At 36.1% G+C, this 139,358-nt stretch overlaps 17 protein-coding genes across 28 annotated transcripts in view; 7 read left to right on the top strand and 10 right to left on the bottom strand.

Moving 5' to 3' along the window:
* LOC123317895 overlaps window positions 1–3,442 on the top strand; it is a 102,747-nt gene extending 99,305 nt beyond the window's left edge. The window contains exon 3 of the mRNA XM_044904507.1: window positions 446–3,442. Within this exon, the coding sequence (XP_044760442.1) occupies window positions 515–3,010 (2,496 nt within the window). The 5' untranslated portion in view covers window positions 446–514 and the 3' untranslated portion in view covers window positions 3,011–3,442. The remainder of the gene's footprint in view (window positions 1–445) is intronic.
* Window positions 3,443–34,629: 31,187 nt separating this feature from the next.
* On the bottom strand, window positions 34,630–38,368 carry LOC123317939 (E3 ubiquitin-protein ligase MARCHF6). Of its 2 annotated transcripts, none has more exons than XM_044904575.1 (4): window positions 38,207–38,368; window positions 37,502–38,136; window positions 36,308–37,441; window positions 34,630–35,911 (listed from the first exon to the last, which is right to left on the bottom strand). In XM_044904575.1, the coding sequence occupies exons 2-4, from the start codon at window positions 38,130–38,132 to the stop codon at window positions 35,004–35,006; spliced, it is 2,673 nt and encodes an 890-aa protein (XP_044760510.1). In that variant the 5' UTR covers window positions 38,133–38,136; window positions 38,207–38,368; the 3' UTR covers window positions 34,630–35,003. The 2 variants fall into 2 exon arrangements, with proteins under 2 accessions (XP_044760510.1, XP_044760511.1); XM_044904576.1 differs by having other exon boundaries at window positions 37,502–38,149; window positions 38,207–38,352.
* A 202-nt stretch (window positions 38,369–38,570) lies between these two features.
* Window positions 38,571–42,512, top strand: LOC123317938 (ATPase family AAA domain-containing protein 5). Its single transcript, XM_044904574.1, has 4 exons — window positions 38,571–40,117; window positions 40,206–40,954; window positions 41,035–42,118; window positions 42,177–42,512. The coding sequence occupies exons 1-4, from the start codon at window positions 38,748–38,750 to the stop codon at window positions 42,430–42,432; spliced, it is 3,459 nt and encodes a 1,152-aa protein (XP_044760509.1). The 5' UTR covers window positions 38,571–38,747; the 3' UTR covers window positions 42,433–42,512.
* Window positions 42,513–42,786: 274 nt separating this feature from the next.
* On the top strand, window positions 42,787–45,016 carry LOC123317940 (very long-chain specific acyl-CoA dehydrogenase, mitochondrial). The gene is made up of 2 exons (XM_044904577.1): window positions 42,787–42,933; window positions 43,004–45,016. The coding sequence occupies exon 2, from the start codon at window positions 43,019–43,021 to the stop codon at window positions 44,918–44,920; it is 1,902 nt and encodes a 633-aa protein (XP_044760512.1). The 5' UTR covers window positions 42,787–42,933; window positions 43,004–43,018; the 3' UTR covers window positions 44,921–45,016.
* A 182-nt stretch (window positions 45,017–45,198) lies between these two features.
* Window positions 45,199–49,768, bottom strand: LOC123316781 (dual specificity mitogen-activated protein kinase kinase 4-like). 4 transcript variants are annotated; one of them, XM_044903003.1, is made up of 8 exons: window positions 49,539–49,768; window positions 49,222–49,429; window positions 49,066–49,101; window positions 48,749–48,778; window positions 48,278–48,575; window positions 47,785–48,084; window positions 47,502–47,731; window positions 45,199–47,337 (listed from the first exon to the last, which is right to left on the bottom strand). In XM_044903003.1, the coding sequence occupies exons 1-8, from the start codon at window positions 49,576–49,578 to the stop codon at window positions 47,169–47,171; spliced, it is 1,311 nt and encodes a 436-aa protein (XP_044758938.1). In that variant the 5' UTR covers window positions 49,579–49,768; the 3' UTR covers window positions 45,199–47,168. The 4 variants fall into 4 exon arrangements, with proteins under 4 accessions (XP_044758938.1, XP_044758939.1, XP_044758940.1 ...); XM_044903004.1 differs by lacking the exon at window positions 48,749–48,778 and having other exon boundaries at window positions 49,539–49,767; XM_044903005.1 differs by lacking the exon at window positions 49,066–49,101 and having other exon boundaries at window positions 49,539–49,767.
* Window positions 49,769–49,780: 12 nt separating this feature from the next.
* LOC123316782 (28S ribosomal protein S7, mitochondrial) lies at window positions 49,781–50,929 on the top strand. The gene is made up of 4 exons (XM_044903007.1): window positions 49,781–49,941; window positions 50,088–50,270; window positions 50,324–50,558; window positions 50,672–50,929. Exons 1-4 carry the CDS (start codon window positions 49,871–49,873, stop codon window positions 50,888–50,890), a joined length of 708 nt encoding a protein of 235 aa, XP_044758942.1. The 5' UTR covers window positions 49,781–49,870; the 3' UTR covers window positions 50,891–50,929.
* Window positions 50,921–51,689, bottom strand: LOC123316783 (transmembrane protein 186). The gene is made up of 2 exons (XM_044903008.1): window positions 51,298–51,689; window positions 50,921–51,246 (listed from the first exon to the last, which is right to left on the bottom strand). Exons 1-2 carry the CDS (start codon window positions 51,608–51,610, stop codon window positions 50,942–50,944), a joined length of 618 nt encoding a protein of 205 aa, XP_044758943.1. The 5' UTR covers window positions 51,611–51,689; the 3' UTR covers window positions 50,921–50,941.
* Window positions 51,690–51,887: 198 nt separating this feature from the next.
* On the top strand, window positions 51,888–59,377 carry LOC123317293 (neprilysin-1-like). Of its 2 annotated transcripts, XM_044903746.1 has the most exons (13): window positions 51,888–52,338; window positions 52,456–52,519; window positions 52,623–52,712; window positions 52,782–52,883; window positions 52,939–53,061; window positions 53,398–53,499; window positions 53,565–53,585; window positions 53,852–54,006; window positions 54,070–54,333; window positions 54,946–55,124; window positions 55,196–55,367; window positions 55,427–56,343; window positions 56,655–56,796. In XM_044903746.1, the coding sequence occupies exons 1-12, from the start codon at window positions 52,042–52,044 to the stop codon at window positions 55,811–55,813; spliced, it is 1,956 nt and encodes a 651-aa protein (XP_044759681.1). In that variant the 5' UTR covers window positions 51,888–52,041; the 3' UTR covers window positions 55,814–56,343; window positions 56,655–56,796. The 2 variants fall into 2 exon arrangements, with proteins under 2 accessions (XP_044759681.1, XP_044759680.1); XM_044903745.1 differs by lacking the exons at window positions 51,888–52,338; window positions 52,456–52,519; window positions 52,623–52,712; ... (6 more) ...; window positions 54,946–55,124; window positions 55,196–55,367 and adding exons at window positions 57,214–57,601; window positions 57,722–58,113; window positions 58,164–58,264; ... (3 more) ...; window positions 58,870–59,141; window positions 59,199–59,377 and having other exon boundaries at window positions 55,841–56,343; window positions 56,655–57,103.
* LOC123317294 (partner of Y14 and mago) lies at window positions 59,300–60,422 on the bottom strand. The gene is made up of 3 exons (XM_044903747.1): window positions 60,149–60,422; window positions 59,846–60,097; window positions 59,300–59,785 (listed from the first exon to the last, which is right to left on the bottom strand). The coding sequence occupies exons 1-3, from the start codon at window positions 60,183–60,185 to the stop codon at window positions 59,496–59,498; spliced, it is 579 nt and encodes a 192-aa protein (XP_044759682.1). The 5' UTR covers window positions 60,186–60,422; the 3' UTR covers window positions 59,300–59,495.
* A 286-nt stretch (window positions 60,423–60,708) lies between these two features.
* On the bottom strand, window positions 60,709–63,954 carry LOC123317343 (ATP-dependent RNA helicase DDX42). The gene is made up of 12 exons (XM_044903821.1): window positions 63,885–63,954; window positions 63,475–63,784; window positions 63,271–63,424; window positions 62,861–63,191; window positions 62,629–62,808; window positions 62,356–62,570; window positions 62,054–62,253; window positions 61,770–61,995; window positions 61,599–61,715; window positions 61,271–61,539; window positions 60,998–61,214; window positions 60,709–60,938 (listed from the first exon to the last, which is right to left on the bottom strand). Exons 2-12 carry the CDS (start codon window positions 63,660–63,662, stop codon window positions 60,870–60,872), a joined length of 2,166 nt encoding a protein of 721 aa, XP_044759756.1. The 5' UTR covers window positions 63,663–63,784; window positions 63,885–63,954; the 3' UTR covers window positions 60,709–60,869.
* Window positions 63,955–64,031: 77 nt separating this feature from the next.
* LOC123317163 (serine/threonine-protein kinase/endoribonuclease IRE1) lies at window positions 64,032–69,857 on the top strand. Its single transcript, XM_044903553.1, has 13 exons — window positions 64,032–64,245; window positions 64,301–64,430; window positions 64,732–64,917; window positions 64,974–65,210; window positions 66,000–66,234; window positions 66,361–66,548; window positions 66,623–67,017; window positions 67,074–67,207; window positions 67,442–67,737; window positions 67,791–67,984; window positions 68,039–68,317; window positions 68,374–68,565; window positions 68,618–69,857. The coding sequence occupies exons 1-13, from the start codon at window positions 64,171–64,173 to the stop codon at window positions 69,023–69,025; spliced, it is 2,949 nt and encodes a 982-aa protein (XP_044759488.1). The 5' UTR covers window positions 64,032–64,170; the 3' UTR covers window positions 69,026–69,857.
* A 1,170-nt stretch (window positions 69,858–71,027) lies between these two features.
* On the bottom strand, window positions 71,028–78,125 carry LOC123316231 (GMP synthase [glutamine-hydrolyzing]). 2 transcript variants are annotated; one of them, XM_044902177.1, is made up of 9 exons: window positions 77,967–78,125; window positions 76,476–76,776; window positions 76,271–76,388; window positions 75,429–75,508; window positions 74,792–75,372; window positions 72,199–72,599; window positions 71,793–72,099; window positions 71,525–71,713; window positions 71,028–71,470 (listed from the first exon to the last, which is right to left on the bottom strand). In XM_044902177.1, exons 2-9 carry the CDS (start codon window positions 76,759–76,761, stop codon window positions 71,369–71,371), a joined length of 2,064 nt encoding a protein of 687 aa, XP_044758112.1. In that variant the 5' UTR covers window positions 76,762–76,776; window positions 77,967–78,125; the 3' UTR covers window positions 71,028–71,368. The 2 variants fall into 2 exon arrangements, with proteins under 2 accessions (XP_044758112.1, XP_044758111.1); XM_044902176.1 differs by lacking the exon at window positions 77,967–78,125 and adding an exon at window positions 77,145–77,272.
* Window positions 78,126–78,359: 234 nt separating this feature from the next.
* On the bottom strand, window positions 78,360–81,173 carry LOC123316233 (SET domain-containing protein SmydA-8-like). Of its 2 annotated transcripts, XM_044902178.1 has the most exons (3): window positions 79,838–81,173; window positions 78,664–78,848; window positions 78,360–78,615 (listed from the first exon to the last, which is right to left on the bottom strand). In XM_044902178.1, the coding sequence occupies exons 1-3, from the start codon at window positions 81,063–81,065 to the stop codon at window positions 78,490–78,492; spliced, it is 1,539 nt and encodes a 512-aa protein (XP_044758113.1). In that variant the 5' UTR covers window positions 81,066–81,173; the 3' UTR covers window positions 78,360–78,489. The 2 variants fall into 2 exon arrangements, with proteins under 2 accessions (XP_044758113.1, XP_044758114.1); XM_044902179.1 differs by lacking the exon at window positions 78,360–78,615 and having other exon boundaries at window positions 78,663–78,978.
* A 76-nt stretch (window positions 81,174–81,249) lies between these two features.
* Window positions 81,250–87,976, top strand: LOC123316762. Its single transcript, XM_044902978.1, has 14 exons — window positions 81,250–81,386; window positions 81,886–82,066; window positions 82,122–82,270; window positions 82,377–82,544; window positions 82,619–82,741; window positions 82,800–83,621; window positions 84,183–84,438; window positions 84,982–85,176; window positions 85,587–85,735; window positions 85,791–85,952; window positions 86,050–86,172; window positions 86,349–86,824; window positions 86,898–87,258; window positions 87,593–87,976. The coding sequence occupies exons 2-14, from the start codon at window positions 81,926–81,928 to the stop codon at window positions 87,864–87,866; spliced, it is 3,399 nt and encodes a 1,132-aa protein (XP_044758913.1). The 5' UTR covers window positions 81,250–81,386; window positions 81,886–81,925; the 3' UTR covers window positions 87,867–87,976.
* A 362-nt stretch (window positions 87,977–88,338) lies between these two features.
* LOC123316234 (neuropeptide Y receptor type 2) lies at window positions 88,339–91,838 on the bottom strand. Its single transcript, XM_044902180.1, has 5 exons — window positions 91,627–91,838; window positions 91,382–91,569; window positions 90,774–90,891; window positions 89,114–89,303; window positions 88,339–89,062 (listed from the first exon to the last, which is right to left on the bottom strand). Exons 1-5 carry the CDS (start codon window positions 91,663–91,665, stop codon window positions 88,353–88,355), a joined length of 1,245 nt encoding a protein of 414 aa, XP_044758115.1. The 5' UTR covers window positions 91,666–91,838; the 3' UTR covers window positions 88,339–88,352.
* Window positions 91,839–92,355: 517 nt separating this feature from the next.
* On the bottom strand, window positions 92,356–116,383 carry LOC123317888 (protein NDNF-like). 2 transcript variants are annotated; one of them, XM_044904498.1, is made up of 9 exons: window positions 116,231–116,383; window positions 111,704–111,906; window positions 97,619–97,725; window positions 97,249–97,486; window positions 94,096–94,283; window positions 93,750–93,991; window positions 93,473–93,691; window positions 92,714–92,991; window positions 92,356–92,651 (listed from the first exon to the last, which is right to left on the bottom strand). In XM_044904498.1, exons 2-9 carry the CDS (start codon window positions 111,898–111,900, stop codon window positions 92,501–92,503), a joined length of 1,620 nt encoding a protein of 539 aa, XP_044760433.1. In that variant the 5' UTR covers window positions 111,901–111,906; window positions 116,231–116,383; the 3' UTR covers window positions 92,356–92,500. The 2 variants fall into 2 exon arrangements, with proteins under 2 accessions (XP_044760433.1, XP_044760432.1); XM_044904497.1 differs by having other exon boundaries at window positions 116,210–116,376.
* Window positions 116,384–128,676: 12,293 nt separating this feature from the next.
* Window positions 128,677–139,358, bottom strand: part of LOC123316795 (protein jim lovell) — a 22,502-nt gene continuing 11,820 nt past the window's right edge. For 3 of the 4 annotated variants that reach the window (XM_044903024.1, XM_044903022.1, XM_044903021.1), the window contains exons 2-5: window positions 134,895–135,482; window positions 134,298–134,762; window positions 133,793–133,954; window positions 128,677–132,900 (exon numbers count right to left, since the gene is read on the bottom strand). In XM_044903024.1, coding sequence (XP_044758959.1) covers window positions 132,266–132,900; window positions 133,793–133,954; window positions 134,298–134,762; window positions 134,895–135,414 — 1,782 coding nt within the window. In that variant the 5' untranslated portion in view covers window positions 135,415–135,482 and the 3' untranslated portion in view covers window positions 128,677–132,265. The remainder of the gene's footprint in view (window positions 132,901–133,792; window positions 133,955–134,297; window positions 134,763–134,894; window positions 135,483–139,358) is intronic. The other variant, XM_044903025.1, reaches the window with a different exon arrangement.

Here is a 139,358-nt window from a genome sequence, read left to right as displayed (position 1 = left end):
GGGGAAGAATTTGTCGATTGGATGTTTACCTTTTAATTTCCTGATGGGGCTATACTAGTTATTGATTTTCTCAACTAGGTTAACCAACTTTCATTACTGGTACTTTTGTTTTTTCCCATCGGAATTGGATGGGATTACCCAGGGTTCAGTTTTGGTAACCATATTTTCCTCATATATTCATAAAAGATGTAAAAATGGTTTTGGTGGTAGAAAACACGATTCGAAAAGTAGTCTTAATGGACATTTAAAGGTCGACATTTAAAGAAAGATAGCTCTAACTCCTGATAAGGGTAGCAAATGAAGCTCAGGAGTGTCTGGAGTTCTGTCACTTGTCTTGCTTTTAGATCAAGCTGTAGCTGCATAATCCTAATCTCCCTTTGTGAATATATATTCTGCAATAATTCTTCGAAATATGTATAAAACTTAACCTCGCCTTTTGTTTCAGCTCATCTTCGACGAGTTCAAACTTGGGAGGTACGAAGCTTCAGCGTTGGATGGATGCCCAGACGGCTACATGCAGCTTAGCGAGCTCGGTCGTCCATTTACCGGAGGGTCCTGGTGTGGAACTTCATCCGGACCAGCAGCCTACTACAGTGAAACATCGACGGTGACTGTATCCGTGAAACTGTTTGGGTCCCCTCAACTCCCCTTCAAATTCAGTCTGAGGTACAGATTCGTCAGCAGAAGAGAAGCTGTGGTGAGATTTGGTTCACCATCGGCACCCCTGGAACGAGGTCAAGTAGCCCCGGGTACCTACTGCACCAGGAAATTCGAAGAGTGTTACAGAAGACCATGCAGGCTACAATCTCCAAACTACCCTGGGATGTATCCAAGGAACGTCTCGTGTTATTGGAGCCTGCGACAGAAGTTCGTCCCAAAATGCAAGCACGCCATGATTGCTGTTAGACAAGAAGCGGCGCATAAGATGCACATGAAGAGATCCATAAACGTGGCTGGTTTGAACAAGACTGCTAGGGCGCTGAGAGCTTGGAGAGATTGCACAGGAGAAAGGGACCATCTCATCTTTTATGACGGTGGTTCGACCAACGACCCAGTTCTTGCGAAATACTGCGGGGGAGATTGGTTGCCCAGGGTAGTTTCTAGAGGTCCTGAGATGTTGGTAGCCTTCCATTCGTCGCCTTTTAGCATTCCTCTCCATTCGCCCCAAGCACATTCTCCGTTACGGGGGTTTGAGCTGGACGTGGACGTCATTTTTGCTGATTCGGATTCGTTGGATTATTCAAGGACAGCTGTCAAATGCGAATTCGACGTAAACTCCACAAGTCCCGATAGCGATGAGATATGGACTGGTAGAGGAAGGAAAGGAAGACTTATAAGTCCTAAACATTCCCTTCCCCCAAACACTACCTGCACTTATAAATTCATAGGGTACCCCGGGGATCTTGTTTGGGTCAGTTTCATATCTTACAGTCAAAGAGCTCTTCTGGTTGGTGAAAGCGCGCATGCTCTATTAGGTAACAGTTCTTTGAGTGGGGATTGTTCCGCCAGGTTGAGGATCTGGGATGGTACTCTGCTTCTGGAGGATAAATGCGACGAGCCTCCTAAACTCTGTGATCATAGCGCCCTCAGTAACTCCTCGAGGATTACTAGACCTTGTACGTTAGAGGAGAGTTATCTTTCTTCCGGGAGGAGTTTAGTGATCCAGCATTACACAGAAGATGGCACCGCTCTGCATCCAGCATCGTTCAAGTTGAAATATGAGTTTGTGGATACAAGATTAGGAGGAGAGCCATGGCCTGAACAGGATGATGATAAGAAATGTTACAGGGTATTTCGAAGTCCCCACCAAGGTGAAATAACTTCGCCAAGAAACATATTCCTTTACGGACGTGGGGGTTCTAGAGAAATAGAATGCGTTTACAGATTCGAGGCAGATTATGGAGAGCGCGTGCGAGTTATACTGAACAATGCTTCCTTTGGAATGAACCCAACTTGTGAAACTGCTATGGATCCTCACTCCAACCGTTTGATATGCGATCATTACAACAAAAACCGTATCGTTGAGCTGAGTGTTTGGGATCTACCCTGGACAGACATTGAGCTTTCAAAAGCTTGCATATGTGATAACACATCCCTAACTAGCAAACCATTAGTGTTCATATCTTCATCTAGACATTTAGAGATACATTTCACTGCCAAACAGATGAATATGACGGAAGATTTCACTGTCCTTCATTTTCACGCAACGTTCGAGATAATCAAGATGCCGAGTTGCCCTAGGCAACAGAGGGTTAGAGGGTATGGGGGTGACGTACAATTCAACACTCCACCAGCTGACAGATCTGAGTTGCTTTGTGGATCCTTACCGTGGTTGGTGGAGGCTAGATTCAACAGGAGTCTCTTCCTGTTGAGCTGGGGTGCTTTTTTATCTTTGAAACCTCGTCCTGAGGAACCAACCAGATGTCCTACCAACAATCGAGTGTTGATTTATTCTGGTAAGCCCCCGAAGTTGGTCAGGGTTGTCTGTCCAGCGGAACCAGGACAAAGGCCTTTGGCTGTGCATGTTTTCAGTGAGGAATGGTGGGGAGAAGACATACATATACAACAACGTCCACCCAATTTCTTGGTTGAGTGGATAGGTACAGAGCCTGGGGTGTCTGCGTTCAGTTGGTTGGAGATATCAAGGTCGAGATCTTCTCTCCTCCAACAGCTTCAAGTTCCTGTGAATATAAGTGTCAACGATACTGAATTAGAGTGTAGTCATAAGTGTCCGGAGCTAGATGCTTGCATAAATCCTTCATTGTGGTGCGACGGTAGAGATCATTGCCCATCAGGATGGGACGAATCGGAGTCTCAGTGTGGAGCGACTTCCAAACTGTTAACCTCGCTACCAGGGGCGGCCCTTGCTGCTACCGCGGCTGTCATCAGCATCTTCCTGTTCGTAATATGCCTCACGCTACACAGGCTAAGAGTGAAACGAAGACGACGTCTCGCAAAGAAAAAGTTGCTCACAGGACCACGTCTTTTCGATAACAGTTTGAATTCTTGACATAAGGGGGTACCAGTGGAATATATACATGTGGACAGAGAGACTACCGTATGAGATCGGGTTCAGCCGGTTCTTTCCGTCCCAGTGCTCACTTTTTTTTAACCTGGTGCCTTCTAGTGATTTTTGAAACAATTTCAAATGAAGTGTCAAAGTTTATTTCCGGTTTTCCTTCGAGTTGATCGTTTCCGTTTATCAGTGACAAAATGTGATTTTCTAGGTACGATGTGAGAATTCTAGTTCATATAATGAAAATTGTAAGTAGTTACTATTGCATTTGTATATGTTTAAATCAATCCATGGACATCTTCGGTATTCAAATACCTGAGCTCATTGAGAATCGAACTCATACATGGCCTAATCCAAACAATTGATTCAACCTGAGGAGTTTTTTAATATGTTTTTGTCTTTTTGAGATAACAACTATTTATATATGTTTTGAGTTAAGTAAAAAGAAGATGAGAGGATTTCTGCTCTCCAGGCTATATAGTTGGGGAGCCGACGATGCTAAATCGGGATTTACTCAAGCGTCTTGAAGACCTAGTGGATTATCAGAGATGTAAAAAACAATCGTCAGGTGTACATACTCGAGCGTGTCACATACTGTATATGTCCTACGCGTCTCTGATAATAAATTCATGTTAATATGACAGTTTCCGTGGTGGGGCTGGCTATATGGATTGTTGAAAATGGAAAAAGCGTGTCAGATTTTTAGAGTATATGTTAATTGGACCAAAAGGAAGCTACTTTCCAAGAGACTGACAATTTGGACGTGACGCAAGGTCACAGCGGTCCTTTGAACATGTAAAAAAAAAAATCGTTACTTGTACATACTTGAGAGTGTCAGATTTTCATACGGATGGTTAATCTCGGTGTTGCAGATGTGTTGACTCATTTCTGATAATAATCATGGGAGGTTTTCTTCATTTGACAGTTTGAAGATGATAACACGGCATTTTTTGAAGATATTTCCTTTCTTGTAGCTCTGATCGTTTCTGTATCCATTATGAAAGTTGTAGATAATAATATTCTATACAACTTTTGTCTAAAGCCATTTTACATTCTCTTAACCGTTTTTGAGCTAGAGAGTTATGAAGGCGAGGAGCTTAGCCACACATGCGAAGCGTCAAGGTCAATGTAGAAACCTGGTCTGAGGTACATTCATCACCATATATCTCAGAAACACTCAAACGTAGAAAAAATTGCTTCGAACAAAATTTTTAGAGAATGTTATGCTCTACAACTTTCATAACGAATGCGAAATCAATTTGAAGCCCAGGGGAGGAGATAATTAAAAAAAAATTGTTTTTGCAACACTTATGGTCAATTTTTATTGTTTCGGCTTGCTGAAACTGTCAGATTATATTTTTTCCGTTATTCTCGAATCATAAGCTTCAAATTGAGGAAAAAGCCACCGCGCTCTAGAATGTACAGGTGACTTTTTTTTGCAAGTTTTGCCCTCCCACACATTTTCGTCACGCTTAAATTGTCGGATTAAGAGAATACATACTTTTCAACATGTAATTAACCACATATATCTCAATCTGACAAGCTATAGTATGTACAATGATCGTTTTTTTTTTTTCACTATTCTGACAGGCTGTCCTAGACAATTCCCCCTAATATTTGGTAGAGGTACTCAACAAGGTACAAGGTATCTCCCCTTATATTAATCTGACACGCTGGAGTAAATCCCGAATTTGCCTCTTGGGCTCCCCAACTAATACGAATACAGGTCGACTTACCGAAATTCCACATGTATTGTTAAATGGGATGAAAATACCGTAGCCATACGAATACAAAAACATGTACTAATAATTAAGCACCCATCATTTCCTAAGAGAAAATTAATTTTTCCTTATTTATCTATATTAACACAATGGCATAGGGAATATGAAGATAGGAGCTCATTAAGTATGAACGAAAAATCTAATAATTCCTCCGAATTTTTCTGGAATTGGGTAAATGGAACGAAAATAATGAAGAAAACTCACTGACGACCGAGTCTACCATAACTAGGGGAAAATTCGCATTGTAACGCAGATTTAAATAACGAAAAATTTTCCAAGACATGGAAAAACCGAGGTAGGGTACAGGCCGAACAATGATACCGTCCTCGGTCGTTTCAATTAAATGAAAATATGACGGCTACAAAAGGAAGTATCAGAGCGGAAAGAAGACTCGTGCAATTCTCTACTAATTTCTTTTCAAAAAGAGGGAAAGTCCCCATCCCCTTCTTTCCGGAAACTGATTGAAATTGATGGGAGAATTTTGAAAGTAGGCCTTTGAACCGGGAAACTTCGTTAGGATTACAAGAGGAGAATTAGCATAGTAATTAGGGAAGATCAATAGGAAAGTAATTTAAAACATAAATAACTTGACTGTTTGCAGCAGTTTTCACTGAAGGTACGATGCCCTTGGGATGTTTTTTCATGAATATGTTTCGGGAACATTCGGGAAAAACGGGTTAAAGCTTGAAATTCAGCGTTTTTAACCAATTGAACATTTGTCAGAGCCACAGGCAGGAAAGCAAAAAGTTCTATCATGAAATGTTGGGTTGTTGTTTATGAGACCTCCATGTATTCATTATAGAGCTTACAAAGCAGTGTTTTGAACACAACAGTTGGGAATCCTCAATAAACGTGATTACTATGAATTACAAAACGAATATGAGTAAAAAATTGCGCATACTGAGGAACAGATTTACAGATGCCAAGGTTCACACAAAAAAAGGTTGAGAAACAGCTACATTTATGGCAAGCGACTTAAAATTAAATGGCAAATAAATCAAATATACTGGTTGGTAATGAAGACGATATAAAAAATTCGAATATTCGGACCAAGGCCTATATACAGGTCCCAAAACTAGGGAATCAAACGTCACACTACGATAGAGTAGACCAAACACTATCGAATGACACCAACATTAGTTCAACAAAAAATACCGTTTAAAAAAAAACACAGGGCCATTTTATGATTAAGGAAAGCGTTTTTCGCCCATATCAAGCCTAGATTATTTTATCATCACTCCTATAGAGGGGGTTTATTCTAACTGATAAGAATTATGTTGAGAAAATTATTTTAATTTACATTTACTGAGGTTTTCTGTTAACTACTTGAAATAATTTTTCAATTAGGGGTTACAATACAATAATCTAGGCTTAACATGAGCTGAAATCGCTATCCTTAATCACGAATTGTTCCTGTGATTGAGAAAATTTGTTCGAAAATCGACATGAAAATCTAATTATTTTGGAAGCCTTCCATTTTCGCTGAACTAATGTTGGTGTCATTCGATAGTATTTGGTCTACTCTAACGTGGTGTGACGTTTTATTCACTAGTTTTGGGGCACCCTGAATAGGACATCAATATTATTGAGGGGTATTCCTTCCTCTGGGTGAATTGTGAATGCACATTATTTTTTTATTTGACGTATATGTATATGGGGATTCCAGAGAAGTTGAAACCTTTTTTCACTCTGAAGCCACTTAAGTTGTATCTGTAAATGTTAGCCACTTATTTTTTTGCGTGAAGATATCATTCTCAAATAGGTAACGATAAATAATAGTAGAGTGATGGTGAGATGAACATTTTGAGCACAGCAATTCTTTTTTAGGAATTGAAAATTGGCTCATGTCTCCCTAACCCATGGGAAAGTTGAACAGAGACGAGAGAGACTTGACCATTAGTTTTTTTATCAGGAAAAACATTGAAAGAAAACAATTTCCAATGACCAACGATTGTCTATGTCAAGGTTTTCCTCATCAAATGTATCAGCGTATGAAATACATATTTGCTATTTCAGAGTCTCTCACTTATTTCCGAGATGTTTTTTACTTTTTTGAACCTTTGTATATTTTTTTATATTCATTTCTATCATTCAATTTTCTTTTTTGGAAACAATTTATTATTTAATCTCAGTGGGGGAAACTTGGTCCAGTGATTAGGCCTCCCAAACAGCATAGGTCAAGTCTCCCGCACTCCCTTTTACTCTATCCAACATATGTTTTCTTGAAACTTTTACAACTATTATTACAAAAGCTAATATTGTAAAACAATATTAATCAATGAAAGCATTTAAACTAAATAACATCACGCACCTATTAAACTTTTGAGACAGTGTAACAAACAAAAATTATTGAATTTTTTACTTTCTAACAACAAAATCACGTTCAACCCTCTCACTATTGAACTGTTTTGATGGCGGCCAAAATGGAGCCGCCACTAGTTGTGCCTTGTTACCAGTATGTAGCAAGCTATTTACAATACCGGTAGCGCGAAATTTGAATTGAAATATTTAAGGTGGTTCAAGTCTCCTACCTGAGCTAGTCTCCCAGTCTCCCCCTTTATTATTTATTGTATCTTCATCTATCAGAAAATGATAAAAACTATAGTTTTGTACTGTAGAGGGGTGAGATACCTATTTGCAGAAAACGTCCCCATTCAGTTGCACTGTACATGTATTTCACCCATAAAATGCAATATATCTCTCTAATCAAAGCCTCCTTTAACCAGCGAGTCCCGATAAAAAACCTCTACACGTAGAGAATTCGAAATTTACTATCTCCGAGCTAAAATCGTTGAACTCCAGAGATAGGATGATGAACTGGACCCCCAGTTCGCGAAAAATTTCGCTGAATCCGGACGTTAATCAATTTTTTTTAATTTTGTCGTTTAATTCATTTTCTGTCCGGCATTAATTTTCATCGGACCTGTGCCGTGTTAGCGATATTCCAAATTATTCTCATCGGGAATTGAGAATTCGAATTGGACCGGACAGATGAAAGCGGTTAAATTCCGAAATATAGCTTCATTCGGAACAATATTTCAGAGGGACTTTGTCAGGTAGATTTCGGGAAACGATTCATCTGTGCACAGAACTAAGGCAGAGACCGTTTGCTGTTAAAATTATATTTGTTTCCCTTATAATTTTTGTATGCAGCTCACTTTTTCTTGATGAAACGCGAAGTTCAAACAGAACAGGGCAGTTTCTACTGAAAAAAAATATACTAAAGTGGTAATAATATAGTAGTAACGAAGTAGGTAATTTATTGAAGCCTCATATTTCACAATATCATTTAAAGAAAAATCAAAGAACACAATGGAACAACGACCATTCCCACATATGTGACATAAACCATCAGAACTTGGGAAGCAACAGTAGAAAACAAAGAAAAAGCTTCTAATAATCAAGAGAAGCAATAATATTCAAGAAAAATTAAGAATACCAATACCTCAACTCAACTTTTCTATACACATATAAAAAAATGTTAATGAATAAATTAATATACATACATGGTAAGTCTTTGACTCGTACAAATATTTTAACAGTACCTAGATTCTTGAGGTCATAAGAATCTTTTTTTCCTTAACATTTTTTCCGAATCAGCTAGTTATTTTGACGGTAATTTTGTTTTTCCAGGGGTGGCACAGCTCATTATGAAAATTTCAAATGGTATAGGAAAAGTGTTTCTTTTGACCTCATCTACCTACTGTTGAAATATTTCTACGAGTCAGACTCACCCTGTATGGATACATGATTTAGATAGCATAATATTTATTCAGATGCATCTGAATATATACCAGTAAGAAAATAAATAGGCAAAATACCGAGAGAAATGTATACAGGGTGTGAATCAAACGTTACACCACGATAGTGTAGACGAAATACTTTCGAATAAAACCAACATTAGTTCAGCGAAAATGTACGGTTTCCAAAATAATTAGAATTTCATGAAAATACCTAAAATTGCCGATTTTCAAACTTTTGTTTCCAATCACACGGACAGTTTGTGATTAGGGATAGCGATTTTAGCTCACATATTAATCCTAGATTATGGAATTATCACCCCTAATCAGAATTATTTTAAGTAGTCAATCGAAAACCTCAGTGAATTTAAATTAAAACAATTATGATTGAAAAATAATAATCGGAAATAAATTAAGTAAGGAGACAAACGGAGATCGCTTCTTTTAAGATACACTAATTTGAGTTCCATAGTTGAAACATTATAACAGACATTCAAAAAAAGTATAACCTAGATTGCCATACATTTTGTTAATTGAAGAAACTACTATGAGTTTCAGAGATGATTCCTTCCAAAGTGCAAAGAGTATTACATTCAAGTTAAGTCAGACGATTGCAAAAAGTCCTTTTGCATCTAAAAACTTTGGACTAATTGGATATTTGCTTATCTAGTTCAACTAAAATTAAATATTTCAGATCACAATTAAAGTACAAGATGAGAATACATTGTAAGTGAATCGAGGTTATACATATTTTGTTGTTCTCAGTAAAGTGAGAAATTGAGCAAATATTGTGAGTAAATCGAGTAATTAGAAAAATTTCAATTCTTCTGTCTGCTGAAAATGTCAATCAGTTTTTCAAATATTTCACTTCAACTGAAACATATGAGTAAACAATAATTTCTCCCTATTCTTTTCAGCCAAATCTTCATCGTGATAGTTTGGTATTAAAATTGAAAGAAGATATATGAAACAAGCTAAGAAGTACTGCTTAGCACAAAACGTCAACGGTCAAAATAGTCTACTTGACTATGGTCAATGGTGGACACTAGAATTCGTTGAACCCATCATTAAATTGTGAACTTCTTTTGAACCCACACAATAATTCAGTTGTTCACTGCAAAAACATTTCATAGGGAGAATGGGTATATGAGAAACATTTTTCAAATATGTTTGTGTTCATCAAAACCAACATATACGCAAATTAAAATCGTTCATTCCACAACGACCACAACGCATCATTGAAACATATATAAATTCAGTTAGTGATAGTTTCGACTTGAAAAGAATCCTCAGCTATTATTTTGTGCCCTCGAATGACCGAATATATATATATATATGTACACATTAATGGAAGCACGCTGTAAAGAGATATCGAATATTACATGATTAATATCATTCCGTTCCGTTCAGAATTCTCACGTTCAAATTGATTGGTACTGTAATTACCGCCAACATATCACGATATATTAAAGTTGGGCTGATTTAATATTCTGGTTTTGTATACAGCCCATTTTGAATTGAACCGAATGGTTATTTTGCTATTAAAATCGACGAACATCGGTTGGTGGATGCAACTCTATTTGTAGAAGTGTAGTTTGGAAACTTCAATGATAGCAATGGAAGTTTGAAATTCGTGAATAACCCGGAGAACTATTGGAAATGTGCAACAAATTGAATACGATGAACCATGGGTCAAAAATGGTCATTATGGGCAGAATTTTCTACTTTGTTGTGGAAAACAATTCATTTTTCCTTAATTATGGGTTTTTGACTTCTTCAGATTTTTGATTTTTCCTAGAATTCAGGTTGTGGTGATTTTTTTTTGTGGGGAACATGTCGAGTTACTAATCACCCTGTATATATTCCGGAGTGATCCCTTCGCCATTCTCCCGTTGAAATATTATACATGGGACCTCGAAATCGGTATTCCCACTTCTAGCAGCCATTATACACGGTCAGAAACAAAGTAACAACATTAGAGGGAAACGGAAAATTGAGGAAACGCTTTTTCTCGGATAGCAGCGAGCGAGCGCGTCCATACGTCCGGCCATGGGGTGCTATCAAAAATTTATGACGCGGGATTTTCAGAAAGCACCTACTGGCGAGTGTGGAACGATAACAGTGAAAAATATGGCACACATTGAAATTTGTCAACCGATACAAGTCGGGGAGGAAAATAAGGATGGGAATAAATCGTGATATCGAAATCGCACTGGTTCTGCATCGGTCTTCTCAAAATGCGATACACGGCTTCGTTCGTTTTTTTTTGTGTGTTAGTCCGAAGAAGAAGAAACTCCGGAGAATTCGATACCACTAGAAGTGTGGGCATATCTCATTCAAACTCAATATTACCGACGGAAAAAGTGAGAGGTGAGAGTTTTCTGATAAGCCATATGCCATATCAATATTCAAATGTAAAAAAACGGTTAGCTTCAAAACCCGAGAGTTCCTCTTTGACTTGAAATCATTCGACATCTGAGAGACATTCCGTTTCCACCCCCCACAGGTGGGTATAAAAGAAGATGTCCCCCCGCAGGTCAATTAATTCTGATCATTCTGTCTTGAGTATTCATGCGGTAGCTTGTGTTAATTCTGATTGATCTTGATTTCGAGTGTTCGGTAGTGATTCCGCATTATTTAGTGGCGATTAATTCATAAAAATTAGTTCTGAATTTCAAATAAAGAGTCTAGGCAATTCACAACGATAGAGTTTGCGATTTTCTCTGTCGCTTTTAGTCCAAGTCATCCTTGAAATTGTTTCTATTCAAACGTTTAAGTTGGGGAACGCCAACGTGATTTTAACCGCTCAAAAAATAGCTAGTGCCATAACTACCGCTGGAGACAACTTTCGTAGACGGAGTCCAGAGGTAAGACAGCACTCCGTACTTTTAATTGGGAACCTTAGTTTCAATTCTTATCGTACCTAGTTCTACCATTTCTAGGAGTACGATTTTCTGGCTGGCGTGCAAACCCGTTGGAAGCAGAAATTATAGTGGTGAATAAGTGTGCCTTTTCCCATATCCTAGTCAGTTTTATCACTTCTGGGTGTACGATTTCATGGCTGGCATGCAAACCTGTTGGAAACAACAACCAGAGTGGAGAAGAATCGTGCCTTTTTCCTTGTCTTTTTTTGTTTTTCTTCGCTGGAAATACGATTCTGGCTGGCGTGCAAACCCGCCAGTGTAGAGAACCGTTTCCCAACGCCGTGCTTTGTGTCCCCAACCTGCGATCCTTCATTTTTGAAACTGAGCCCCGACTTCATTGGCCGTTACGTGGGAGTCTTGGGGCTGGATGGCGAACGAAATGAACGAATCCGTAACACCCGTAGCGCGTTTGAGATCGGATCCCTTTTTTTTTCTTGGATTCCATGAATTCGCCACTTTTGCATTGCTATTTATATTTCATTCCGAGGAAAACCTTCTTAGTTGTGCGCAGTAGAGTGTTGCTATTTCACCATTGTATTGCGCTTTTGCCTGTTATGTTCGTTATTGCGGGTCAAAGAATAAAATTTGGGAACTCTGATTTTGACTTCCACTATTATCCCCTTTAAAGAATAGCAGGCGCTCGATACAACCGAGGAAAAAACGTTACAGTATTATTGTACTTTAGAAAGAAGCAATTCAGTTTTATGCATTTCTAACTCAGTCCTCACATGACTACCAATTGCCTTGATGATTAAATGACTGGAGCATATCAAAAACAGTTTTTTTTCATTTTCCAAAATTTGACCTAAGTGGTTTTTTCGTGTTTTAAAACTCATATATGGACCGTCATGATACTTCTCGATCGTTCTATGATATTTGTCATCTTTGGCGACCACTCAGGGAAGTATCATAGAATAACGACCTCAACCATAGGACATTTGGTATTGATGTCACTTCAGGGGCACTCAAATTTTTTGTGCCATTTATTATCACAAAACTATTATATCACCACTGATATATATATATATATATATATTCTTTTGATTGTCAGCAATACATTTTTAGTTATCAAACAATATAGCATATGTATGAGTTTTAGCAAAGGTTAGTGTAACGGGGTACCATACAATTTTGGAGTATGATACAAGAGCTTAGGGAAAAACCTGAGTAAAAAAACCCTGTCTCCCCGTGAGAAGTGTAGTGATGACAAATTTGTTTACAGAATAAGCTCTTAATACTGAAGGGCTTCCTTTCCATTGACATAAAAATTTCTTTGTCCTCTTTCCATTTCGAAATAATATCGGAAACAAAGAAACAGAGCAGAAAACGAGAAAAAAAGTGAATAATAAAGCTTTCATCCAAACGAAGACTTGATGATGACTGAAGAAAAAAATAAATAATCATAGGTACATAACTTGTTTTTCAATTGCATTGGGAGGAATATCATCTCTGCGTCAAAAATCTTCTGCTGATCTTGGTGGAGGATCACCCTCGTCGTTAGAAATGCCTTCAGGACTCAAATTAATAATAGCCAAGTCTTGCTTTAGACTGGGAAGGTCTTTCGACCAGGTCCACTGATGAATGAATAATCTTCACTGAAAGACATTTTCTTCTTGAGTTTCTGGTTCTGCTACCTTGTTGTAGTTAGTTTACATAACTAAGATTATGATACAGGCATGATAAAAATTTATTTTTAGTTCCACATTAAGAAACAAGATTCGTCCAACCCTACCAATTTGCAAGTTTATTCGACGTCGTTGGACAAAACCACAAACTTCATGAATATTGATACACTTCCACCTTTCATTATTATCCAGATTATCTTGCTCGATAATTACCTTTGTAGTCGCAAATTAAATCGGTATTGTAAATACGGGAAAGCTACATATACGGGGGAATATATTGCTGTTTCATAATAGGGGGCAATCTCTCGGGATAGCAAGGAGCATATAAACGAACTGTTTTAATGTTCTCACGAGTCGCAAAGTCTGCAATAAACCTGTATGTGGTGGTGGGATACGTGAATACTCAGCACCGGAGATAATTAACAATATGTTGAAGGGGGTTGTGAAAATCTTCGGATACAACCTGCTCGACGAATTCGATTTGTTGTTAATTATCACAAGGGAATATAGAAAATAACAAAAAAAAATTTAAATAATAAACTTAAAAACTTACCCGACTTTTCTGGATACATAAAATGTGGTGGAAAAATCTTTTTAGTTCTCCATACACAACTATTTCAGTCTTATAGTGTCGAGTCATTATGTTTTTTTATTAAAGTAGTTCAAATTTTTTGTACAGTCAGGGTTTTCAGAAACCAGAATCTTTTTTATTTCTAGTCTGATTTGAAGAAATTTAGCTACATCAATTTTGACACACCAATAAAAAGTAATCAATTGAGAAAGAAAGATAAGTAACTGAACGAAGAAATGAATTTTGTTTTAAGTGAAAAGTGGAAATACAAATTAGTGGTTTTCATCCTAACACAGCCTTCGAAGCAACAAAATATCATAAAAGTGCCATAGCAAACTATTCATCAAATTACATGGAATTCGCAAATGGTTACTAGTTGTCACAGCTTCACTAGAAGTTGAACAAAATTAAGGTTTGAAAACAATAATGGACAAAAGAAAAAATACCATCATCATCATTTTTCGCCAACCCTTACAAATAAGGACAAAAAAATTTTTGAAAACAATATACAAGGTATAAAGGAGTAGTGTCATTCCTTGTCCAAAAATAGTGTGGGGTTTTAAAAAAATAAATTGGTGTTCTTTCCTATAATATTCGCCTACTAAATAAATTAATGTTCGAATATAACTCAAACGTATACCTACTCCCTCTAAATACCTATTGATAAATCATAATTTTTTTCAAAAACCGTTGTTTTTGGCAACCGTATTTCTTCAAAATTTCTATCAAAACTCAATTTTTCAATGGTAAAATATGAATAAGGATAAAACTTTCTTGTGAAGCAACTTTCAAGGGTGGTTTTTTCTACTCCTTGCAGTTATAGGCGAACACCACCTAAGTTTTCTCATCGTTTTCTCGTTCCCACTGCTCAATTTCATTCCTTTCAATATTCTAGTTTCCAAGAAAAAAATTTAAATGTGACTGCTCAAAAAATTTATATGAAAGTCTACTCATTTACACCCTGTAAGTATCTCTATCCACTTATACGAATCCTTCAGTCAAAATAACTTGGAAGCAATCGATGTTTGACGAAATTTTCATCCTGTTCAAATGTTTTTCTTCGCTTCTCTCAGTTGACCCTACACCATAAGGAACCTTAAAAAATATTTCAGCAGGCTGTTTGATCAACTAACGAGAACAGTCAAGAGCAACTCAATTCGACATCCTAGCAAATAAGGTAATACGAACTGTGAGAAAGACGGCCTTGTCATATTATGTTGACCCAATTCTGTTTTTCTCACTCTATCTCTAGATCTCCTCACCTTATAAGACGTCCTACCATAACACAACTAATATTGACAAAGCCAGAGCATACTACACAAAGGCTTTCGACATTGTCATTACAATTGAGCCACAGTTATCTCGGGTACCTACGCCATAATAGTTTGAATTTCTAGAACATTGTGTACGTGTAGATATTACATTAATTTGACTCGAATGGACCTTCGTGTGGGTGTATTCTGTGTAGATAAGGATATATAAATAGGCTAGACGAAATAATCTGTTCGATCCATCCCATCAGTTTAGAATTTTTCATTTATTCATTAAGTTCCATTTCATAACGAGTAGATACCGAAATAAGTTAGCCATGCTCTGAAAAACGCAAACAAGAACCTACTCTTTATGCACTGAAGATGTTCATGGAAATTTATACGGAAACAAAATATGAAGATGCATATTATTCTCACTTCTAGAGCAATGTTCCTCGATGTATCAACATTTTCACTAAGAAAAATATACGTACGATGAATCAAAACAAAGGTGTAATGCCTTGAACTCAGTTTGTGAACCTGAATCAATTGTTGTTGGCTAAACTTTTTGGAACGATGTTGACAGCTACATGTAAATAATTGAATTGTGTAAATAATGTTCATAGATATATTTATTTCTATCGTTCGAATGTATCATTTAACTTGTTAAGCAATTCTAGATTATAATATACAACCTACATTACGCTAGATGACTATTAAAACCGAGAGTTCTACTGTATGATTTGGTCTTTAAGGGAATATTTTGAATATTATAGCGACTGATTCAATTGTTCGAATTGTATATTTAAAATCATCTGAATATTTTGTACCCTTTCAGTATTCATCTGATACGTTTGTCTTCCTTTCATGTTAAGAATGTGGGGATGCATATTTTATTTTTATATAAACTGTTTCAGATGGCACTACCTATTTACGTGATCAATTTGATTGATATGGCTGAAGTTATAATTCAATAAACGAGCCTAATGTTTGAGTTTCTGGGTACTTGTTCATTTTTACGTGGTTTAAACGAATAATTCAAAAATTATATGAAATGGAATGAAAATCAGCAATCATTAATGTCCTAACTTTTGTGGAAGGCTGTTCGAATTGGATATGGGCATATTGTTATTCAATACACTCATGTTTTAGATTCATTTCTTGAAATCTTCTCATTTTGTAGTGCCGTCCATGGAAGTATCAAACTGCATTTAACTTTCAAATTTCGACATAAATTATTCTGCCTGTTGTGAGAGAGTCCATTTGGGAGAGATAATATCCTATAGGAAATCAAAAGAATGGAACTCTCCTCGTAAAAATTCCACTGTCTCAATCTATTCAGTTTTCCGCATAAACAAAAGAACCATTAGTGAATGTAAAGAATATGTAAATTTCGATCGTTTTCTCAGATGAATTGCCACGTGAAAAATATGGGTTATGTTTTTCGAACTAATGACTGCCAATTCTTAGCATAGTGAAATATGATTATGTCCCCAACTGTATATAAGAAGGATCATTTAGGTTAGGCGTAATTTAGATAGAAATCTGCACTTTGTATGGTAAGCATCACCTAAAAGGAATATAAAGAGATATCGAGAAAAATGCTTTTGTTTTATTTAATATACACATTACCTTAAAGTGAATGAGGGTTTTGTTGATTAGAATGTTACTATTGATACCCTCTATTTGCATCAATCAGAAAAGACCTCACGAATATTGAATGTTTTCTGATACTCAATTTGTTACTTGTTAAATCTGTATGAAATCCCGAAGGAGAGAACTCTTTTAACTTGATAGGTAGGTACAGTTCATCAACTAGACAGAATGACAACTACGTCAACCTCTGAAGAAAGTTGGGGGATGCAACCTCGAGATGGAGAGGAGTGGAATTCCTCAGAAGTTATGGAAAGGTAATTAAACAAGCAACTTCGCATTGTTGGAATACATCGTTCCCGAAGATTAAATTCAGAAATTCGTTGATTATCTGTTATTGGATCAGAATATTATGCCTAACTTTAGAGTTAGGAACAGAGTGCTTCTTTCGTACAAAATTTTCTGAAAATCGCGATTTTGTTGATGTAATCCAGGATGTTTATCTGAGATCTAATTAAAGTTAATTAGTATTTCATATTTCTATCTTGCTTGATTTCAAAAGCACTAAAACAGAAGTTGTTCTTATCGAAAATTTTGTCACAACTATCAAGAGCAGAAATTCTTCATTCTACAGCAATAAATATACCAAGACGAACGCACTTGCTGAAAATTTTAGGGTATATTTACGAGGTATTCTTCGATATATTTTATAAATATTCCATTCATCTGTGCGTTTGAAAAACAAAATAGATCGTAAAGTGAAGCAGCTATGGCCTAAACAAATAATAGGTTAACTAAAAAAAATGGCTTCTATATATTTTTCAATATTAATTTAATGAATCATGTATAGGCTCATTCCTCCGTGATAAATGTTTATACCTGCAGCTACACAGATATGAACGTTATTATATTATTAATGAGAATTAAATTCAGATGATACCACTCGCCAATATGAATATTAACAAGTGTTACGATCCGAATTGAACTAGCCAATTTGCCATCGTCAGGACAACTAAATGGACAACATTTCACTGAAGAAGAGCAGATGCTGACCATGGTTTTGGTCTCAAATAACCTCGTCAGAGCAATAAAGCTCCTTCTCCGATGGAAAACCTTTTGGAATTGATAGACCGTTATTGAATACTGGCAGACGCTGCTAGTATTATGGACTAATACTCTAGCACCATTCAGTATGAAACGAGATACAATTCAATCCCCTACAGATCTGAACCCAGACGAAGACAATGTCATATGTCCCATATTTCCTCAATTCAGTATGCTGATCTGTCAAATGCAGACAATAACATGCGTGTAAGAATCTGTGGGAAAACAAGTTCAGTTCATAATAGAATTGATGCCAGCAGTAAAATAATAGAGCAATAACGTATTCAGGCAATGATTATTATAATAAGAATCAAATTCAGATGCATACCAGCCGCCGATATGAATATCAACAAGTGTTACGATCTGAATTGAACTAACCAGTTTGCCATCGTCAAGACAATCAAATGGAGAAGGTTCCATCGAAGAAGAGCAGATGCTGACCATGGTTTTGGCCCTAACAAAAGCTTAATAAAGTGAATAAACAACTTGATAAAAGCAACGTAGAATTTCCCAGTTTTTCTTAAAAGAACACATGTACAACAGATGTTAGAAATAACTTAAAAAAAGTCACAAATAAAAAGAATTTGATACGTCATCTCTGTCAACTGTTGTGCAAAATATTTTCCATCCCAAACATTCAAGGCAGTGGAAGACAGACTAAAAAACTTGAAAGCATTGTTATCTGAAGCAAAAAGAAGGATATAACAGACATCCCAATAATTTTGATTCAGCAGATTTCCTTATAGTTTTTAGTTTCATAAGGGGTTACATGTCATTGCGACCTTAAGGTCTATTGTGCGCCACTCAGAGCTGTTCTCACAATTGTGCTCTCTACGGCTCTTTCTCTAACTGCAGAGTTCCCATGAATTCCACCATCTAAGGGAGCTTCAAAGAGGCTAAGTATAAACATATATACGAAGCTTTAGGCTTTAGACTCAAAATCGACAAAACCAAAATCCTGGTCAGTCCGCCAGAAAGCCTTCAAACACATATCAGCCCCTGGAGAATGAAATTCTAGAACAGGTCGAGCAGTTCAAATACTTGGGAAGCATCATGAATACTAGGGCTAACCTAAACACGGAAATACACAACCGTATCAATTCGGCATTACGGGCATTCTGGAAGCTAAAGGTCAGAGTGTTTCAAAATCACAACCTCAATCTGAAGACCAAGACAGCAGTTTACAAAGCAGTCGTCCTCCCAACGCTTCTTTGCGAAAGCAAAAGCTGGGCGCCTTACAGCATATTAAACAGCATCTAAGACAGATAATGCACATCAGATGGTTCCACAAAGTTTCGAATGCAGACGTCTTGCAACGCGCAAGTTGTATAATTGAGATTCAAGTAACGAGGGTCCGACTCAGATGGAGCGGCTACATTCTGAGGATGCAAGACACAAGACTCCCCAAAATACCTCTGTATGGCGAATTGACAGAGGGAGTCCGGAAACCAGGAGGCCAGTATAAGCGGTTTAAGGATACACTACATCAATCCCTAAAACCAGTTAATGCCAATCATAACTGGGAATAACTAGCGTTAGACAGGTCACAGTGGAGGTCTATGGTGTACAGTTATAATGGAGACTCGAGGAGAATACAGCGGCGGCAAGATCTGGTTGGTGACTATCCATGCCCGGAGTGTGGAAGGATCTGTAGGTCACGGTTGGGTCTCTTCAGTCACAGGAGGGCACACAGTCGCAAATAGTCCTAATAAATTATAAGTCTGTTCTTTTTTTATGCTCTGTTGTAGATTTATTCCAGATAACCGGATACAGCAATGAATGAATGAATGAATGGAGTTCTTATTCCTCTTATTATTTGCTCGTCCAAGACATTCCTTGAGCAGACTTGCAATGGTGAGGCCCTCTGTAACCAGGTGAACAGGATTTTTCTCGTCTTCCCTATATAATCTACTCTCCTCAGTTTCTGACAACCCCATTTTCATCATATGCTTTCTAAGGCAGAGGAATTCTTTGGAATGATGCATTCCTGGAAGATTCCTCCAGAATGTTACTCTTTTGGTTTCTTCCTTCTCCAGAAACTCTTTCCTATAGGTGCATTTTCCTATACCACAGAAAGGCAGTGGGCCAGTAAGTGGTGTTAGTGCTTTCTTTCTGTCGAATTTGTTGGCTTTCTTGTTTTCTTTGATTCCAGAGTGACCTGTACTTGCCTATTTCAATGAGGTTCTCTTGACTCTCCCATATCAGCTTTGATTCGATGACATGGGAGTTTAGTGCTTTGATATCGGCTTATCTATCAGAATGGATCAATATGTAACATCCTTGATAGTTTCTTTGCAGCAGATTTCCTTCCTAAACTACATATTCCTATTTCTGCAGTTTCACATCACTAGTAAGATTATCCTTACCCTGTCGATGTTGCAATTTTCATGTACCTACATAAAACTGTACTTCGCACCCTGTACATCGTAATCTGAAACCTCACGCAACCCCGCAACCCCAAGGGACCGCAACCTATCATCCCGGCGACCAATTCGCCAAACAACAATCCCGGAAACAAAGGCCGATAAAAATGAAACTACCCCGTCCGAAATTCGATAGAACATGGCGCATAAAACCCCCGACCTACCGCATATAGCGGTGCGGGGGCCGTATATCGCCATCCCTAATTATCAAAATTGAATAAGGGTCGGGCACTAAACCCCTCCGAATGGCCGGCCATGCGTACCTAAGATAAAAGTATATTAGCCAGAACCGATTTTCGGTAACGGGAATATGCCAGAAAGGTCAGTTTAAAGTCATAAATTATGGACCGAACCGGCGGCTGAATTATTTCCATCCGTTACATTATGCAGGCGTTTTGCTGCCGCTATTTTGATGCCGTCATGCGGACTGATGGCCGACAAGCCGTAAACAGTGAGGCCGACTGTCCGAAAACGGGCCAGAGATGCTGAATTAGTAATTGTGTTTTATGTGAAATCATCGCTCAGCGCACTTGGTCTGTTCGGCCGTGTTTGCAGGAATAAATGGTATTTGAACAAAATCCGCCGCTTGTTCGCTTGGATTTGATGGGATTTCAGAATGTTTGTTATGAGATTTGTTGGGCTGATGCTAAGATTAGGGGCCGCAAAGAAGGGGCTGTCAGTCACCACCTAGAGATTCGAAAAAATGTAACCAAAGGTATGTAGTAGGTTTTTTCACTCTGCTCAAGCGTATGATTCGCTCTGGGGCCAAATATGCTCCCTTCTTAGATATGGGATATCAGATTTGTTAAAATTTCACTCCACCCTTCTTGGAAATGGTTTGGTTCAGAGCATTAGACCATTGGACTCCGAAGTTGAAATTGAGGTTATCAGTTGCAAATTTGCATTTTGCGAGAAATTATGGTGGTTTCAATGAGTGGTAAGTCCTGAGCCGCCACTAAAACAAAAATCTAACCTAACCTAAACCACCACTAAAACAAAAACTTTCCAGAGGACCTGATGTTATGTTCAGAATAAGGAAAAGCCTTCAATATGTAAGAAATTTTAACCAGATATCTCGTCCCCTTTCCATTCTATAAAACCAAATTGAATTTGACCATTTTCAAAATTCGAAAATTACAGACAGAGCCTAGTGATAAGATCGAAAAACAACTTTATAAATGAGTTACAAACTGCCGAATGCGCCGCGTTTGAAAGGTATACATAGATTTCATCTAGCCTACCTGTGCACTTCGACTTGGACTGCTTATTTCCCAGATCAGCACTTTTGCAATTGCATATTTTTCTGTTTCGTAGTAGAATTATTGATTGGGTATGTCCTTTATACTATTTATTCATTGTTCATATTAATTAAAGTTTCTTTTCTACTGAATACTCAACATTTCGTTAAGTACCAATTTATTTTCATTCACTATTTCGTCCATTTCGTGAGAAATATGATTCATTTCTCTGAATTTATCCAATTTCACTGACAAGTCCTCCAGTGCTTGTAAAATATCCATCCGACTTGGTTTATTCATATCCTTTCTCCATCATCTCCTGTCTTTGCTGATAGAATGTTAAATAAAACTAATTGAATAATTAATATGAATTCGATTCTTATTACACATTGCTCCTCTATATTCTGCTTTCTATTAATACTCAAAAAGCAGAGAAGCTTCCTCTGATTCATAAAATCTTCAAGAATATGCCAATATGTCTTGAATATATTGAATATCAACCAGATTTATGATTCGAAATAACAATTGAGTAGATTGCTAATGTTGAATTCAAGGAAAAAATGGACTATTACTATACAGGGTAAGTCTTTGATTCGTTCAAATATTTCAACAGTAAATTGTTGAGTTCCGATTCGGCTCTGATGAAAATATATAGCCATTTAAAGTTTTTATAATGAGCTATGCCACCCCTGGAGAAAAAAAATTCCCTCCAGAATAACAAACTAAATCCATAACACTACACATCTGTGGATCTTTCAAACAGAGTTGCATTCGGCCAAAATACCCAATTTTATGAATATCAAAAATATTTTTTATTTTTTAACCTTAAATTACTCGAAAACGGCTCATAATACGAGAAAATATTTTATGAACCGTTGCAGAATTGGAGTTGGAATGAACCTTAGGGCCTTTTTCGGAAATGCTACGTTTTCAAGATAAGATATTCCAAATAAATAACGAATTCCTCTATCTATTCGAGACCTATTGAATGTATTTGAATGTGATTTGGTAAAAATGGAAACCTCATCGACGTGATTATTTCACGTTGAATGCTTCGTCTTCAGCAACTACAGTGGCGTGCGAACAGCCATATTTTTCAAGAAGAAAATAGTACGCCAGTGCTTTTTTTTAAAAATTGAATTCATTTCTACAATTCTTATACAATTTAGAACGAAAAAGTCTATGCGTTTTTTCAGCTAGGATACAAGAGTCCAGTCTTCTCCTTATCCAATATCGAGGAATTTGTCTTCATGGGAAACATGTACCTAACGTCTTGCATCTTGGTGGTCCTGCAGCTTTTACGGACAAAGACCTTGTGAATTCGCCAATTTGTAATCAATATAGACTGCCTCATAAGAACTTCCATAGTTCAAATATACTCCAGTTCAAATTTCAGTTATGACAAATAGAATTAAAGAAACGTTAATAATCTCAAATAAGGAAAATACAAGCAAGCGATGATGGGTCCGGCCCTGCATTCGACATAACTGCGAAATTGCAATGTATAGCCCAGCACGTCATGTACACGTCAAATGTTTCCTGTTCAGTCATTATGCATGCCATTTTTTATGTCACACGCTGCTCAACAACAGGACGAAATTGATTAAAGGGCTGTATGTACATCGCCTGATATATTTGCGGATCCGAATCTACTTGTCCGAAATTAATCAACCGGGACTCAAAGGTTCCTAATCGAAATGTCCCTGTCATGCGATTTTTCTATTCCATTTTCACGTCATATCACTTATAGCTGGCGTTCATCAAAATGGTCGTCAAGCAGGCTTCAGGATTTTGAAGGTTGTTATTCAGTGGTGGAAGAAGTGCGAAAGTAAATCCCGAATTGGTGAATCAGTCTTTTCTCAAGGAAATTCTTCCTCTTGAGGTTGTATTACGGATTTGCCTTTGCCAGGAACTGATAGATTTAGGAAGGTTTTCTTCTCAGTCAAATTAGTAAAAAGTAAGTGAATGGTATTACGAGGATATATTGCAAAATTCTTAGCCTACTATAGAACCAAACAAAATTTCAATGTCAAAATATTCTATTACTCAACATAATCTTCTCTTAATGGGATACATTTATTACTGCGAACCTAGACCGTCTATGGAAGTTTGAAAAAAAAAGTTTCTTCTTGCTCTGCAAACCAGACCTCTACAGCTTTTATTACCTCCCCGTTGGAAGAAAATTTACGACTTTTTTTCAGTTGAGGAAAGAAATAATAGTCGGATGGAGCCAAATCTGGTGAATGAGGGGGGTGTTCTAGTAATTCAAACCCTAAATCACTAATTTTTTGCATGGCAACATGAGATTTGTGTGCAGGGGCGTTGTCCAGCAAAAACAAAACACCTTTGGATAGCTTTCCGCGTCTTTTTTCTTTGATATTTTCCCGTAAAGTGGTCAGTAATGTCGAATAGTAATCTCCGGTTATTGTTTTACCCTTATCTGAAAAATCAATCATGATGGCAATCCCAAAAAACTGAAGCAAGAACTTTTCCAGCAGATTTTTGGACACGAAACTTCCTAGGTCTTGGAGTACCAGAGTGTCGCCATTCCATCGATTGTTGCTTTGTTTCTGGATCGTAGAAATGTACCCAAGTCTCATCCATAGAACCAATTGGGTTTAAGAAGTCAACATCGTTTTCAAATCGAGCACAGATCGAACGCGATGCTTCTACTCTTGCACGCTTTTGGTCAACATTCAAACATTTGGGGATCCATTTTGCAGCAATTTTTCCCATGTCCAAATTGATGTGAACTATATGATGAACGCGTTCGCATGAAATATTCAGTGCTTCAGATATCTGTTTTAGCCCAATTCGACGGTCTGATAAAATCATGTCATGAACTGCATCCATATTTTCGGGGACTGACACAGAAACTGGCCTTCCCGATCGGTCATCATCTTCAATGAAAAATTTACCTCTCTTGAAGCTTGCAGTCCAATTTTCACGGTCGCATACGAAGGACATTGGTCACCAAGGGTATTAAGCATATCTTCATAAGTCTGCTTACCTCTTAACCCTTTCAAATACTGGATGATGGCTCGTTACTCCAATTTTTCGATTTTGACAATTTCGGTGGACATCTTCTTTCTTTCGATTTATTGTGTAACTCTGTTTTACTTTTTTGACCTCAAACTTCACACTGACACTTCCAATGAGATATTGTTCTTTACTATGGTAACGTAATATTTTTTATGCATGGAACTGGTCTAGGCTAACTAGATATCAATACATCCTCGTAAGTTTAAATAAGATATATTTCAGCATTTTCTTTCTGAATTCATAAAATTTCCATATATGTATTTCGTTCTCTCAGATCTGCAATCCCAATGGATCTTTACCAAGAAAAAAGTACATAGTATGAATTCAGTGTAATAAAAGTTTCGAACTAAATAAAGATCTTCAAGAACAGCAAACGGAAACCTATAAAGACGTCATACCCCACCTTCTTTTACTCGAGCCATAAATCCCCCTCTCATTTTCCGGAATAGCAAACATCACACAGAAATTTCCTATTAGACGTGACTTCCTGCAATGTTGCCAATTCCACCAACCCCTCGTCGGTCCCTGGGGGTTGGAAATTACAGACATCGTTCAGGCATCGACCACGGCTCTGAAACGTGCCTTTTCTGGACCCACTATCTCTTTAAATATTTATAACCTTTTGTTGGCCTACACATCATCAGCCCGGGTCCTATGTCAACAGGATCCCGGACTACAAGGAACTTCGACTGAACTTGGATACATCTTGGATTGACGACTGTCGAAAATTTAATTTAACTTCCTGATTGTGTTAGATGCTGTCCCATATTGGATGTGAGGGATTCACCTTGTCCGTTTTTTTATAGGAAGGTATGAAATTTTGATCTCGGCATGTTGGGCCATTCGATAGGGACTTTTGAATATTGTTGAAGGTTGTGAGGAGTGAGGAGTGAAAGGTCTCTCAATCGCAAAACCTGAATATGCCACTATTCGTGCAGTAAAATGTTGTTAACCCTAAAAAGAATGACAACTGACAGTTTTTGGTTAGGTATGTAGTCCATACACTCTCCTAAAAGCGGTCTGTTGGCCTCTTGGCCACATGAAATGTCGTTTATGTCAAAACGACGTTACCACAACCATATTCCAACTCCTATATACCTTGGACCCTGTAGAGTACCTACCTATAACAAGAATTAGACCTGTATATAGGGGGAATTGTCTAGGACCGCCTGTCAGAATAGTAGAAAGAAAACGATCATTGTACATACCCGAACGTGTCAGATTTGGATATATGTAGTTAATTTCATGTTGAAAAGTATATTCTCTTATCTGACAATTTAAGCTTGACGAAAATTTGTGGGGGGACGCCAAACTTGCAAAAAAAACGTACATTCTCGAATGCGGTGGATTTTTTCTTATTTTGAAGCTACTGATTCAAGAATAGATAACGGAAAAATATGATCTGACAGTTTCAACAAGGCAACAGAAAACAAACAATAAAAATTGACCATAAAGGTCACAAAAATTAGTTTTTCTGAATTGTCTCCTCTCCTGGGCTTCAAATTGTTTCGGCATTCACCATGAAAGTTTTAGAGCATAAAATTTCCTACAAATTTTGTCCGAAGCATTTTTTTCCACGTTGGAACGTTTTTGAGGTAAAGGGCGATGAATGTACATTAGACTGGGTTTCTACAATGGCCTTGGCATTTCGCAGGTGTGGCTGAGTTCATCGATCTTATCGTCCTCTAACTCGAAAACGGTTAAAAGTATGTGAAATGACAAAAGTTGTATAGAATTTTATTATCTACAACTTACATAATGAATACATAAACGATTAGATGTACAGGAAGGGAGATATATTCAAATAATTCCTTGTTATCATCTTCAAATCGTCAGATTAAGAAAACTCACCCCTAATTAGTGTCAGATTAATGAGTCAACACGTCTGCAACACCGAGAACAACCATCAGTATGAAAATCTGACACCCTCTAATAGATATGTACAAGTAACGATTTTTTTGTATTTTCAAAGGACCACTGTGACCTTCCGTCACATCCGAATTGTCAGTCTCTTGAAAAGTAGCTTCCTTCGGGTCCAATTATCATATCCTCTAAAAATCTGACATGCTCGAAAAAATTTTTAACCATTTTCAACTCTATTGTACGGTCAACCCCACCACGCAAACTGTCAGACTAACATGAATTTATTATCAGAGACACGTAGGGCATACATAGAATCTTAATCTAATGATACGCGCTAGTATGTACACCTGACGATTTTTTTTCACATATTTGAAAACCTGCAGACGCTTTCCCCACCGCTGAAAGTGCATACATTATAGAACCTTTTTTTCTTTCTACCATCTAATCTTCAAAATCCACTAGGTCTCCACGACGCTGGAGTAAATCCCGATTCAGCATCGTCGGCTCCTCAACATTTTTGAGATGTTCACTGATGCAAACACATTGTTGTATCGTGTAATGCCCATCTGAAGACTAAGCTCGGTGTTTTCTATTTGATACAAATCTTGCGTTTATCTTAGGACAGACTTTAAAACGCATATGGAAAATCTTCGTTGATTTCATTGAATTATTACTTCATCTCTCACTTGGTTCATTTGTTTAAGGGTTCTCGGCTTCTACCAGACTTTGAGGGTAAATTCCAGATTCAACAATACTAACCATACTGTCGTAGGTACGAATAGACATCCTACAGTTCCATCTGTAATCAGCTTTAATTATAAAACTCTGGAGTAGGTACATCCAACAATGCACCAGGCATTATCAAATATCTGCCTTCCATGTCTATTCTCCATCCTGTAAATGATAATAATATACCATCCGTATTGGAAGCGTCCATAATCCCTTGATTGAAACACAAATTTCCCGTAATTAATTTGACCAAACCATCAAGGGATTCGTTCCCTCATGAGGAGATTAGTGGCCTGAACTATGGGTATTAGTGCCCCAAACGCTTCTGTACTCTTCCTGTGTTCCTGGACCATAATATGCCGCTCGAAGGAGCCTCGCAAAGGTTCAGTATACAGAGATGCGATCAGATAACCTATCATTATTCAAACATCATGATTCTCGTCTTCGTTTTTAAATCATATCTTGTCCTTTTTCGATTTCCGTACCTTCCTTGAGTTTAAATGTACCGTCCACTATTTTGCCTCTGGTTATATTGACAAAACGATATTTTCCAATCCAAACTTCAGTTTGATATCGTCGGAGAATTCTCCTACCATTTTCAGCATCTGTTGCATTTTGGTTTTTAATAGATTCGAAGAGTTTCAAATCATCCATGTGAAGGAGATGATTCAGCTTCATCATAGTTCTACTGCCGCTCTTGATGGCAAATACGTAGTCCGTAGAATTCAATCTATGTTTGCACCTTTACTGTTCAATATATTTGCCATTGCTGTCTCGATAATTGCTGACATAAGTATGCCTGTAAGAGGTGTTGGAATATGATAAAGATTTGAGGGAGGCCTGTTTAACCTGAAGCGTCTCAGAACAAAAACAAGTACAAAGTTTATCACGGAACTTCAATATGTAGACGACTGCTCTCTTATCGCTAGCAGCTCAGAGGATCTACAGATAATGTTAGGCACCAATAAACACATATAGGAAGCTTTAGACCTTAGACTCAATATCGACAAAACCAAAATCCTGGTAAGCCCGCCAGAAAGCCTTCAAACAGATATCAGCCTGGAGGATGAAACTCTGGAACAGGTCGAGCAGTTCGAAGAATTGGGAAGCTTCATGAATACTAGGGCTAACCTGGGAACGGAAATACACAACCGTATCAATTCAGCATAACGGGCATTCTGAAAGCTGAAAGACAGAGTATTTCAAAATCACGACCTCAATCTGAAGACCGAGACAGCTGTTTACAAAGCAGTGGTCCTCCCAACGCTTTTTTACGGAAGTGAAAGCTGGACGCCCTACAGACGACATATTAAACAGCTTGAACAAACGCAACAACGTCATGTAAGACAAATAATGAACATCAGATGATTCCACAAAGTTTCAAATGCAGAAGTCTTGCAGCGCGCGAGTTGTATAACAATTGAGACTCAAGTAACGACGGTACGACTCAGGTGGAGCGGCCACATTCTGAGGATGAAAGACACAAGACTCCCCGAAATAAATCTGCATGGCGACTTAACAGAGGGAGATCGGAAACCAGGAGGCCAGTATAAGCGGTTTGAGGAAATTCTTCATCAATCCATAAAATCAGTTAATACCAATGATAACTGGGAACAACTAGAGTTCAGATCACAGTGGAGGTCTTTGGTCCACAGTTATAATGGAGACTCGAGAAGAATACAGCAGCGGCCAGATCTGGTTAGTGACTATCCATGCCGGACTGTGGATGGATCTGTATTAGGTCATGGTTGGGTCTTTTCACTCGAAGGAGGGCACAAAGTCGCAAGTAGCCCTAAGAAATTATAAGTTTGAAGGCACCGATAGTTTTGTTTTTGAGTCTTTCTGCAGATTTATTCTCGTTAACGGAAACCTGCAATGAATGAATGAGACAAGAGGGATTCAGGGTTATGAAGAACCACAGAGGGCTGAGCAAATCTCCTTGGAAAATTCCGCGTCTTATTGGAATAGGTCCAGTTGTAATGGGACCATCTGCTGTTTTTACCTGACTAGTGAGCCAGGTTGACAAGGCGTGTTACAGAAGCCTAGGAATTTTGGGATCCACCCTGTAAATGTTCAAGATCATCAAGCTATTCGTATGGTATGGAATCGAATGCTTCTTTATAGTCTATTATTATGATATATGAACCCCTGACTTCTCTAATGATCAACGAATACAAAAAGCATACGTAAATGATTAATCAAATTAGGTAATGAATCGACAAGTTTCCACAAGTTCACAGGTTTTGGCTTCAATCAGTCAAAATTAAAGTTTGAAAACAAAGAACGACTGATTTCCTCACCGAGTCGCTGTTAGACATCAGCAACATCTCGTACAACCTTGAAAATATCCTAAACAGCGCGTCCTATCATAAAACAAAGCTGTTCCGAGTTCAGGATATCCATACGTCTTCGGAATTGACGTGGCCAGTTCATTCCGAGCGAAACCTGCGGAGGGTGCAGAAGAAAATGACCGCTCTCGCGTTTTTTTCCGAGCCGGTTCAAAATTATATCCAGCTGAAACAACCGACCTCTCAACTTTCAGATCCAATAAATCTAGTTCGTGGCCGTCCCATTGCTGGACCCGGAGTGCGCTATCCGTCGTTCTACATAATATGTTCGTAGTCGGTTTCGACCTCCCAATTCAATTCTGATAATTGGTTTCCATTGATATCCACAGTCTTCTTTATGAAGGAAGAATAGGCCACTCTCCCTGTAGATCCGTCTTCCTGAGGAACTTGAGTCTATTTTTCGTCGTGAAATACTCTCTGTATTCTCTGTACCTACCTAAATTGAGAGGTTGTACAGGGTTTTTCACTATAAATTGGCACCCCCTTTACTTCTATTACAAAAATATATACATAAAAATTCTTCAAACAAAATTTTGTGGAAACGAATGAATGGTGGACAATATACTACCAAGGTGAACACATTACAGAGCAGCTGTTTAGCAGAAATATGTCCAGTGTTCCTTGTTTTGTAACCTGGATATAGAATTCAGAGCGCAAATAAGGAACAACTACTATGATCGCCTAGAACAAGTATTAACACATCTCCTTTCTGAAGAGAGCATAGTTCACATTTAGATCATGCAAATATTTGTTGCATATGAGATCTAGATGTAATAGATTTATGTGATATGAAACAAGATATTCATTGAGTTCAATGTAACACTTATACCCTCTCCATGATCTCAAAATGATACATAGCAAATATAGAACAAAGTTACATAAATACGTAGATACAAATTACGTAGATATCATGAAGTCGAAACATGAAATTTACAAAATGTGACAAAATTTGGATACAGCACAGGCACATTCCACATATCGCATCAGACATAACAAAAATAAACCAAACAGTTGATGATTCAATAGAGAATTGCACTCCATAGAGCTCTTCCAAGTCGAAAAGTGGAAAAACAAAACAAAAAATTTTGCCCTAAACTGGGCCGAATATTTGAAATTTTGGATTGAAAATATGGGTTTTCAAACACGCCGAATCTATTACGAGCAATTTCGAAAGCCTATCTCTCTTCTTTCAGATTTTCATCTTGGAAATGGCGTTTTTCAAAAATTGCAATTTCAATCTGCGATATCTCCTGTGATATTCGTCTGATCCAAATGGGATTTCTGGTTTCATAATCAGCATTTCTAAGGCTTCCACCCAAGCACAAAAACTCGAATTCGAAAATTTCGATTTTTTGGGTCAAAAATGAGCAAGGGGTTAGACCCCCCTAAAATGACCTATTTTCTACTCTGTCTTAAAATCAGGATGTTCAATTACTGTCTTCGGATATGGAGTGCATAGAATTTGTTCTGAAGATTCTAGAAAAATAAACAGTTGATGATTCAATTGAGAATTGCACTCCAGAGCGCTCTTCGAAGTCAACTCGAAAATGAAAAGTGGAAAAACAAAAAAAATATTTTCCCCTAAACTGGGCCGGATATTTGAAATTTTTGTATGAGAATATAGGTTTTCGTACACGCCGAATCCATTGCGAGCAGTTTCGAAAGCCTATCTCCTTTCGTTGAGATTTTCATCTAGGAAATGGCATTTTTCAAAAATTGAGAATTTCACTTGAGAATTCGTCAAGACCGAACGGTTGCACCTAGATGGATGAAATTCTCACATTTATTACTAGAAAAGTTGCTCTTTCAGAATATGTATCATCATTTTCATCTACGGTTACTTCTATTGAGAGATAAACGACTCGAAAGCTGACCTTCGAAAAATCCTGAAAAAGATGGGTTCAGTTAAAAATTCGTCAAGACCGAACAGTTGCGCCGAGATGGATGAAATTCTCAGATTTATTACTGAAAGAGTTGCTCTTTCAAAGTATGTATCACATTTCCATCTACGGTTACTTTTATTGAGAGATAAACGACTCGAAAGCTGACCTTCTAAAAATCCTGAAAAAGATGGGTTCAGTTAAAAATTCGGCAAGACCGAACGGTTGCACCTAGATGAATAAAATTCTCATCATTATTACTGAAAGAGTTGTCCTTTCAGAATATGTATCGCATTTCCATCTATGCTTACTTTTATTGAGAGATAAACGACTAGAAAGCTGACCTTCGAAAAATCCTGAAAAAGGATTCAACAGCCTGTATCTTTCAAACCGAAACGACTCGGAAAAAATGGTAAAGGAAAAAAGTGTTTCTTGTGACCTCAAGAATCTACTTTTAAAATGTTCGTACGGTTCAATGACTCACCCAATATAGGCTTATGTAGGTATGTCTCTCTTTTCAAGATTTTCAGTTTCATGTTTTCAAGATTTTTAAATGAAAATAAAAAATGCAAAAAATTTGTGAAATTATACGGTAGGACCTAAGTCGATAGGAAGTTTCCTACATATTTTGACCTCTAGAGTCACCCACCCAAAATAAAAGAACGTTAAATCCGACACTCTGTATAGTGCTAGGGGGGATAGAAAACCAAGAAAAACGTAGTTTTTCAAAAGAATTTATGCTCGAAATCTTTCATAGGGAAAATTTCTGGACATAGGATGTAGGTAATCAAGTTTTTCTATATGTGGATCTATAGAATCATGCCCTGAAAGATATCCGAACATTCAGTATGTATATTCCATGCAATCCTCAATAGCATATTACTTCAAACTGTTGCTCCCTTAAAAATGCGTGGAAAAGACGCTAAAACAACGAGAAAAAGAGGCATCAACCATCAACTTTTCCCAAAATTGGCATTATTTTCTTTATAGAAATAGAGGGTAGAGTCTCTGTACCCTCTATAGTTAGCACTAACCTTCCTCATTAAACAAAAAATGGCTGTCTTAATGAAACCCTCTCCAAATCTTCCTATACCATCAAGATGACTATAAAGCATTCAAAACCTCTAGATTTTCCGTTCTTCTCGCCGCATTTACCCATTCCTTTTGTTAGTTTTTACATCAGTCACGGCTCCAGATGAGCTCTCTGCGAAATAATTTAGGGTCGTCCGAATTCAAAGACGCGCCAAGGTAAAAATCGATTACAACCTTTGCTTCTGGCTGCTTTGTCAGAGAGAGCAGGCGGAGCTGTCTCAAGATGGCCCAGGGAACGAGATTTGAAGAGATAGAACCTGCATAATTAATCACAAGGCAACAAGGGGGTTGAGACACTGCTTCCAGATCTGTTGAAAACTGGATACACATCAAAATACAATCAACTAGAGCACAAACGGAAAAAAATAAAAGACACTCATTTGAATAAATCATCATCCAGACGATGGGGCAAAGCTTTGAAGTGAGATTTTTTGCTTTATTATGCTTGCTCAAGGGAGGGAAAACTGTGGAATGATTCATGTTGAAGCAGCTGCGAGCAAATCGAAGTTTTTGCGGATTATGTGAGGAATCTTGTTTTTGACAATGGGGTAATTTTAACAAAGGTGTAATGCTCTTGTTGTATTCCTCCGAACCAATTGATATCTTCGGTTCTATAATCAGCATTGATATGGCTTCTACAATAGCACATAAAAGGGATTTCGAAAATCTCGATTTTCTGGGTCAAAAATGAGCAAGGGTTAGACTCCCGTAAAATGACTTATTTGCAACTTTATCTGAAAATCAGGGTGTTCTCTATTACTGTTCTAGGATATGGAGTACATTATGTTGTGTTGAACATTTCCCAAAAGACTATCTCCTCTCATTTAGATGTTCATCTTGAAATGGCATTTTTCAAAAATTGCAATTTTCAATCTGCGATATCTCCTGTTATATTCGTCTGATCCAATTGGGATTTCTGGTTTTACAATCACCACTGCCAAGGCTTCCTCCCAAGCACAAAAATTCGTTTCCGGAAATTCCATTTTTTGGGTCGAAAATGAGCAAGGGGTTAAACCCCCCTAAAATGACCTATTTTCTACTCTGTCTGCAAATAAGGATGTTCTATTACTGTCTTAGGATATGGAGTGCATTGAATTTGTTTTGAAGATTCTAGAAAACCGAAAAGTTGTTGATTCAATAGACAATTACACTCCAGAGAGCTCAACTCGAAAATGAAAAGTGGAAAAACAAAAAAAATTATTTTCTCCAAAACAGGGCCAGATATTCGAAATTTTGGTATGGAAATATAGGTTTTGGAACACGCTGAATCTTTTACGAGCAATTTCGAAAGCCTATCTCCCTTCGTTTAGATTTTCATCTTGGAAATGGCGTTTTTCAAAAATTTCAATTTTCAATCTGCGATATCTCCTGTGATATTCGTCTGATCCAATTGGGATTTCCGGTTTTATAATCAGCATTGCCAAGGCTTCCACCCAAGCACAAAAACTCGATTTCGAAAATCTCGATTTTTTGGGTCAAAAATGAGCAAGGGGTTAGAGCCCCTAAAATGACCTATTTTCTACTCTGTCTTAAAATCAGGATGTTTAATTACTGTCTTCGGACATGGAGTGCGTAGAATTTGTTTTGAAGATTCTAGAAAAACAAACAGTTGATGATTCAATTGAGAATTGCACTCCAGAGCGCTCTTCGAAGTCAACTCGATAATGAAAAGTGGAAAAACAAAAAAAAATATTTTCCCCTAAACTGGGCCGGATATTTGAAATTTTTGAATGAAAATATAGGTTTTCGTACACGCCGAATCCATTGCGAGCAATTTCGAAAGCCTATCTCTCTTCGTTGAGATTTTCATCTAGGAAATGGCATTTTTCAAAAATTGTGAATTTCACTTGAGAATTCGTCAAGACCGAACGGTTTTGCCGAGATGGATGAAATTTTCAGATTAATTATTAGAAGAATTGCTCTTTCAGAATATGTATCACAATTAGATCTACGATAATTTTCCTGGAAGATAATCGACTCGAAAGCTGACCTTCGAAAAATCCTGAAAAAGATGGGTTCAGTTAAAAATTCGTCAAGACCGAACGGTTGCGCCAAGATTAATGAAATTTTCAGATTTATTACTAGAAGAGTTGTTCTTTCAGAATATGTACCACATTTCTATCTACGGTTACTTTCATTGCGAGATAAATGACTGGAAAACTGACCTTCGAAAAATCCTGAAAATTATTTTGCTGATTATTTGTGTCACTTTTAATTGAAATAATTTTTTGATTCGGAACCTCTGGACTCAATTTGTTGTAAAAATAGAATTTCTCCCTATTATATAATACTTTCTCTCTGATCTTAACCTTTGTTCTTTATTGAGTTTCTGAGTGAAATTCGAGTGATAATTTCAGCTTTTACAATGTTCTGAAAAGGGAAATGAGGGAATTCCGAAATGAAACAACCATTCTTAATAATTTACTTTAATCTATAATAAGAATATAAATATGTACAACTGTTTCATAAACTGATCAACACATCCAATGTTACATTTTAAAATTGCAGCTCCATTAGTATTATTTACAATACATACCAAATATCTAGAAAAAATATCAAATAACAAAAACAAAATATTCTTGAGAATAAATTCAAGAAAAATCGCCATGCTGCCCCCGAGCATAACAGTTATTGGAAAAAATGATTAGAAATCCTGACATAAGCTAAAAATAACTTAGAGTGACAGTCTCTTAGTCTTTATCTCCAAAAGAATATTTGAGTTTGTGAATGGTTACATGATAACACACACGGTCGACAAGAGCATCAGTCGATAATTTAGCCGAATTACGTAGTTGATGTACTTTTTTTCCTATGGTTATAATTCACCAATCTTTGTCCCACTAAGTATTTATCGTTCTTAATATGTTCATACAGATTCCTGAACTGTCTTATTTGAAAAGATATGAAAACTAGTGAGATGAACAATAATAGCAGAAAGGGGTAAATTCTCCTGGCTATCAAATTCTTCAACTGGAATGAGCTGACGAATAGTGGCACTACTGAATAAGCAATTATGTAAGGGACAGAGAGAGCCAGACCAAAACAAACAATGACTGGAAGGGCCAGATTTTCAATGATCAATCTGAGTTGCATCTGACGAATACCATCACGGTAAGCTTGTTCGATTGCGTTTCTCAAGAACCACTCCGGGCCCATCATTGTTACCGCGCAGGCTATCTTAGTGTAAAGAACTCCCAATGCCCAATCTTGCCAGATGAAAAGTATTGGAGTCTGATGTATGGGAACTCGCAAAGGTACTATAACCACCAGTTCGAACAGAAGCCCGAATAAAAGAGGAATAACCCAGAGTAAAAGGAAACTGGCAACCACCGTTTTGAGTCCCAAAACGCACCATTGCTTCAACCTCTCCGCCATGGCCGCTCTTCCTTGCGGCAACCAGCTCAGCACCAAGCTCACTGCCCTTGCGGTCAACCAGCCCACATACAGTCCGCAGGCAGCTGTGTACAATTCGTGAACTTTGACTTCGCTCAGCTGTTCCTGGGTGGTGTTCTTCGCGATCAGTGTGACGACTGTGGGGCCGCCTGACAGCCACAACGCCATCACCTTACGACCCAACCATACTGGAACTGTAAGGGCGCATACGCTGCAAATCACCAAAGAGATGCAGACGGATATCAGCAGACCCAGGAGACGGGCCATGAAGAATGAAGGTCTGGTGTAGGGCTGAAAACCTGGAAAGAAAAAAAAACTCTAATCCTCTCTGCTCTGTCTTACACTACTATACCTACACTACATCTAATTAACTCTACCCCACTCTAACACAAATGCAACTCAAAAGTTCAAGATCTAGTGATATTTTTAGAGTATGTATGAGTAGAATAAAATGAAGTAGAATAGCGTATAGTTTAGTAGGGTAGTGAAGAGCAGAGTAAAGCAGAGTGGAGTGGAGTAGAATAGAATAGAGTAGGGTAGAGTGGATTTTAGTAGTGTAGATTAGAGTGGAGTGAAATAATGTAAAGTTTAATAAAGCAAAAGAAATAAGTTGTACAGTTGAGTAAAGAAAATTCATCAAGGGAAGTAAAATTCGTCTTCTACACAAATTGTCATTAAAATGCAAATATCCTCACCTGTCGGAGGCTCCATCATGAACAAAGCCTGATGCGCAGCGCCCAATCCACCGTCCTGTGGATTCCCATTATTCTGTTCGTTGTTCTGCTCCCTGTTGACCACGCCATCAGTCTCTCCGAGCAGATAAGAGTGTATGCCCAAAATCCAAGACACGGCCCTGCACCAATTCCTAACCAGACCTTTCAGCCAGATCCTGGTATGACTCTGTTCCAGAAGAGCGGGAAGAATGACCTGAAGTAGCATGAGTTCCAGAGACAATTCGTTGACTTGAGTTTCGTTATTGAGGTAAACGGAATAGGGCAGGAAGGCGGGCAGGGCCCACTTTATGATCCTGATCGGCAACCAGAGCATCAAGAGAACGGCACTTCCGAAAATAACCGCGGAGATCAGAAGTTTCCGCACGTGTTGTAGGATAGGCAGATGAATCATTTCTTGAACAGGACTGAAATCTGGATCGTTGAAATTCTTCAAGAACCACAATACGCCTGGTCTCAAAATCTCCCTGAGCAAAAGTACAAAAGAAGCGAAATAATAAACGTATACCATTCCGATAAGCCAGTGGATGAAGACAGAGGTACCGGGTGCTGCCAAAAAGCTACTTTCTCGGTCTTTCAGAGTGGCGTCGAACATTGACAATGAGCAAATATCCAACCACCATCCGCAAACCAAAGGTAGAACTCCTATCTCCAACACTGACAATAGAGAAACTTTCACGACTATATAGCCTAATGCCAGGACACGTTTAGCCTTCTGGAATCCCAAGAAATGGGCGATGCGATGGAAAAACATAAAGAGGAATCCGACAGAACAATATCCGACAAGTGTGGTGAGGAGTCCCTCAAAATGACTGGCAGACGCATACTCTTTCATGTTGGTGATGTGCAGAGTCCAGAGACCCATATGATAAGGGGAGTACGCAAAAATGATGATGAATAGTGTGTTCAGAGATATAACCCAAAATACGTGTTCTATGAATTTTAAAGAACCATCCAGACCTAACAGTCTCTCCCAAGTTATCTCTTCAGCCGCTCTATCCCACTCCATTGGTATCCAATTGTTATCTTCATTTGCGTTCAGTTCTGGATCCTCTGGGAACTCTGGATTTTCAGGAGCTACAGCAACAGGCTCAGGCTCTGGAAATTCAATAAATCAATAACAACAAACATTTTTAGAGTTTTAATAGTACTGCTCACCTGGTATATTTTGTTCAGGTACCAATGCCAATGGTTCTGCCTCATTGTTGTTTAATGGTGCCAAACGAACCCTAACATCCTCTTCTTCTCTCTGCATCCATTCAGGTCCACCCCCATGTATAATTTGTTCTCTTAGCCATACTAACCCAGCAAATGCAAACAAGGTACATATAACAACAAAACAACCTTGGAATGTATCAGAAGTAACATTTTCAGTCGATAACATGTCAAAAGGCAATGAGAGTATACCATCTACGGATCCTTTGAAAAGAGCTCTGTAAATTCTACAAGCTGTTAAGGGTACAATGCCCATCCAAGCTACTGCTACCAAAGTATAATGAAACCAATATTTGACAGCAGTTAGAATTGATGAGAGAAGTCCAGATACCAAATCTCTCAGGGGTAAACGTCTTGGCATATCTGGAGAATATATTGGTGTGAAAGAAAATCTGTAACCACATAGCTCACAATATTCCTTGTGGGAATACTTCATCCACTGCATTAAGCATTCCTGATGTATCCACTTGATACTTCCTGTGCATATACATGGATGAAAGAGAGGTCTTTCGGGTAAACCTTCAGACCTACACACTCTACATATGTCGCTATTCAATAATTCAGAATCCATCATTTACCTGCAACATAACACTGACGTGTATAGAAAAAACAACATATCAAATATATAAAACCTTTAGGTGAACTCACCTAATTTTTTTTGTAAAAAATAAACAGCATATTTGGAATAAAGTGACAAAATGTCGCTGATATAATTGAAAATCCCAATTATCATACAAAGTTAAATTTTCCTGTTGTCTTCTAATGACACTAATGACAGCTAATGGTTGGTTAAGCCACAGAGTGCCAAAGTCAGAGAGATCACAGAAATAGGATTTAAATTTCAGGCAATTTTTTGAATTATTATATAAGACATTCTTCAATACATAGGCAGATACGGAGTAAACTTACCTTTCATCTGCTCATGGATTAACAGAACACTAATAAAAATGTAATAATATAATCAATAATAGAATTATGTGATATCGCAGATATTTTCGATTTTGAGAAAAGAAGAAAAATGGGACTCGTAGAGCAAGAAGAAAGTAGACCCAACGTATCTCCTTATTTGGCGGTAACCAGGTTGAAAGTTGAGAAACATTTTAGTGAAATTTTAGAATGATGTGTTTGTTTTGTATTGAAAATTCGAACTTTTACACCCAATTTCTATTATGGTGTTTGATTTCTTGAAATGAAAGATATAGCTGATTATTTCAGAGGTTCAGTTAATAATGTGAATAATACGAAATCTCCCACTACAGAAACAGAAAAAGGATCAAAAAGCAGAGGTAAGACTTCACCCACCACACCGAAGCTGAAAATTATTAGAAACAAAATCTGCAGAACTCCTAGACGTAAAAATAAACTTTCCCCAAGGACGAGCCCCTTGGAGGGATTTAACTTGTTATTTAATTTATCTAAAAACGAATCCCCAGATAAAAAAACTTGTGATTTGAAAATGGAGAAAGGCAGCCCTGTTGAAGTAATAAATTCTCAAGCCAGTGAAAATTCAGTTGAACTACATGATGGCTCTGAGAGTACCAATTCGAAAAGCCCAAAATTGAATGCATTCCAGCTTTTGATGATGGGTAGAAATAAAGTTATAGGTACTAACTCTCCAGGAAAAGAATTGCCAGAGCAAGGAAATACTAAGGCGACCACCTCTCCAAAGTTATTGGCAAGGAAAAGGCTGTTACAATCTTGGTCTGATTCAATCAAATCAAAAAAACGAAAATTGAATGATGAGGAAATTGATAAATATATCAAAGTTAAATTGAATACTCGAAAAGAAAGATTAAAATCATTATTAAATGTTGACAATGAGGTAGAAGTTCTAACAATAGATACACCAAAATCTAAAAAAAAATCAAATTCATCAAAAAATTTGAAAATTTCAAATGAATCAATTGAACATCTACCCATTCAAAATGAAAATGAAAGGAAATTAGGGACACCTGTTTCTCGAAAAATTAACAAATCCTTAAGTAGTGGAGATGACTTCGAAACTCAAGTTAAAAATGGTACAAAAGTAAGTACCTCAAAGTTGCCTAGAGCTCATAGACAAAGAACGAATTCTATAAAAATGTGTTCAACTCCAAAGTCCACATGGAAAATGAAAATAAAATTGATTAATCGTGATTCTGAGGAGGAGAACAGTTTAGGTAAAGGAGATGAAGAGAATGAAATTATAATTTTGGATGAAAGTGAAAATTCTATTAAAGATGTTGAAGGTATAGAAAAGCAAAGTGAAACAGTTACTATTGAAGAGATAGATCCAAATAAAGAAGTCCCAGAAGTTGAAGAAAAAAACATCTCTAAAAGAGTGCTACGTGATAGAGGGTGTTTGAATAAAAATAAAAGTACAGATTATCTCTATTTGTCTGATGATAGTGGTGAGGAAGTCCAGAACAAAAGCAATAAGAAAGTTGTGAAAGTTGCTCCTGTTTTTGCAAAAGCTATGCCTAAACAGAAAATTGATCCTAATGTTCTTGAGGCTAGAAGAAAATTCTTGATGAGCGATATGCCCGATGTATTGCGAAAGAAAATTGAAAAACACACCAGGTAAGCGTTAGTTCACATAAATTAATATGTTAACAAATAGAAAATTGATTTAGCTTTATTCGTCGAAATGAAAATGATTTTATTTCAGTAATAGCAATATGGTAGATGAAGACTTTGATGTTTTTCCTAAAGTAAGCCATGTGCATCAGGAAGAGAAAGATAATATATTATGGAATCTTCCTTGTCCAAATTTAAGAATGAAAACTGTGATTCCATTTAAATTTGAATCAATTGATCAACTTTGTCAATCGTTGATAGAAAAAAATGTGATCAAACAGTCGAAATATAAGGAATCTGAACCTATAAAAAACATTAAAACTATAATAAGGGACATGAAGTTGGAAAATGAAAACTACCCAGTGTATAAAGCGTTCAGATTACTGAAAGAGAAGAACAGTTTCAAAACAGAATGTACCTCATCCAAAACTACCCCAAAAAGAGGACGTAAACATAGGAGTTCTTCAGAGAAAAAATGTGAGACGTCTGAAAATGTGGATTCACAAAATACACTGAAATATCAGATGTGGACTGAAAAATATAAACCGAGAAGTTCTGAAGATTTTTTCAGCAATGTTCAGGCTGTGTCATCTTTGAAAAAATGGCTTGAGAAGTGGAGGGAAGTTCTTGAAAGTGGTAAAAGAAAAAGGCGACAATACTCAAGTGATAGTGACTCAGAATTCATGTCATCTGACGCTGAAAGCATATATGATCGCTCCTTATCAACCACAATAGTTCTTACTGGCCCTTGTGGATCAGGGAAGTCAAGTTCTGTATATGCTGTTTGTAATGAGTTGGGTCTGAATGTATTAGAATTGAATGCTTCAAGTAGAAGAACAGGTAAGAAACCCTTATGTTTCAGCAGAGCATTTGATGTATTGGTTCTTTGTTATGGTTCTGTATTGTTTTATTTTTTACAGGAAAACAGATTATTCAAGAACTGCAAGAAGCCACACAGTCCCATCAAGTGAGAAAAAATAAGGGTTCCCTAGATTCCTTTACTAACAAAGGGCATAGGGCAAAACCAACAAAAGAAACAGAAAAAAATAAATCGAAGAAAATGTGTGTGCTTCTCATTGAAGATATTGATATAGTTTTCGAGCAAGATGATGGCTTTTTAAGTGCTATTTCTCAGATATCCTCTGGTAGCAAAAGGCCCATAGTTTTAACAACTAGCAATGAGAATTCAGTATATGCTCTAAAGTTCATTAACGACTTCAAGACAATCAGATTTTATAATTCGTCAGTGAAAAGTTCAGGAATTTGGCTGCAAATTTTGTGCCTACTGGAGGGGATTTTCATTGATCTATCCTATATTGGAGAGTTGTTGGAATACAACAGAGGTGATATCCGGAAAACTCTGCTTGAACTCCAATATTGGGTTCAGAGTGGTGGGCAAACCAATAAAAACAAAACCTTGTTAGATCCTATATTCAAAATTGAAAGTTTGAAAGAAGACGATGGCTCAATTCCTATCTCCGATGATACTCTGAGCATGCCGCTCAAAGAGTATAATGGAGATTTGGATGATTACCGTGTACATTCGAACATTCTTTCAGATTTTGAGATATTCCAGTTGGATCGTTACTATAATATACCCCTGAGAATCGATTTAAAAACACTTTGGTGGAATATACCAAAATTTTTATACCCGACGAGACCTAAGCACAAAACAAACAGTAACAAATCAAATAAAAGAAACAAGAAAAGATTGAAAATCGTCTCAGATATGTACGACAGTGTCGTTGGATTGGACATTGCATATAGAAAAATCGGGTTCAAAAGTGATGACCCTGTATGTAGGAAGAGATGGCATTGTAGACTTCAGGATAGTTTAGAATTGGATGAAATATCTACAGTTCTCCCTTTTAATCAAGACATGCTTGAACTGAATCACTATTTAACTAACGGACATCTGGGTCTCTGTAAAGAAAAGTTCATTTATGAGTTTTCCAATAACCAAAGATTTTGCAATATGGCTATGCCGACTCTCGATGAAGAAAAGTAAGTTACAACACTTTCAACTCCAATAGACATTTTATAAAAATTCTCTCTATTTCAGGAAATTAAACAATAACCACAAATATGAAAGAGAACTCCTCAAACCTGTGCCATCCCTCAATAACTTAGATCATAAGTCTATTGCACTAGATTATCTTCCATGCCTAAGGACCATAGCAAGAACAGAAAACATACGAGCTAAAAACAATGTGAAAAGGCACAATAGGTTCCATAATTATTTACAAAATTTCAATATTACTTGTGATAATCCAATATTAGATTTTGCAGCTCAAACTTTTTCAAACAGCAAATGCTGACACTAGGGAATGTTTTTTTTATTTGTCAAAATGTACATAAATCTGTATCTAAATATTATCAAATTATATTTTAATTTTGATTCTGTAAATAAATGCTAATCCTTTTCCTGTCCATTGAAGCAGTACTAAGTATCCAAACACCTTTCACTATATAATCATACTTTATAATTGATTAATTACGAGGTGTAAGAGAACAGCGTGTCCATTTTCATATCATTGCAATTCCACGAAACTAGAAAGTGTAAAATAGATTAGGATATAATTAACTTCGAGATTTTCAATTTAAATTTCTTTCTATTAATCATCGTACATCAGAACTACTCTAACGTCACCACTCGTCGTATTTGTGTCAAATCATAAATCAACTCAATAACAAGACAAGGTTCAAAGTTACACAAATAAAGTGGAATTTGGGGTCTAAACAGAGTACAAAGTTCTGTTTTGTTTCTTCAGTTTGCCAGCGTTTGGAGCAACATTTTTATCGAATTTCTAGCAAAAAAAGGTACAACCTTCATTTCTCAGTTTCGTTCTAAATAACCTTCAACGGTTATAACAGTGGTGTGTATTTTTTAGTTTCAAGCTAACCATGTTGAAAGTAGGACAAACAATTTTAAGCCAAAGTCGTCTTCAAATATGTGCTCAAAGGCTACTGGTAACTTCTTCAGCCCATCTGAAAGCTGCTCAGGCCCAGGCTGTGGAGAAGGCAGAGCGACCAGCTAAAGAAGTGAAGGAAGACTTGTCTTTTGTTATGAATATATTTAGAGGACAGATTGAAACAAAACAGCTATTTCCTTATCCAAATGTATTGAATACCGAACAAAGGGAAACTCTTGAAATGCTGGTTGATCCAGTTAATAAATTCTTTGAAGAAGTTAACAATCCTGCAAAGAATGACCAAGATGAGAAAATTGAAGAAACAGCGCTCAAGGGTTTGTGGGAACTAGGAGCTTTTGCATTGCAAGTACCTCAAGATTTAGGTGGATTGGGACTAACCAATACACAATATGCAAGACTGGTAGAAATAGTTGGAGCCCACGATCTGGGAGTAGGTATCACCTTAGGTGCTCATCAGTCCATTGGTTTCAAAGGAATTTTACTGTTTGGTAACCCAGAACAGAAGAAAAAATATTTGCCTAGGGTCAGTTCTGGTGAATATGCTGCTTTCTGCTTGACTGAACCCTCTTCAGGATCAGACGCTGGTTCCATTAAAACAAGAGCAGTTCTTTCTCCAGATGGTAAACATTACATTCTAAATGGTTCTAAAATTTGGATCAGTAATGGAGGATTGGCCGAAATCATGACTGTATTTGCACAGACCCCTGTGAATGACCCAAAAACTGGGAAAATTGTAGATAAAGTGACTGCATTCATTGTCGAAAGGTCGTTTGGAGGCGTTACAAATGGCCCTCCTGAGAAAAAAATGGGAATTAAATGTTCAAATACTGCTGAGGTTTATTACGAAGACGTAAAGGTGCCAATTGAAAATGTCCTAGGGGGTGTTGGTAATGGTTTCAAAGTTGCTATGAATATTTTAAATAATGGTAGGTTTGGAATGGCGGCAGCTTTATCTGGAACAATGAAAGCTTGTACCAAGAAAGCAGTTGAGTTTGCAACAACAAGAAAACAATTTGGACAAAGAATAGATTCGTTTGGTGCTATCCAAGAGAAAATAGCAAGAATGCAGATGTTGCAATATGTTACCGAATCCATGGCATACATGATTTCCGGAAATATGGACACCGGTTCACAGCATTACCATCTTGAAGCTGCCATATCCAAATGTTTCGCTTCTGAAGCAGCCTGGAACGTATGCGATGAGGCCATTCAAGTATTGGGTGGAATGGGCTTCATGAAAGACACAGGACTTGAGAGAGTTATGAGAGACTTGAGAATCTTCAGAATTTTCGAGGGAACCAACGATATTCTAAGGTTATTCGTTGCTTTGACTGGTATCCAGTACGCAGGTGCTCATCTGAAGGAACTTCAAGCTGCCTTCAAAAACCCAACAGCAAATCTTGGACTAATATTCGGAGAGGCATCCAAGAGGGTTGTTAGGAAAGTAGGTCTTGCGTCTGTGCCAAAAATGGACCATCTCGTGCATAGAGAACTGGCAAAGTCTGCTAATTTGATAGCCAAAGATATTGATGATTTCGGGCAGGCAGTTGAAATGGTACTCATAAAATATGGTAAAGGAATAGTGCAAGAGCAATTTATCTTGAATAGGTTAGCCAACGCAACCTTTGATATCTATAGTAGTGCTGTGGTATTATCTAGAGCAAGCACAGCATTACAAAACAATTCACCAACTGCCCAGCATGAAAAGATAATTGCCGAAGCATGGACTTTGGAGGCTTCAGAAAGAGTGGCTAATTACCTTAAAGCGATCTCTTCTGGCAAAAACTTGGATAATTTCAGTAAAATGGAAACTATCTCAAAGAAAGTATGTGAAAATGGCGGGATTGTACAGAGCAACCCTTTGAACATTTAAGATAGGTTATTTATTATCATTGTTAAATAAACAAGAATATTTTCAAGATGTGTACAGCAAAAAAATCATTATTTTTAATAAATATATAATTTTTACAAACATTTTTTTATTGACTTTTGCGTGAAAATGAGATTAACGTGAATAGTTCCAGTTTTATTCAATGGAAATCTGATCCCCCAGGCTGTATAGCTAGCTTCCAAAGTTAGCCAAGGCCTCCTCCAGTTAAAGAAGAAATTTTGAAATATTTATGCAAGATACTTAAAAAAAAAACACATTGATACCAATAATTTCGTTTATTTTACAAGTTCATCAACATTTTTATTGGTAAATAAACAATACACTAAAACAATCGAGTACAAAATAATTTAATATTAACAATACACTCAATATATGTACAATAAAATACAACAAGCAACTTTTTAAGACACAAGTTGATATTTATATCAATTTGAAATTTACAGGACGTTCTAAAATAATCTGCACACAATACTTTCCAATTAAACACGAAAAAAATTCAAAGAATTAATCAATTACATTCATACCATAATATTGCTCGAATTTCAATAAATAAATAAGGTAAATTAATGCATCACATCCTGTAAGAAAATGTGATTAACAAGCACCTTGGAAAAATTATTAATTGAGGAACACTTAAATCATATTTAGATCCTCTGGGAAAAATATAAATATGACTAAACCAATAATCACAATGGCTTGAAAATTTACAATGGACTTTTTCATCTTACTTGAGGTAAATTCAACTATTCAACACTAGGAAGGTTTTCGACAAACAATATTACTAAAACCTGACCAAAAACCATTCAAAAACAAAGAAAAAGTATCGAAAAATTATCATCTGTTCACTCCAATTGATACCGCAAAAATGATTACTTCTTGTTTGTTTTTGAACAACTGTAGGTATATGAATAAAAACGGTATTCACAATCTATGTAAAGTTGTTATATATTTTTGCATTCCTAATATTATTGGTGTATACTCGTACTTCAACTCCTTATTATTCTGTTAACTTAACAGGAAATATTTCTGCCTTACATAAAAACAATGTAAATCTACGTTGGCAAAATTCAAAGTTGCCTTCTTCCACGAGATGTACAGGGTGGGCAAAATAGGGCACTCTAAACCAATTGTCAAAAGGTTTGGTTTTCGTAGGGCAGGCAAACTTTAACACACTGGTTCTAACAAACCTGCCTTACTGTGAACAACAATTTCGACAATTTATTAAGTGATACAACATTTTTTTTCACCATATGAGAAGAAGAAAATGAATGGCGTATTGTACTTATTTTTTTGTTCTTCATCTGAGTCATAAGACAAAATTGCCATTTTAGACGCCATTTTGTGTTTCTCGAAAATTATTATCACAATCTCTCATTCATTTTCCTTTATTTCTTGATGTTGAAGAGTTGTAGTTCAGATATCGCCAATTTTGATCACCCTGTACATTATCTTTTTACCGATCTTGAAATATGGACCCTTCTGTAAAGGAAGTGTGATTTTATTGGTAACTTTCCAGAATGTCTGTTTAAACATATCAATTTAATCAAATATTCATTTTTGACAGAATACTTTTTTTAACGAAATTTCTGGATGAAATTTTTATAGAAAAATTTACTCCGAGTGGGAAGCCACTATAAAACATTCACACTTTGTTCTCTAAGGTCTGAAAAAACATGTCATTCAATGTCCAAAAATCCAATATCTGATTAATTTAAAATAGGTGTTCATAAACGTACTGAAGTCATTTTTCCTAAATAATAATCCGAAATTGATAAGAATCAAAAAGATGTATCATCAATTTAAATCCGCGATTCAACTTGAATGGCGATCGGCAAAAAGTCCTTCTCCTTAAAACATGCAACAGCATGTCCGATAACTAACTGCAAATTCCATTAGGACTGGAATTGTGTGAAAATTCCCAAACTGCTCGTTTCATTACAGCTCGAAATTACCTATGGGTTCCTCGAGACGTTTCAAGTCGGCTTAAAAAAATCTAATCAACAAGTTTAAAACGGTAAACATCAGTAACCGCTAATATCACAGTTATTTTTAACCTACAATCGTAGAAAACTTGGTAAATCGTTTCGCTGTAAAATAAGATAAAGAAGAAACTCCAGCCGTAATGGAACAACACCGAAATCTAATTAATCACACTGACATAACCGAATACACCGTTTCATAGGGACCTGAGGTATGATCCATCCTACCAAGGACCATTCATTCGCCGGTTTTAAAACTGCTGATTTGTCGTGAACGCACTTATACCGTTGTTGGCCATCTCGTCCATTATCTCAGAAACGTATGCGGCCACATCTACCACTTCTTTCTGCGATCGTAGGATGAAAGGATCCTGCAGTAGTTTATTGTATTTTGGTCTGAGGTGTTCGTCTTTTATTAAGCTGCAAAAAAGTTACACTGCTACTAGGAACAACATAAAAAGTAGATCATAAGATCGGTAGATTTAATACACTGGCTTCTTCCCAAAGCTTTTATACTCTTATTAGACACCAAAAATCTTAATGAAACAACGATAACATTCGAAAATTGAATAAAAGAAACTTACCAGGTATTTACAAAGTTTACAAACTCAGCAGTGAAGGTGTTATGGTTGCTGTTGTTGGTCAAGCGAGGTGCCTCTCCGTTGACCACCTGGTGCAACTGATCGAAAACGCTGTTCCATCTGGGATAGGGAAATCTGCCGGTTGCCACCTCCATCAACGTGATTCCTAGGGACCATACGTCGCTGCGTACATCGTAGCCTTTTGAGCCCACTTGCGGATCGATTCTTTCAGGCTGAAAATGATTGAATATTTATCGAAAACAATGAGAATGTTGAGAGCTTTTACCGCCATATAAGGACGACAGCCAGCATCCTTGGTCCTTGCGATAGAATCGACGAGTTGGCCAGAGATACCAAAATCGCATAATTTTATATTTCCGCCTTTATCAAGCAGAATATTGCTAGGTTTCACATCCCTGTGGATTATCTTCAACTCCTCCTTGAGATAATTTAGAGCTTTGACCGTCGCCAAGGCTATTTTTCCAAGTATAGCTTCGGGTATCCGTTTTTTCAATTTCTCATAGATAAATTTGTAAAATTTGTCTAAAGAAGTATCCATTAGTTCCATACAAATCCAGCAATCACCCTAGAATTACAGTGTTACACCAAAATTACTAATTTAGCAACATACTACAATATCGGTAGATACTCTATTTCAGCAAATGCACCACATCAAATTAAGGAAAACAGAAATTAAGTATAGTCAAATGAAAAAAATAAAAAACCAAAAATATCAGGTCCTTATCATATTAGATAAGTATGAAGGATGACATCCTTACCTCTTTGAATAAGGCTCCATAAAATTGTACTATATATTTACATTCATTGCTCTTCATAACGACATCAAGATCCATAAGCAATTGCTTCTGTTCTTTCTCGTCCACTGTCGATCTGATTCTTTTCACCGCAATCACAATTCCTGATTTCCTATGAATCATTTTGTTGACAGTTCCAAAACCACCTCTTCCTATTTCACCCATATCCTGTAGATCTTCCGAAGTAAAATCATAGGTAACTCCATCGAAAGTGAGTTTTCCAGTGGAATGCATATTTTGGCATATCTTAAATCTGGTTTCTCTGAAAGTATCAAAAAATAATTGATCAAAAGCAGATTAACCGTTTCATAACTGACAAAAATGTTGAAACGGGAATAAATGTATCTAGGGATATAAAAAATAAATTATAGAAACATTACAGTCAAATAAATAGGACACTATCAGAATAGAATAATTTAGATGATTCAAATTTACCTTGGTTTAATACTTTCAGAAGGAGCAGCACTGTAATAGAATGAAAACATTTTTTGAAAATTCAGTGGCATTAACTGGAATTCACATGTCATATGAGAAACTAGAAAACATTGAAAATAGAGAAAACTAACAGGAGACCGAATAGGACTCATATCCAACTTTCTTTGGGAAAAACATCCAAAAACAGTATTGTAATTAAAAAAAAATTCTGTCCACTTCTAATGTCTAAATTCTAAGTTAGTTGAAACATACAAACAAATATTATAACACTATCAATAAAAATAAATTAGCATGTTACATCTCCACTCATTCATTACCTTGACTTTGACTTTGTCTTATGCTTTTGTCGATATCTGTAATTTCAAAATCAGCCGGAAGTTATTATCTACTTGATAGATTTCAGACAGATTAAAAAATCATCAACTTTTGAGAACATATAGCGGAAATTCAGACCTGATCTTGTGCATCATTACCTTGTTTTATCGTGCATAGGGTCAATTGCAGTTTTTGGTATTGATGGTAGGCTCATCTTTGGTCTAATCGAAGTAGCTGTTAACCCATGGTCTGAGGAAGTGGAGCCTAATGTTGTTGGCAATGGACGAAATTGGAAATTGTTATGTTGATGTTGAGATGAAAGAGGCAGATTCAAATCCATTCTTACAAGTCTCCTTCCTAGAAAATCTAACCATAAATGTAATAACATTGGAATGGGTTAAGTGTATCAGGAATACTCAAAGTACGAAAAAATATTGGTATTCTAGTTTTTTAAAAAGCTTTTCTCAATATTTACCTGGATTCTGGTTTGACTGATGGGCTTGTGAATCTGCCATTTTGCGGAAAATGAAATATTCCTTAGTTTCAAATGTATAACTTTCCTTATAATGAATACCACATCAGTGCCTTTTGAACTAGAATACGATTTACTTCAAAAGCATACACATTTCATGAACTATTTGTATTTCTCAAAAATATAAATAAAAATACTGCTGAACTCCCTTCAGAAAGAAATTGTCTGCGCAAAAGTCGCAGTGAAATCATTTGACAACATCCAAATCCATGTCAAATCTCAAATCATATCATGTTCTGTGTGCCAAATAAAATAACGAAGGGCACAGATGATAGATGATAATGGCTGTATTTCAAAATATATTTAAACAAACTAAATTGCTTGGAAGTAGAGCGTCTTCAATTTGGTGAATACTTTTTTTGGGTATCCTTACAAGTTTGTTTTTATCAACCATGAAATTGCTTTCGATTTTCAAGATTTCCTTCATTACTAACCTAGCATTTCGTAGAAATCTATGCTCTTTACCTTTTTTGAATTATTATTCTCTTCTAGTTCTTCAATAATACCTCATAATGGAATGTCTCAATACCCCAGTTATTATGTCCCCCCAATTTACAAGAAGGAACTCCAAAATGCTTTGATTAAAGATGGAGAAATCCAAAAACTAACACATATTCCGATCAAAGCAGCACTTATAGACCAAACATGTTCAGCAACACACGATGCAGAAGTGAAGTATGTTTAAAATAACAATTCAAACATAACGAATGTAAAAAACTTCATTTTAGCTTGATGATCAACTATTTAATGAAAGACGGAAAGAAAGTTTTAGCTCGTAGTTTAATGGATAAGTGTTTTGAACATATTAAAAAAATTCAACTCGCCAAATACAACCGATGTGAGACAGAAGAAGGAAAATCGGCAATAGAATTGAATCCAAAAGTAATTTTCCATGAGGCAGTAGAGAATTGTAAACCTATTATGTGTTTGACACCCATTAAGAGAGGAGGTGTTAGATATCAGGTTTGTTTTGAGTCCTTATTTTTGTCATTTGAGTAACTTAATTGACATCACTTACTACAAACTTAGAGGTTTGTAGTCTTCTATTAAAACCAAAGATTTTTTATTCTTGTTAGGTCCCTGTTCCTATCTCTGCAAAGAGAGCACAATTCTTTTCGATGAAATGGTTGATTGCTGCATCTAAAGAAAAAGAATCCACTGTGAGATTCAGTTATCAAATGGCCCTGGAATTGATAGATGCTGCTAATAATACTGGAAAGGTTATAAGGAAGAAACAAGACTTGCATAGGCAGTGTGAGGCAAATAGAGCTTATGCCCATTATAGGTGGGGTTGAGTAGTTTACAGTCTTGAATAAATTTTGATCAATGAACAATTTTGGTTTTATTTATATGGGAAATATTTTTTGGAATTTTTCTTGATCAATAACTGTTCCATAATTTAAATTCACTTTCAATGTTTTTCCTCCAGAGTACCTTTGAAGTGGTTTATAAAAGTATTGTCCGATATAATTCACAGATGCTTCAGAAAATGGCATAATATCACGAAGTGGAATTTCTTGTTCTCTTCTCTTCCCCCAGAAATCCACATAAGCCACTTTCACAGTCTCCTTCGTACCATTAAAGTAAATAAAACCTATATACCTGTTTGTCACGACACTCAAACTACCCAGAAATGCGCCTGTACCCAGACCTTAAACAACTTAATGAGAATTCGCCATGTTTTTGTATATAATATGGATACCTATATATGTAGTTGCTAGAGGTAATGCAGCATCAACAATGCCTTGCGATGCTAAAACGAAGGAAACAGGTACACTTATTATTACCCCAGCGGCATGATATATTTTTAGTCTGCTAAACACTGACATATGTCTTATCCACGGAAATTTGTATACTGTAGTGTAACCCTCCCCTGCAGGGTTTGATTTTTCATTATGACCATTTGATTTTCCACCACTACATTTTCTGCAGAAGAGTTGAAATTTTGAGGGCGATAGTATTCCTGAGCGTATGGAAATTTTCCTGAACACAATGGGTAGGTTAATCATCTGCATATGTTCAGGAGACTTTAATATTGGATAAAAATTTAAAATTATTTGTTTATTTTTCTGATAAGAGATAGGTTAGGATCATAAAAATGAAGGTTAGGAGGAAACTAAGATGTTTTAGACATCTTAGATGAAACCATCGAATCGAATTTTGGAATCGATACAGTTTTCTGCAATTTTTGTTTGTAACAAAATTCAGTTGGGGAGGATTCCCACAGAGGGCCATTAGTCGATTTATTTTTAATTTAAATATAATTAATAAACCGAATCCATATCCAGTTTTGAAATAAATAAACAGATTTTACGAATGACTTTCAATTTTCTAGATTCTGATTAATTATAAAACATGACTGCTAAAAATTACGTTCTCGATAACGACAAGTACTGTCTTTATTCAAAGTGCCAAAAAGGGTGTTTTCGAAATTGAAATTCAAAGAATGTCGGAATTAACTGAAGATTCGAGATCCCAATATGACGAAACGGAATCTCAGGCAACAACGAATGCAACGGAGAACACTGAAAATCCAGTGGTCGAAGAGGAGCCCGCAAGCGAGCCACAAGAGTCTGAAGAACCATCTCAAGCTCCGGAAGAAGACGAACAACAAGAAATCAAAGAAGAGGAGACTGAAAGGTCAGCTGAAGGAGATGGAAATGCTGAAAAAGTGACTGTTGGAACTGAAGATAAGCCTCTTGAAACTGACGGTGAAGGCACCATAACAACAGTAGATACTTTAGTGAGTATTTTGCGACGATGAAATTGGATAATGCGCAGAAAAGTGAAAGAATCTGTTCATCATTGAAATTTTTTTTATTGTCCACCATTTTCGCAATTATGGTTCTTTCGATTTTAGGTGGATGGTACGGAATCCGAAGATGTGGATTTCACAAATAAAATCACACAAGAAATTGACGAAGGAAAGTTTGTAAATTTGTCTCAGGAGCGGTAGTATGCCCTTCATAACTATTCAACCCTGTGAAGCGAAAAATAAATCCAAATAATTTTTTTTGCTGTTTTCAGCTGATGAAGTTCAAGGCGGAGAACCTGATGCAACGAAAGCTGCTGAAGACGAGAAGCAGGAAGGCGACCAAGAAGTACCAGATGAAGAAGGTATTCACAAAGCGAAATTTGAGTTAGTTCAAACAACAGAGGTAATAATATAATAATTGTTTTTTTTAGAGAAGAAAAAAGAGAAAATGACTGAAGGCGAAAGAATGCTGGCAGAAATCGATACTTCAAAAGTGATCGAAGAAACCGATACAGAAATAGATTATCAACGTCGTAAAACCCTTCATTATCTTCTTTTTCCAAATTCCTCATGAGACGTTCGTTTCAGAGTTGGAAGATGTAGAGGATCTGTCCCATATAAACCTACAAGCAGAGGACTTACCTGAAATTAGGGGTTTGGCGGCTTTGGAGTACGAATCTCCTGATGATTCACAGAAGGAAGTTACCTTCGGTGAGAACTTACCACAACTTACCATCTTTGGCATCCAAAAAGAATTTTTGATCCACTTAGCAAACAATCGTACCCCATTTGCCAATGATGTGCTATGCAGAGTTTCAAAGCAATAAGACCTAAGACCAAGAACTAAAACCAACAGTTCCACGCTAGTGAAATAACTAGAACTCTGCATAAACTCACCATTAGGTTTTAGGAACTCTACCATAACAGCTAGCTTCAGCGCTTACGCCTTAATCTACTACTACTATATTTCGCGTCTATTATCTGTACAAGATTGAGCATTACCATTTCACGAAAAGATTTGGCTCATTTCGAATGAAAAAATTTCAGATGATATCTATCTAACGAAACGAAAAAGTGTGAGACCATCTGTGGCTGTTAAGCTGCTGGCCGAAGAAGAAGCAGCCGAAAAGAGAAGAAAGTTGAGGAAAGGTATGCATGTATAATATTACAAGTATGATATATATCAGTATGATTTTACTTTATTTTATTTCCAGAGATGGCGAAAGGAAAGAAAAGTAAGAATGACACGAGGCATAATGACTTTGTACGCACTTGTATACGCCGATATCGCCAAAATAGACTGTAACCTTTTGAATTCTATTGAATTGATAGAAAAACTAGCTCTAGTAGTTTCCAATATGCACATGGACCATGGACTCATCAACTAGGAGATGAAACCCTGTGTATTGGCTCCATTTCGTATACAAATACGTACAAACTATAAGACAGGTCTGGGAAACCACCTAAACCAGGCGTAATTTCACGGCAATACGTGTTATAGTCGTAGAAGAAGAAGAAATCATAGTCGAAGAAGTTCTGCACACTAGAGAAGAATTATACGCCATTCATGAACAACTGACAGCGGACATTTCCTACATAAGAATGAAAAATAAATTCCTTCAACGCAAAATGGCGGATTTCTTCAAGAAGCGCAAGGTACACGCGACTCTTATCCAAATTTTTTGATCGTGATATACCTCCAACGCCTATTTTCTTCAGATGGAGCACGTCCTTAAAGAGGAGGCCGAGATACACGCGGATCACATTCAGAAGTACGAGAAGAAACTGGATCGACTGGCGGATCTGCTCCAAGTGTATAACGCCGAGACTGCCAAGATCGGTAAGGAGATCGAGCTTCTGGAGAACGAGAGAGACGAGAAGTATGCGGAGAGAAACAGCCTTTGTCAGAAGGGGGTCAGCAGGGAGAGGGAGATCGGAATCGGTCTCATCAGTACGAAGACTGGAAAGGAGATCCCTGATAAGGTCAATTTAACAGGCAATCTACAGGGGGGTTCACTACAGATTTAAGAGATTGGGCGTGTTGGTCGGATCCACCAAACCTACCATCGCGTCCAAAAGCGGTCTATTGTGGCACAAAAACAAGCTCAGAGAGCTGAACTTCTCCATCCAGTTCCATCTTACTAAGGAAGGAGATGATGTCAGAGGGGGGATGATTCTTGGGTTCCTCTAGATTCAGCTTGAGAGAGCCAAAGACTCCAAGTCTGACCCGGAGGATGTGCTCAATCGTTTCGTCCTCCTCTAGTCATAGCCTGCAGAGTGATTCATTGACCATAACGAGTTTGACGCAGTCCAAAACTGCTGCACCATTACTCCAGGACCCTCTGCCTTATCCTTAAGGAATTAGAAGTTCCTATAGTTGGCCCTGGACCAATAAACGCTGTGGTTGCACCTCATCTGGCTAGAGCATCCGATTGCATCTGAAGCCTGAGTGTCCAGGTACCCAAATAAGTTGCAGTATGTTGTGACTCCCTAAATTGGAGAGGTTGGACCTGGGTGTGTTGGGCAGCTTCAGGACCTAGATAAACTTGAACAAACGAGTAGAATCTCCTGATCTCAAGTCGGTTATGTTTCCAGGTTGTTGAGCAGCTTATCAGGAGACAAATAAATGCTGCGAGGCAGATCTCTGATCTAAGACTTAGATACATCGCAAAGAGAGATGAACTAGCAGAGAAGACTGCGGAATTGAAGGCTCTGGATAACATAGGAGACGATCTGTCGCTCATGGATTACGAACAGCTCAAGATCGAAAATAGGTGAAATCATTTCAATTCAGTAAAAAGATAAAAATTTTGGTAATCGAGACTGAACTTGTTTTTGAGTCTAGGGCACATTCCGATAAGTTGGAGGAGAAAGAAGAAGAGCTCACCAAGTTGCGAATCAAATGCAGAAACGCCGTACAAATAATGGCACATGTCAGGGAGAAATCTGCAGCCTTAGATGCCGATATGGATGTCCTCAAAGAGGAATTCGAGGAAGTACACTACCAATACATAGAGGTATATCGACTAACCAAAACCCAATCTTACTCTATAACATTCGATGGCCGAATTTTCAGATTCGCGAACGTTTGAACTTCTACAAAACGGAAAGGGACGTCATAAGAAACAAAACGATGAAATTGAAAGAGGAATCCGGCTTGCTCACGAAGCCAAAATTACTGCAGGACATGGAGACGTCCATGCAGGAGGCGACGCTTTACGAAAAAACTCTGGAGAAGGTGAAACAAGAGTATAACGAAAAAACGCAACAAATTCGAAATTTAAGGAAGAACATCGCCTACGAAATGGTGATGAGCAAAAAGCAACACAGGGAGAGGAAGAAAAAGATGCCGCCCGCCAAATTCTTCAAAGTGAGGCCCACCCTCATCGTTCCAAAATTGCCAGAGAGTTTCTTGGATAAGTTGGCCTCAACCTCCAAGAAAAAAGAGGGAAATGACGAGTGAACACATATTTTACATTGCGTGAATATTTCCTTGTTTATACTGTCGTTTTCTTGATGTCGAATAAACGATTTAGCCTCCAACGAATAACTGACTATAAATCCGATTAAATCTGTATTCGATTATTGGTAAAATGGAGCAAAATCATTCGTTCCTAAGTCTTGGAAGAAATCGACTCGTAAAACAAACCGATTCGATAAAGAAACAAAAGATTAAGCACCCAAGATTCCGCACACTTGATTTTACATTTTTTCTCGATATGAGACATCTGAAAAAATATTTATCCAGACTATTTATCAGTTGAAACGGGGCATTATAGAACGCATTTTTTCGCCTACACAAAGGAATGCAGATAAAATATTATCTAATGGGGTTATTAAACTCATTTCAAACAGGCATTCCTCGTAAAATGTTGGTCCGAAGTTTTGCGCGAACTTTTTTGTGCTTGGTTTTTCTTCTCGTAAGTTGCGAGTGCAGAATTCCCTTCTTTTTCAGGATAAATTATTGCAGCACCAAACAATGTGAGATAGTGGGTATGTAAAAATTCTCTGCATTCTTAACGATCACATAACAACATAAAAATTAATTAACCAAGATTGAAAAAATCCCTTCTGCTTTTTTGAATAATTCAATTGAATTGGAGCTTACTCATTGGAAACACACTGTTTCATCATTTATTGTGTTACCTTTAGAGTTCTAATAGCGTTTCAAGGGTGTATATACCCCCCTTTAAACCACCAAAAACTTCTAGCCAAATGCAAATTAATGAAGTTATTCGCCAAAAATACTTAACATCTTCTTGTAATATTGCGTTAATTGCATCTTTGCGTTCAACAATTTTCAGGTAGCTCCATCAACCGTCATTTAAACCAGTCAGTAGATCCTTGCGTAAATTTCTACCGATTTTCATGCGATGGTTGGATCTCAAATACTAAAAAACCAGATTCAGAACCAGTTTGGTCGAATTGGCAAATACTCTCTCACAAAATAAACGACAGGGTGGAAAATATACTCAATACTGAAATTAAAACCCATAATTTAGGTTTGAAAAAGGCAGCAAAGTTTTATAACGCATGTTTAGACATCCCTTCGAAGGAAAAACAGTATCTTGATAATCTGAGATTACTGGTAAAGGACATAAGAGGATGGCCAATTGCGCAGGACAAACCGGATTTGAAAGATTATAATTGGTTCCGAGACATCCTGAAAATAACTAGGCTTTTAGGGGCTCACCCTGTATTCAAAGTCAGCGTCAACATAGATTACAAAAATACATCTTTATATACTTTATATGTGAGTTATATTCAAATTTGAAAAAAATTTAGCGTTCAAATGAAAACGCAGTCAAAAATCGTCATATAGACTACTATTTCCTTTCGCAAATTTAACTTATCGCATTTCAGATAGAGCCTGGTGACCTGATTTATCCATTGTACATATTGAAGGAACCCAAGAAATATCCGATAGAAATGAAATCGTACAAATTCTGGATCCTGCAATCGATCAAATACTTGTATGGCAACAATCTTGGACGTAACATAAAATTAGATGTATCGAAAATAATTTATTTCGAGGAAAAACTAGCCGAATTGATGGAGAGATCGAAGAATGAAAGATTCACCCTATATAGTTTGAACCAAAAATTTCCCTTCAAGTGGAAGGAGGCCTTTAAGATATTGACATTGGATGAAGGAATGGAATTTGGAGAAAACGACACGTTTATAATCAAAAACTTATCCTACTTTGCTAACGTGTTCAATTTTCTCCAAAGAATAGATCCTACGCTGATTGGTGAGTTCAGTGTTGTAAAAATTGTGAGAATCAGTTACTGAAACTAGGTACTTAGTGTATTAACAGCACAAATTCTTAACTATTATTTTTTGTACTACTCTTTTCTATAATCTTTTTTAGCGAATTATTTGATGTGGTATACTGTTCGAGATCTATCCAGAGAAACGGGTCCTCAAATGCGATCGTTGAATTTTATGGTCGACAAGATTGTTCTAGGAGTAAAATCAGACATCGAACCCAGAACTGAATGTTTGAACAGTGTAGTTCGGTATTTCCAAAACGCCTTAGTCCCCGTGTATTTGGAAAAATATTCGAATGAAAAAATTCTTCAACGTGTCCAAAAAATGGTTGCTAACATCAAAACGGAATTTATTAAATTGATCAAGAGAAGCTATTGGTTGAACGAAAAAACCAAGGACTTGGCGATAGAAAAAATTAAATACCTCAAGGAAAACGTTGGGTATCCAGACTGGACCGGCAATTTAACTAAAATAAACGAATTTTATGGCAAAGTAGGTGGAATTTGATTTGATGAAAGGAAATTTTCATTAATTTTTCGTAGGTCAACTTAACGAACAATCATATTCATAATGTCGTGAATATGAAGAATTTTTTAGAGGAGAACGTTTTGGGCAAATATAAATCTCATGTTGGGGAACCACTGTGAGTAAGCATCAACGGAATTTGTTTCATCTATATTGCATCATTGGTTTAAATATGCCAAAAATTATTTTATTGGACTTTTTCATGTTGCAAACTTTCTTTTCAGTTGGCCTGGTGGACCTTTTGAAATTAACGCGTATTACAGCATACTGCAAAATGCCATTTGTAAGTTTTTATGTATTGTAGTTGATTTCAACATTTGTTTGGGTGTTACATAATCAAAAAATGATCAATCTTTCCAGTTATACCTTTAGGATTATTGGAACCTCCTTTTTTCAACCCAAATGTGCCAGAGTATGTTAAAAAAATTTTGAAATACTTCAATTCTGAATCTCATAATTACTTTTGTAGAGCCCTAAACTATGGAGCCTTAGGTAGCCTTATTGGACATGAAATATCTCATGCACTGGACATGTCTGGTAATAATATTCTGCCATTTTACATGAAATTCAAATATATCTTAGGCTTTTAGGAGTAAAATGTGTTTTTGTTCAAAAATTGTCCTTTCAATTTAATCAGAGTAGTTTGTTACCTCACTCTTATTGGTCAATGAACATCTCTATCTTTTTATAGATATAAATAATGCATGAATTTCGAGTTTTTAGGAAGGCAAGCTAATAAATATGGTATTATTGGAAAATGGTGGATAGATCATGATATAGGAAGGTATGAGAAACAAGCGGAATGCTATGAAAACTTTTATGACTCCCTCAAAGTCGATGGACACTTGACAATTGGGGAAAATATCGCAGATAATGTTGGCATCGACATAAGTTTTTCAGCTTTTAAAAGGTTGAGAAATCACAAAACTATTACAATCATTCCACAATTAGAAACTTTCTCCAAAGAACAGCTTTTCTATCTGGCTTATTCACAGGTAAAGAATACAATATGCAATAAAAAAGTCAATATTTTTCATAAAAAAAATTCCTAGATGTGGTGTGAAATTGGAGAAAATAACTCATTTCTCCAAACTGATGAACATGCACCAGCCGAAAGTAGAGTACTAGGAACTTTAAATAATGAAAACTTCAATAAACATTTCCACTGTGATACTGAGACTAAAGCATATTGTAAATTATGGTGAATTATAATAAATTTTGTACTTTTTTTCATTGTAGTTTTACTTTATCACAATCAATGACAAAAATTTATTATGAAACTTAAATTTTATTCACAAAAAGAATGACTTAATAAAATAAAAATGCAACCACTGATTTAACCCAGTATATTACAATGATTTCTCCAGCTCGTGAATTTGTAGGAGTAAATCATTTTTCCTTTTAATTTTTTGTAATTGTTCCGGTTCAGGTTTAGTAATGGTACCATTTTTAAGTTTTTCTTCTAGAGCTTCGATCTCTCTTACCTTTTTCTTCAAATTTTTAATTTTTTTCTCAGGGGATAATTCGGTATCACCTTTATCTTCACCTTTATTTCCGTTGGCAGGTTTGGAGGGAACATTTTTCTGAGTATTTAGATTCATATTATCCACTTTACTGGATAGTGTCTCGATCTCAGTATCTAGAATTGATTTTCATATTATTGAAAATGAAATCCATTGATACCAAACAATACTCATACTTTTTTTAGATTTTTTCTTAGAAGTTTTCTGTTCCTTAGTTTTATCCTCAAGAATAAATAATCCCGGAATAGTTTGGTGAGCTATGTGGCCTGTAGGTAAGACAAGAGGTTGAGGCTTTCCAGATTTGTTCATGAACTGCTTTCCTTTGCTTTCATAAAGAGGAACTTCCTCCTGAGGAACGTATCCATCCTTAACACGTCTGGCTTTACGCCAAGTACCATCTGGCCTTTGAGATGCAGGAATGAAAGTTCCTGGAAATAGGGGATGAATGAACGCCACCAAAATTTTTAATCTACACTCACCATCGCTGGTTACTACGTTTGCAGAGATCGTCGACATATTCAGTTTGACTGAGTATAAATATAATTATAATAATATTTCTGTTTCATACATTATTACTATTTACAAAACTATTTCAAGAATTTGGACTTTGGAGGTTATCGATCTTCTGACAACAGCGTTGTCTATGATCAAAGAATAATAACAAAGCAAAAAATGTACGACTTCGAATATTATTCACATCGATCGATTTAATAATAGTGATATACTTTACACCCAACCAAATAAATATGGATTTTAAATTTTAATGGGTATTCCATGCAGGTGATCGAGAGTTTAGTTCATCAACAATCCACGAGATGGTGACTCTTCATAATTGCTTGTTCAAACTGACAATAATAATAATAATAATTTTTTTTTCTCCATGTCCGCACATATAATTATGGAGTAGGTATCAGAGACAACATAATTATGTATATAGGATCATAGATATATCAATAATATTAGTTTGTCTATACCTAGAATGGAGAATGGACAGTCAAGGTAGACCTTACGATTCGAAAAAAGTATAATTAAAACTTCATCAATTCATAATCACTTTTATTTGACTGGAGCTATAAAACTGAACAGATTGAAGCGTCAAAACTTAAGTCTTAAGTTCGTTACATCTTCTTCGTCAAACCTCGTCAGATGGCTATACAAGTGTATAGATTAACAAATCACAAATTAAAATCGTTTTGATATTCACTCCCATCTGCTCTTCTTTCGGGCAGGAGCTGCTGAAGGGGGTGGCTGGTCTGCGCTAGCAGTGAACTGAAATATTTTGAGGTTACGTACATCTAAAAAAATCCAACACATTTTTGTACACTCACTTGATTTTGGTATTGCAACCTGAACGCTGCTTTCATGGCTGATAAGCGATCAGTGGCCGGACCTCTTGGCGCGCTAGAAGATGGAGTCTCGCTGCTACTACTTGTGCTACTACTCGATGGCACAAAGCCACGCATAGCATTGCCAGGTGGGCCTACTTTTTCTTTGAAACCAAGCCCTATTCCGCCCACATTCGCACTTTCTCCCTTCTTTCGAAACCTGAATAATAATATGAATTTGCTTTAGATTGAAGTTAGTTGCAATTGAACTGTCACCTTTGTTTCCTGAACCACGAACTCTGCAAGGCTAGATCCAATACTTCTTGAGGTACGTTCTGATTTGCCATTTCTAAATTCTTAACGATGTGGCCAGCAAATTCTTTATCTTGTGGCGTTAGCAAAGTATACGCAGTACCTTGTGTTCCCGCCCTTCCTGTTCTACCAATTCTATGAGTATGTGTATCTATATCGCGTGAAATATCGAAGCAAATTACTGTTCTCACATGGGGTATATCAAGACCCCTGGCTGCGACATCAGTAGCAACCTAAAAAAAAAAAACAGAAATAATAATAATGGGTTTTCAGTTTTCATGTTTCTTCTTACCAAAAGAGAACATTCCTTCTTCTTGAAGGACATTATGACCTTGCTTCTATCGCATTGTTCCATGTCACCGTGCAAAAGTAGACATTCAAACTCTTTAACTTTGAGATTGTGCGCCATCTGAAAAAAAAAACCTTGAATTTTTTCAGTTACACAAAACAGTGCACACTTTACCTGTTCCGCATCTAATTTTTTGGTCACGAATAAAAGAACTGATCCTGCCGATAAAAGCTCAACCAATATTCCATACAACCAGTTTCTTTTTGCGTCTTGATCCTTCAGCAGGAGAACATGCTGTGTAACATCTTCATTTGCTTGACCCAAGATACCCTGAGATATCTTAATTGGATCTTGCAAAGCATCTTTAGCCAGACGTTCGATTTTCTTTCGGAAAGTAGCACTTGGGAGGGAATTATCAAAATAAATAACAAGATGTAAAATTTTTCACATGAGCTCACCTGAAAAGTAAAGTTTGTCTATCTGGACGAACGTGATTACAAACTGATCTGACTTGAGGCTCAAAACCTAACTCAAACATTCTATCGGCTTCATCAAGAACCAAAAATGTTACCCGTTCAAGATTCGTTGAGCCGCTTTTGACGTGATCAATGATACGACCAGGAGTGGCTACTACAATATCAGCCCCTTCTTTCAAAGCCTGCAAAACACAAACATTTTCTGAATGAAAAGCTTCCCATTTTCATTCAAAATATCTAACATGATTTTTCACAAATGAATTTTATAAAAATTAAGCTCTCACCAAACTCTGTTCCCATTTAGAACCGCCACCATAAGTACAAATAACTCTCAAATCGTAAACTCTTGCGAATTTTTTAGCTTCGTTATATATTTGCAAAGCCAACTCTCTGGTAGGAGCTAAAATCAAAGCAATAGGTCCCTCCCCTTCTTCTACAGGTTTTTGTGCAGACACATGCTTCAAAAGTGGCCAGAGGAATGCTGCTGTTTTACCACTACCTATAAAAATTAATCATTTTCAAGCGTCCAAAGTTGATGAGAAATCTATACTGTATACCTGTTTGCGCAATTCCCAGAACATCTCTTCCTAAAAGTCCACATGGAACAGCTTGTGCTTGGATGGGAGTAGGAGATGAATATTCAGCTTTAATTATTACTTTGAGTAGCTTTTCATCGAAATTGAAATGGGCAAAAGAAGAAACAGGCTTTGGTGCATTGTTCCCGGACACTTTGATACCTACAAATGACTAGGACTTAAAACTGCATACCCCACATTAATCAAAAACTACCTAAAGCTTCTCTGAGTTCCTTAACCTTATCTGCAGACAACTCGGATATTTCTGGATGTTCATTGTAGAAATTTTTCTGGAATGGTTTATATTCTATGGTAGAATGATCAATTGGTGGTAATGGATCAATGATTCTCTTCTTATCTGGAGCTATAGGATTGCCATCTTCATCATATTCAACTTCTGGATGATCTTCATCAGTTGGAATCAATCCAGCATTTGGGTTTTCTTCCATATATCGATAGTACGATTCTTCATCATCCTCCTCCTCCAAATCATTTCTCACTGATTGTTTTTGAGCTGTGGAGCTATTGACAGCTTCTTTCTTCATCTAAATTCAAGTAAAATTTTATTTTAATATCTGCAGACTGGATTTATCTAAAATTCTATATTGGAAAAGAGTTACTTGCCTGATATTCAATTCCGGCCATATATGCATCAAGAGGATCATCCTCTTCCTCTTCTTGCTTTTTCTTTTTTTCCATTTCAATGCGTGTTGGACTTCCTGGGGCAGGAATGTAAGCCAATTCTGGCACTGCCTCTTCTTCATCATCTTCGAAATACCTACAACATACATTTTCAGGGCGTCCTCAACTCCGAATCTGAAAACGTACTCATCCTCATTGGCAGCTCTTTTCTTGCTTCCCCCCCATGCTGCAGATAGAGCATTTTGGCTAATAGCATTCATAGTCGAGTAGCCCTGTTTACTCAGGCCACTTATAGATGACGGTGGAGGCACTGCATTATGCCTTACTGTCGGGGCTTTATTCATATTGAAGCCCGAATAATTAAAGCCGCTCATATTGGCCACGAAAATCAAATTAATTCAACTTGGAAAAACTTCACACTTCACCTCCTTAGTGAAATCAAAGAGGTCTTTGGTATATTTTCTTGATTCAACTTTTCAATGCTTCACCCTTCCATCTGGAAGAAGTCAATGTTATAAATAATATAGATTGGTAATCATTCTAATTGTTAATTATTATTTAATGACATGTATATTTAATTTTTTAAACAAACTAACCATATAAATGTCAAATACACCCTACCTATCAATAATAATGAAAAAATTGTTCCTTTTGATCTACTGCTACTTAAGTACCACTGAATTATTATTGTTGTAGATCCAAAGTACTAAATTGATTTTTCATTTCTGTGAATGTTTATTTTCATTTTGACAGGAATGAGGAAGTGTCAGTGTCACTCGAACTTGTGGTTCATTTTCAGCAAAATTTAAATAGGCTTTCCTAATATCATTTAAATCGACAACACATAAATGAATAGAAACCGGCACTTCTTATTGATAGAAAATGCGTGTTTGTTTTATAATTTTTGTCATCTTCGTTAAATTGAACTTTTCTTTGGAAAATGATATCAAAACAGAGGTACATGTCACGTTGTTTATTGTTTTTGTATTATAACTTAACACTTAAATTACAGCAAAAAAGTGATAAGACAACCGCGGTGGCCCCCGAAAATGATGATAGATTGTTGCTTTTTGCCACCTTAGATGGTTCTTTGGTTAATGTTGATCGAATCACTGGATATATCAAATGGGATGTGAAAGATCGTGAGTAGTTGCGAAATATGATAGGATAAAGCGGTACTATCGCCCCTTTGAGTTTTCGTTCATTATCATTTGTAAATCTCATTTTCCTTCAATGAGTGGTGAACCTCAAACACTTCAATGAAAAAAATCATTTTTCTCATAGACCCATCTGTGCTTTATCTCCTCAATATTGAAATTCACAAACCTGCAAAAGATCACCTATGATATGCTATAATTGAAAGGATTCAAATTATGAAAGATGATCGAATCCCATGCATTCATGATTCTCTTCAATGATAACAATTATAATCCCTTTTTGAAGGTCCTATTGTTGAAGTGCCTTTGAATCCTGATGATGTGAGCGTCCCAATTTTTTTACCTGACCCAAGAGATGGTTCGCTTTATTTACTTGACAATAGCAGAGAACCATTGAAAAAATTGCCATTCACAATTCCCCAACTAGTGGCTTCTTCTCCTTGTAGAAGTTCAGATGGTATCTTATATACAGGTAAACATGAATTTGAATAATATTTTTTAAATATGTTAATGAATTTCTTTCTTTAGGCAAGAAAAAAGATGCTTGGTTCAAATTGGACCCTTCTACAGGAATGAAACAGCAAATTATTGGATGGGATACATCCAGCCCTACATGTCCTATAGAAACTTCTCTCTTTGTTTATGTTGGACGAACTAAGTACAATATAGCTATGATCGACAGTCAGAATCCAGACAAGAAATGGAATGTGACCTTTTTTGATTACACTTCAAAACCAGTTGGAAAAGAAGACATGGCTAACTTTGGTAAGTGGCAATATATTTTTAAAACATGCTTGCATTCTACCAATTTTTTTCAAAAGAGGAACCCATATCAACATAATTAAAGAAGCAAAAAAGCACTTAACTGAAATATCCATTTATAAAGTAAAAAATTTTTGCCGAAAAATTATCAGTTTAATGATAGAGTTCAAATTATAATTTCATGGTCGACCTATTTTCTATAGAATAGCTTTAATGGGTCCATTATGGTCACATTTATTGTACAATGAAATCGGTTTCAGCTATATTTGTGATGAAAAGATATGATTTATTATTTTTCTTGAATGAGGAAGTAAAACTGAAACATTTCAATATACTTTTTCAAGGATAATGACAAATTATATGGTCTACCTGCCAACACGAAATGCATAATTATTCACTTCCAGAAAAAGCTTATTGATAAGGACATTTAGAATTCAATGTTTCTTGATAAGGCCACAGTCTAGACACTCACAATAATAATCATTTATTTCCCAATGGATTAATTTTTCTTTGATGATTCAAACTTTCTTTGTACTAGTTAATTTTTATCGAATAATTTCAGAATAATCATCAAATAAATTTTCATCTATCGAAATGTGTGAAATGATTTTATCATCAAGGTTTTCATAGTTTTTCAAAACTCAAACCCTGAATTCTAGAAGCAATAGATATAGCATACAGTGAAAATACTGATTACTTGCTTTGATTTCTTTTGAGTTATATCATTGAATCTGATCTATCCATTAGGTTGAGATTTTATAATTCCATCTAGCAGGACTTAATTTTTTCCAGAACTTGTACTGTTTGCATCAAGTTCTACTGGTAAGATTATAGCGTTGGACAGAAGAAGTGGACAGTTTTTATGGGAATTAGAACTGGAAAGTCCAGTTGTTGGAATTTATTTATTAGACACTGATGGACTCCTCACTGTTCCTTACACCATGCTAGCGAATCACACTATCGCCTATCTTTCATCCGAATTTTCGGCAGACCACATTTTTGACCAGAAAAGTCGTATGAAATTATAGTGAGTCTTATTAATTGTTAACGAATCAGAATAGCAAATTAGAATTTCTTCAATAATATCGGCGATGTCAACTTTACTTTGTATAGGTCGAAGAATCTTGTTAAGATTATTCTGTTTCGGTTTCAGTCCCACCCTATATATTGGACAACACAAATCAGGGCTCTATGCAATTCCTTCTTTGGTAGATCAGAATGTGGTGACAATAACTGCGTCAGATGCCGGAAAATTATTGTTGAGTGGCCCAAATGGCCCAGAGGAGCCACAACCGTACCCTGACGTACCAATTCCAGGTCAAAATTATCATATACCACCCGGTTAGTAATAAATTTAGGTCACACTGACTCAAACTCTGGTAGAAATTTTCAAATTTTCATTACCTTTCTTTCAGAAATGTTCGACGACAGCACCTTCACCTTTCAGAGCATACCCGGTCTAGCGAATCACATTTCAATTTATACGGGTCATTATAATGTTCCAAAATACGGAAAAATGCGTTTCATGCTTCCTGGAAAAACCGAATCCATTCGATTGATATCTGATGGTAGCGAGTCTAAGTCGAAGGAAAAAAAGAGGCAGGAAACCGGTATTTCTGATGATGTAAACATGGATGATGACAATGATGATGAATATTGTAATGTTACGAAGAGTGGGACGACGAATTGGACTTTCATTAGATACATAACCAATTACGCTGAGGTGTACCAGGCAATGAACGATTTGCAGAGAACGCTTGTTACCTTAGCCGGGGTGCTCACAATATCGACCGTTTATATTATTCTGATGGTACGATAATTTTGCAGTTTTAGTTATGTCAAATGGAATGATACCCTTGTTCTTAGGTTCGCTACGTTATTCGTCATAAGAACAAAACTTACGTGAAGTATCCGGAGAATGGAATTTTGCAAATTGGTAAAATAACCGTACAACTTGAGGAATGTATTGGGAGCGGTTGTGACGGTACAATGGTATACAAGTGAGTGTACTTAGGTTCTATCGGGCCAGTTATTGCTTGTTATCCATGCTGAACGAGCTTAGAAATACACTGCTAGACAAAAATTGAAGAAAGGGAGGCAATTTCGTTGCATAGTCTGATATCTGATCAAAATAAACATCTTGAATCAAGCTCAGTGATCCCTTTTTTGTTGGGCAGTGTATTTCAGCGAAAAAAAATTGAAAATTTCACGTTCTTACATCTTTTCATTATTAGAGGTGAATTCGAAGGGAGACCTGTAGCAGTGAAAAGGTTAATGACGAAAGGTCCTAAACAGATCGAATTGGTAGAAAGGGAGGTGGCCTTGTTGAAAGAAAGCGACGACCACCCGAATGTGATAAGATATTTCTGTACCGAACAAGATATCGGTTTTCGTTACATTGCTCTGGAGATGTGTCAGGCTACTATCTCCGATTACATTGAAGGTTCTAAGGATTTCCTGCCGATCACACCTTTACAGATCCTCCAACAAACCACAGAAGGTTTGGCCCATCTTCATTCCCTTGGCATAGGTAAACGGTTTTTTAGGTTATCTGGATTCTTTTCACATCCACCTCCGTTTCAGTTCATAGAGACCTGAAACCTCACAACGTTCTGATTTCAATGAAGGACAGTTCAGGAAACGTGAAAGCCATGATTTCTGATTTTGGTTTGTGCAAGAAATTGCAGAGCGGTAGGTCGTCTTTCTCCGCCTCTCGCATCGAAGGTTCCGAAGGTTGGACCGCCCCAGAAGCCCTGAAAAAAGAACCCCAGAGAATGGTGAGAAAGAACAAATCCATCTGTTTACATTGAGGGTGAATAATTTTTTTCCAGACTTCATCTGTGGATATATTTTCTCTCGGTTGTCTCTTCTATTATGTTTTATCGGAGGGTAAACATCCATTTGGGGATATTGTATATAGAACAGCTAATATTGCTACAGGAAAACCTTGCGATCTACAGAGCCTCAAAGGGAGGAACTGGGAAGTTAACACTCAACTTTGTTTGATCAAGTCCATGATTTCGAAGAACCCCAAAGAAAGACCCAATTGTAGCGCTATATTGAGCCATCCCATGTTCTGGGACACAACTAAGATGCTTAATTTTTTCCAGGTATAAAACCCATTCTTTCAATCTATTTGTGATAATTTAATTGAAAAAATTTTCAGGATGTAAGTGATAGAGTCGAAATATCGGAATTTGATGAAGTCGTCCTGAGAAGCCTTGAATCGGGGGGGATGTATGTTGTCTTCAACGACTGGGGAGATCATATCGACCAAGATTTAGTAATTGACTTGAGGAAATTCAGAACCTACTACGGAAGATCAGTCAGGGATTTACTCCGAGCTATGAGAAATAAGGTTCAAAGCGAATTGAAACCATTAAAAAAGTACTAATTAAATTTTTTTCCAGAAACATCATTTCAGGGAACTTACGGAAGCAGCAAGGCAAATTTTAGGGGAAATACCAGACAGTTTCACCTATTATTGGATAGATAAATTCCCGTTGCTCCTGATCCACACTTACCTGACGATGCAGTGTGTATCCCACGAGAACATCTTTTCCGGTTACTATCAGGGCGGTCACAACTATTCCTTGGAAGAATTCCGAGAGCATGCCAAGTCCTATTGCGAGTCTAACGGGATATTCGTGGACGAGACTCAACCCCCCGTGGAACCCATCCATAAGAGTCCCAAAAGGAAAAGGACGAATTCATCCAACACAAGGAGTTACAAAAATGCTGGTCCGCTGAAATCGAAAAGTAGAAAGGCAGCACACAAACAGGACGAGCCCACGACTTGGGTTATACAAGATATGTGAATATTTTCGATTATTTTAATTGTGTATATATATTTTTTTTTATAGCGTCATGGGTACGGATTCAGTGTTACCTATTTTCAGGTAACGTTTTTACGAAAGATATACTTTAGATTGGTACGGTGTGAAATGAAATATTTTCAGTAGTTTTGTACCTTCTGACTCGAAGTTGTATCATGCAACTTTGCTTTATTCAGTTTGATGTTTTCTGAAATTGAGTCACGTGATTATTATGGTCTCAAGTATTGTTTTAAATCATGACAATGCTCAAATTATACAACCAGTAGCAGGAAGTATTCTCTTAATTCAGAAAGATTTTCATGGGTTCATTCATTTGTCTTGACTTTTCCATTCCAAAAAAAAATATATGACTGATGGAAATGGAATTTATCGTTATTTTACCATTGAATTGAACAATATTTTTTTAATTTAATTCAGAGCTTCTTTGTGAAAATTTTGTGAGTGTTTGTATTGTTCAATTATGGACTTTCATCAAGTAGCTCTCAGTTTAATTCGATATCACAATTTTTCTGGAGTTTTCCTTCTGTAAGTTTCATCATTGCGGGAAGACCAAAGTGAGTATTCAGCTGAAAGAAAACTTGGATCTTACTGCTTTATTGAGCTTCTCAGAAAGGGGATCAAATGGTCAATTTTATTAACCAAGAAATATAGTTAAGTCTAACTTTTTTGGAAATTTTACTGGATGAGTGAGCTCAATTCAAAGCTTACCAATACTTTCTACTGGCAGTAAGTCCAATTGATTCGAACAGTATTTTTTTTGACTGAAAAACACTAAGACTACAATTTTGAATTCATTATAGAAAAAGTGGAGTTACACCTAACCTAGCCTATGTAATAAGTAAGGTTCCAATGTATAGAATGTTTTCATGCCATCCGTTTAATTTTTACAGAAGATTTGTAAGTAATATTTTAAAATGAATTTCCTTAAGTACAATAACCGTTTAAGTTGATTGTTACATTAGATGAGATATTTTCACTGTGATATTGTGAATTTTTGCACATTTTTTCAACAGAAATTGGAATCATTAAAGTGTTGATGTTGAAAAAATATATTTTATAATATTTCAAGCTGTGTTTTCTTCATATAGGAATGAATGATCGTCGTATTTCCAAAAAGGCATTTTTTGATAGGGTAAATCTGTAAACTCATTCGTTCTATATACAGGGTGGGTCTTTGACACGTACGAATATTTTAACAGTAGATTCTTGAGGTCAAAGGAAACAGTTTTTTCTTATACCATTTTTCCGATTCGGCCCTGATAAAAAGATATAGCCATTTTAAGTTTCCATAATGAGCTGTGCCACCTCTGGAAAAACGAAATTACCTTCTGAATAACTAACTAAATCTGACACTACACATCTGTGGATCTTTTAAACAGAATGTATTCCTCCAAAGTACCCAATTTTTCAAATTTCACGGATAATTTTTGAACATCAAATTACTCGAAAACTGCCAATTATACGAGAAAGTATGAAGAATTCTTCTATTTTACGAAACATTCAGAAATTGTGCCCTACATTAGATTGTGCCCTAGTTTCCAAAGTTGAGTTCTTTGAATTTTTGATATTTTTATGGTACATAATGGTAATGAGAAAACTGGAAGACGTGGGTGATATCTTGTGTACGAAAAAGATTTATCAAAGAAATGAAAACCTATATTCCAAAATTCATTTCATTCGATGAAATCGTTTGTGAGATAGAACTAAAAATAACATTTTTTTTGTGGTTTTTCAACAGCCTGTATCTTTTAAACTGAGCCGATTCGGAAAAAATGGTTAAAGAAAAATTTGTTTCTCTTGACTTCAAGAATCTTCTGTTAAAAGTACTAGTCAAAGACTCGCCCTGTATATACTCACTGGTCACGTGACCTGAATTAAAGTAGGACTCTGGATGCCTTCAATAGATCAATTCCACTAGGATTGAAAACTGTTCACAGAGCGCATTAGGTGATAGGGATATTGTGTAAAAAATAAAAAAAAATTCTTAGTAATATAACTGTCTTTTATTGACAAATTGAAAAAAATTCAACATATAAAATTGCTTGATAGCGCGACTGTGAAATTTGGTAAAGGATAGTTCCAGTTAAAATTTAACATTTTCGATCGATCTTCCAAAGATCCATACAATTCAAAATGCATAATAAATAATTGAGCTACGACAGTGCCAATAAATTCCAAGAGAAAAGGAAGAATTGTAACAAAATCGTTACACAATGTATAATATAACAACAGAGATGTACAATTTATAAAACAGGAAACCTCTTAAAGTCTGTCCGTTTATCTTTTCTAACGAATTACACAATTATCTGTGGTAATTTGCACCCTTCATTCCCATTCAGTAGTTCCAGGTGGTTTGGACGTCAAATCGTAGAGTACCCTCGATATGCCAGGTACTTGCAAAACTTCCGTGACCATTTTATGAACCACCTAAAACATTCAATGTCAAATCATCATGTTAAGATTCGATCTGAGTGGACTCACATCTAAAGGCAACTGTTTTCCCGGCATTGCAGGTAAACCTGTCATGAAATCTTGAGTACAGAAAGGTCTGAGGACTATTGACCGCTGACACGAGGGAATTCTAAGGGCTTGGTCCCTGTCGAAATGAAGAGGGATCAAAATCACAGGCATCTGACTTATTGACTGGGTGTGACCACTATTGTGCAACACCTGAAATTAAGAGAATTTAATTGTTAGCGAGATCCTGGTCACGTCGCCAATTTGACCAAAACCAATAGATGGTACTCACCCCTGTGGCAATATCATCACATTGTCTCAGTGTACTCAGTACATTGTTTGTAAGGAACGTTGGGGTAACATCCGGAATAGGTTCTTTAACGAGACCTCCGAAAACGTAGCAAACTCTATTGATATTCCTGCATATCCTAGGTATCAGAGAGGACAGGAAGGACATGTCGTTCCAATCAGGTTCTCGTTCACTAGATATGCCTACCACGTAGTTGTAAGAACGGCAGTCACCTTGAACACCAACACTCCTTATAGGCAGAAGGGTAGCAGCAAGTTTTTGCTTACTTGAAATCTTTCGCAGTATTTGCCTTGAAATAAAAAAAATCTGATATGTTTCAGGGTTCCCACGTTAGAAACTGATCAAAGAGAGAAAATAACGCAATGATCGTAGTTCGAACATAGCCTACCTTTCGTCTTCGCTAGTCACCCCTTCCACCCTGTTCAGAAGGGCGTGCTTCTTCTGCAACATCTGATCGAACTCGACGATGATCTTAACCAAGACCTGCGTCTCGCTGAAATCCTTCTCCATGTACGGTTCTTCGGCGCATAGAACTCTAATCGCCAGCCCTGGACCGGGGAAAGGATGTCTCATGACCAGCTCCGCGGGCAAGCCGAGATCTCTGCCGATCATCCTGACCTCATCCTTGTGGAAGTCCTTCAGCGGTTCCACGACCCTCCCCTCCTCTCTGAGTTTCCTTATGAGTTCGGAGTCGTTGTGATGAGTTTTGATTTTATCCGCCTTGCTGGAGACCAGGCAAGAAGCCGATTCGATCAGGTCTGGTCTGAGGGTGCCCTGGCCCAGTACAACCTGTAGAGAGAGACAAGACTTGTAGCAGACTCACCAACGACGAATTTCTATTACTCAATTAATCTAAGGATGTTTTCAAAGGTGAGGCTTTTTTTTACAGAAGGTAGAAGTCATGAAAATAAGTAGTTTAACCAAAAATTTTCTATATAAAATATCCAAGATGGCTGAGATACAACGCCTAGAAGTTCGACAAAATTTCATTAAATTTCAAGTACGGAACTGTGGAAGGTGACTGCGGCATCGCAAAAACGAAACAAAACATAAACATATGGATGCACAATGAATGGTTCAGGACCAAGTTCATCGGATTAGATGCATCAGGTCACTTTTGAGAGAATCATAATTGTTGTATTGTGCAATTTAGGGTGAAAAAAAATGTAGAAAATCGAGGCAGTTTCTTGAAAGTGTTTATGTTAGTTATGTCGAAAAAGTGCTATGATGTTTCCCCATTTCATCCCATTTTTACGACGATTGATGGAATGTTCGAACAAGAAGATTGTGAAAAAATTCGTGAATAATTCAGACGAATTTTATTGGAGAGATTTTGAAGTATTATTCTATTTTTACACTTGTGTCCTAAGTCTCTTCTGTCAGTTGGTATCGAAATGAGCCATTTCATAAAATCGTGAAAGTTACTAAAAAATAATGAGAACGATTCGGCAATGCTAAGTTTCCATTTTCAATACCACATAAATATCGAACTAGCCAATATCCTAAACGAAACCTCATGGTCGAATCAGGAGATAAGTTTTTTCCCACTGCTTTGCGATAATTCCAGCTAACAAACGGTCTAGGGTCGTATTAGGATCTATTTCAGTAATCATTTTCAATTTTTTCTTTCAACTTTCTCATTTTGAAAGTTTTTTATAGGTGATTTCTGGTGAAACACTTCGTTTTGACCAATATACCTTCTGTTGAAAAAAAGCCTCATCTTCAAATTCACCCTGTTCAATCTACGAGTGAAAATAAAACTTCTGAGTGAAATTTTTCATGCAACTGGTAGAATCGATTAATTAGACCACTGAAATAAAAAAAAAGGTATCTGAGGCCCCAGGAACCAATTGTTAAAATATTTGTACTAGTCGTTGCACCTTAACTAAAAGTTTTTTCTTATTTCCTATTTCCTAGACATTTGGAAATATACTGCTCAACAATTGATAGGGATCAGTGACCTTCTATCAATTTATTGCAGGATTTGCAGGAATATTCACTCCAAGATGTTTATTTTGATCAGAATGAATGAATGAATGATACCAGACTATGTTTAGTAATAGTATGCATTCTTTTTTGCAGGAAAAAATGAAGGAAAAAAATTTCCTTGAAAGTATGGAAAATTGTAGGTTTGAATGACAGAGAAAAATTATTTGATACAGGGAATATTGGAAGTCCCTTAGTAAAGCTAGTACTTGGATGGTCCCCTATGAGCTCATCTCAAGCATTCTACTCTGGGCCTGTTCCGATATTGCTGGTTTTACTGGCCCGGAATCGAATAACAATAGAACTCGAATGACTGGGCCAATAGGCATAGTCCCTGAATTACTGACACTACTGTTCAGTAATATCGGAACAGACGGTATATGAGACATACTCTCCATGAGACAATTTATGAAATTTTGAGACAAACTGAAGAAACAAACAGGTTTAGCAATAAATACCACATAGTTTTTTATGCCACCATCTGAAACCTTCCATATTTAATCAATTTCAGAAGGCAAGAGTTTGATGAAGTGAAAAAAAAGAACTCGACGTTGAGACTGGTTAATTCTAAGAATATCGATATTTGGGGTGTTTCCTTGTCTCACTTCCAAAGGCAGATATTTTTTGAATTTTGTTATTTCTTGATTTTGTATAATTTTGGTTGTACTTCTGTTCATTATGATTAAATACTGTTGTGTTATATTTTATTAGTTTTTTTCTTGTGAAGGGTTTGGGCCCATAAATGAATAAAATAAAGATATCCCCGTTTTTCCTAAAAGAACACAGTGGAACAGATGTTCCAGAGAACTCAACAAAAGCCACGAATAGAGAGAAATCTAAACATGATCCCCATCAGTGTATTTTAAGTAACGAAAGCTCTTGTACACAAATTTTCAGTAAACCGATCTCAGTACTTTCCCAAGCACTTATAGACCAGCTCGTATTGAAGAAACCTGTAATCTTCAAACTGAAATAAAACAAATTCAAATACTCACTTCCTCCGGTTTAAGGTTCAGATCGCTGATAATCTCCCCCGATATCTTAACGAACACGTCTCCGATTATCTTGCGCTTCTCCTCCGGATCGGTGGTCATGCACAGCATCTTGGTGACGTTGGTGCGATAGTTGTCGTTCTGCCTGTCGAGCGGCACCACCGTCGTGCCCTCCGCGAACGTCGAGGCCGCCCGGATGACCCTCAAGTCGAGGCCGATCTTCTGGAGGGACATCTGGACCTTCTCGCTCTCGTTCTTACGCATGTAGCCGTTGTCGATGTGTATGGCTATGATCTGCTCGGACTTGAGCGCCTTGTGCAGCAACGACGCGCAGACGGTACTATCGACGCCGCCGCTGACTAGCAGAAGGACCTTGTTGCCGCCCACCGTGTCCTTGATGTACTTGACGCACTCCGTTTCCCTACACTGGATGGTGTAGTTGCCGGTCAGGCTGGCTATGTCGTACAGGAAGTTACGCAGCATAGTGAGACCGTTGGGGGTCAGGTCGACCTCTGGATGAAACTGGACACCGTACAGGTGGAGTTTCTCGTTGAATATACCGGCGCAGAATGAGCTGCTCTGGGCTGCAGAAAAACATCGATTAGTAAACTGTTAGAACCACAGATCTAACGTTACTCACCTATTGATCTAAAGTTGTCACCTAATTTATCGATGGAGTCGCCATGGGTTAAAAGCACAGTTTGCATTTTGTCCAAACCTCTGTAAATCATGAACATCAATTACGAGAAATTACAAAATCGAATTAACAGCAGGTGTTTCCTTCCAAGGACATAAAATTCACAATTTGACATGAGAATTTCTCGAAAAATAGACAATAACCCTAAACAAAATTCTCTCATCTATTGTCCATTCAAGAATGATCTTTTGTGACCAGACTTTCAAGGTCCACTGGAATACAAATCATTCATGGACTAACAGCCGGTTTCATAATCAAACCTAAAGTAGCTTTAATTTTAAAGCTTCGTTTAACCCTACTAAAAATGACAGTAACATCCATTTTCATAATCAAACTTTAAGTCACTTTAAGCATTAAGCTTCCTTTACGTCCAGTTTCATAATCAAATTTAAAGTCACTTTACGCCTAAAGCTTCCTTTACTGTCAATTTTAGTATTGTTAAAGGAAGCTTTAAAATCGAAGGGACTTTAGGTTTGATTATGAAACAGGACGTTAGTGTCATTTTTAGTAGGGTTAAATGAAGCTTCAAAATTGAAGCCACTTTAGGTTTGATCATGAATCCGGCCGTAAGGAAAGCTTTAAGCTTACAGTGACGTTAAATTTGATTATAAAACTGGACATATATGTTTTTATATCTGTTCTCTGTATGATACACAACAAAAAATATGGCAGACACAATTCCTTTCATCAAGGAACAAAACATAGAAAATTTCTACATGGTGAATTTATATGATTATCTCTCAAATTTCCCAAAAAGAACCCTATTACGACTATAGATTACTTACTTAAACAACAAGCACTTAGTGTTTACTTCGACAGTATATTGACCATCTTCTCTAGACTCTTTTCTTACTACAGTACCACCAAATTCTTTATTCATCATTTGCATACCATAACAAATGCCTGAAAAAAAATTATTTTCAAGATGAAGCAAAAAATCACAAAATTTACTACATAATCGTATACAAATTTTGATGATAGGCCACTCACCCAAAACTGGCAATCCTATCCTAAAAATATCAGCGTCGTATCTTGGTGCATCTTGCGCATAAACAGAATTGGGACCACCCGAAATGATGATGGCTCTATAGCCACCCTCTTTGATGTTGAAAGCCGGAGTGTCCAGCGGGAGTATATGAGACTCAACATTGAGTTCTCTGACTTTTCTGTCTATCACTTTACCATACTGGGCGCCTGCATCAAGAATGCACACTTTTTCACTGTTTGTTGCCCCGTTACTGGACATATACTGACCCTCGGGGCTTAAATTTGGCATCGCTCTCCAACAACACTACAAAGAGGTAGAATACAGTTTACCACGAGAAATATTACCTCGAAGATCGATGCTGTTTCAAACTGAGGGGTAGCACATAGCAAAAGGATCAGAAGCGAGGTATTCAGATATATAAAGTGCAAATGATGCTGTGTGCATATTTGATAATTTTGAACCATAAAAATCTTGAAAATGGATATTTCTGTTGCGAAAGAGTCCAATACTTAAATTCTAAACATATTTTGATGAAATTTATAGATAGTGTAAGGTCAAGGCCTCGTTTAGAGGATTGTATTTGAAGAGAAGTTAATAGAGTGGCATGACAAACAAGAAATGATGAATAATCCAATCCACAAGTTTATATAAATTAAAACAACGCCGCTTACAAGGAGATCCATATCACAGTCATAAACTTAATATAGCTTGAGTGCAGCATCAGATAGGCTACAAACATTTCTTATATTCTTTAACACATGGAAAAGCAGGAAGGAAAACAAAATCAACTACATAGTACCAAAGGCTGAAAGGGCATTTTCTGAATACCTATTCAACTTATCCTATAGAATTATTAACTGGTAATGGCACCAGATTTTCGCAAGGTACTTCTAAGGTTAAATTTAGCACTATGTGAAGGTGATTATAGAAAATAAACTCGGTATCATCGTCTTGGCACATGACGAAAATTTAAATATAGACTTCATAAAGCCCGTTTCGAATTTTATTCAAATCAGTGAATAATGAATTTTCAAAACAACGTTAACATCAGCGATATTTGGTTCCTTGGGAATTTTGAGGTTATTTTGATAACATGAAACTTAACTGCAGTATCTGTGTATCTTTCTCAAATTAGCATAGTGAGATATCGATTTTAACTTCAAGATCGACTAAATGTTATTCAAAACACCTCATAATTCAGCTAAGAATAGTCTATCACATGTTTATGACACCAAACAACGAATGATTTTCTATTGGAATCATTCCTTCTGAATTATTAATTATTGAACCAAATGATGTTTAAGATGTTTACTTCGTGGAAAAGAGGAATAGGCCGAAAATAACAATGAAATAATCTAGGAAATCTGAAGTTATTCAGAAATTCCTTGGACAGAAGACCTTATGGTGATACACCATTAGGAAAGATTTATACAAGTACCACGAGTTATAGGTTTGAATAAACAAATATAAAGGGTAAATATATATGTACTCACCTCAACAATTATACTTTTATATTAATTAAGATAAAACGATTAAAAACTGTTGATGATAACGTCAAATCACATCACAACTCTTGTCTTGTCAATGAAAGAAACAAATTTATTGTCAACGTCTCTTTACCGACAGAGGAATGAAAGAATAAATGGACATCGGGATTGGACAGTTCATCTACGGAAATTCTTCAATATTCGCATGTCCTTAACAACTTGAGTAGATCTCTTGTTAAGCCGCGAAACTAACTTTGGTAAAATGATAATAGAGGGACGACCACCTGCAGAATACTTCATTTTTATGCATTAAAGTATTCTATTGAAGGAACTACAATTTCCTGTAGTTTCCACATAATTCGAATTTTTTGAATTATAACTTTACCTGACATATAAAAATCCCTTCATATCGTTTATTCTTAGTTACTAAATGTAATAAAGGTATTATTCTAAGTTAATTATCAACAATACAAATATTTCATTGCTGATGTTATATGAGAAAAGTCCTGAAGATGGCGCTTGGTGTCTCTCACTGAACTTCAATCATGGAGCTCAACGTTTCTAACTTTTCTTGCAGAGTTTCTTTGAATTCAGGTTCAACCAACAGAATTTTGCAAGATTCTTGGAGGATGTCCAGCGATTTTTTCAGTTTTTCCTGAAATGAAACATTATAATTGAATAAAAAATTTAATTTCGTATATACTTCTGCTCCAGTTTTAGTGATGAGGTCTTTGCAGAACTCCATTTTAGTTTGTAGAACAATCGCAGTCTGAAGTTCATATAAGAGAATTCCTCGGAAACGAGAATATCCAGGATCAATTTTATCAGCTATGTCCAATAGTTCCTGACAAAGGTGTATTTTCCTCTCTAAGAGTTCCAATGGTAAATCTGCAAAAAATGCAGCTCTTCACAATTCACAACTCTTCCTCAGAAAAAAAGTGTCATCCCCATCTCCTCATTTGTTTGATCGTGAAGAATGGTCTCGGAGGACACGCGTCCCAGAGGAACAAATATAATTCTATAATGAGCAAAGAATTGAGGATGATAAAAATGTATAAAATAATTATTTCAACGATCAGAATTATTTTTGTCATAACGAGAAATAAAATGCCATTTTTGATCAAAAAGTATAGATGACATAGAATGATATTAGATGTTTCTTATTTTCACAAATTTTTATCTCATTTCAGATTTCTAAACCGGATGATCTTGATGATAAGCCGATTCAGATATGAAAGTTATTCAGCTTCATAGTATGGCAGTAGTCATTGTGATCTTAGATGAGTAAATATTAGCAGCGCATCCACCATGCGAATTATTAATTCGCATATCTTTTGTAATTTTCATCTTGGCTAAATATTACTAGCACCACTTTTTTAATTCAATCACAGACTTTGGAATAAGAGGGATTCTATAAGAAATTATCCAGTTATTTTTGCGTGACCACGCGGAGAAAGAGTTCTTTCTGCTGCAGTAGGTAGTGTGCTTAATTCTAGTAGTGTAATTATTGAATAATGGTCAATACTTGATCAATACTTGAATCTGACTTAACATGTGCAGATAAATTTTTCTTGAAATAATATTTTACAATGTCATAGGTATACCTGTTTTTATTTAAAAATGGTAAACCATATCCACTTAAGGTGGATGAGGGTAAAACTAGATTTATTTGCCTTAACAATTTGAGTCTATGGGTGCTAAAAACTAAATGCTAAATAATTCCAGTGTACTGAAGGAAAAAATGTTCAAATTCTTTCTTATCTGATGATACAGTTAAATCATGCATTTTGGAGCTCTTAATTATTTTAAGAAATCGACAAAACTATTTCGAATAATGATATATGGTAATGGTATATTGATTTTGCTGGAATCCTCACCTTTATATTTGAAACCTTCGGAATTTCCATAAAGCTGCACCAGCCTCAACTTGACCCTCAAACTGAAGGAATTTGTAGGATGTAAAATTTCCCCATATTTGAATAAGAAATGTTCCAAACCCTTAGGGTCTTTCATGTTTTTGCCATTCAATTCCCTAGTGAGGGACTTATTACCGAAACAAATCTGCTTTGCCTGTATCGTATTTTCACATTTTTCGCATTTCCACTCAGCCTCCGTATCTATAGGATTCGAGCTGATAATTTTAGGGCTTATATCTTCCAAAAGGCTATCCTTGCATTTCTGGCAATATATTGAACTGACGTAGGCTCCTAATTCTTGGGGATCCTTGCATCTATCGCAAGAACACTCCGTGTATTTCGTGGCTTTGAGGTATGTTAGACGTTCTAAGGTTCCCCATAAGGGTTCGGCGAAGTTTGTCTTCAACACTTCACCTTTTTTTATAGGAACTGTAGCGAATATACTCAGCTGGTTAGCGTCTCCAATAAACACGTTTTTAGTGTTTGGAACACAATTCTGTTTCAGACAAGGGACAGCTTGGTAAAGGGCCTTTGTATTTTCTACCTTAGGGTCCTTTATTTCTATGAAATTCTTTTTGGAAATCACCAGGATTTTAGACAGTTCCTCTGCGGCACAAGCAATACCAAGTTGCTCACATAATCTGGTCAATTCCAGGACGATGTTCTTGAGTTGTTGTTTTGGCTCTTGGTATACATAGTTACTTACAATAGAATCAAAGGTTTTGTAGTCAGACGATTTCAACATGAGTATTTTTAGAGGGATTAGGAATTTAAGTAGGTTAGGACACTTCTCAGCTTTCAATTCGCTCTTTTTCAAAATTTCACAAAAAGCCTTGTGTCCTGTTTGCAGATTACACGATTCTGAGCACAGTTTGAGTCCACAACTGAAGCACTCAACAGCACATTTTTCGTCTATTTTCATAAAACAAGAGACGCAAATAAGGTCTTTTTCACTTATTGGTCCGGTGAGCAAAGGCAGTTTGGTGATGATTTTTTCTCCAGCTTCAATATTCCTTATGGCAATTAAAACCTTGCCATTTTCATCATTGACTGTCTTGAATGGTACACACGTGGCCTTGTGATGTTTCCAATGATATCTCTGATGTTCTTTGCCGCAATAGTAGATAGAGTTGCATGCGGAACAGCTTTGAATTGCGCTCTTCTTGCAGACACCGCAAAATTGGTTCATTTTCAACTTTTCCACACGAGGCAACTCACCTTTTGAACGGTGCTCTATTTACATCTGATAATTGTATTTTAAATCGGGATGAACAATTTTAGAACTGTGAATGCTCTGTTGTTGTGTGTAGGATTGTGCGCAATACTAAGGAAGAGGGGATTGAATAAAATCTATTTTTGATTATTCGATCTGTTTTCAAACGCCCAATTTCTTCAATTTTTTTTTATATAACACTGTTCAATTAGGTATAAACCTTTGTGCTTGACCTACATTCGATGTTCATTTTCTGAAATACATTTCTTACACTGATTATTCAAATAAGAGCATGCTGTAAGTTCGAATATACTCTTGAAAAAACCCATGTGGTGAAATTATTGTCGATAAACATGATCTTTCATTTTTTGGTTTGGAAAGTTTTTGGAGTTTTTCCAAATCTTGACTGATGCTAACTTAAATTAGGGATAACGAAAAGTGTAATAAGTTTTCTTAAGTCTTCCCTGTCTGCTTGCCAATCTATAAATTAGCATGTTACTAAAATACGATCAAATGCACTTCATCATTAAATTTTACCATTTTTAGACTAGTATTTGTATATATTAATCAAACTCCTGAATTAATTTCTGATAAGCTGATAGTCAAATTTGTGAATAGTCGTATATCATATTGTTTTTATGCGGCATATTCTTTAACAACAATTTAATGTGATGAATTACGAATATTTTTGGGAAATGTGCTACTATAATCAATATTCATTTTCCGTTGCTTTTAAGCAAAAATGCTTGCATCTTATACGTATGGTTTCTGACCAATTAAATTCTCAATTTTTCAGAGTGCAAGACTATCCATGTTAAAATTTCTTTATAGACAATATGTCATCAGAAAATCGATGTGCACTGTGTGAACAGCCAAGTGAAACCAAATGTCCATCTTGCAAAGTAATCTACTATTGCTCTGCCGAACACCAAAAACTTCACTGGGATGACCATAAGAAAGATTGCTGTTGCTACGAGGCATGTTTACCATGAAAACCAAATGATTTTTTTCCTCTGATCCTATAAGTTGTAGGTTTGCTCTTCTGAATTACTGGGAAGATATTTGGTAGCGAGAAGAGATTTAGATAGAGGAGAGGTGATATTTTCCGAGTTCCCTCTGATATTTGGACCTAAGCCAAAACTCGTGAAAAGTGGACCATTTCCTTGTGTGGGCTGTAATAAGTGAGTGCCAAACTTTCATTGTATGTTTGGACAATGTATTCGTTTTTGAAGTTCTTATAGGAACCGGTACATATGAGAGATGTCTAATTTGTGGTTTTTTTGGTAGACTGTTAGAAGATGAGGAAGCATCAGATAAATGTGAATCATGCTTCTGGCCTTGTTGTACAAGGGAATGTCCTGGACTGAAGGACAACGCCAGACATGGCTTAGAGTGTAAAATCTTCAGACTTAGAAATGGTACTAACTCCTCAAAATCGTTTTATGAGAAGTTCAGGTGAATTCAAGTCACTTATATTGGGATATGTTTTACAAAAGACGAGACTTATTTGCAGATAATCTTAATTTCAGGTTTGATGTACTTATAATTCTGAGGGCTCTACTCCTTCAAAAAGCAGACGAAGACAAATGGAACGAACTGATGGATTTAGAAGCACACCTTGGTAAAAGAGGCCAAGGATCTAGAATACATAGGTGTGAAGTTCTTTCGTTTTTCTACAACTCATCTTGTAAATTGGTTATCGTTTTGCAGGATCATAGATGAAAAAGTGAAATACCTACAAGAGAATTACCTGAATCCTCTGAAAATCTACGAACAGGAAACTAAGAATATCATTATACCAACTATCGACACAAAAACCTTGCACAAAATTCATGGAATATTGGATGTTAATGCTATAGAATTGAACGACGAAATAAATGCAGGAATACTGTACCTCAAGAGCAGTCTAATAGAACACAACTGCACCCCCAACACAAAGCAATCAATCGAAAGAGCTGATAAGAAATACAGGATAATTTGGAGGGCAGCAACCCCCATAAAAAAAGGAGAACATATACGAACAACTTACACCAACATCTTATGGGGAACCACTGAGAGAAGACGAGACCTGTGGCAGAAAAAATACTTCAAATGCATGTGCGATAGATGTAAGGACCCAACAGAATTCGGCACTTACTTTAACGCCTTGAAATGCATGGGGACAGAAACAGAACCCTGCGGTGGCTCTCAGTTGCCTTCTAACCCTACAGATCTGGAGCCAATATGGAATTGCGAGAAGTGTAAGATCACACTTCCTAACGAGGATGTGATGGAATTTGTCAATCATTTAGGGAAAGAAGTCGATAAGGTGATAGCGAAAAAAGGTGGTTTGATGGAGCTGGAGGATATTTTGAAGAAGTTACTGGTGTTTTTACACCCCAATCATTACCACGTGTACACTGTGAAATACTTTTTGGTCCAATTGTATGGTAGGGATGATGGTGATTCATCAGATGATCAGATTGCAAAAAAAGTCGAAATGTGTCGAGATTTGATAGGCATCTCTAGGAAATTGGATCCTGTAACTGCCAGGTAGTTAACTTGCAGGCCTGAGATTGATCGTTATAAATGATTTTTCATCATAGTTTGATACTATGGGTGGTTATCGTTATTTTATTTTTTCTTAATTCCCTCGAAAATATTGATGTATTTTCCTCAAAATGTATTTCTTATACCGAAATACTTTCTATTAGTTGGAGTTTTTGAATGGCCTAGTAGGATAAGTTGAAATTTTCAAAAACTAGTAAAGAAAATGTAGTTATTCAACCCAAAAGTGGACACAGTTCAGCTCTCAGGAAATTTTCATTTAATTGTTCTTAGGTTATCGTCCATTTAGTTAGATGAAATGAAAGAATTGGGATTCTTGGACTAATTTTCTTTATTGTTCTTCAATACAATGCTGACGTTTCGAAACGACAATAAAGAAAATTAGTCCAAGAATCCCAATATTCTTTCATTTCATTTTCATTTAATTTCAAATTATTTGTTGAATTTCATGAGAAAGAAAATCAAAGCTCGTTGGTCGCTCTGACTGCCGTATTTTTGGCATGTGCATTAGATTGAAGCTTTGAATCAGTATTTTCTCATTTTTAGGTTGAACATACACTTGACCGTGCTACAGAATGAGATGTTTCAAGGAAAATTCCGTTTACTGCGGAAGAATTTCAACAAGGCGACAAAGGACCTGTGCAAAAACGAAATAGAAGAAATAAGAAAACTTCTGACTGAAGCTGCCGACGCATTGAAGTACGAAACGGGTTCCAAAACTGGAGAAAAATTGAACGAAGTGATTTGTCTGAATAAAGTGAAATTTATGGGTTGGATGAAAGAGAATGGTATATCAGATAATTGATTTATGTGCTACGAATATATGCTACGGGGAGCTCAATCTAGTGAATGTGTCATATTTACTTGTTATTCGTCTTTGAATTGAGGCACATGAATAATATTGTATTATTCACTTACGGGAAATATGTTACTCGAACACTCTTATCTATAGAATTCATATTTTTCGTATATTCTATTGGAAACTGAATAAAATTATACTTGATGTTCGATATTGATTTCTTAAGCCCCTATACCCTATCCAAATCCTCAAAACATTCATTCCTATTTCCATTAACGTCAAAACTGGGCATGAATCCACATTTACTTTTCAGCTATCTTTATTTCGTTGATTTTTAATGATTTCAGAACGCAACAGTCGGTTCTAACCGATGCTGGCGTAATTCCAAAACGACAAGGCGTAATTCCTATTAAAGCTTGCAGTTTCCCATCATAGACTGTTTCCCATGATCTATCTGTTTACATTCCCCACTACATAGGTTCTATTAATAATATCCATCATTCGTGGTCCACGATATTCAGTTTCTCTATTCTTGTTCAAATGTAGGTTAAAATACATATTCACAAGATCTTTCTATCCAGAAAACCTCGTCCTTTCGAAATGGACGACAAGAAAAAATGTGCTGTGTGCGAAGATGTAGCAGAGATGAAATGTTCTGGGTGTAAGCTGGTTTGGTACTGCAGCAAAGACCACCAGAAGAAACACTGGAAGGACCATAAGGTCTCATGTAGACCATTCACAGTACGTAGAAATCTTGATTTCATTGAGTCTGTCCAAGCAATTTTCCTAGAAGTAGAAGCTGAGATGAAGCCTAACGATAACAAAGATTAAGAACTCTTTGGTTTGATATACCATTGAATTCGTAGTTCCTCAATCTCTGTTCTTTGAGATGTTGTAAAAACTGATCATATGAATTTTCCCAGTATATGGTATCCAGGAGTTGCTATTAGCTATTGGTTGTTATATATCTAAGAGAAAAAGATTAAAACTACTAAAAAGGCCAAAATAATATTGGACGCAACGGTGTCACATATTCCCTCTTAAAAATATGAGTCAAATGGTTGAATACGTGGAGACTAAATTAGAATGCATCACTTTCAGCAAAAATTACAATGGTCTCTATTGTTTTCTATCGTTTCTAATGTTTGCAGGTCGAAGAGATTGATGAAATAGGAAAATGCTTGGTGGCCACAAGGGATTTGAACCGTGGAGATTTGATTCTGGTAGAACACCCTCTCGTTTTTGGTCCAAGACCTCATATGGTTGAAGAAGGTCCTGTGCCATGTCCAGGATGTTGTAGGTGCGGTTCGAGCGAAAAAAAAAATGATTTCTGGATTGAAAGAGGTGTTTTTCAGGTTGATTATAGGCGAAAAATCACCCAGATGTCCCAACTGTGATTTTCCAGTTTGTGATCCAGCTTGTCCCGGATTGGATGATATGGATAAACATGGCCATGAGTGTATGATTCTTGGGTTGAGGGATATAAGTGCAATAAACGGACTTCATGATTTTTATAGGTGAATTGAGAATTTTGCTTCTGTTTTTGCCTTAACCATAACTTGTCATGCTGTTTTTCTATTTCCGTGAAAATATCTTCTGAATTTTAATTATCAGACAAGACTCCCTTCTGGCCCTGAGATGTTTACTGCTTCAAAAACGTCAGCCTAAAAAGTTCGCCCAATTGATGAATATGGAAGCCCATCTTGAGCGAAGAGGCAGAGGTACAGATACTTACGAGTAAGTAAGGTATAATTTGAATGTATTTAACGTTTTTTCAACTCGAGTTAGTAATATTGGCGAAAAGTCTTGAATATTCAAAGCGTTCCTTCGAAAAACAACGTTCTAGTCCTGAGTGTCTTGAATTGCACAGTTTCAAATCTATTCAGTTCTAAAAAACTGGCCATTATTTTCAGAGATGTACAAAACAGGATTTTCAACTATCTTGACGACAATTTCTTCCGTCCCTTAAAGTGCATGGAGATGAAAACCGGCAAGAATATTCTACCAGACACAACGAAAGAGACTATACATAAAATATGTGGGATTATCGATGTAAACGCGTTGGAAATAAACCAAGAAGCTGAAATATCAGCGCTATACCCAACAGCTTACCTCATGGAACACAACTGCGTGCCGAACACCTATCATATGTTCGACAACGTTTCTGAAGGGCATAAGATCACCATCAGGGCGGCTCTCCCTATCAAGAAGGGGGACCACATAACTACAATGTACACACATGCGCTATGGGGCACACAAGCTAGAAGAGAACATCTCAGGGAGACCAAATACTTCTCTTGCTCATGCAAAAGGTGTTCTGATCCGACTGAACTTGGCACGAACTTCAGTGCGCTTCTTTGTATGGGTACTGGTGAGAACTCTTGCGGAGGTGAGTTGTTTTTATTCTTGATGCTTGAGCTGTGTATAAGAGCCAAACATTATTTTATATCCATCTTTTACAGGATTCCAACTTCCTGTGAATCCCCTTGATGACAATACCGAATGGTCCTGCAATAAATGTGAGGTTAAGCTGACGAACAACGAAGTATCGTTCCTGGTCAACCAAATAGGAGAAGAAGTGGATAACATCCAATTGTCCAGTCCAACAGTGAGAGAACTAGACGCCCTCCTAACCAAAATGTCAACTTTCCTCCATCCTAACCACTACCATTGCTATGCCGTTAAACATTCCCTGATACAGCTCTATGGATACCAGCAAGGGTATATGCCAGCTCAGTTAACAGATGACACTTTGGCCAAAAAGGCCAACATGTGTAGGGAGCTCTTGGATATAACGAAGAAATTAGATATAGGTAACAGCAGGTAAGATAAATATTGGGAGTTTTGGGAAAAATGTAAAAGAAGAATTTTTTATTGATCCATAAAAAGTGGACGAGGCAGAGAAATTGGAAAATTTTCGAGTTGAAGTCGGATTACAAGATGAGGATACCATTTTTTCAATCCATCAGCTTCTGTAAGAGTTCGTTGCCAACATTTTAATTAACAGAAAGCTCCAGACCATTCTATTAGCTTTTTAGTTCTCAGTTTTGTTCACTTCTTTTTTTACAGATTGAGACTTTATCGCTTTCTTACATATAAGAACTTATTTTTAGTGTCTGAGTATATTCTGGGTCACTAAGTATACATCGTTCCTCAGATTGCCCTTATATACTGGCGTCATCCTTCATGAGCTCCATTTGGCCAACATGATCATGATCAAGAGAAAATGGGACGTAGGAATGAAAACAAGGGTTAAGGGTATAATCAAGATGCTACAAGAATGTAAAGAATGCTTGACCGAGGCCAAGGAAGTTCTCAAAAACGAATTCACTACACCAGCCGGTGAAAAACTAAACAAACTGATAGCCACATCAACTCAGGAGTTCGACAGGTGGATAGAAAGAAACAATGTGGATCTTGGGAAGAAATAGAAGCAGATTGAAATAACCAATAAAATTGCATTTTTTCGTTTGATTCCAATGTACAGATACAATATGATTGGATATGAAACTATGAAGATTTAAAATAGTGCTTCAACAGATATCGTTTTTTTTAATTTAAAGTATCACCAGAACTTCCTTCCAATGGAAAAAAGCTCATAATCTATGAAAATTCTATAGTTTTGTTGGATTCTCAGTAGTTTATGATTGAGGAAAAACAGTTTCTCATCATTAATCTAAGTTTTTAGTCGCAGAAGTATTCTGAAATTCCCCTTTTTAGTAGATTTGTTTGCCCAGACTATGGCTGAGAGAAATATACGATTTTTGTTTCTGTTCATCTAATAAAGGAATGTTTTATCGAAAACTTTTTCAAACTCAAAAAGTACAACTTTATTCAGTACAAATCGATAAAACAGGGGTTAAGATGAGGGTGATATAATGAAACTTATTGAGAGTTTCAAAATGTTTTTCTTCACTTCAATATTTCTTCATTTGAATAACTTTGACATTCTTTTCCTCCTGTATAACATTCCTCTTTTCAAATTCCACAAATTCTTCGTCTGAGAAGAAGCAACAGAGAAAAGCAGTCAGCGCATTGACAATCTTAGACACCACTCTGACAGTGACGTTCAGATAGGTGTATAACAGAGGGTTCAAGATGGTACTCGCCAGATTTAGGGCACTGATCGAGTAATTGATTCTCCAAACAGCGAAGCCTTTGACAACGTAACTCAATTTTATGGTGGTGAAAGCCCAAAATGGCAATCTGCATATCACAAATGTGGTGATGAGGACTAGGATGATCTTGAAAGTGCGCAACTTCTTTTTCATCTGTTCGTTTTTGTTGTTCGTGACCACTTCTTTCTTGATGTTTTCGTGAGTTTTTGCGAGTGTTGTTTCGGTGGTAGAAGTCTCGGTTTTTGATTCTGGTACAGCTTCTACCGGTTTTCTGTGGCGCCAAATCAACTGCGCTATGCTGTAATAAAACCAGAAGAAAACTATCAGTAGAGGAGCGAATACGAAGATAATCATTATTATGTACGAGTTTCTCAGAGGTTCTTTATCCACAGCCACGCACATATGCAACTCTTCTTGTTTATAATCAGCTGGTATGTTACCATTTTTATCCAGGAATATCACTAGGACCATTTCATTGGTGTAATAAACGTACATAGGAACACTAAGACCTGAAAAAGTTGGTTTAAGTCGTCAAAAATGAAATGAAGAAGTCTGTTTACATGCGCATATCACCCAACCAAGAAAACATCCAGAAATACAATACATTTTTCTGGGATCCCATCTCTTGTTCATGGCTTTCACGATCGTTCTGTATCTATCCATTGCGATCAACAGAAGAGCCATCGAACTGGAAAAAACTCCCAGTGCTTGCGCCATTGGTAGAAAATGGCATAAAAATGAACCTAGTGTCTGAAAAAAATTACATGGCATTCACCATGCCACAACAAATTTGAAGCGAAATGAGGGAATAATTTTGCTAAAAATGCCCAAATTTTGAAGGGTGAAATATGATTTTTCGCTGGTATTGGCTAATTAGCTTGTGTTTAGTGCTATACTCCATTCACATTTATTTCTAGCAGTCGGTTGGCCTTGAAATAATTTTTTCAAGTTTTTGTAACTAGAACGGAGTAAGGTTGGCACTCATGAAATGTCGTTAATGTTTCAACGCCGTTGCCACAACTAATATCAATTTTTATTACGAAAATGCCGAAAGTGATTGAAAAAAGAGACAGGATTTCAGGAAGTGCTATTCAGAATTCAGGTCCGCTCATTCAAATAGTTATACCCTGATATTCTGAAATCCACAATACGTCAGACGGTAGCGAACATATTCAATGTAAGAGAATTTATATAATGTTTCATCTGAATCTTAACGACTTATATTTCAGCTGAATATTTCCACAATCAGAAAGATTGTGAATGAAGAGGATGACAATGAATTTCCTTTTATTGGGAGATCCAAAAAAGTGGTGGTTTTTGAGAATTTTATGTTTGAGTGAATTAATGCGAAAAGTTACTACTACTAAGTACTACAGGATTTTCGATGAATGTCATCGTAGAATAAGTTCCCGAAAATTTATTTTTCTATTTTTCATTTCACTTGTCCTATACATTGTAAATGTCTTAAGGTACCAATAAATACCTAATTATTATTATTATATCTATGTATTAAGATGGACAGCCACGAATACGCGCCAGTTGTCCTGTTAATTGTTTATTCATGTGAAATTTTTGTTCAAAGATGAGGTTCATCTTGACTTGAAACTTCCTTGATGCAAGATTTTTGTTGAAGAATTCGACATTCTTGTAATTATCTGTTAATTCCTCCGGGAGATACCTATTCCAAACCACTGCATCATATGCATTTTATCTTCGGGTTAATATTTTTGAAATCTACAACTGATGTAACGTATTCAAACTCTAGCCAATAAAGAACGAACTCAAGCTAGTGTATATTATGATATCATACTATACTGATCTCTTGTATTTTCCATGCAAATAACTGGATTTGGTATGCCTTAAAGCAGTTTATATAAACTTCAATTATGTTCTTCACATATTTTCCGAAGAGATTCGACATTGTGATCAAATACGTAATAACAGAAACTTTTACGTAGAACGGGCAACATAGCGTTGATTCAAAACCCAAAAATGTTTTGACAAGCGTCATAACCCCACATTTTCGTACTATACAGAGTGAAATGTGTCAAATTTCCATTGCCAACCGACTGCTAAAATAAAAGTGAATGGATTATACCTACTCATTTGCAAATTAAATATATTTTCAGCAATACTTTATACGCTGATCAACTAAAAAATGGGTATGTCTATTAATTATGAAAAGTACTTTTTATGGAATTGGAGGATATTTACACTCACCCAGTTTATGTATGGTTGGGAAAAAGTAGCAAGATTGTTGGTTGAGAACGAAACAACTGTTAGAAGATCAGAGATCGCTAAAGATATGATGTAAGTTTTCTGAAAAAAGCGATAATTCCTGAAAAAAATCAAACATTTTTATTCAAACACTACTCGATAATGACTGTGATCTTATTTAATTTGAAATGTGTTCTCACTGTTCCCTGTTCTATCCTTTTTGAAATTACTGATATGAAGAATTAAAGTCTAAGATCGGTTTTCATAAAACTTGGATTGTTCGATCAACGATTTGACAGTAACTTGATTTCTAAAACGATCACTGAAACTGAAACCTTTTCATTTCTGAATATATTGAACAAGTAGCAGAATAATTTAAATGGACCTATAAACATCATAATTTGATGCAAGAATTGATTGAAAACAAATTGACGTCTATTGGTCAATCAAGCGTTGATTCCCTGATCAAGCTTTACGAAACCCGAGGTAAGTCTAACTTGGTTATGGAGATGTTCCTTCAAAACGATTAAGAATAGCTTATCTATTCTTAAAAATTGTGGATAAAATCCAGAATTTTTATACGTTTTTTGAAATTCAAAAGAATTTTTTACCTTCTAGATACAGTCGCCATAGCCATCAAATTCAAAATTACAGATATTATGAGGATTACTATCGACAGTGAAGTGAAAACCTCCCTATCCATATCCGTTAAAACTTTGATCGATTTATCAGAAATTATATTGACGTAATCATCAGTCGAATTGCTTATTTCTTCATTCACCAAAAACTCACGTAAAGCCTGAAAACAACACGTTTATATTCAAAAATTTTATTGAGAAATCTTGAATCGACTCACTCTTGTTTCTCTTTCCAAATGGGAAATTAGGATGGACATCTTACTTCCAGGACTCGAAAAAGACAAACGGCTTACCGCAATGACGAAAAAATCTCATCGATCTAATTAAAAATTGTAGTAGTGCACACATATTTGATCACTGATTAGCTGTTGTTAACACAGGCTATCGATTCTGTGTATATTTCGAAAAAAAATTCCGAATATATTTGACGACAAGGACCATTCAATGCGAATGAAACAAAAATGCTAGATACTTTGACGTAATGGCAAGTATAGATAATATTAATAATCATAACCATGACGAGACCATCTGTTGGTGTTTTCATCAGTATGCAAAATTGTTCTTTATCTTGATAGTACAAGCATATTAACCGCTAATTACATAGGAGGTGTTTCCACTTATTTTGATAATCTAGATGAAATAACGCTGATAATCAGAATAAACTTGTGGAAGATGGGAAGTTCCTTCCTTTCCTTATGAAGATGAGATCCAGAATCCCTCATATTTGATTAGAGAAGGACCATGAAATCAATGATGAAATATCTAGACATCATAGCCAAGAACAACGGTATACATATGAGAGATATTAACACAGTACTGTGCCCTGCTGTTACTACAACTTCATTTGAAAGTTTACGTTGGTTTTCAAGAAATTATAACATTTTTGAAACCAAACCTCAAGATATGCGAATCTTAAGCATTAAGGGTGTAGAAGAAAAAACAAAGAGTAACTGAAACAAATTTAATGCATAAATAGTGAAACCTTAACAGTATAAAAGTAAAAAACAATAAGTAGGACCTATGAAATACTGAAATAAATAAAAATCATTATATGATAATGAAATGTTGAGAAGGATTTTCAAATATCGAAGATCATTCTAAATTCTGACGTTTCGAACATCTCTTCGTACTCACTTGGAGTAGCTCATACGATAACGTTTTTCCTTTTTGTTTCTGTACTGTGACTTGAATCACATACGTCTTCCCTGAATCAAGTCCTCTGATTTTGTAGGTGTTGACTTTCCTGTGAACATAACATCGAATTTTATTAAGCGATAATGGAGATTTCGGAGATGAAAAACTCACCCATCTTCCAGCTGTTTGATATCTTTACAATATTTAGTTTCGAAATCCTCAGACTTCTTTCTTCTTCTTTCTAAGCCGCATTGGTTTGGGATTCTGTAGTTGTCTGTTTCTTTGAGCCTTCCATCTTTAGCCTTCACACAGTACCGGAGTGGTTTCGGATCTGGCACCAAGATCCATCCAACTGTAACGCTGTGACATTCTCTTAACGTATCGTATTCCATTATTTTTGGCACTGTTATCATTGGAATCTTCGAGATTGCCCTCTTGGAAGCATAAATCTACACAACGAAAATTATACCTACTGAAAGCTCTATTTTACAAAAAATTTCCTGCAATACTCATTGAAAGGTTTGTGCAACGTTCATTACAGAACTATTTGAAAGGAATACTTCAATAATTTATTGCAGGAATCATAATTGATGTAACTAGATTCATCGCGGTTTCATGTCATGATTCGTTGCAATATTGACGGAAGACTTACTGTAATCTACAAAGGATTCATTGGAGCTTTATTTGAAGCAAGATCTCAGTTTATAAGCTAAAAAAATTCATCATAAACACTCATTTTGAAACTCAAAATTAATGAACCATGGGACATTTTTGCGTATAATTCTTAAGTGATATTCATTGCAATATTATTTTCCAATTAATAGCCAGGTTAACCTTTTGTTGAGTCTTATTTTTAGAAGACATCTGGTTTCTTGAAATTTCCTCAGTAGAATTGAAGCATTGAAGATTAAATATCTTAATCTTGCATACCTGCACTCCTGTTGTTCTCTTGTAATCTTCCCCACTATTTGTGAGGACTTTAATTTGGTATCTCGCTCCCCTTATGGAATTCTTTAATGTCAGTTTGCGGAAACCCTCAATCTTTCTTGCACTAAGCATTGATTCACCCTTCAACATCAGTTTAACATCAACAGGACCTCCACAGGGTATGACAAAAATATCCAAATCATTTTCTGATTTTCTACCAATCTGAAAAATAATATAAGGGTAAACCTAATGAAGATTTTGTAACTTCACGTGATCCTACCTTATACCTAAATATGGCTTCCTCTTCGGAACCTTTCAGAACAGCTTGACCATATCCATTCTTCAGAGAAACAGGCTTTATTTGACTCTTGAAAACTTTGCTGACAGAACCATAAGGATACGTTAGATTCGATTGCTTATTTATTGCAAATAGATTATAATAATACGTTTTTCCTTCCTTCAAATTCGATATGGTGTACTGTGTTTTTTTACCTAGGCAGGATATCATCGGATCTATCTGTTCTGAAAATTTAATATTTTCTCTATTACTTTTGAATTGCACGACGTATTCGATATATCGAATAAAAATCATGAAATAATAACAATATCTCCATATACACACCTACCAGTGTACTTATCCAAAGATCCTCTCCAGTTTTCCATCGTTCGTACAGCTGATGTAGATTCCCGAACGTTTTTCTGATTCTGAGGTGGTGGCAATTCAAATCTAGACGCCTGTGCTGCACACAACGAATTGAAATGTTTCTCTGTACTTATGACCAAGCAATAATCAGTCGACTGGGGATCTACTAAACTGAAAATGATGAAGTTCAGTCAATTTTTTCTGAATCTGAAAATAATTTCAATTCATTTCAGTCAATACAAAGAATATAATTGGCCCTATAATAGAACCATCCGGAAGCCCCTCAATATCCCCACCCTCAATGAGGCTGTGTTCATCAGATGCAATGTTTTCCACCTTTGAGTTTGAATAGATTTCCATATTCCGTTTGATTGTCAATAATGATTAGGTATGTGCATAGACTTTCTGGTTGAAGACATAATAGCTAATAGCTTTCGTTAACAAATTTTCTGTTAAATATGTAAATGGAAAATGTAACAGAAATCCTATGGGAATAAAAACGTTTAGCAGTCTGCGAAAAGTTTCATTTTTCGTCCCCAGTTGCATAATATTTTACCTTGTGCAAGTTAGTAACACAAAGTAAGACGTTTCATAACGTCAATTAGTTTGAAAGAGTGTCATTTTATCTGTAAATTTTTGAAAAAAACATGTCGACGAACGATGAACGATCTTCCCTGTCTTGTATATCTTTTCTCCGTTCCGTAAGATATTGAGGATTGAAAACTAAGCTCTCACTCTTTTAAACAAGAATAATGAATAATGATTTATGATACGAATTTCGCGATTAGAAATCCTATGAAGTATGCCGAACTGACTGCATTCACGACAAGAAATCTGTAAAGATTAAGCGAGTAAAAAGGCGAAATCTATAATTTATTGATTTTATAAGCCAACTAGATACACATGATCCTCGTTTCTTTCTTTTCACGTATTTCCCGTGTTTCTAGTGTATTTGAGTAAGGTCAAGAACTGGACGCATCATATGGCTCAAGTTGTTGTCCAATGGCGTAGTTGTTGGTGTCCTCGATATAACAAAACGAGGCAAAATAATTCATCCACTGATGAATGATCCAGTGCAGAAACGATAGTTTTAATTAGATAGGTATCACCTAAATGTGTCCCGTAGTTTGGAATACCATTAGGGAAATGCAAACTGACCTTAATTTTCATTTAGCTTTTTAGCTTATCGAAAATCTGATTACATATCTATTTTGATGCACTATAAAAATGGGTTTTTAATGCAATTTTCTGCAGGTTAAAAGTTGATTCTCACTAAACCTTCCATATCCTCTTCTTTCCGTCTACTTAAAATGCACACAATACCTTCCATATAACTTCCATGTCCATACCATATTTCTTCCAACAATCAATTCCCTTCCATGTCCTTTCCATAACCTCCCCTTCAGTCTACATAAAATATTGTTTGTATTTTCGACGGAAAGATTTTGGTAAGGATAGTGGGAATAGTCTTCCGTCTTGTAATACCACCTTTTTCGATTTTTCACTTGATTTCAAATATTTTTGATGAAGCATATGTTATACCTGAATACTTTATGTTCCTAGATGACATTGAAAAATACAGAATAAATTTCAAGAAACAATTTGATACGTTAAATTGAAACAAAGGGGTTCAACAAATCATGGCAAAACGTGGCTCTATTTTTAAATAATTATCACAAATAGAGCGGGCTTCACAAAACCTTGATTGCTCGATCAACGATATGACAGTCATAGGATTTCCAAAACGAATTCAATGAAACTTTTTCATTTCAGTGGGAGAATCGTTGAATGCATTTATATAGATCATAATTTGAAGCGAGAATGATATTCAGAATGCTCATTACTGAATTATTGATTGAAATCAAATTGACGTTTATTCGTCAATCAAGCGTTGATTCACCGATCAAGCTTTGTGAAATCGGGGAATATCCTCTTAAAATTGAAATATCAATTTTTTCTGTTTCATTGAGGAATAACGCCATGCTATTTTTTCGCATATTTATTATTTCTATCAGAATTTGCCTTTCAGATATCAATCTCTATACTTATTATTATTCGTTATCATATGAATCGTCCTTTGTTAGGAAATTATTGAATTTAGGTGGAACATATGGTTGACAAAAATGTTTAAAATTGACTGCACGATGAAAATAAGTAAGAATATATAATAATCATTCTCCACAATTTTACTGCCTATGGGTCACCTTGTATTTTTCAATTTATCATAGGTATGTGGAGTTCAATCTGCCCTATAACTTTTGTTATATCTCTATACTTTGAAATAATCTACAGTTCTGGTAATTTATCCTAATCTATGAAGCTATGTACAATCTTCAACTCAACAGGGAGATTTTATGAAGGATGTCTAATCTCACTATACTTATCTCACCATATTGGCTAGAATACGGTGTGGATATGAGAGATAGATAGTCAGAATCAACCTTGATACGTAGGTACTCAGGATCTCTGAGTGCATTGGGTCCATTTTGGTTCATATGAATAGAAGAAAAGTGTAATTGTTGTTCTATTCATGCAAGGCAAGCAATCAAAAATGCAGCTTTTTTTAGATGCAACTGTATGTGCGGTGCCCTTTGGTCACCTACGCCCATGTCAACCTTCACGTTCGCGATTCTAATAGCAGTTATTCGCTGAATCGAAATTAGTTTATTATGGAGACGGTTTTTTCTTCATTATATGTATTAGTTCTCATTCGAAAAAGGCAACTTTATTTGTTATAGGAAGCGACGCTGAAGTTTTACAAAATGAGTTTTTATTTCTAGGCCTTAAATGGACTTTAGTTCTCTCACTAGAAGACACAGTAGCGGCTTTTGGTGTCATCCTCGATGGAGGCAAGTTCACGTAAAGGATATACATATACGTTGGCTGGAATACTTTTGATGACTCTTTATATTTCATTCGATATTACGAAAAAAAAAGTTGGAGCGATATTAATTTTTTAAAGAAGAAGGAAAGGTTACAGTAATCGGTAATTTTAATGAAAAATCAACGAAAATGATTTGAAATTACTCGATCAAGACATTTTTTTTTAATTCATGACCTCGATCATCTTGAATTTCAGAAAGAATTATGAATCCTTACGAAGGAGTCGAAAATGAACAGTTTTTGACAATTTTACCTTTGGTTCCATTTCAGAGATGCACTTTTACGCCTTTCCTTGTGGTGTATTCTTAGATTATCAGCGTGCGATGTTCTCAGAGCTTGAGGACCCCCAATTTCAGTGCTTATGTATAAATGAACATATGTATCGTTTTCTGTCGCTTTCAAGGATAAGGCGTATACACCCTGTTGTGAAAAGAAACTTTTTGTGGTGATATTATCTGTTGAAATCTTCTCGGTTTCATGGTATTGTCTGCCTGAAAAGAAAGTCAAGGCTTTATAAGCAAAATGGATAAAATATAAATAGACAATCTTTAAATTTTCATGATAGATATTCAAAGTTGATGGCTAAAATTCGAATTACAATAAATTCGAACTTACCGACTTACCTGTGTCAATTCGATCACCCTGGTACTCAAAATTCCATTGGATAACAGATGTACAAGGAATGATGCTCACTGATAATGTTCCATTTACTGTTGACCAGTAGAAAAACCTGTGAAAGAACGAACAGTTCAACGCCAGTTTGGAGGCTTGTTGTAATTATGCTTAATTCGGCATTAAAATCGATAGGCGATAGATCGGGAGATTGAGGCGGTCATGACAATGGACTAATCATGTGCAAAACGATCTGAAACATGGTTCAACCAACTAATACAATTGAATCTGGACATCCAAATATCGCTAAACAAGTTCATATTGCCTCAGATGAATACTAAACTAGACCTAGTGGAATGTTTTCGATTGGCAAAATCGGTTATCATATTTTTTGGCCTCCAATCTTCGAATACGTAAATGATGAATAGAATTGACTGTGAATTGCATCTTATTAGTATCATGGAATTAACATATTATGCGAAAAGTATCGAAAAATGGGATTTTATCTATTCATTATCGCGAAAAGAATACGAGAACAGTTAAGTTGACGCGATACCGTGGGAATTTTATATAGATTAACAAATTTCACATTCATATTAGGCACATTTGGGAATCAAACGAAGGAATGTTCTATAGGGAGAAGATTCAGAATTATTTATGAGCGAAACTCTTATCTCTTCTAATCTTATCTAAAAAAGAAAAGTTGGTTGTGTGTCTATCTCTATTACTTATTATATACAGGGTGTGGCCTAATGAATGAATAATGGATTTCGAAAATCTCGATTTTTTTGGGTCCAAAATGAGCAAGTGTTAGACCCCCTTAAGATGATCTATCTTCTACTCCGTCTGAAAATCAGGATGTTCTATTACTGTTTTAGCATTTGAAGTGCATAGAATTTGTTTTGAAGATTCCAGAAAACCAAACAGTTGATGATTCAATAAAGAATTGCACTTCAGAGAGCTCTTCGAAGTCAACTCGTAAATGAAAAGTGTAAAAACAAAAAAAAATTATTTTCCCCTAAAATAGGCAAGATATTCGAAATGTTGGCATGAAAATGTGGGTTTTCGAACACGCTGAATCTATTGCGAGCAATTTCGAAAGCCTATCTTCGTTCGTTTAGATTTTCATCTTTGAAACGGCATTTTTCAAAAAATTGGAAATTTCAATTTGCGATATCTCCTGGTATATTCGCCTGATCCAATTGGGATTTTCGGTTCTATAATCAGCGTTGTCAAGGCTTCAACCCTAGCGCAAAAACTCGATTTCGAAAATCTCGATTTTTTGGGTCAAAAATGAGCAAGGGGTTAGACCCCCCTAAAATGACCTATTTGCTACTCTATCTGAAAATCAGTATGTTCCATTACTGCCTCAGATTATGGAATGCATCGAAGTTGTTTTGAAGATCCTAGAAAACCAAACAATTGATGATTCAATAGAGAATTGCACTCCAGAGAGCTCTTCGAAGTCAACTCGAAAATGAAAAGTGGAAAAACAAAAAAAATTATTTTCTCCTAAACTGAACCAGATATTTGAAATTTTGGTACGAAAATATAGGTTTTCGAACACGCTGAATCTATTGCGAGCAATTTCGAAAGCCTATCCTTTTTCGTTTAGATTTTCATCTTGGAAATGGCATTTTTCAAAAAATTGCAAATTTCAATCTGCGATATCTCCTGTTATATTCGTCTGATCCAATTGGGATTTTCGGTTCTATAATCAGCATTGTCAAGGCTTGTACCCTAGCACAAAAACTCGATTTCGAAAATCTCGATTTTTTGGGTCAAAAATGAGCAAGGGGTTAGACCCCCCTAAAATGACCTATTTGCTACTCTATCTGAAAATCAGGATGTTCTATTACTGTTTTAGCATATGAAGTGCATAGAATTTGTTTTGAAGATTCCAGAAAACCAAACAGTTGATGATTCAATAGAGAATTGCACTTCAGAGAGCTCTTCGAAGTCAACTCGAAAATGAAAAGTGGAAAAACAAAAAATTATTTTCTCCTAAACTGAACCAGATATTTGAAATTTTGGTACGAAAATATAGGTTTTCGAACACGCTGAATCTATTGCGAGCAATTTCGAAAGCCTATCCTTTTTCGTTTAGATTTTCATCTTGGAAATGGCATTTTTCAAAAAATTGCAAATTTCAATCTGCGATATCTCCTGTTATATTCGTCTGATCCAATTGGGATTTTCGGTTCTATAATCAGCATTGTCAAGGCTTGTACCCTAGCACAAAAACTCGATTTCGAAAATCTCGATTTTTTGGGTCAAAAATGAGCAAGGGGTTAGACCCCCCTAAAATGACCTATTTGCTACTCTGTCTGAAAATCAGGATGTTCTATTACTGTCCTCGGACATGGAGTGCATAGAATTTATTTTGATGATTCTACAAAACCAAACAGTTGATGATTCAATAGAGAATTGCACTCCAGAGAGCTCTTCGAAGTCAACTCGAAAATGAAAAGTAGAAAAACAAAAAAAATTATTTTCTCCTAAACTGGGCCAGATATTCGAAATTTTGGCATGAAAATGTGGGTTTTCGAACACGCTGAATCTATTGCGAGCAATTTCGAAATCCTATCTTCGTTCGTTTAGATTTTCATCTTTGAAACGGCATTTTTCAAAAAATTGGAAATTTCAATTTGCGATATCTCCTGGTATATTCGCCTGATCCAATTGGGATTTTCGGTTCTATAATCAGCGTTGTCAAGGCTTCAACCCTAGCGCAAAAACTCGATTTCGAAAATCTCGATTTTTTGGGTCAAAAATGAGCAAGGGGTTAGACCCCCCTAAAATGACCTATTTGCTACTCTGTCCGAAAATCAGTATGTTATATTACTGCCTCAGATTATGGAGTGCATTGAAGTTGTTTTGAAGATCCTAGAAAACCAAACAATTGATGATTCAATAGAGAATTGCACTCCAGAGAGCTCTTCGAAGTCAACTAGAAAACGAAAAGTGGAAAAACAAAAAAAAATATTTTCTCCTAAACTGAACCAGATATTTGAAATTTTGGTACGAAAATATAGGTTTTCGAACACGCTGAATCTATTGCGAGCAATTTCGAAAGCCTATCCCTCTTCGTTTAGATTTTCATCTTGGAAATGGCATTTTTCAAAAAATTGCAAATTTCAATCTGCGATATCTCCTGTTATATTCGTCTGATCGAATTGGGATTTTCGGTTCTATAATCAGCATTGTCAAGGCTTGTACCCTAGCACAAAAACTCGATTTCGAATATCTCGATTTTTTTGGTCAAAAATGAGCTAGGGGTTAGACCCCCCTAAAATGACCTATTTGCTACTCTGTCTGAAAATCAGGATGTTCTAGTACTGTCCTCGGACATGGAGTGCATAGAATTTATTTTGATGATTCTACAAAACCAAACAGTTGATGATTCAATAGAGAATTGCACTCCAGAGAGCTCTTCGAAGTCAACTCGAAAATGAAAAGTGGAAAAACAAAAAAAATTATTTTCTCCTAAACTGAACCAGATATTTGAAATTTTGGTACGAAAATATAGGTTTTCGAACACGCTGAATCTATTGCGAGCAATTTCGAAAGCCTATCCCTCTTCGTTTAGATTTTCATCTTGGAAATGGCATTTTTCAAAAAATTGCAAATTTCAATCTGCGATATCTCCTGTTATATTCGTCTGATCCAATTGGGATTTTCGGTTCTATAATCAGCATTGTCAAGGCTTGTACCCTAGCACAAAAACTCGATTTCGAAAATCTCGATTTTTTGGGTCAAAAATGAGCAAGGGGTTAGACCCCCCTAAAATGACCTATTTGCTACTCTGTCTGAAAATCAGGATGTTCTAGTACTGTCCTCGGACATGGAGTGCATAGAATTTATTTTGATGATTCTACAAAACCAAACAGTTGATGATTCAATAGAGAATTGCACTCCAGAGAGCTCTTCGAAGTCAACTCGAAAATGAAAAGTGGAAAAACAAAAAAAATTATTTTCTCCTAAACTGAACCAGATATTCGAAATTTTGGCATGAAAATGTGGGTTTTCGAACACGCTGAATCTATTGCGAACAATTTCGAAAGCCTATCCCTCTTCGTTTAGATTTTCATCTTGGAAATGACATTTTTAAAAAAATTGCAAATTTCAATCTGCGATATCTCCTGTTATATTCGTCTGATCCAATTGGGATTTTCGGTTCTATAATCAGCGTTGTCAAGGCCTTAACCCTAGCGCAAAAACTCGATTTCGAAAATCTCGATTTTTTGGGTCAAAAATGAGCGAGGGGTTAGACCCCCCTAAAATGACCTATTTGCTACTCTATCTGAAAATCAGTATGTTCCATTACTGCCTCAGATTATGGAATGTATTGAAGTTGTTTTGAAGATCCTAGAAAACCAAACAATTGATGATTCAATAGAGAATTGCACTCCAGAGAGCTCTTCGAAGTCAACTCGAAAATGAAAAGTGGAAAAACAAAAAAAATTATTTTCTCCTAAACTGAACCAGATATTTGAAATTTTGGTACGAAAATATAGGTTTTCGAACACGCTGAATCTATTGCGAGCAATTTCGAAAGCCTATCCTTTTTCATTTAGATTTTCATCTTGGAAATGGCATTTTTCAAAAAATTGCAAATTTCAATCTGCGATATCTCCTGTTATATTCGTCTGATCCAATTGGGATTTTCGGTTCTATAATCAGCATTGTCAAGGCTTGTACCCTAGCACAAAAACTCGATTTCGAAAATCTCAATTTTTTGGGTCAAAAATGAGCAAGGGGTTAGACCCCCCTAAAATGACCTATTTGCTACTCTGTCTGAAAATCAGGATGTTCTATTACTGTCCTCGGACATGGAGTGCATAGAATTTATTTTGAAGATTCTACAAAACCAAACAGTTGATGATTCAATAGAGAATTGCACTCCAGAGAGCTCTTCGAAGTCAACTCGAAAATGAAAAGTGGAAAAACGAAAAAAATTATTTTCTCCTGAACTGGGCCAGATATTCGAAATTTCGGCTTGAAAATGTGGGTTTTCGAACACGCTGAATCTATTGCGAGCAAATTCGAAAGCCTATCTCTCTTCGTTTAGATTTTGCATCTCGGAAATGGCAGTTTTCGAAAAGTGCTAATTTCACTTGAGAATTCGTCAAGATCGTAGGGTTGTGCCGAAATGGATGTAATTCTCAGATTTATTACAAGAATAGTTGTTCTTTCAGAATATGTATCACGTTCAGATCTACGCTAATTTTCCTGAAAGATAATCGGCTCGAAAGATGACCTTCGAAAAATCCCCAAAAAGTTGAGTTCAGTTAAAACTTCTTCAAGACTGAATGGCTGTGCCAAAATGGTTGAATTTCTCAGATTTATCACTAGAGGAGTTGATCTTTCAGAATATGTATCAAGTTTAGATCTACGATAATTTTCCTGGCAGATAATTGACTCGAAAGATGACCTTCGAAAAATCCCAAAAAAGTTGGGTTCAGTTACAGCTTAAGATCGAACGGTTGTGTTGCGTTATAGCTCGGATATGTAATTGTTACCTTCGATAATCCTGTATTTTGAAGAGAAACAAATAAGTTTTCGCAGTTTTCATGGAGGAACTAATGAGCCAAAATATCCCATGACCATTCGTCAATTTCGGAGCAATGTTAAAAACTACAAAAAGAATAACAGTTCACTCCACCCGCCTGATGTGTCATTCAAGCACTCCGCAAAGGTGTCAAGTTCAACATTGTTACCATTTCGCTTTCTTTGTTTAGGTTTTCACAATTTCATTGCATTTCCTAGAAGCATATTTCATGCCAGACTACATGACTGGCCTGCCATTCAAAGCCAAAACACGATTATGCACGCTGTAGAGTCCGATTTCGTTCGGTTTTAAAAGCCATTCGCTGACCCTTGTTTGGCATAACTAATCGAAAACGTCAAATGATGCAAAAAGTACAAATACATGCTCAGATTATCAATCTGAGAACGAGGCAGTGCCTGCCCTTCTGCCAAGTCCATGAGGAGCAGACATTTTTGTGAATATACACAACACGAACTTTTTATGAAAATCGAGCAATATAAAAAGGAGTCTATTCTGAAATTGCAAGAAGAATTGCCGAAAAACCCCCCTTCTACTTTAAGCATACAGAGCCTCATTTGGAAAACTGCTGAAGAGATATCGATGAAATTCTGTACAAAAATGGCAAATAATAAGAACTGCTTATAAATTTGGGCATAGTGGATCAATTTTTCATCCATTTCACATTTGAAGAATCGCAATTCAATATATCTCTGCTTCAGTTCACATGTTTCTGAATAATTTCCTAAAATTTTGTGGATAGATGTGAAATTGCCTTCTTTTGAACCATGGCAGTTTTGTTCTTCTTATATTTCAAACAAAATCATTGTGCATAATAATCCTTCTTCTATGAACACAAAAGTGTGGGAAACTCAATCTTAAGTAGCTGAGGTGGTAAACCAAGTCCAAATTTTTCATTTCCTACATGTCAAATTATTTCAAATACTTGCGAAAAACTATTACTTTGAAGTATTCGAAATGAATAATGAATGTGTTTGGTGATGTTTGAATACTAATTGACTTAATGCAATCTGAATTTTCAATGGGCATATGAACACCTATACTGTCCAATGACGATTACATTGATGCTGCATTAGTCCATTGATATTCTGACCGTGTTGACGCTTCACATGTTCCTTCTTTATCTACTTCAGCAATGAGCTTTGAAATTTTAATTTTTAGTTATAGACTCCTCAATATAACTTAACAGAACCAACTTGTAGTAGGTTGTTAAATCTATACCACTTTTTATTCTCAGAATTGCCTGCACCAACGTGTGAAAGATTTGTTTTTCTTTTGGCCATTTCCTTAACGCACACCGAATCATTCACACTTCGGTGAGATTCTCATATTATTTTCCGACTTTAAAATGAAGATGAACTTCATCCTGGAAATTTTTTTACTGATGCTTACGTTGTTTAACTGGTTTCCAAATTTGACGCTACTGGTTCAGTCGGAAACATGAAAGAGACGAAGCGGGGGACGTGGCTCTCTTAGGTCAAGTAGCAATGGATCCTATCTCTAGTACAAGGAAATTGTTCGATGTATCTGGTGTTTCACGCATAACAACATAAAATAAACATCCTTCAAGGATACGATTGGTTCAGGAACTGCTAGATGTTGGATATCTGTTTTTCAGACGAGTGTTCATTTTTCCTTAAATCCCAGATCACCTGATCTGGCTCTACTGGCCTTTTTTCTATGGGGTCGCGTGAAATCCAAGATTCACGCTACCCAGCCTGAATCACTGGAGATTTGAGTCAAATTACACCAGAAATCTTGAGTAATATATATAAACGTTTTCTGCAAAACTCATATCATTGCATGGAAGTGAATGTTGCCCATTTCTCACATTTAATAAACTGAACACAGGCCCGGATCTACGATTTTTTCTGACCGGGGCAAAAATTCATAATGCCCCCCCCCCCTTCTAAGGTTCGTAGGAAAAATCTAATTGCATATTCGCTTTCAACCCGAGTCATTTTTTCCACTAGTTCGAGGTGGTATAGATTATGCAATTAGATTTTTCCTAAGATGAGTACTTTGGGAAAAAAATCACTCTTATTTTTTTCCCATTGTTCCATCAAAACATATTTTTTCTCATTATTCCTTTAAAAGTTATTCTTTTCCCAAAATACTCCCAAAAATTGCATATTCGTAATCTACGACCTCGAATTAGTAAAAAAAATGACTCGGGTTGCAATCGTGCGAAAAATAAAAAAGTTTGTATTTACAAGAATGTCGTTTACAACCCGCCCTCGTCTATCGTTTTTACCCGCGCTTCATGAACGAAATTATTCCGAACAAAAATTTATTTTTTTAGCTACATATGTCGACCCGGATCATTTTACATATTAATTCAAGGTCGTAGATCACGAATATGCAATTAGATTTTTGGAGGATCAGTATTTTGAGGAATAAATCACTTTTAGTGCAAAATTTCGGAAATATTGGTCAACTTTGAAGAGCTGTAGCAGCTAGAAAAAAGGCACTAGTCATATGCTTTTTTTTTTGTGATGAATTGGTTCTTTGCGAATATAAAAAACCACACTTCATTCATCTATCACGAACAGTTCAGATTTTATGAATTTTTCCGCGAAGGTCCAAAATTTCCGATTTTCCATCGACCATAACTTAAAAAATGGTTTTTTTTTTGAATATCTGTTTGCATATTCGTGTTCTACGCCCTCGAATTAGTGTACAGAATGAATTCGGTTTTGATCGGAGACCAAAAATATTCTTCAAAAAATCGCCCACTCTGTATATATTTCATTTTGTGAAAACATTTTAAAACACTCCATTTCGTGAAACTTTTGTATAAAACAATTATTTTTTGTACCTCTCTTAGTAACAAAGTTAAAGGGGGGCTCAAATTATGGTGAAAAACTCGGTACCTACATCTATGGAAAATTTGAAAAAATTTCAATCTCACTGATTTCCACCGAAATTGGTGTTTTTACTAAGGCATAGATTACGAATATGCAAATAGAATTATGCTGAAAGGATTAGTTTTTAAGTTATGGTCTATAGAAAATTGGAAATTTTGGCCCTTAGTTCCAGATGAGAAGGCGATGAGTCGACAGGCAAAGAAATTACTGCTGGACGCAGTGTGAACATATCAGATCTTTCAACCTTTTTCACACAAGTGTGGCGGTCATTCTTAGATGACTGAATAATATGCAGTTAATTGATCCCTCATTGATTTTAAAGATTTTAGGCATAGTGATGGTTTATCATGTTTCCATTCTACACTTTCCATTTTAGCACTAGGAAATTAATTTTTTACGAGAAAATCAAAAGTAAAAAAATTTTAACCTCTGGTTGATTTTGGCGCCCCCTTGAGCTGGCGCCCGGGGCAAGCGCCCCGCTTGCCCCCTCCTAGATCCGGGCCTGACTGAACAGAAAAATAAGTGCTCTTCCACTATTTTACCTGTCATTTCGTCACCGATGGAAATTTTAAAGCGAAATTTCAGGATCAGATAGTACTCGATGAGATCTTCAACATGAGGTATCGCAATACCCCTCATCCATATTCAAAATCAAGGGGTTGTGCTCACCCCCGTTAGGGGGTTGCAGTTACGGGGATGCTAAGAGCGGAAAAATTGTTCCCATCGAATCAGAAATTGACGGGTACGAGAGATTGTGCACATTTTCATTTTAAAGCCAGAAAATCGAGGTGTTAAGTTTTCGTTGGACCACGCTGTATGCTTCATCTTAACGATGAAGAAATAACTCATCGGGGAAGATCAACTCATGTCCGTTAGCTCAACTTCGAATTCAAGAAAAGGCTGGCGTTCCTCCCGATCAAAAAGAATGGCACATAATGCCTCCGAAATTCCTAAAATAAAACCAGTATTTGGCGTGCGCTTTGGCATCAAACATCGATATATTGTTTTTAATGACTTCTCAAATGTGTAAAACAGCGTCGATATTTTATTGAAGTGACAAGTTAACGATCTGCGGAAGGATTTTTCAAGGAAATTGAACGCGATATGGCGGTCGGCTCGCAAAAAAGACATTATTTTTAGAAATGCGGGTACATTAGTCGAATTCAAACGTTTAGTTAGAAATGTTGCGGTCCACATTTTGTCGATGTGTGAAGAAAATTGCTATTATTTTCATTCTTTATCTGAAATTACGTATAGTTTTGATCTAGTGTCGATGAATCTCAAATTTTGGACAAACAATCAAACCATCAAAAAATTAGGATTCCTTGGTGAAGGTTTGCTAAAAGTTTCATTGAGAAAGCTTACTTGGGGTATAATTTGAATATAAGTAAAAACCTAGGACGGTTCACAAAAGTAAACACTGATAGTAAACTGAAACATTAATGTATCTTACGAGGATATATTGAAAAATTCTTAGTCTACTATAGAACCAAACAAAATTTCAATGTCAAAATATTTTATTACTCAAAATATTCTCCTCTTAATTGGATACATTTATTACAGCGAGACTGCAACGTCTCTAGAACTTTCAAAAAAACTTTTCTTCTTGCTCTACAAACCAGACCTCCACAGCTTTTATTACCTCCTCGTTGGGAGAAAATTTACGACCTTTGAAACATTTTTTCAGTTGTGGAAAGAGAAGATAGTCGGATGGAGCCAAATCTGGTGAATAAGGGGGTTGTTCTAGTAATTCAAACCCTTCAAAAACAAAACAACTTTGTATAACCTTCCACGTATTTTCTCTTTGATTTTTCCCGTATAGTGGTCAGTATTGTCGAATAGTAATCTGTGGTTATTGTTCTACCCTTATTCAAAAAATCAATCATGATTACTCCATGAATATCCCAAAAAACTGAAGCAAGAACTTTTCCAGCAGATTTTTGGACACGAAACTTCTTAGATCTTGGAGAACCAGAGTGTCGCCATTTCATCGATTGTTGCTTTATTTCTGGATTGTAGAAATGTACCAAAGTCTCATCCATAGCAACAATTCGGTTTAAGAAGTCTACATCGTTTTCAAATCGAGCACAGATCGAACGCGATGCTTCTACCCTTGCACGCTTTTGGTCAACATTCAAACATTTGGGAATCCAATCTGCAGCAATTTTTCTCATGTCCAAATTGAGGTGAACTATATGATGAACGCGTTCGTATCCGTTTAAGCCCAATTCGACGGTCTGATAAAGTTATGTCATGAACTGCATCTATATTTTCGGGGACTGACACAGAAACTGACCTTCCCGATCGGTCATCATATTCAATGGAAAATTTACCTCTTTTGAAGCCAGCAGTCCAATTTTTCATGGTCGCATACGAAGGGCATTGATCACCAAGGGTGTTAAGCATAATCTCGTGAATCTGTTTACCTCTTAACCCTTTTAAATACAGGTATTTGATGATACTCCAATTTCGGTGGAGATCTTCTTTCTTTGAATTTAATGCGTAACTCTGGTTTACTTTTTTGACCTCAAACTTCACACTGACACTTCTAATGCGTTATTGTTCGGTAACGCAATATTTTGTTTATGCATGGAACTTGTCTAGGCTAACTAGATATCAATACATCCTCGTAATTATCGATCTATCGTTTGTTTGCATTCTTAATTACCACTAATAATACGTTGCCATTAATACCATGGCAAGCTTCTCATTATGGAGCCAAAAAGTTGTTTCTTCTGCGTGTAACACTTCCAATGCCGGCTAGTGTATTCACGAGAGGCCCATCAAACGGATATATTAGTGAACTCCCGCGATATTACGCGTAAATCTACTTTTTTAAATCGTTCTAGTTTTTCGAACGTGTCTAGACAAACAGAAATAGCCAGAAAACCTCGCAAAAGACGGACTCCCAGACATAATGGACACGAGATCAAAAAGGAAATTAAAGAATGAGAAGCAGACAGCACGACATGAATCATTACTTAACGGTAAAACTTCGGTTGGAGTACTTAAAAATAACATAAAATTTGTTGGCCTAGGTCTGGGTTAACATATGCTGGGATGTTCCTGAACGTTCCTCTTCCACTCATTTTCTTTTTTGCTGAAGTATCGCTACTTTCTTCATGTGTGATATGGAGATGCTAAAATAAGAGGATTGACGGGTTTTTATGTGTTATGCCTCATATACAGATTGACCGAAAATTTCATTCTACTTCGCTTTGAGTTCACGTATTCTAAATCATTTATGTGCCAATTCTAGGGCGCTGTATCTAAACAGATGCTGCTCAAAAATTTTCATATAAAAAACCTACACCCCTTAAATTTTTTCGCATCTATTCATTTACCAATCATGAGCTCTGAAGAAGTGATGATTGCTAGTATGATTGCAGGTTCCTTTTATTATTGGAACTGATCTTCTCACTCTTTATTTCATTTTGTACTTGGTTGAATAATTTGGTAAGATTATTAAAATTTGTCATGTTCAAGATTGCTTTGACCATTGTCAGACACAATCGAATGTTACTGTTTTGACTATAGAGATACACGAGTATTACCAATAACGAAATATTAGCCACTCAGGCGTCGTGATTTACGATAGACAAGCACATTCATTGTTCAGTCACATAAATGAGGTAATTTAATATTGAAGGAAAAGACCTAAACTTCTACTGAATTTATTCGATGCAGTGATTGTTTTCGCTTACACGCTTCTTCAGGTTACAAAGTTGAAAAAAAAAATTAAATGAATGTTGTTTTGAACAATACATTGGCCTCATATTGGCTAGATATTAGCGAAAAATTTTGTTTACATTTGATGTATTCATTTCAAAATGAAATTTTTCATTTTCATTGTGAAGTACAATTTAGATATGAGTATTTAAACAATTACAGTCTTCGAATATGCCTAATACTGAATGCGATGAGTGCTCAAAATGATTACTTGCGATACCAAACCATGTTCCATTCATTCTACATGACATAACATTCTTCTGCGTTCTTCTGCCAAGAATATGTTGTTATTTATCTCGTCAATCAACACATCATTTGCGTACAAGGAATCTAGTACCTACATCGAAATGAAAAAACAAAGATGTAGCCTTCCGTTTCAATTGCAAGCTATCATTTATTGAATGAGGAAAAAACATCCAAAAATAAACAGCTCTTGAAACCTACTCAAAAATGTGTTATTTTCTCCAAAACGTCTCTCGTAATGTCCGATGATTACATTGATTTTTGGAATTCTGAATCAAAAATAAATATTCGATAGTTAGAATTAGAAAACATTTTGATACTATTAATGTTATTGATATATAATAATAATAATAATAATATTTTTTTGTCAAATACTTCAACGCTTCAGAATATGAGGATTTTAGCTGCAAATTAGAATAACGCGAAGGGTGGTTTCCAATCAAAACACCACTAAAACGATGATTTTCTTATTTTTCGTTCAAAATAATGAAAGCTTATTGACACATCGAAAATTTCAACAAAATATTTCTTGCCCTTTTATTACTATCAACCTGTGAAAAAAACTTTCTTACTTTCTCATATATCTCACAATTGGTGCATAGTTGAACGAATGTTTTCGGACAATGAATCCTCTCCTGCATTTTTGCAATACCACCCTGTGAATAAACCATATGGTCCCTACAACCATCACTCGATTTCAAACAAATGAGATCAATACCGAAAAGAAATGTAAATCAAATTATCGAACATTTCCACTGTTTACTTTGGATTAAATGAGATCTTTAATTTGACTGTGGAGTATTAGTACTTTACTGTATGAGAAATTCATAAACAAATCAGATGGGAAAAAGGATTCGTTGACGCATGTAAGCGAATTTTACAAGAGTTGAATGAACTAACCTTCGGACCAAATTCTTAGTTCCAACAATTGATCATAGAGTCTTTGAGAAAACTGAATATTTGGTACCTAGTATGCTATAAATATCCAAAAAAAGCAAGCCATATTTTGAGAACGAAAAGTTAATTGAACGTTTCCAAATCCATTTTTATGCAAGGCTGTTATTTTAAAAGGCGATTGTCCACAAAAGAATTATTCATTAATATTACATTACAATTACATATAAATACCAAAGATTCATTAGATTTGAGGCAATCGTACATGCAGATAACTAAAATATTAAAATTATGATGAGAAACTACATCAAGGGTGTTTTTCATGAGTTCGAATTTGAATATAGCCTCAACGAATCCGGTCCTGAGTTTGTCAAATTTTAATGTTCTGTTCGATTGAAACTAAAAACTTCAACCTGAATACAAATTTTCACTCGAATTGATCGAAAATATTAGGAGTTATAGCAAAACGAAAATTCGAGAAATTTGGGAAAACCCCCTGTATATCGGAAACGGAGTACTTTGACACACATATGTTTTTGAACTCAGCTCAATGCCATCTATTCACGGTTTTTGTTTGTCCATCAACTCGTGAAACGCCTTGTATATGAATAATTGAAAAATGTGGAATAAACTCTTGCACCATTTCGAAGCAGTCATTTCCTTTCACTCATAAGTTTCAAGCAATTGCTTCTCTACAAAAATCTGCGAGGAAACAAGAGGCAAGCTTGAAAAAGCTTGCCAGAGTCTGAATTATCCATACTTTCCAAGAAATTCCGATGTATTTTTTGACTTACGTAGTTTGTCGTCCTCTCATGAGATACTTCGTCACTTGCAAGTCACTCGGTAACTTATCACTAGGGTAAACTTCATATTGCGGCGGTAATATCTTCAGATCTCTGGCTTTCTTCGCCTTTCTGTGTGCACTACTGGACAACACGAGAAGATGCAGAATGATCAATATATACTTCTTCCTAAAGTGCAGTAACATCATCTGAAACTGAAATTTCCATTGAGCTTAGACTTCTCGTTTGGGTATGTGCAAAAATTTGAGTGCCCCACATGGGGTTAAAGGGCAGACACCGCTGTTGAGGATTTCTAAATGCGGTCTAGTGACAACGTTAAAAATAGCACCTAGCATAGATACGCCTTGAGACATCGATCTTCTAATTTGACTACCGGCTTGAAATTCACAATGCGATTAGTTGAAAGGTTTGAATTGACGCCATCATATCAAGGTATGGCTTCAATGAAGACTTATCGTTGAAGAATTAATTATATGCAATAAGAAAAATTGGGGAGTTACCAATACGAAAGTTTAGGCATTTTGAAAGCATCGTTTAGTAAAACATTTTTGTTGCAGAATCGGAGTCTCTTTAGCAATTTAAAACAAAATCTGTTTTGGCTTTAAATCTATAGAACAGATGGAAGGCCCCTAATAAATATCGATACATTTTCACCAAAATATTGTAAGCCCCAATTATTTGCCTTGTTCCTTACGAAACATTGGCAAAAATGTGTCGATATATATATTCTTTTGATAAAGAACATAACAATTTTTAACATCAAACAATAATTTTAGCATGTGTATAAGACACAGTTTTAGCATAGATTAACGTAACAGGGTACCATACAATAAATGTCAGATTGACCTGACATTCACAACACAATTTAAAAAAGATTCGAAAATTTCATGTATAGACCTGAAACCAGATGATTTAGGGTTGCTTCTGGTTCTTAGCATTCACAACTAGTGCTCTCAACTGAATTCTATCCATATTTCCAAACCAGGAACTCTATTCGATGGATCACTAACTAATTCTGGGATGAAAGTAGTGCACGTATTCCATTTAGATGGCAAATGTTCTTGTCCCTCACATTCGGATGAAGAAAAGAGTTGGACCTTAAGGGTTTACAAGACATCAGTCTGGGAATCGTATTTTCTGGAATAATAGGACATAATTGGAAATGAGTCGGGAAGGGAGTGAAATTTATTCCAAGAATTTATAACTGCAGTCTGTCTACGAATATGGGGCGGTACAATGTTTAAAAGAACTGGTAACCATTGGATAGGTGAAGATGTGATAGTTCCAGTTATCATTTTCATAGAAAGATTCAGCTGTGCGTCAATTTTTTTGCACATGAGCATTTAAACCAACCAGGCCAACAATATTCAGCAACCGAAAAACCAAAGCTAACGCTACCGTTTGAAGAGTAGTTACAGCAGTACTCCATGAAGTACCATCTAGTTTATGCAGCATATTATTTCTTCAAACTCAAATTTCCCAAATGGGCTTTGAACAACATTGCAACATTTCGCATTTAGAATGAGGCAAGTAAGTCTATGAATATTTTGCACTGAAACTTGAAGATAATCCATAATTTTTTTATTAACAAATCAATAAGTCTTTAACTAAGATCACTGAGTCTGAATATTTGGTGCAGGAATGAAAACAGCTATTCGAATATTGGAAGAAACCATTCCAGCTCGAATTCCAGAGACATTACGTTAGATAAATGAACAAAATCGCGAACAAGTTCCACATATCGCCTAAGATATGAGATTCCTTGCAACGAAAAAATTCCTTACAAAAATACCCAACATAAAATGGTAGAATTATAGAAGTGTCCCAGTGGTTGCAACAATTTCTCAAACGCCTATCGTTTAAGACAAAAATATTGGACTATATGCCATGTAATTTATACTAACTATTCGCAATAATAACACCATTTGGCTGGATTTGTAAGCGGTACAAGATTTACATCTGAGGTGGAATAGAAACGTAGCTAGAAAAACGCATTTACTTGATAAATGACGACTTTGGAGCAATTTAGAAATTTACCTTTCACGTCATACAAATGTGTCCATTAAAGTTTTATCAGAGTGTGAATCTCGGGGATCATGTTTTTGAATTGAAAATTGAGAAATGACTCTTGGAATGATTGATTGGTGTTAGAATTATATTATTATATTCTTTAAAAAGAAGTATAAATCAATTAATTTTCAGATTATGAAATGGGGAATTTGCATTCGACTTTTAATCATATTTCATTCAGTTAGTCATCAGATACTGTATATTTTATTTCATGGAACTACACAAGTTTGTGTTAACTTTCTGAATAGTATAAAAAATATTTTCATTACATCCACTTTTCAATACCTATTATTTTTTGCATTCAACAGTTCTCGAGTTAACGTAAAAATGAATGAAAAAATTTGTACTGATTAGTTTCGATTGTTTAGCATATAGGTGATATAAATCCTTCTTCTACACTAGAGAAATTTTGATGAATATGGTTGTTAATTTGGATCTGAAAATACGATAGATGGAGCAATTTGTATAATAATGGAGTATTTGACAATTGAAAATGAATAACCAATTGGTTATTATCTAATTAGCGGGGCCAATTTAATTCAGACTAGATGAAAGAGTGAAAAGAATCACCATACCATGGGTAGACTAAAAGTCCAGAAATATGTCTTCTCACAACAAAGAGTATCTTATTCAACAAATTGCCACGAGATTAACGACTTCAAGATAATGACATGAAATATCATAGGAATGTTAAATCCTCCTGTATTATTTTCGTTTTTGTACTGGAGTGCATATATAATCTTACACTCGCTCCTGGTATTTCAGTTGAGATATTTGTGCTGGTTCTATGAAAACTTTAAATCAGTGGTGTTCATTACGAATCTTTGCGTTCAAAAATTTCCCATTTTCCTAGTAGATGAAAATATTCGAGTTAATATACAAATTCAGGATATTGCTATTGTTTCCTGATTTATTTGGAATCGGAAAGGTCCTTTAGGCCTTTGTCCGGAAATGCTTCGTTTCCAAGATACAGGGCGTTGAATATATTCTACATAAATAACGATATTTTCGAAACGACTCGAAGTATTTGAACCAGATTTGGTAAAAATGGATACCTCATTAAGGTGACTATTTCACTTTGAATACCTCGTCTTCAGCAACTACAGTGGCGTGCGCACTGGCACTTACTTTCATCTTTTTGAAAAAAAATTGTACTCCAGTACATTTTTTCATCAAAAATTATAAAACTGTTCGGAATTGAAAAAAACTTGGGGGAACACGTAACGCCCTGTATCTTGGAAATGAAGTATTTACGAACAAAGGCCTACAAGTCCTTTCCGAAACCGAATATTTTTATATATATCCTGAATTTGTTCGCAATGTTTATGAAATGATAACCAATTATTTCGGTAGGTAACAATAAGTATAGCAATCGTTTCGAACTAGAAACCTATCTTTTATTATGTTATGGACCGTCTTTTTCTAGGAAGCTACATTGAGTGACTCGATGAAATTCTATACAAAAATCGATAAGCATCAAACAGTAGAGCTCCTAACGTTTTCCTCCAATTTACTAATTTCGAGAGTACAAAATTAGGATTTGTAATATAAAAAATCATATTTTGAAAGCATTCATTTCAAATTTTTTATATGTATTGTTACAATAATTATTATTATTTCTTTAGAGCAGAGGGTTGTGTATCATTAAAAATGTATTCATTTTGTTGAAATACGAGGAGCGGTTAACAATGAAATGAGAACTTATTTGTAAATAAACCAGCTCAGTTTAGTCTTCTGTACATTGTAATGTGTTTGAAATTGGATATTGTGCGAGACCAGTGCAGAATTAGTTAATCAGGAAAATTTTTAATGCATTGTTTCATTTAATAAACGTTGGTGGTAGAGGTTGATTTCAGTTTACTTCAACTTACTCCCAACAACTTTTTATGATTCTTGTTGGAACTTTCATTCTGTCATACAATCTCAAAACAGATGGTGAAAGAATTTGAAGATTTTCAATAAACGAATCTTCCATTTCGTTTAATGAAACTCTAGAAAAAAGGACCAAATGAATTTATGCCATTGAAAAAGTCCGAAAAATAAATTTTGTTTGAAATTCTTGAAAAAATCTATTTGCCTCAAAACAACAACTATGATTGAAAAATTTTTTCCTAATGAAAACTGAAGAAATTATTCGATCCAACATTTTTCATTCATTCCTAAATGAATCATTATACACTGAATGAAAAACACAAAATGTCAGTTTATCCTGTGGAAGTTCAGAAAGAACTAGTGTTAATAACTTCAAAACTGAATAAAAACTTATTAATAATTAAAAACACAATTGGTTATTTAATCTATCCTTGAGGTACTTAATAAAAAAAATAAATGAGGGAAAGTAAAAACAGGAATATGTCCATGTGAACACTCATTTTTCGAAATTCAAAAAAATTATTATGAAAACTACATGAATAAAACTGGACCTACTGGCGTCAAATCCATACGTACTCTGATGATCCTTCAAGGGTCGAAACTTTCCACCACCACACTGCACCACTAAGAAACGAACCACTGAGCTTTCAAAGTTTCAGCACGCGATAGAGCTTGTGCATAGACAATCTTATATCTTTGGACGCCAGTGTGCAAACTCCTCTTTCCTGCTCTTTCCTAAATCCCCACTTCCTACAGAACGCTTACTCCATAGACTTCCCTACCAGTTTCGCCTTAACTCATTCATAGCCAACTTACGTTCTTAAAATGCCTATTACAATTGAATATCCGATTAACACCCGCAGTAATGATTGGTGTTTGTTATGGCACGCCATAAAGACTTGTAGATTTGGATGGCATCTGATTTGGATATAAAAATTTACATGTTTTCTGAAATTTCGTGATTTCGATCAAATAAGTGCACCTTTTTGTGCTTTAATTATTAGGGAAATTCTCAAATTTATTAGCTGAGTAAGAAGGTTTTTCCTTTTTTTATTGAACTTTCGCTGGTGAGTGAAATGATGTTACTATTTATGTAAAATTTCAGTGAATGAAAATTTTCTTGACAGAAAACCTAGGAAGTGGGTATATTGGAATATAAATTCATTTTCTCCCTATTTCCATGGTAGTGGAAGCGAGTAATATAATTAAGCAAAATCTCAGATCTTCATCTAATTCATCCTTCAAAAAAATTCTCATTGAAAAATAATAAAATAGTACCTACTCTCGCTCTAATTAGATAAATGTAATAAGCGATGAGTGAATGCAATAATGTTGATGAATTTCTTCGAATAACTCGGTTACTGTTCGCCCAAAAGCAGGTTTTTCCATAAATATTCAATTTTTAATTAATATTCTTCGAATAATACGGTTTTACTATATTCTATCATTTCCCACTCAAAAGTTTTCTGTTGATAATGCTGTTATGACTATGCGGAAAATCATTCTTGCAGGCAATTTTCATCTCTACAAGTTCATTAAATGATGAAAAAATTGCTATTTTTGTCAGGATAATCAGGAAAGAGACAAGAAGGTATAACTTTTCTAGTGATATTGAAAGGATATTGAAAATTCCCTTTTTTTCTACTGAAATGGATATACATATGTATATACCTAAGAAAAATTTTTATCTTTTCCAAATGACCATGTTAGTTACAAAATAACATTGACGTGTATCAAAGTAGCATGGAACGATTTTTAGCAGGCCAATTCTACGATATTGATGGCCACTTCATCGGACAGGTAGTGTCCGCCAGATGGAAGGTTCAACAGAAGAAAACGGCATAGGGAATCCATGATCATTCCTTTTCCTGTCTATAGGTTCAGTGAAATTTTTTATTTGAAACAGGTCTTATTTGTCATACGATCAAGCAAAAGACCCCGCGGAAAGCTGGAAATAGAGTAGGAGACATAAAATGTAATATAATATTGTTACACCTCACCAATACCATCGTAATCTTGGTATATCTCCAAGACATTGGCGCACGCTTGCTTCTTACCTCTGAATTTCAGTTTCGTATATTGGTAATTGAGCTATGTGGGTATCAAGAAAAAATAGCCTATAATGTAGGTACGAGGATATATTGAAAAATTCTTAGCCTACTATAGAACCAAACAAAATTTCAATGTCAAAATATTTTATTACTCAACATATTCTCCTCAATTGGATACATTTATTACAGACCACTACAGCTTTTTTTTTTTAAATTTGTCGTGGAACACTTAGAGAGCGGTGATTGCCCTACAGGAATTTTTTGTGACTTAAGTAAGGCATTTGACTGCGTCGATCATAACTTGCTATTGAAAAAGCTTGAAAAGATCGGTTTCCGTGGAGTGGCTTTGAGTTGGATTGAGGATTACCTCAAAAACAGGAGACAGTTTGTTTGCGTTGACCAAGTCTTTTCAGACTATTTGAAGTCGGAGACGGGTGTACCTCAGGGTTCAGTTTTGGGTCCTGTGCTTTTCATCTTGTTTATTAATGATATATTCCATCTTATTTTTGATTTGTTCCTATACGCAGATGATGTATCAGCAATCATTAAAGCGAGAAATAACATCAATCTCGATGAAGTAGTGCGAAGATGTTTTGAAGAGATGTACAACTGGTTCTGTGAAAACTCTTTGCATATAAATTTTGAGAAGACTGGTTACTTAGTATTCCATAATTATGGTAAGAATATTGATGTTAATGTTAGCGCTCACGGTGTCCAACTGAAGAGGGTTGAAACGGTTAAATTCCTAGGGATAACTTTGGATGAAAATCTTAACTGGAGATCTCACTGTGAAAATATTTGCACCAAACTGAATTCAGTCTGTTTTTTATTAAGAAACTTGAAGAAAGTCTTGACATTGGATCAACTTCTTTTAGTGTATCATGCTCAGGTTTCTTCTAGACTTAGGTATGGTGTAGTGTTTTGGGGCGCGTCCTCTTTTGCTGAAGATGTTTTTCTCCTACAGAAAAGAATAATACGGTGTATTGCGGGAATATCACAGAGAGTATCATGCAAACCATATTTCATGAAGTTTCAATTGCTCACTCTGCCATCATTACTGATATTGGAGATGGCTTCGGATGTTTTTGTTAATAAGAACTCACTCTTAAAAAATTCTGACAATCATAATTATGACACAAGAAACCGTTCGGATCTAGTTTTACCCAGTTTCAAATACAGAATCGGTAGGCGGTCACCGTTCTATCTTGGATTAAAAATTTTCAATAACCTAACTGAGGATATAAAAAGTTCTTGTAACATAAAAGTTTTCAAAAACAAATTAAAGCAGTATCTACTGGAAAAATGTTATTATAAGGTTGAGGATATTTTTTTGTAATTCTCTTGTAATGTACTTTTTTGTATTTTTTCTTTTTTTCAAATCGATTCATTCACCTGTGCCTATTGTAATTTTACTGACCTTTTCTATAATGATGTGATCATTCAAATGGAAATAAAGTATTTTGTTGTTGTTGTTGTTTTATTACCTCTTCGTTGGAAGAAAATTTACGACCTTTTAAACTTTTTTTCAGTTGAGAAAAGAGATGATAGTCCGATGGAGCCAAATCTGGTGAATAAGGGGGGTGTTCTAATAATTCAAACCCCAAATCACGAATTTTTTGTATGGCAACATGAGATTTGTGTGCAAGGACGTGGTCCTGCAAAAACAAACCACCTTTGGATAGCTTTCCGCGCCTTTTCTCTTTAATTTTTTCGCGTAGAGTGATCAGTAATGTCGAATAGTTATCTCCGGTTATTGTTCTACCCTAATCCAAAAAATCAACCATGATTACTCCATGGCAATCCCAAGAAATTGAAGTAAGAACTTTTTCAGCAGATTTTTGGACACGAAACTTCTTTGGTCTTGGAGAACCAGAGTGTCGCCATTCCATCGATTGTTGCTTTGTTTCTGGATCGTAGAATTGTACCCAAGTCTCATTCATAGTAATAATTCGGTTTAAGAAGTCTACATCGTTTTCAAATCGAGCACAGATCGAACGTGATGCTTTTACCCTTGCACGCTTTTGGTCAACATTCAAATATTTGGGGATCCATTTTGTCTGACACAGAAACTGGCCTTCCCAATGGGTCATCATCTTCAATGGAAAATTCACCTCTTTTGAAGCTTGTAGTCCAATTTTTCACTGTCGCATACGAAGGACATTGATCACCAAGGGTATTTAGCATACCTTCGTGAATCTGCTTACCTCTTAACCATTTTAAATACAGGTACTTGATGGCTCGATACTCCAATTTTTCGATTTTCACAATTTCGGTGGACATCTTCTTTCTTTCAATTTATTGCGTAACTCTGGTTTACTTTTTTGACCTCAAACTTCACTCTGATACTTCTAATGAGTTCGTTGATATGGTAACGCAATATATTTTTATGGCATGGAACTGGTCTAGGCTAACTAGATATCAATACATCCTCGTAGATGGTATAAATGAATTGAAGCGAATTAAATGGGTGATTCCTTGTAAAAAAAATAGTGTGGGTCTTTCGTACGAATTTTTTCTCTTGAGCTTAGATACAACCTCCTAAATATGGGAAAAAAATGTAATTGAGCACACTTTCTATGGAAGCGCAAAAAATAATTGGGGGTGTTATCCAATAATATCTGCATCTGCATATTCGCTTATTAGGTGAATTTAAGCCCAAAATTACTCATGCAATGTTGCTCCTTTAATTATATATTTCATTTTGCCCCCATATTTGTGAAAAAACTTGACAATTTTCAACCCTTGAGGCCGTCCTGTCGCGCCGCCACTGTCCCCTTTACAAAACCCGCGTTGTTTATCTTAGTTTCTCCATGTTGCCGAGAAATAATTCACAATACCATCGGTAAAATATTAAAAATAACTCTTGTTCTTCAATTCAACGTCCAATATTTTTTTTCGCGGGCCAAACCTGAATGACCCTTCTTTGTAGGTGTCGTGCGGATTTCAAAGGTCATTCCGGGGTCCCGATTCTCCGAAGTGGCTGACAAGTTTTCACCGGTTGATATGGATCGCGTGGCAAAATGGTTCAGGCCTTCATAGAATATGAACTTGACCGGAATTGTCGCTGAATTACGAAAATATCATTATTATTCTATGCGAAAGATCTTTTTTGATGAAGTCTATGACTAATGATGCAAACACGATAACAGATAACGTGCGTTAAAAAAAAATTCGTCGTTCAAACAAAAATTTTCCTCTTCATTAAATTCATAGAGTACGCAGCTGTGTATTCACTCAAAAATTATCAGTAAATCATGAAGATGGTTATCCTTCTTTGTAAATGGAGAGAAAATAGAAGGTGAGTGGAAAAAAATTTTCAGCAACTTCAGTATCTATAGTATCCCAATGGTACAGTAGAGCATCAATCCTTCCAAAATACTGTTTTGTGCTTTGTTTTTGGTGAAACAGGAAAAAGGAATTGGTACGACAAAGAAGAGAATCCCAGAGTTTATCCATAATGCTGAAAATGTGATGACAGAAGCTCTACGAACCTCTGTTCGGGTTTTATATCGACTGGTTGAAGTCTCCGTACGTACATTACACAGGATTTCGTAAAAAGACATCCATGTGTTGATTAAATACGTAGAATGGCCTTCTGCCAGTAGTTTGTCAAACAATTCATTGACAAACTGAATCAATTTTTTTCCTGATGAAGCCTGGTTTCATCTTCCTGTATACTTATGTCAACTCTAAGCATATGAGGATGTGGAGCAGCCAAAAACCAGTAAATTAATGCTCAAAAAATTGTAGTTTGTTGTGTTATCATTCGAAGGCGAATGCGGAGCCTTATGAAGAAGAAATTATCATGAGGTCTATAGCTGAATTGAGATTTGATTAATGTTCCAATAGCCATTTTCAACAAGATAGAGCTCGAACACACAGAGCAAAAGGAACCTTAGATAGTTTGAGGATTTTTTCTCAGGATCGTCTCATTGGAGTGTTTAAAAGGGTTACGAGGTAAGCAGATTCACAAAGATATGCTTAATGCCCTTGGTGATCAATGTCCTTCGTATGCGACCGTGGAAAATAGGACTGCAAGTTTCAAAATAGGTAAATTTTCCATTGAAGATGATGACCGATTGGGAAGGCCAGTTTCTGTGTCAGTTCCCGAAAATATCGTTGCAGTTCATGGCATGATTTTATCAGACCGTCGAATTGGGCTGAGACGGATATCTGAGGCACTGAATATTTCATACGAACGTGTTCATCATATAGTTCAAGTCAATTTGGACATTAGAAAAATTGCTGCAAAATGGATCCTCAAATGTTTGAATATTGACCAAAGGTAAGGGTGCAAGGATAGAAGCATCGCGTTCGATCTGTGCTAGATTTGAAAACGATGTAGACTTCTTAAACCGAATTGTTACTATGGATGAGACTTGGGTGCATTTCTACGATCCAGAAACAAAGCAACAATCGATGGAATGGCGACACTCTGGTTCTCCAAGACCTAAGAAGTTTCGTGTCCAAAAATCTGCTGGAAAAGTTCTTGCTTCAGTTTTTTCTGGGATTGCCATGGACTAATCATGATTGATATTTTGGATGAGGGTAGAACAATAACCGGAGATTACTATTCGACATTACTGACCACTTTACGGGAAAAAATTGAAGAGAAGGAAAGCAGAAAGCTATCAAAAGGTGTTTTGGTTTGGCAGGACACCCAAATCTCATGTTGCCATGCAAAAAATTCGTGATTTAGGGTTTGTATTACTAGAACACACCCCCCTTATTCACCAGATTTGGCTCCATCCGACTATCATCTCTTTCCTCAACTGAAAAAAAGTTTAAAAGGTCGCAAATTTTCTTCCAACGTAAAGGTAATAAAAGCTGTGGAGGTCTGGTTTGCAGAGCAAGAAGAAACATTTTTTTTAAAGGTCGAGAGACGTTGCAGATTCGCTGTAATAAATGTATCCAATTAAGAAGAGAATATGTTGAGTAATAAAATATTTTGACTTTGAAATTTCGTTTGGATCTATAGTAGGTTAAGAATTTTTCAATATATCCTAGTACAGTGACATTTCCAGAAATTTAAATATGGCTTCCTTGATGTCTTTTGATAAGTATTACTCTCTTTTTGAATGTCTAAGCTGTAGAGTATCAAAAAACGACGTCTGTTATCCGATAGTGGAGGAAATTCACTGACACCTCCATGTCCAGGGCGTTATAAACGAGATTAAGATATTCCATTACGTTGTGCAGATTAAGACCGCCAATTTTGTCATCCAATAAGCGGCCTTCGAAAATTCGCTAACGTTTTTCGGAATACCATAATATCTTTCGACTGTGCTTAAATTTTATTCGACAAAATTGTAGAGTCGGTTCCGTAATTATGGGGCCAAAAACCATCAAACTAAGTAAGAAATTAGGTAATTATTTTTGACAACGATGTCCCCCTCGGGCCAACTATACGGCCGGTCCGAAATTCTGGGAATTGTTCGGACCTTCCAGAGACCAGACTCGATATTTTCCGATGAGTATTTTCACTAATTTTAACAAGAAGAAGAATTGTGACAGATAGAAAAGTGTTTTTTAACAAGAAGAAGAGAAATTCAGCTCAACTGGAATTGTTACAGATAGGAGAGTGTTTCCTAATAAAACGAACTATGTGTGAGGTCTCAATGAAATCCTTCTTATGACTTGAACTGCACATGTATGGAAAAAATCGGGCAAGGACAAATAATATGAACGGGGTTTATAAAAATAAAAAGGTTAAGAATTTTTGGAGAGTGTAAAAAGAAAAGTCCTAATAAACCTAGGTCATACACCTGTACCTCAAAAGTTAAGCTGTTTAGGGCATATTTTCATATGAAATTATCTTCATTTAATCCCCATTGAGAACTCCATTAGAGATCAGCATCTTAATCTAAGAAAATCATTGCTGTGATCTTCGATAAACTGAAGTTGTAAAGATAAGTTCTTCTTTTGGAGCACCTGTATATGGCAACCCAGAATCTTTCACAAAACCCTAAACAGCATCTTATTTACGGACCAGTTAAAGGTCAATTTAATACCCTCTATTATCCAACGGTTTTTTTATGGATCATTGTGTAACTGTGAACAGATTTACGAATTTGGGAATACTTGTAGTGACGGTCATAAAAATTATGAATGGTAACAAAGCATTTTAATTAGAAAAATATTCAAATCGAATGGAACATATTCATCTTGGCCTCTGATGCAGATTTAGGAAAAGGTCTGGATGGTGTCGGAACAGGTCCGTATTCGACGTATTCTCCAACTATTTATCTCTTCGATTTTCAGTGTTTTGTATACATCTACAACGTCAACAATCTCTCTTTTATATCATGTAATTTATAATTTCCTTCAGAAACGAATTTTTCAACATTTATTTCAAACTGGTACCAAAATAACCACCTCACATGAAAAATATATTCGAATAAAAAAATTTCAAAATATTATATGAAAGTTGACTCATTATTTTTGGGGTGAAATCCAGAATATAGTTTGAATGAAATGAAAATCTTTTCTACGGAGTAAAATTCTTGCATGCACTCCTGATTGAAGTCATAATTCAAAAATTTATTAATTTTACTTACTTCAATTCATTCTAGTACCTAATGAATAAGATAACACAAATAATAAAGAAAAGTATATGGTTAGATTCGGGATTTAAAGAGCTTTTAAATGATGGCATTTCATATGGGGAGGCCCATTAGAAGAAAAAGGGAAAATGATGAATTTTCAAAATGTGGCAATACTGCTTTTGACCTCTCGGAAATGATCTGTTTATAAAAAGGGCGCACAGTTGGATATTCCTAATTTTTTTTGTTGACTCCAAATCTATAGCTAGAAAGATAACCTATACTCCATTCATATTTATTTTAGCAGTTGGTTGGCCATGAAATAATTTTCTCAAGCTTTTGTTAACTAGAACGGAGTAAGATTGGCACTCATGAAATGTCGAATGCATGTCATAACGCCGTTTCCACAACTTATATCAATTTTGATTACGAAAATGCCGAAAGTGATTGAAAAAAGAGACAGGGTTTCAGGAAGTGCTATTTAGAATTCAGGTCCGCTCATTCAAATACTTAGTTATACCCTGATATTCTAAAATCCACAATACGTCAGACGGTAGCGAACATATTCAATGAAAGAGGATTTATATAATGTTTCATCTGAATCTAAACGACTTATATTTCAGCTGAATATTTCCACAATCAGAAAACTTGTGAATGAAGAGGATGACAAAGAATTTCCTTCTATTGGGAGATCCAAAAAATTGGTAGCATTTGAGAATTTTATGTTTGAGTGAATCAGGTAATGCGAAAAGTTTACTACAGGATTCTCGATGAATGTCATCGTAGAATAAGTTCCCGAAAAGTGATTTTTCTATTTTTCATTTGACTTGTCCTATACATTGTAAATGTATTAAGGTACCAATAAATACATGATTATTATTATTATATCAATGTATTAAGATGAACAGCCACAAATACGTGACAGTTGTCCTGTTAATTGTTTATTCATGTGAAATTTTGTTCAAAGATGAAGTTCATCTGGACTTCAAATTTCCTTTAATTCCTTTTACTATATTGATGCAAGATGATTTTTGTTGAAGAATTTAACATTCTTAATTATCTGTTAATTCCTTCAGGAGATACCCATTCCCATCCACTGCATCATTATGCATTTCATCTTCGGGTTAATATTTTTGAAATCTACAACTGATTTAACGTATTCAAACTTTAGCCAAATAAGATAACTCTCCTCAAGCTAGTGCATATTATGATATTTTACTGATCTCTTGTATTTTCCATGCAAATAACTGGATTTGGTATGCCTTCAATCAGTTTGTATAAACTTCAATTATGTTCGTCACATATTTTCCGAAGAGATTCGACATTGTGATAAAATACGTAATAACAGAAACTTTTACACAAAACGGGCAACATAGCGTTGATTTAAAACACAAAAATGTGTTGACAAGCTTCATAATCCCACATTTTCGCACTATACAGAGTATAATGTGTCAAATTTCCATGGCCAACCGAGTGCTAAAATAAAAGTGAATGGAGTTTACTTACAGTAATTCGAATTTTTGACCATTTCTGCTGATAATTATCAATAAATCCGAAACAGGTAATCCGAGACCCATAAAACTATCTATATTTGATTTTGTCTTCTTAAGCTCTATGCAAATGTCAAATGAAAAATAGGGTGTTCCCTGAAAAAAAAGTTAACTTTGTATGGCCACTCTGTATACAAATGAGTTATTCGTATAGTCTTGATGAATTATAGAAGACTGATTCATCCAGAATAAATTTTACCCGAAAATTTTTTCGGTAGCTTCTATAGTTTAGCTATAAATAGGGTGTATTTCTGGCGGACAACCTGTACCTACTCCTGTTATATTTGTTCGATCCTGCTGAAAGATCCTGATTTACAATCCACTTTGTTGATGTTTCATTATTCAAACATAAAATACTACTCGACAATTCAGGCTCCAAGAACTCCTGTATTCTTTTTTGTTATAGGTGGTTGAACAATCTGAAATTGAGTTGAACAGACGCATTAAGCATTGGGAAAATTGTTTTTCACAGGGAAGCAGAAACATCTTGAAATGTGCAATATCCATCGTGAGTGGCTTTGGCGATCAGCTTCAATTTCCCCCTTAAAATGTCCCCCAAGGAATCGAAGAGACGTCATAAAGTTTGACGAGTGGAAGAACATTATTTGAAGAGGAAAAAACGAACTTTTATTATTAGTTTCTTGTAATGCAATTAATTTAAAACGGTACTATCCTACATCATTACCCGACAGATGGGAATGATCCCCTGGGCTTTCAGTATTTTGCAAATGTCATTTGCCACCATCGACTGCTCCGTTCGGATGCTGCAAAACCTTCTGCATTTTCTTATAATCTCGAGAGCGAGTGTCTTCGACGAGTTACCGTGTGTGGTCTGGCCATCGGGGTCGCCATCTTTACTGTCAAATATTTCGTTTGGCTCGTCCAGTACATGTTTTATTTATTGTGGAGGACCATCTTTGATTAATACGTCTACGTTACATCCATCGCTAAATTATGCCCAGTAAAAAGTTCGATCGAAAGCAGTGCGTATTTTTCGCTAATTCCATAAATCAGTTGTCATGTTTCTTGAAAATTTGCCGGGGTGAGTGAAGGGGGCAGGGTGGGACTCGGTATTTTGTTGCCCTCGCCATAATTCAATTTAGATTTGAGTTATTATTTTCCAATGCTTGAGCCACTGGTTTGTTCGACTCCTACAAAGTCTTAAACCTCTTAGATTGGTTGTCGCAACCCTTACAATTTTTAAGTAAAGGGGGTGTAATATGAATATTAACGACATCAATGATAACATTTTTCAAAGTATTTAACATTTTATTCAATTTAATGTGAAAGATTAAAAATCAAAAATCAGGCCACTTGAAGAAAAAAACAATAATATTATTTCATGATATTAATATATATAATAGGTTTCATGCTGCCTATAGGTAGTATTAAAAGTTCTTGGAAGTAGATCTGAGCAATTATTGGAAATAATTATAATGTTAAATTTTTTACAGCGAAGGGATGCACTGGCGTGTTTGGATTGATAATTATTGATGTATAAAAATGAACTATTGGATTCTTGACATATAATCAAATAGGTTTTTAAAGAGTTCCACTCATATATACAGGTATAAGTTCGATAAGTGAGGTAAAATCATTTTTTGTGGTGATATTTTTCTGTTTTACATTTGCCCAAAAATATATGGAAATATAAATGGAGACTATGAATATATATAATTAAAATTATATTGAGTTGATGTTTATGATTTGAAGAGGAGAAAGTGAATTTTACAGATAGGTACCTTAAGTACCTATATTATAGTAATTTAGAATTCCTATATGTTCACAATTTCATGAATCGTAGTTGAATATGACATATTATTTTGCTTTATAGCTGAATTTTTTCAATTTTTTTTTTTCTGGGACATTTTTCACACAATTCTTTTCATATTTCGACTGCCATAATTTGAAAACTGTACTATACAGAGAGGAAGAAGCAGACATCAGAAAAAGATATGATACGTATGAAAAAAGCAAAACTATCCTGTATTAGATGTCGAAAAAGAATTGGTATGATTTGAAAGTTGGTATATGAATAAAAGAAAAATCAAGTTCTATAATATCAATGTTTTCATACATAAATTTTGGAATTTGACAGTTGCAGGCAAATTGATATTAGAAATTAATTTTTCGTTCTACTTATAGCAACTTTTGAATCAACATCTATAGGATAGTTTTGCTTTTTTCATACGTATCATATCTTTTTCTGATGAAAATGATCCGAAATTATAATCAAACTTAGTCAATTGACGAAAAATGAAGTAAGGTGAAAAATTTCTTGAAAACACACAAGAAATCAAATTTCTAGTAAACTGTTGATTTTTGGTTACCTATCAATAAATATGGCTCAAACGATAGCAAACAACTCCTCCAAGGTTCACATCTAATTTGGAAACACCCTGTATATCATTGTTTTGTATCAAAATATCAGTTTCTACCCAAGAAGATTTTGGCCAAATTTTTGTTTGATTAGAAGCTAATGACAAAGAATACTTATATAATGGCTAAGGTTGTAATGATTATTGGAGTGGCAGGAGTTTGTAGAAAGGTAGAGTTAATTTTTTCTTCTAATCGAAAGGAAAAGATGAATGAAGCCATTTTTGTGTTGATATCCCTCCGTCAAAAACATAAGTTATAAGAGGCACTCTGTAATTACTAAATACTGGTGATATTGAAAATATGAAATTTGTTGAAATTGTAAGCAAATATATTAAGTTGCTTCTTCAGAAGTACCCAACCTTAAATACAACAGATGTTCTGTTAAATATGTAAATGGAAAATGTACCAGAAATCCTGTGGGAATTATCATATTTAGCAGTTTGAAAAAAGTGATGTAAATAAATTTGTTGATTTGTTTGTTTTGGTAAGAAAAATACAAGTTTTTTTTCACGAAGCTTTATTCGGTTTTATTTTAACATCTTCAAAAACTAGTACTACCTATATATCAAATATCTAATTCAATAATGTAAGTACCTACAATATTTTTAATATAATTTCATTATGCGTTTAACGCTTCTGCCACCTCGTACATTTAAACAGAACAGTTTACCATTGCATTTCTTTCACCCAGCAACGGTAAAATATTCAGTTTCCATGATTGCACTCTATTGTATACTGTTTTCTCTTCGATTTGTTTTTTTTTGTATACTTTATATTATATTGCATTTTTATCTAAATAAATCTTATGGATATTTCTCATTTTACCCTGTTTTTCAGATTGATGAAATAAACCGAGGTACGAGGTGCGTTTGTTTATAAACCTAGAGCTAATTATTTTTACAAATTGCACCCTATATGATTTGCAACATTGAATTTTTACATTATGCCAGGGGTATCGTTCCTTTTTTCAGAATTTTGAAAATTCTCGAAATTTACATTTAATATATTTTTACAAGGCGTCGATTCTCGAGCGCAGAATTCTTGAATGTGTTCTCGAGCGCCGACGCATAAATCCAAATTGCCAAACAAATTTTATTGCACTATCGACGAAATGACCAAAAGGAGAAGAAAAAAAGGTTCACCATTTGTTGGTTCAATGTAAAAATATACCCTGTTCGATATTGTCTATTATATGTGTATAGTATTATCTGAGGACAAGGTGCTTTAAAATATTCAAAAAAGTGTTGAAAAAATTAGAAACCGGTATAGGTTCCTTGTCGTACGTGAATGTAATTTAAGGGTTCGTACAATACCTAAGTAATTCTTCAGCAAATAGCATGTTGTGGTCAATTTTGAAAGTTGAAAAATTGTCGAGTACAAATAAGATTTCTAATTTTTTCAAACTTCAGTTAAAATGACGTCAAGGAACTGGAAACAAACAAAATAACACTTATCAAATTGTGTAGAAAAAAAAACATAAATAATAATAATACTTTGATAGGAATGTCTTCGTTATATGTACAACTTAAATGTTACCAGCACCATTTAGTTAAATATGATGGCAAAAATTCAAAACACTTGAAAATAAGATCGATATTCGAATTTAACGGATCCAGTGTTTGATTTGATCCATGGGAATTACGATTCACAGAAATAGAAAAGTGTTTTGAATGTTTGCGTTTTGAGTTGTGTTATAAAGGAACTTGAAGCCCTGAGCCAGACCTGCGTTTTGGGAGTAGGTTTCTTCATGGAAGAAACTGAGCTGAGAATCATTATTTGGCAGAATACGAGTTTGGCGATAACTTGGAAAAAAAATGAGAAATTAGGTATCATACACAGGTGGCTCAAGGGTTAGCTATTATTTCGAGTACGGTCTATTTTATTTTACGTTATCCTGTAATGAAAGTTTGAAAATTAACGAGCACAACCATACTAAAGATGAAGAAATGTACAAAAATATCTCGATGAGATAAAGAGAATAATTCAAGAGAATGAGAAGAGAGAACAAAGTGGTAACACATATTAAACTTACGCAGAAAACGTTGATTATAATTCTGACGCGAACGTTAATCAACGTTTCCTTCTAATTCTAACAGCTAGAGGCCATCCCAAGATGGGATGAGTTTATCACATTTCAAGAATCCTAAAATTATTAGGTATAGCAAAATAGACATAAAAATACTGTCACAACAGCCATCAGAATGTTCCTGATATTGAAACCTTTTCTATTGGAAAACTTTCGCGTATTTCTGAGAAAATTTTCCAATTCATACACCAGCGTCGCTGTGGATTGATCTTCGAAAACAACATTTTTGAAAGGCATCGTTCCAAGAGCTTTTCGATGAGGTTTCTTCGGAGAAAAATTATGGAATGTAAGATTTAAAAAAAATTGATGATTTCGCTCTTGGAACCATTCAAAAACGAAACGTTATTCTAGTGATGTGTCTTGTTATTTGTTCATTGCAGTTTCGTGAAGGAAAAAAAGCATCGAAATTGAAATACCGTAAGTACATCTATCTTATACCTATCAAAATCTTCGTAATGAATGTGAAAAAGCGGCTAAGACTTGGCGCCAACGATATGAACAAAAGGCATAGATTTCAAGAAGTTCGGTATGAAAACTAGAGAATATATACAGACTTCACTGCGGGAACTCCAAGAAATTTAAAATTTTTGATCATATCATATTTGTACAACTTCACCGTATACCTAACATGAGTGCCCTAATATAATTTTTACATAATTTTTTTCAACAATTTCACGTATATCCTGTATTTTTTAATTTTGTTTATTCATTACATCGAAACTACTTTACTTGAACCTGTATTTCTTAGATTAATTTTCGTCAACATAGACTTTGTACAATTTTTATCCATTTCGAAAGTTGTTAAACCGCTTTGAAGAGTTCCATTCTGAAGAATTTCGTTGGAAACTGTACGAAAAATTAGACGACGCCTTTGAACTGAGGTACGTTAAAAGCTAAAGATTTGAGTCGTATTGGTAGGTAGAAAAATATCTGAGCTATTGCCAACTGATATATTGGAATAAATCTCATCTTGTGAAAAATTCTATTGTTGCTTGAATGCTTATCTGTAACTAACATGAAATGGTCGGTTGGCTTGATATTTGATTCCGGAATTGATATCGGAAATATTAATATCAAGGTTTGAGTATCACTGTATTATATGGAAAAACCGTTAATGAAATGGTTGCAAAATTCTGGTTTTCTAAAAATGTGAATCTAGATTTCCCGTCCATCTTTCAGGAGACTATTCGGTATTCTCTCTAGATTCAATTTTTTAGATAACCCGGAGTTATTCAACTCATTTCTTCTACTATTGCTGAGGGCTTTGTCGCCAAATTAAATCCGATATTTCTGTAAAATAATGACAACAACTTTAACAATACTATTGTATATTCAGATATGTATAAACGGAAACTTGTATATAGCATATTGTTATAGATATATTCGTTGAAAAATCTGTAGAAATCTGTCTGTAAAATATATTCAGGAACTGTTATTGTGTGATGAACAAAAATATATCTCGAACGAATCATATTGGCATTGCAATTAGTATATCAGTCTTATTTCAATTAAAATGAAGGGAAGTGATTGTTGCCCACTTCGTCAACAGTCAACACTCGCCCTCAAAGTTGGAAAAATTCCAAACGTTAGGCAAGCGTCGATATTTGTATTGAGAACAAAAAATAAGGAAGCACATACAATTCTTAGCCTATGTAACATATAAACAACGAGCCACTTAGCTTTGATCACACAAAAAATTCACGGTTCAACGAGAACGTTTAAAAACTTTCTTATAAATTTTTGCTATCAGTTCTTATATTAATATTGCCCCAATTTGTAGTTTCTCCCTCTATACACATAACTAAAACATGAAAATGTTTTCAATTCATCATTCTATACATAAAATTCATTATAAAACAAACGCTAAATTTTGAATATTCTCAAAAGAAAGCCTGTACAAATTTCGAAACGAGGTAAATATACACGATAGCCCCATCTTACGGACTTGCCTAGAAACGACCTTCCAGAGATGTTAAAGTGGTCAGTGTTCGAACGGCTCCCTCCTAATCTTGCCCATTTTGTTGCACCACGTCTCTGCGCTCTTCAATAGATCGCGTTGGAGACCTGAATCTCTCTGCATCTTCTTCTAGCGCTTCCGAGTTACTGTTATCCACTTCCGATTGGTGCTGAGGCTGCGATTGAGGCTGGTGAGCCTGGTTGCTGAAATGCTCTCTACTCCTCTCACCTTGGGGCAGAAACTGATGCATCATCGGAAGCGGGAAACTGTTGAAGTCGGGGTAAAAATTGGTCATGAAAGGATTCAAGAAGTGCGGATGAGCGGGTGGTGGTTGGTTCTCGGCGCTTGATGGCCTAGTGTTAGGTTGTACTGGCTCAGGTTCCCTCTCGTTCTTCACCACGGTGTTGTTGTTGTTAGGTGTGCTCATGGACATCAGTTCTGCTGTGGCGTTAGGGGCCCCTATGCAGTCCTTTCGGAGCTGTTCAAGTTTCAGGCTCTTACCGTACTTCCCTCTCACGTACATCAGAAGGGAATTGTAAGGTATGCCAAATATTCTGGAAGCCTGGCTAGTCGTCATCTTTTTGTTCCAGACGTGTTGCAGGGCCTCTGTTAATTCTGAGTTGGTCCAGGACCTTGGCGGTCCTCCTCTTGGAGCTGAGTGTTGACCTTTTGGTCTACCCACTGGAAAAGAAGAAAAAAATTATAGTTTCTTTGTTGATTGATCGGAATTCCCTTCTGAAGGTGTAAAATTCGAGGCATTTTCTCTGACTTCATCTGATTATCATGTTTTTTGATTGATCATACAAAAATCGAGGCTTGAAAAATATACGAGACTAATCGGGGTCCCATAAAACCAGGTTTTGTTTGGAACTGAACTAGTCCACTCTGCTGGGTGGAAGGGTACCATATATGTATGATCTAGACTATTTATAAATGGCTTTCACCTAGTACCATTAGAAAATACTGAATTTCAAGTTCATATAACACCTAATGAATGATGAAGTATAAAAAGTTACCCGAAATGAAACCAATAAAACTGATATAACTATAAGAGGAAAAGAAACAAAATGAAGAATAAATGGAATCAAGGGAAGCAAAAGAAATAACCAAGAAATATTGTCCAGTTTTAGTTGTTTGAATTTGTCATGAATCAATCAAAACCAAGAAAATAAGTACATTACTGACAACCAGTAAGTATTTCGGAGACAAGAAATACTTCGTGAAGTCATATAAAACTGGACAATAAGAAATTAATAAATGGATAATTGAACACCTAGTTGAGAATATCATATTCATAAACAATAAACAATGACTCTAGCATTTTCCCTTTCAAACTTCCACAGAGAGAAAATGATTAAGCAGCGAAAAATTCTTTATAAAGATCAAAAAAATAAAAAATAAAGTTTTTAAAACTTTGAAACCTTGAACATCGTTACAAATATAATTTCACTTCATTGGAGTCAACTAATTACAAAAAAGCTTGGCGAAAAAAACCGTATTGTCCAATGATAAACCAACGTAGGTGCTCAATTATAGGTAAAAATAAAGAGGAGATAAAGAAATAGGTACATACTTTTATCGAGAACGCGTTTGTGTCTTTTTGAATTAGACTTACTCTTTTTCTTGACAAGTCCATGATGATCTTGAGCCCTATGGTCCATTTCAAATAGATGAGTCCTGCAATTCTCTAATCCCGGTGGAAACAAACCTAAGGGCTGAGCATCTAGGCCAAAATCTGGTGATGAAAAGAAAAAATTAATATCAACGTATCGAGCAACAAATCGAAAGGTACTACTTACAATAATAAGAATAAATTCAGATGCATAACACCCGCTGATATAAATATCAACAAGTGTTACGATCTGAATTGAACTAGCCAATTTGCCATCGTCAAGTCCCCAAATGGAGTACGCCCCATCGAAGAAAAGCAGATGCTGACCATGGTTTCGGTCTCATTTGACCTCATCTGAGCAACATAGCTTTTTTCTCCGATGGAGAACGATTGGAATTGATAGACCCTTATTCAATACTGGCAAGCGCTACTGAGTACTATACAGTTACCCAGAGGTACTACTTACATTTCCCTTGGGGTGGGGTCATGGCCAAAGCTGATACGGACGGCATTGGTGGAAAAGATAGGTGGGGATGATTGTCCATCTCCTGATTCATGTTTAACGGCGGCTGAGGTAAGGATATCGGTGAAGTCCTGTAGTCTCTTATTTCTATATCTGGCGTTCTGGGCAAGTCTGGCGTGGACGTGGTTTCTGTGCATAATTCTCTCTTGGGCTGGACTGATCTTTCCTCCGTTTTCTTTATACAAAGGTTTTCCGCTACATCCTCTTGTGGCTGTGGTGATTTTGGGGAGTTCGTAGATAGGTCTTGGACGCTGCAGTTGTCTCCAGAACGTCTTCTTGGTCTTGCCTGTTTCCTTCTGGGTGTGGGTGATATACATTCTGATCTGGTCGAGGTGGTGTCCATGTAAGTGTGTCTGGGTTGTTTGGTTGCTGGTTCGTAGGTCGAGGAAGATGATGGCGAGACAGAGCCTGAAAATGGGGCATTATTGAACTTGATTCATAAAAACAAGATATAACAAATCGTTTCAGATTGGTGCTCAAGAGTTGAGAACCACGCAGCACTAAATAAAATTTGATGTGATGAGATGAAAGGATGCTCACCTATTCTCACTGGGGTTGAACGATCGACTGGTGACCTCGCCGTGTTCCTCGGCCCCAAAGAGCAAGGCTGGTGGAGATAACCGCCCCCACAACCACTCTCGTCTCCTTCGTAGACCACAGCGTGAACTGGATCCGGATGCTTGGGCGAGTTCTTGTCATTGTCCGCCAACCCCCTGATCTGCAGGCTCTCCGCAGCCTTCATCAGGGCGTCCAGACGTGTCTGGGCCACGCTGACCTCTCCCCTGTACATGAAATTGATCAGGGCCTGGACCTCAGCGCCCTGGAACTCGTTGAGTACAACCACGGGGTGGTTGCATGGGGTCTCGGCGAATATCTTCTGGAAAAAGGGGGAGCATGCGCTCAGGATGACTCTGTGGGCGCGTAGGGAGTCTTTTCCGCAGATGAGGGTGACGTCGACCAGATTTTCAGACTGCAGGAGGGTGTCTAGGGCTGTCAGGATGTTGTCGGTGTGGTTGCTCCATCTGAGACTGTACTGCTGGTTAGCCATGTTATGGGCCATTCTCTGGATTGCTTGTTGCCGGAGGTCAGAACCAAAGTGTCATGTTCCTTCTTCTGAATTTTGAATTTCTGGAAAAGATTCGATACGTTAGTAAAGATTATCGCACACAGGAGTAACAAATTAGAGATCTGTTGTCTTCCACATAAAAATTCTCAAATTTTACCACTCCAGACATTCTGCCGTTACCCAATAGGGGTAGTCATACATCGAAAGCATCAGTCACTACAGTAAGGTAAACTGTACTATAGATATTTATTCACCTCTGTGTCACAAACCAAAAGCAATCACTACCATGGAAATTTCTGTATTCAATCATTTGGACAAAGTTTTTAGGAGATTTTCGGATGTATCAGGTGAAGTGAATAAGAAAAGGAAGACCTTTCTTGAGGACATGCATCCGAAAAAATAGATCTGATGATGTCAGAGACTCAACTGAGCTGATCCACGAGAAAAACACAGTACTCCTAGATCTGGAATATGTGTATACTTTTTTCTCTTCAGCTTCAGGGGGCTTTTGATAATACAACTATAACTCCTTGAGAAAAATCTAGATGGGAGTGACATTGCCTTGCCATATTCTTCATAAAAATTCAACAACATTCTTTCAAACACTTGTTAGGTTTTCATGAGTTAGGTTAAAGGTATAAATTTGGCTGACTTGCCAAAAACAGAGCTAATATAGAGTATAGAGAGTGTTTCAAATGAAGCACCAAGCATTTTAGCTGCCACAATACATCAGTTATTTCATCACAGATCGATAGATGATATATAAGTCATCGTGCATAATGATATAAAACAGGACCAAATACTCAGATGCGGCTCCACGGTTCAAGAAAAATGGCCATCTGCGAAATGAACGAAGAAAACTTCTACCCACGTAGGCATTCTAATCCCACCTATGCATTTCCATCCCCAGACCCCCATCTATTTCCCGAACCCCCATCTCCCATTAAGACTGGGTTCCAAGCTGTTCTGTTGTTCGTTGTTCCTCCACGCCTGCTATTCTAAATCGACTAAGCGATTATGTACGTGCTTGAGTATGTCACACACGCGATCTACTGGCCCACGAGGCAGGCACTGATTAGGGAAAATTCACCCTCACCCTTCTCTGACGATCTACAAGCTTGACCACATCTATTTTGGAGTTTTTGAAAATCGAGCTGGACTTGGAATTTTCAAATTTTTTGAATGATGGAGATGGAGAATCAGGTAACACGATAACTAAAACTGTCAGGGCATTTTTTCAAATCATGAAATAGAACGAATTTTCTTCATGCTGTGAAAGATGTACATCTCTCTGCATTTGGAGAAGTGTGAATCTGCCAGGAAGTAGGATGTGACCATGATAAGATATTCACACAAGCAGTTTTCATTCAGTTGAATGAAAATATAAACCATGAAATTTTTTCTAGAAGAACCACAACCAGCATTACATCCTGTAGAGTAAATCGCAAAACAGAGCTATTTTCTATTTGATCGCTGTCACAAACCATCCATAAGAATCCTATATTCCATACTTGAGCACCTGTTGTCAGGATGGATAAATTTGAAAAACTTCATAAGCAAATAAAGCCTATGTTTGGGACAAAATATAATTACAGCTAGTTTAGATTGTGACTGGAGGCGAAAAATCTCAGGAGTACTACCCTGTCATGCTATTTCTGAAAGGAGTTAACGTCTTGCATGCTACCTGCACTTTCGTGCTCAATTTCATATATGAAATTCAGAATCATTTCAACATACGATGAGCATTTTCTATCGGTTAATTGTTCTTGTTCGAGGAGCTAAAAGAGACCCTTGGCCTCAACCCTGTTACTAGAAGGCAGAATACCGAGAATTTCAAGAGACAATCTGGAAAATGCACCCAGTGTGGAGAAATACTAGATTTTCAAATATTTCGATTTCTTCAAACTCTATGGTTTGGTGGTTTTACGGTCTAATCATATGTATATCTATCACCAGTAGTTTTACTTCAAGTTAGTTCCAATGACTCGTAGTTCCCACGACTGATAGTGGTTACGATGAGTGGTAGTTGAATTGCACCGTAGTTCAAATACCAGCAAAAATTCACGGCCTGGAGTGGGAAGTTATTCAAATTGAAGAAGAGGGGGATCGATCTCAAGAAACAATTTGTGATTTGATTAGCGACGTGAAAACATCAACAGAGCAATTAAGTATCTTATCAAGAAAAGGATAGACAATAACAACAACAACAAAAAACAAATAAGGGAAAGCATGATGCATCTACTGACCTCTGAATAATAATTCAGATGGAAATATTGTAATATTCAATTGTAATTTCCATCTAAATTATTATTCTGAGGTCAGTACATGCATCATGCTTTCCTCTATTAGATTTTTTGGTTGTTCATAATGTATATCCTTTTTTGAAGAGACGTTTGATTACTTTGTTAATGTTTTTACGATTCTTGTTTGTGTGATTTTCCTATTTGAACGGTTGATCTGTAATTTAACGTACAAGTTCCACATAGTTGTGTATTTGGAGTTCTTTAGAAGCGTCATTTTTTGTCTATTTTTCAGCTTGATAAAGGCCATGAATTTGCAAAAACGTCGCTTATAGTTGTAATAGATATTTCTGTATAAGAACCATGGGGCCAATTAGTTATTGGAGATGTTATTTCAGAAGAGGACTGATCAGGTTATGGTGTTGAGCTTTCAAGATGTAGGGGATCAATGGGAATACAAAACAAGGCTAAAATCTACTAATTCCGAATGAATTTGATGGCATTCGTAGAATATTGACAGCGACTTTAATATACTTTCTTGAGTTTTGAGTATATTGAATTTCCTAAACTTGAAAAATGTTTTGTATCTCGATCTGACACTTCTCTAGCATTTCACCAATTGGCTACAACCCTAGAGTACATCCTCAATCACTTCCCAACGTCTAGAAAACCTACTGAAGTCAAGTATTAAAGCGTCGAACAACCCCCCGAGGAAACCGAACTCAAACGTGAACGTCTCGCATGGATTTCGCATTCAATTTGCGATTAAGAAAACGAGGATAAACAACCTGAAAAGTAACACATAAAAGGGATGGAATTCCCCGGCAGATTCGGGAAAACACCCCGTCATGTGGGGTCGGAGCCGGCGACGGTCGGGGGGAGGGTAAATAAGAAACGCGTATATGCATCGTCGAAATTAAAATATGCCAGGGGTGGGTGGAAAGATGTCTCTAATGAATACGGATTTTGTTTCATCGTACATTCGCTGATTTCGCTCCAGGATCGATACGTGAACGTATATGCATATTGGGGTGGCTTTCTTTAACGTGCTAGGGTGCTCTGGGCTTCGGGGAAATTACGGGGTTGATTTCTAAGGGTTGAGTTTCTTGGAAGTTTTAGCTGGGAAATTAGCGCGTGGGATAATTGACTTTTTCGGGTGTTATTGAGATGCTCCGATGCGTGAGGCACGTGTGAACATGATCAAGAAAAACGTCTTGAAGATTCATAGTTGATCGATTGAACAACAGAAATTTCGTATTAAAAAAAGATTTTCTGTATTTTTTTGAGAATCACATAAATCATATATCCTACGTTCATTTCAGGATTAAAATTATATGGAATTATTCAGTTGGGACATCATGCATAAACTTGTATAAGTCAGGTGATCACCAAATATTCAGTTCCCTTGCTGAAAACTGCCTAATTTCTACTAATGAAACTTGAAGATACATTCCTATTCTTATGTTTTGTTGCGACATTAAACCACCTCTCATTATACTAATTTCAGCACCGATATAACTTTATTAGGAAGATTTTTCGATTCTTAATTCCATCGAGATAGAAAAAAAAATTAAAGTCCTCAACATTTCCTTGTGAAACACAATATAAGCCTCAGAAATTATCACTGATTTCTTTTAATCTTCTCCACAGAGCTTTATATCTGACTCGAAATATAATACTACTGGTTACAGAGCCTTT

Source organism: Coccinella septempunctata, chromosome 7 (assembly GCF_907165205.1).
Source record: "Coccinella septempunctata chromosome 7, icCocSept1.1, whole genome shotgun sequence".
In the NCBI taxonomy this organism is placed as follows: Eukaryota; Metazoa; Arthropoda; class Insecta; order Coleoptera; family Coccinellidae; genus Coccinella; species Coccinella septempunctata.
The sequence above is the reverse complement of the archived record's forward strand: the minus strand, read 5'-3'. Positions and strand labels throughout refer to the sequence as shown.

What these genes read in the sequence shown, in the direction of transcription:
- LOC123317939 (XM_044904575.1), bottom strand. Translation starts at nt 38,132, where the DNA reads ATGATGGATTCTGAATTATTGAATAGCGACATATGTAGAGTGTGTAGG. An exon ending in ACCTGAACAAAATATACCAG is followed by an intron (nt 37,442 to 37,501) that starts GTGAGCAGTACT and finishes TTGAATTTCCAG; the next exon opens with AGCCTGAGCCTGTTGCTGTA. An exon ending in CATGATGGAGCCTCCGACAG is followed by an intron (nt 35,912 to 36,307) that starts GTGAGGATATTT and finishes TTTTCTTTCCAG; the next exon opens with GTTTTCAGCCCTACACCAGA.
- LOC123317938 (XM_044904574.1), top strand. Translation starts at nt 38,748, where the DNA reads ATGAAAGATATAGCTGATTATTTCAGAGGTTCAGTTAATAATGTGAAT. An exon ending in AAAATTGAAAAACACACCAG is followed by an intron (nt 40,118 to 40,205) that starts GTAAGCGTTAGT and finishes ATTTTATTTCAG; the next exon opens with TAATAGCAATATGGTAGATG. An exon ending in CCGACTCTCGATGAAGAAAA is followed by an intron (nt 42,119 to 42,176) that starts GTAAGTTACAAC and finishes TCTCTATTTCAG; the next exon opens with GAAATTAAACAATAACCACA.
- LOC123317940 (XM_044904577.1), top strand. Translation starts at nt 43,019, where the DNA reads ATGTTGAAAGTAGGACAAACAATTTTAAGCCAAAGTCGTCTTCAAATA.
- LOC123316781 (XM_044903003.1), bottom strand. Translation starts at nt 49,578, where the DNA reads ATGGCAGATTCACAAGCCCATCAGTCAAACCAGAATCCAG. An exon ending in ATGGAGCCTTATTCAAAGAG is followed by an intron (nt 48,085 to 48,277) that starts GTAAGGATGTCA and finishes CTGTAATTCTAG; the next exon opens with GGTGATTGCTGGATTTGTAT. An exon ending in GTAAACTTTGTAAATACCTG is followed by an intron (nt 47,338 to 47,501) that starts GTAAGTTTCTTT and finishes ACTTTTTTGCAG; the next exon opens with CTTAATAAAAGACGAACACC.
- LOC123316782 (XM_044903007.1), top strand. Translation starts at nt 49,871, where the DNA reads ATGATAATGGCTGTATTTCAAAATATATTTAAACAAACTAAATTGCTT. An exon ending in AGTAGAGCGTCTTCAATTTG is followed by an intron (nt 49,942 to 50,087) that starts GTGAATACTTTT and finishes ATTCTCTTCTAG; the next exon opens with TTCTTCAATAATACCTCATA. An exon ending in GAGGAGGTGTTAGATATCAG is followed by an intron (nt 50,559 to 50,671) that starts GTTTGTTTTGAG and finishes TATTCTTGTTAG; the next exon opens with GTCCCTGTTCCTATCTCTGC.
- LOC123316783 (XM_044903008.1), bottom strand. Translation starts at nt 51,610, where the DNA reads ATGCAGATGATTAACCTACCCATTGTGTTCAGGAAAATTTCCATACGC. An exon ending in TCTAGCAACTACATATATAG is followed by an intron (nt 51,247 to 51,297) that starts GTATCCATATTA and finishes AAGTTGTTTAAG; the next exon opens with GTCTGGGTACAGGCGCATTT.
- LOC123317293 (XM_044903745.1), top strand. Translation starts at nt 56,157, where the DNA reads ATGCAGATAAAATATTATCTAATGGGGTTATTAAACTCATTTCAAACA. An exon ending in CATCTTTATATACTTTATAT is followed by an intron (nt 57,104 to 57,213) that starts GTGAGTTATATT and finishes ATCGCATTTCAG; the next exon opens with ATAGAGCCTGGTGACCTGAT. An exon ending in TCATGCACTGGACATGTCTG is followed by an intron (nt 58,684 to 58,869) that starts GTAATAATATTC and finishes TCGAGTTTTTAG; the next exon opens with GAAGGCAAGCTAATAAATAT.
- LOC123317294 (XM_044903747.1), bottom strand. Translation starts at nt 60,185, where the DNA reads ATGTCGACGATCTCTGCAAACGTAGTAACCAGCGATG. An exon ending in AAACGTAGTAACCAGCGATG is followed by an intron (nt 60,098 to 60,148) that starts GTGAGTGTAGAT and finishes CCCTATTTCCAG; the next exon opens with GAACTTTCATTCCTGCATCT. An exon ending in TAAGAAAAAATCTAAAAAAA is followed by an intron (nt 59,786 to 59,845) that starts GTATGAGTATTG and finishes AATCAATTCTAG; the next exon opens with ATACTGAGATCGAGACACTA.
- LOC123317343 (XM_044903821.1), bottom strand. Translation starts at nt 63,662, where the DNA reads ATGAGCGGCTTTAATTATTCGGGCTTCAATATGAATAAAGCCCCGACA. An exon ending in AGACAAACTTTACTTTTCAG is followed by an intron (nt 61,996 to 62,053) that starts GTGAGCTCATGT and finishes TTCCCTCCCAAG; the next exon opens with TGCTACTTTCCGAAAGAAAA. An exon ending in AAAAATTAGATGCGGAACAG is followed by an intron (nt 61,716 to 61,769) that starts GTAAAGTGTGCA and finishes TTTTTTTTTCAG; the next exon opens with ATGGCGCACAATCTCAAAGT.
- LOC123317163 (XM_044903553.1), top strand. Translation starts at nt 64,171, where the DNA reads ATGCGTGTTTGTTTTATAATTTTTGTCATCTTCGTTAAATTGAACTTT. An exon ending in CAAATGGGATGTGAAAGATC is followed by an intron (nt 64,431 to 64,731) that starts GTGAGTAGTTGC and finishes CCCTTTTTGAAG; the next exon opens with GTCCTATTGTTGAAGTGCCT. An exon ending in AAAAGTCGTATGAAATTATA is followed by an intron (nt 66,235 to 66,360) that starts GTGAGTCTTATT and finishes TTTCGGTTTCAG; the next exon opens with TCCCACCCTATATATTGGAC.
- LOC123316231 (XM_044902176.1), bottom strand. An exon ending in TGACAACTTTAGATCAATAG is followed by an intron (nt 75,373 to 75,428) that starts GTGAGTAACGTT and finishes GTTTTTCTGCAG; the next exon opens with CCCAGAGCAGCTCATTCTGC. An exon ending in GAAAACAGTTGCCTTTAGAT is followed by an intron (nt 71,471 to 71,524) that starts GTGAGTCCACTC and finishes TGAATGTTTTAG; the next exon opens with GTGGTTCATAAAATGGTCAC.
- LOC123316233 (XM_044902178.1), bottom strand. Translation starts at nt 81,065, where the DNA reads ATGAACCAATTTTGCGGTGTCTGCAAGAAGAGCGCAATTCAAAGCTGT. An exon ending in CGAAGGTTTCAAATATAAAG is followed by an intron (nt 78,849 to 79,837) that starts GTGAGGATTCCA and finishes CATTTTTTGCAG; the next exon opens with ATTTACCATTGGAACTCTTA. An exon ending in TCACTAAAACTGGAGCAGAA is followed by an intron (nt 78,616 to 78,663) that starts GTATATACGAAA and finishes GTTTCATTTCAG; the next exon opens with GAAAAACTGAAAAAATCGCT.
- LOC123316762 (XM_044902978.1), top strand. Translation starts at nt 81,926, where the DNA reads ATGTCATCAGAAAATCGATGTGCACTGTGTGAACAGCCAAGTGAAACC. An exon ending in CAAGGATCTAGAATACATAG is followed by an intron (nt 82,742 to 82,799) that starts GTGTGAAGTTCT and finishes ATCGTTTTGCAG; the next exon opens with GATCATAGATGAAAAAGTGA. An exon ending in TTAGATATAGGTAACAGCAG is followed by an intron (nt 87,259 to 87,592) that starts GTAAGATAAATA and finishes ATCGTTCCTCAG; the next exon opens with ATTGCCCTTATATACTGGCG.
- LOC123316234 (XM_044902180.1), bottom strand. Translation starts at nt 91,665, where the DNA reads ATGTCCATCCTAATTTCCCATTTGGAAAGAGAAACAAGA. An exon ending in ATTTGGAAAGAGAAACAAGA is followed by an intron (nt 91,570 to 91,626) that starts GTGAGTCGATTC and finishes TGTTGTTTTCAG; the next exon opens with GCTTTACGTGAGTTTTTGGT. An exon ending in TGGTTGGGTGATATGCGCAT is followed by an intron (nt 89,063 to 89,113) that starts GTAAACAGACTT and finishes CAACTTTTTCAG; the next exon opens with GTCTTAGTGTTCCTATGTAC.
- LOC123317888 (XM_044904497.1), bottom strand. An exon ending in ATGAGAGGACGACAAACTAC is followed by an intron (nt 97,726 to 111,703) that starts GTAAGTCAAAAA and finishes GTTCTTTCACAG; the next exon opens with GTTTTTCTACTGGTCAACAG. An exon ending in ATCAAACAGCTGGAAGATGG is followed by an intron (nt 92,652 to 92,713) that starts GTGAGTTTTTCA and finishes TTATGTTCACAG; the next exon opens with GAAAGTCAACACCTACAAAA.